At 43.0% G+C, this 106,118-nt stretch overlaps 2 protein-coding genes across 8 annotated transcripts; both read right to left on the bottom strand.

The window, feature by feature from the left end:
* Positions 1–1,161: 1,161 nt before the first annotated feature.
* On the bottom strand, positions 1,162–4,418 carry LOC149317947 (heat shock protein beta-7-like). The gene is made up of 3 exons (XM_089507530.1): positions 4,271–4,418; positions 1,532–1,686; positions 1,162–1,335 (listed from the first exon to the last, which is right to left on the bottom strand). Exons 1-3 carry the CDS (start codon positions 4,416–4,418, stop codon positions 1,162–1,164), a joined length of 477 nt encoding a protein of 158 aa, XP_089363656.1.
* A 5,564-nt stretch (positions 4,419–9,982) lies between these two features.
* FAM131A (family with sequence similarity 131 member A) lies at positions 9,983–91,719 on the bottom strand. 7 transcript variants are annotated; one of them, XM_089508714.1, is made up of 6 exons: positions 91,414–91,719; positions 63,337–63,476; positions 36,984–37,077; positions 34,045–34,227; positions 18,235–18,363; positions 9,983–14,485 (listed from the first exon to the last, which is right to left on the bottom strand). In XM_089508714.1, exons 1-6 carry the CDS (start codon positions 91,442–91,444, stop codon positions 13,944–13,946), a joined length of 1,119 nt encoding a protein of 372 aa, XP_089364840.1. In that variant the 5' UTR covers positions 91,445–91,719; the 3' UTR covers positions 9,983–13,943. The 7 variants fall into 7 exon arrangements, with proteins under 7 accessions (XP_089364840.1, XP_089364835.1, XP_089364839.1 ...); XM_089508709.1 differs by having other exon boundaries at positions 91,511–91,588; XM_089508713.1 differs by lacking the exon at positions 63,337–63,476 and adding an exon at positions 83,965–84,172 and having other exon boundaries at positions 91,511–91,556.
* Between the last annotated feature and the right edge of the window lie 14,399 nt (positions 91,720–106,118).

Below are 106,118 nucleotides of genomic sequence, written 5' to 3'. Positions count from 1 at the left end.
TACTTACTTAAGCTTCCTTAACGAAGAGAGAGAATTCAAAGACATAACTGTGTTAGTCTGGAATATCAGTCTGCAAAGGTATCTTGTCGCACCTTTGAGACTAATTGAAAGAAAGAAGCTGGAAGCATGAGCTTTTGCAGGCTTAATCTATTTCCTCAGATGCATGGCACTCACATGCAGTTGATGCCCAGTAAAGTAAGTTTGGGTGGGTGGGGGATCATGATTAAGTAGCAATCATGAATATTAAACAGTTATGGAGGAGTAAATTTGGGTAACTGTTTTGCATTTACAATTACTGCTTAGGATGTAGCCATACTGCAGAAGTAAAGCAGTTTGACACCACTTTAACAGCCAAGACACTAACCAACCTAATGCTAGGATTTGTAGTTTGATGAGGCACCAGCGTCTCTAACAGATCAGGCTGACAAACCAAACTACAAACCCCATGATTCGACAGGATGAAGCCATTATGGTTAAAGTGGTGTCAGACGTCTTTATTTCTACAGTGTGGACCCATTCTAAGCCATGACCATACCATGATCATAACATTGTTGCTATGATTGTAACCCCCCCTGTCCCCAACCTACTTCACTGGGCATCAGCTGCATGGGGAAAAGGTAGCTTATTCTGCTAGCAACTGGAGACTGAGAATGTGTGACTTGCCCAAAGTCAGGGTTTACGTGGAGTTTACATTACAAGACACCTGCTAAGGAGTGCTAGTGCACATTGCTAGAGCCGAATGTGCATAGAAGCATTCTTGCCAGTGGCCTGATAGGCATGTTTGCAATTTACTTAAGAGGGTTCTGGGGAAACCAGACTGGTGTTTGAGTGTTGGACTACAACTATGGAGATCAGGGTTTGATTTCCCACTCGGTCATGGAAACCCAGTGGATGACCTTGGGCAATTTATTATTATTATTATTATTATTATTATTATTATTATTAACCTTTATTCACATACTCTCAGCCCCCCAAAACCCTGGGATAGGTCTGCCTTAGGATTGCCATGTTGGAAATGACTCAAAGACATGCAACAACAACAGGAGGGTTCTATAGCACTTCTGCTACATAGCTAAGTACTGTATGCATAATGTTACACAACATAAACTGTGATATATACTTATGGCCGACTTTTTTTCTGGCTGTGACAAAGAGGGAATCTTAGAGCTTAACCTCTGTGCGATAGACTGGTGGGGGTGTCAACTGCTGCCGCTTGGCGGTGATGATCAATGTGCCAGAGTTATTCAGGGAGCAACTGATGGACAACGGATCCATGTCTGGCGGGAGCTGGCACTTGTGGGTAAAGGTGTTGGAAATGGTGCCATCTTCTGCTACCTGCAGGGGAAAGTGGACACTAAGGATGTAATTCTTCATTAATAGTCCCCTCAAGGGAAACAACCAGTATTTTCAGACATTTTCTTCCTACTGCAAGAAAGCCTTCAAAAACTACAATTTTTTTGTACCGCAACCTCAAATTCCTTTCCCCCTTGCCTCTGAATAATTTTATTCTGCTCCCTCACTCTGTTCTCACCTTCTCTGCCTGGATAACAATACAGTAATTGAAGGCGGTCACCACGATGTCTTGAGGCTCAAACTGGCTGACATCAGCCATGACCTGATATTTGTCCCCACTGGCAATGACGTTGCTGCTGCCCAGAGAAGAGGGATGTGGAGACGAGGGAGAGCCTGGAACGGGGGCAGCAAAAAGAGGGAAGGGATCAAGGTACAGCATGCAATAATTGCTTTTCAAAGTACAGGTTGTGTCTCCCTTGTCCGAACTGCTTGGGAGCAGAAGCGTTTTGGCTTTCAGAATTTTTCAGATATTTGCAAATATATAATGATATCTCTTGGAGATGGGACCCAAGTCTAAACATGAAATTAAATTATTTGTTGTGTACACCTTAGGCACATAGCCTGAAGATAATTTTATACACAATATTTTAAAATAATTTTGTGCATGAAACAAAGTTTGTGTACACTGAACTATGAGAAAGTAAACTCAGCCACCCATGTGGACAGTTTTGGACTTTGGAATACTGTATAAATTCATGTATAAAACTAGAAATTTAAGTCAAATAATTGGCCCCCAAAAACTGAGTCGACCTATCCATGGGCCAATGTAAGTGCTTTAACTCTTGTTTAAAAAGGAATCATTCCCTAGTGAAAAGTAAGAGTGTCCCAGAAGTTTGCCCCTCTACAATCTCACCCATCTAGCCTTTAGTGTGAGCACAACTTTGAAGCAGTACAGACCGGCACTTTGTGCCAGCCTCACTGCAGAGGAGGGCTGAAGAAGAAGGGCTGCATTCACACGCTCCAAGCCCTTCTTCCTCCGCCGGAGGTGCCATCTTGGTGTGTGCCCATTTACACAAAGCGTGCCTCAATGATGTCCCTCGTGCGCAGCGCCCAAACAGCATTGCGCACAAGGGACATCATATTGATGTGCCGCGGCAGTTATGGTACCCCTTCTACAGCACAAAAAGAACCCCCTTTTCAGGGCTTCCTTTGCTCAGTGCTCAGGCCACGGCATCTGGTTGCAGCGTCCTCCTTCCAGGGCAGAAAGGGATGGCGTCTCACCGCCCCTTCCTGCCAATCTGTAGAGCTCCTTTATATCATTTATTTCATTCCTCTAAGTTTTACCCTCAACTTATCCATGCATCATATCAAAATCCATAATTTTGGTTCCAAAAGATGCCTTTGACTTACACATGAGGTCAACTTATAGTCTAGTATATACAGTATTTGGGATTTTGGAATTTTGGCTAAGGGAGACTCAACCTGTAGTTACATTCATAGTTCCAAGTCTCAAAAGTTGCTCATTACCCAGTACAGTAGTTAGTTACCCAGTGGCAGGTAATGGCTTCCAGGTCAGTGGCATGTTGACTCTACGCTGGAATTTAGTCTGAAGTTTAAATTAGCTGCCCAAGGCATTGAATTTATTTTGAGAGTAAGGATCAGCAACTTAGTTCTTTTAAATTTCAGAATTAAACTTACAGTGGATTCATTTCTCTGCTAGTCTCCTTCAGGGGTGCTAGACAATGACTCCCATAATCCTCAGACTGAATCACCATGGGATGTGTTGGCTTGGGATGGTAAATCTCATAACTGGGTTTTAATCTTTCTGTTAAGAGTTTTTAAATTGTATTATGATGCTGTATGCTGTATGCCACCTTGGATCCCAAGCTGGGAGAAAGGTGGGGTGTAAATAAAATAAAATAAAATAAAATGTCCAACATCTCTGGGAAAGCTAAATACTATTGCTATGATGGTCTGCCTACCTATTAGAAGAGATAATGTATTTTCAATTTGCCCAAGGCTACAAAAAGAACATTTTAGGCTGGCCCCAATTTGTCGTTCTTTCCATAAGGCCAAAGTCTGTGTGAGAATGAGTGTGAGAGAAAGGGAGGGAGGTAGAATAGGGACAGAATTAATGCAAGAACTATCTGATTTATATATAAATAAATACCCTAAAGGCACCTGATCCCATCTGATCTTGGAAGGTTAGCTGGGTTAGTACTTGGATGCAAGACCACCTATGAATACCAGTTGCTATTGGCTATATTTCAGAGAAAGGAACTGGCAAAAACACATCTGAAAAGTCTTTGTCTAAGAAAAGCCTATGAAATTCCTGGGGTCACCATATGTCTGCAGGTAACCTGAAGGTATGTGCGCACAAAATGCAGCACAAGACCTCAAATTGTACCCCTCAAATTGCAATTTTAATCTATGGTTTTTATTTTTAATGCAGAACAATTCAGAAAGTTGTCTTTGATTCAGACCTTGCCAAATGTGACTTTGGCATCAAGGGCTCTGTTCTCCAGGGTTTCAGGAAGGATTCTTTCCTAGCCCTACTGAGAGAATTCCCATCCAAGGGCCAGCTAGGACAAACCCTGCTTATCAGATAAAATCAGGCAAGATTGGGTTGGTTCAGGATGGCATGGCAGCCAAGTTATGGGCCTCTTAAGCTTGACACAGCTTAGACCGCTGGTTCTCAACCTTAGGCTTTCCAATTTGTTTTTAACCTCACATCTCAGAAGCCTCAGCCAACAGGGCCAAGAATCAAGGATCCTGGGAGCTGTGGTTCAAAACATCTAGACAAGCAAAGTTCAAAAACTTCATTGTCACTTAGAAGAGTGTTTCCCAAATGTTGGTCCTCCAGATGTTCTGGATTTCAGCTCCCGGAGTTCCTGACTAAACAGCTGGTGGACCAAAGCTTGGGAACTACTGGTTTTGACCCTCAGCACACTATAATTGAGAAAAATGACTTGCTCACCTGAGTATCCGTAGGACTCCCGGGCTCTTCCAGTACTGAAGATCCCATGGGGTGGGTCAAGCAGGGGTTCAAAGCAGGGCTTGCCAGAGCTGTAAGTGCTAAAATGCTCTGAGCGAAAGGTAGAGGAGTTACTGATGGAAGATGCCATGGCCCTGGCAATGTTGGCAGCTGCTCTCTGTTGAGACTTGGGTATATGTCCAAGTGACTAAATGGAAGGACAGGGCAGTGAAGAAGGTGCAGAAGGGGGAGAGAAGAACCTTATCCTTGGCCAGGAAAGCTGAGATGTCCATAATTGGCTTAGTTGCTCTGCTCTCACTGTTGTTTCAGACCCTGGAATGTGAGATAAAGAGGCTGGGGACTCAACACCTAGAAGTGAGGGATGATAAGAAGGGAGGAGGGAACTTTTACTCATTGCATCCACCCTCCATTCTTCTCCTTAGTGACTAACTGGATTATTTTAGCCACAAAGCCACATCAAGCAATGGCTGAAAACAGAAGGGGCTGGTACCAGATGAATGCACAAGTGAAATAAACTACAATTTAGGGCTAATTATTTGAAGGTTGTTCAGAATTAATGTCATTTGATGCTTCTTTAATTGTCATGGTTCCATCCTATGGAATCCTGAGATTTGTAGTTTTACAAGGTCTCCAGACTCCTCTGCCAAAGAGTGCTGGTGCCTGACAAAACTACTAATCCCAGAATTCTCTAGGATGGAGCCATGGCAGTTAAAGTTGTGTCAAACTGCATTATTTCTACAGCGTAGATGCACCCTAGGTTACAAATCTGTAACTGCAGTACTGGAGACCAGCCCCAGTGTTTATAGTTCTGCAGTTCCTTCCCTGTCCAAGGCCACAGGTCACTAAGGTGCAGATGCACAATACTGAACCTGGGGTGGACTATCTGTACCCATTCCAGGACATTCCAATAAACCTGGTCTCAATCACTAGATTTGCTCCAAATATTTCAAGCATTTGGGCATCTTGGATACCATCTGTAAAGTTGGGACTGAAACCCAAAGTGCATTTATTACTCCATTGACAGAGTAACCACCAGCCTCCACCACTTCAAATACTTTGGAGCACTTCTAAGTATCTCTACCAAGTTGCAACTTTGTGGGCTCTAGATCAGAGAAATGTAACAATTCAGACAAGTGGTTCCTAGATTTTGGTCCTCCAGATGTTTTGGATTTCTCCCCAAATTCTCATTGGCCATGCTGGTTGGGAATTCTAGGAGTTGCAGTCCAAAACAATTGGAGGACTGAAGTTTGGGAACCACTGCTTCAAGCTACATAAATCTAGCATCACAGTCCTCAACTCTGTCTTCACACAAAGACACACACACAGAGGAAGAAAGGAAGAGGGGGGGAGATGCATGCCTCCATTTCTGTTCCATACTTCTTTAAAAGGAAAGCTCAGAAAGCATCAGGTAATAGACTGTGATGACCTTTAGTTTTGTCAGGAATGCTTTCCATTTGGAGCAGCAGAAGCTATTAAAAGTGAGAGAGGCTTCTGCCTCCTCTTCTCAGAGACCAGGACAATCCTGCATCTTTACAGCCGTACCAGCCACCAAGGAAAACTGACTCAGTTACATCGGTATGTTTCTTTAAAGCTGGAAGTTGCTCTGTGTTCTGGGAGATTTAAATATTAATATGTTAGGATTGTGGGAGATGTTAATATGAATGTATTAATATTAGTTGAAGATATCTGTTTGGCATGTTCAAAAACTCTATTCCACCAGGGTGACAGTTTTATTCCCTTTTCTGCTGTAGCATCCGATTGCAGTGGAGAAGGAAACTTTACAGGAGTTTTAAATGTATGTAGGCACACAAACACACACACAAAATCCAGGCCTCTGAATGTGCCTATGGAATTCCTCCGTGTGGGCAAGGAATGCAGTCGTCTCCATCCTCTTCACTGGAGAAGCCATATCCATGAGGACATCTCCTTGTAAGTTCTGAACTCCGCTGTAATTTAAAACTTTTCTTGATGTTAAGAAATGATTGATAGAAGAGTAGAATAGACCATCTTGGAGGGTGGTAGACTCCGCTTCTTTGGAGGTCTTTAAAGAGAGATCAGATGGCCATCTCTCAGATGTGCTTTAGTTGTATATTTCTGCATGGCAGAGGGTTGAACTAGATGGCCCTTGTAGACCCCTTTCAACTCTCTGATTCGGTTATTTATGCAAAAAGGAACAGTTATAAGAAAAATCCTAAACATCTGTAATTGTGTACTCGCTTTATTAGACCAACCAAAAAAGAGCACCAAAAGTGGCTGGTGTTCTAGTCACATGTAGGTTCCCTTGATCATGTGGTTACTTTTTTACCATTGCACAGTCGCCACATTCACTTCATTGCACATAATTACACAATCATTGCACATAATTACAGTAGAGATAGTTTGGTGTAGTGCTTTGAGTATTAGACTAGGACTCCGGGAGCCCATGGCTCAGCCAAGTAAACCCACATGGTGACTTGGGCAAGTCACACTCTTACAGCCTCAGAGGAAGACAAAGATAAACCAGCTGTGAACTAATCTTGCCAAGAAAGCTCCATGATAGGATAGCCTAGGGTCACCATACATCAGAAACAACTTGACTGCCTGGTTAGTACTTGTGAAACCACAAAGAAATAACAGGTTCTATAGGCTTTAGTTGTGGATTCTTGGGTGGTGTGTAACTCTAAGGCACTTGATTCACCAGCTCTGTGGAAACAGCAAGAGATTTGCAGATATGCAGTTGGCTGCATAGTATTGGTATTTAACAGAAGGACTGTGTAGTATAACTACCACTTAACTATATAAGTGTACATTTACACTATGCAAGCACAATGCAGGATCTTGGCTAACATGTGCAATTTTTGTGACCTCCATAAAAGTTTACCAGGAGTCACAGCCTGATGGGGAGATCCAGAGAGCTTGAATTGAACACTTGTGCTCATTTTAATGTGTCTATTTGGTTTTTGAAATTCTAATGTCATTGAAATCCACTGCAGTTGCATCACAACCACAACATTAAGCATGTGCACAAAGTTATCATCTTATCTACACTCCTGCCACTTTCTCTGTCTCTCTCTCTCTATGTCTCTCTCGGTCTCTCTCTTTGTGTCTTTCTGTCTCTGTCTCTCTTTCTCTCCCTCTCTCTCACACACACAGAGCATCCAAAAACAGATGAACTGTTAGAATCATTGAATCATAGAGTTGGGAGATACCCTAATCTAACCCCCTGAGCACCACTGACAAATGCCACCTAGCCTCTGTTTAAAAACCTCCAACGAAGGAGACTCCACCACCCTCCGAGGGAGCGTCCTCCACTGTTGAATAGCTGTTACCTACCATCAGGAAGTTCTTCCTAATGTTAAGGTGGAATCTCTTTTCCTTTTGTTTGAATGTATCTCAATGCACGTGTCTTCTTAATTTTTGTCATGGGTTATACAGTACTTGGTGCCTCTATGTTCCCTTGTGATACACAGTGTGATTCATAACTCTAGGGAGAGAAGCTGTGAACAGAACTTCCTGAGAAAGTTTAGGGGTCAGGATGATCATCCTGTCTGTGTTATTATGTCTGTGATGGCTCCTCAGATGAGCATGTCATCCCATGATACTGCTGGCCCCAAAAAAAGGACATACATAATGAACCATTGTACCAGAATTTAAACTTGCCTACCCACCTCTCTTATCTGGAATCCTTGCTCTTTCTTATTTGCCTATAAAGGCCTAAAGACCAGGTTACCTTCCGTTGCAGACTTGCTCAGTCCTTGAGTTCATTGTGAGATATCCTGTTGGTCATGCCATGTGCTTGAAATGTTCATTTGTCAGTCATTCAGCAATTCTTATTTTTAGATGCATGTTGAAAAACGGGCAATGTAGACATTTATCTAAATTTTTTTGTTAGTCCCAACTAGAATAGACCCAGTGAATCAGGAGGGTTTAGCTGTTCAACAATTGATTCAATGGCTCTACTCTAGCTGGAACTACTAATAGGGTTCAGACCAATTTCTGTATTGATTCTGTGTATTTTTTAAAAAAATCATTCTATGTTTTTTGAATATTGTGACCCACTTTGAAAAAGTTAGATGCAATCAGTTTATAAATATTCATAAATCGATAAGTAACCCTGTCTTTTTCAGAATGTACACTTTCTAGGTGACTCTTGTGACTCCAGCGAATCCTGACAGAAACTGGAAAAGGTATTTTTTGGAATACAACTCCCATTATCCCTCAGCTGACATGGCCAATGGCCATATTGGCTTGGGGATTCTAGAAGTTGTGGGCCAAAACAATAACTTTCCCAATACTCTGTTTCTGGAGGGTTATTAGGGCCCTTCAAATAGAAACTCAGTCATGGTGAAAAGTGCCTTGACCTGGTATGTTCTAGATTATGCAACAGTTTTTGTATTCTCAGTTGTGCTTCTTTGAATGACAGCTTGGTCCAATGGGTTCTAGGTTACTTAACAGTTGTTTCATCCACTGTGTTAAATATCCTTCCCTGAATGACAGCTTCATCTGATGTATACCAGATCACATAACAGTTGTGTTTCTTAGTTATGGTGCACATTCTTTCCTGACTGATAGCTTAACTTGATATGTTCTATGTCACCCAACTAGTTCTGATCAGACGACTAGTCTGGGGAAGAGGATTGTGAGGAAGCTCTCTATGTGAGTGGAACAAATACATTGATATCCTCTACAATAAAGACTGAGTTCTGGAATAGTTAGGTAGCCTCAAAACTAATGGCCTCATCCAATCCTCCTGATGTTACTGGACCCCTCAACAGCCCTAGCTGGCATAGCTAATGTAAAGTAATAGGCATACAATTCTTCACTAATTTCATTCTCAAAAGAAGCAAAATATAATTTTAGCAATTTTCTTTCTGCTTCAAGAAAATATTCTAGGACTGTTTGGAATTCAGTACTTATTCTGTATGAAATTCACACCAAGTATTTGGGGGAGGGGGGCAGCATTTTCTATGTAGAATTTTTTTTCTGTACAGAAAATGCTGTTTCATGTGCTGAAAATAATGTAGAGTGGACTCTCCATATTGGTAGGGATTTGGTTCTGTTCCCCCCCCCCCCCATGATAAAAAAAACATGGATAATCATACCTCATATTATTCAATGGTGGTGATGTGAACACACACACACTTTCTGTGTGCATGTTCACATCACCACCATTGTGGCAATCCACAGGTGATCAAATTCATGGATTGGAAGCGCACTAATAGGGAGAACCCATGTAGTGGGGGACTTATACTGTACACAATTTGCAAATTGGCCTTTAGTGCGTAAAAATATATTTGCCACACAGTAAATAATAGCGCAGGTCTATTTTCTGTACTAAAAAGAAATCTTATTTCTTATGCGGAACACTGCATAGTGAATGTGAATTTTTTTTGCAGAAAAAGTCCAGTAGTGCAAAGATTCTCATTATTATTATTAATAGTCCAGGATTCTCCTTATCAAGGTTTCCTGACACTCAACAAACACATTTTTTCAACCATTAAAGATTAATATTTTTGAATATTATTTCCATTCTTAGCAAGAAATACTGGAAACTGTGGTTCAGTAATATTTGGAGGAGTGTAAATTTACATCCCAGCTTAATCCAAGGAGAGGTGTTGTGGAGACCACTTGGGGGCAATGTGGGGAAAAGATACAATGGGAAAGAGCAAGGCCAGTTGAAGGAAAGACAGAAAAAAATGCAGCAAACCAGTCAGATAGAACCAGCCTTTTAATGAATTACAGATACAAACAGAACAAAACAGTCATTCGTACCAGCCAGGGGTGTACACCAGGAGTGTGACAGGGCAGAAATAGGAGCACACAAAAACAATATTGTGCATTTAGTCAGAAGGGGAGAAAAAGGGCTAGAGAGATGCATCAAAATGGGGGAGGAATGCATAGGCTTTGGGACACAGCTCTGCACAGGCGTTGAGAGGGATAAAGTGAAAAGGCAAGAACCGAGGGTTGCACAGGGAATAGTTAGGAGTGTTAGGAGGACGTGCACCCATTCCACAGAATGGACTGATGTTGCACAAAAGGTGGCAATTGACTGGGAACAAGGAGGGATTCATGGTAACTTCTCAAGATTCCTTGACTGGGACATCCTTGAATTAAACCTAGTTTTCATTTTTCCTACCTCCACCCTCCTTTCCTCCACCCTTTCTCTTTCAGTCTCATTGCAACAGCCCTCCCCTTGTACTCTCGCCTTTAAGTGACTGCCACAACCAACTTGAACTACATCTCCCAGATCTTTGGACTATGCCTCCCAAAATTAACCACTCATTGTGGTGAGAATCCTCTACGCTGGCTGAAAGATTCTGGGAGCTCTGGTCCACAAAAGAACTCACTGCAGCTGTGTCAAAATAGCTGCAAGAGACCACTAGGGTATCCAACATTTCTTCCTCCCTTTCCAGGCATGACCAATGGTTAGGAAAACTATACAACCTGTCCCAGTGAAACAAATGAGTGTCACAGGCCCTCCTGGAAGAATTAGCCTCTTTTCTTCATCAAACTCATAGTTCTTTCAACTCTCTCACCCCTCCCAGCTTCACTCTCTGAAATTTGACCTCAACATACTTCCCATAGGGCCATCAAATGGGGATGGAGGAACCTGTGTTTCTCCAGATGGCAGTGGCTGGGAGGGTCCCCTATCAGATTCAAACCTTTAGTTTCTACTCTAAATTGTAAAGCAGCTATTTAAGTTGTTGAACCTACTTAGGATACAGAGAAGTCCTTTAAAGTTCAAACTAAAAGCCAAAGCAGACTCACTGCCCTGTCAACCTGGAAGCCATTGGTCATGGCTGCCTCCAGATGCTGTTGGGCTCCTCCCTCCCCTCAATACAGAAGCTAGAAGACAAGATCTGGGACAGAAGAGAGCTCAGTGTCTAAGTGATGCTGGTCCATCCCTGACTACCAGCCCAGGCTGTCCACATGTTTCGAACAGCAACCACATCCTCCTCTCCCCATCATCCCCATTGTCACTCTTTGCGTCCATTATCATTTTGCAGCAATATTTCTTGGTAGTCACATTTTTAGAACAGACCAAGGGTGCCCGATGCAATCCTAGAGGGCAAAGTACCTTATAGTTGGCTAAAGAAGAGGGGACACTGGCATATTATAACACTTAAAATCCAGCTGCCTTGGATATACTTATATTAAGCCTCATATGAGCAGGATTTCTAGACCTCCCAGCATCTTGTTTCCAAATATTTGTCTCCAAACACCAGGCAGATTCTGGGAGGACTACAAGTGTGACAAAGAAGGAACTTGTTTTATGTCCCCAGCATATGCCATCTACAATGTATAATGTATCTGATTGTGGAGGCTCTATTCCCACTGAAGAAAAGAGAAGAAGGAGATGGGGTGCAGCTACAGGAAAGGTGCAAAATGAGGGATTTGCACCCACCCATAAAAATTCTGGCCTCCCCCCATTGGTAAATTGTTCCTTTAGTCCCACATTTCTAGCACTGAAGTAACTTAAACATTCAGTCGAGCATTTAAAAATACAATATTTCTGCATATAGACATCCAAAGAAAAAAGGGAAGGAAAATTTCCCAAGGGAATACAAACATAGCAAATAGAAGAGTTTGAGGTGTGAACGATTTTCAGTGTCTCACTCTCTGCAGTGCTAGAAATTTGGGGACAGAAGGAAAATTTAACTGGAAAGGTAGAATTCACAGGTATCATAAAGAAAGATTGATCAAGGTGGGGATTTAATTTGGTATATTTTTGCAGTTCAGGCTGATGCTGTAGGCACCAGATCAGGGCCAGTATCAGAAGCTGGGTATTTTATAAGAGGAATACAATTCCCAGTGTATGTGATGGATGGGAAGGGGGTCTATGCTTGCTAAACTTAAAGAAGTGTGTACCTAGATTTGTGTCTACATGTCCACTACATGTCCAGCATATATCTGGTTAAGTAGGCCTGTGGTAAGCCATACATGTGTGTGCATATGAAGAAATATTGTGCAGATGTGTGGTCTATGAAGGGATGCAAGCAGACAGGTCTGTGCACACATCCATCAGTTTGTCCCATTTTTGTCTGAGCAAATGTACACTGACTGAAAACTGATCTCTTTCCTATCCCCAGGGAACGTGGATATAGCAATGTGAGGAAGAGACTGGAGATCTTCATCAGAGACATTCTCCACATCCTTGTCAAACTACTGATCCTCAGGATCCTTTGCCACAGTGATTAAGCTTGCGGTCATCAATTCTCCAATACACCAGGTTATTCTGATCTTCCTAGATTTCCCATAGTGCCTATCCGTGTGTTAAGTTTCTTTCATGCTGCACACTTTGTAGCACTTGATATTACTTAAACTGCACAGCTGGATCATATAGAATCCTGGGATTTGTAGTTTGGGGACTCTGGAGCTCTCCAGCACAGAATTCTAAATACCTCACAAAACTACGGAATCCCAGAATTCCATAAGATGGAGCAAGGGGCATGTTCCCTCTGCTTTGCTTTTAAGTGTCCCCTTTGATATTGGAGCTGCTGAGGCTAAGAACTTTGAAAAGTTAACTCTTTTGGATAAAAACATCACCAACTTACCATACAAAAAAGTAACTTTCCCATGCTCAGGTCCTGTGCATTGGGGAGTAGCTAGGGCAAAGGGATGAGATGAGGATCACAGTATTGTCCACCCTGCTTGGTCAGGGTGGGCGAATGGAGAGGAAGGAAAGAACTGCCCCCCCTAGAAAAACCCATCCTCCATAAGAGGGGCAGCAACACCCCGTGAAGATGGCGACATGGAGACACATATACAAAAATATAGAAAAGATCTGGGGCAGGGTGTCTTCCAAAGGAGACAGCTGAGAAGAGTAGCACAGAACATATCACAGCACATCCATGCGCCTCCACTCCTTCCTTTCTCCTTTCATCCTATAGGTCCACAGTATAAAAATCAAGACAGTAAAAGCCAAGAGGTTGGTCCATTTGGGCCAGTGTTGATTTTTTTTTTTTTTTTTGTAAAAAAAGGCATAACAAATCAAGCATCCATTGCATTCCACATTCCAATTTCAGCCCTTCGCCTTGAGCTGTAGGAGTTTGAAGGGGAAAGGGAGATATCTGTATAATATATCTTGTTAAATTGTCTTAAGAATTGCAACAGTTTGGTTTTAAGAGCTTTAGCCATGCCACCTGGACAGCATCAAAGGGGTGCCTTTTCTCTCTGGTGCATTCAGACCGGGGCATGCTGCATGCTCCAAACCAGCCCGGACAGTGGCGCGTTTAGTTGGCGCTGCCCCTTTTCCCCATTATTTTGCTTGTTTGGCTTTTGTTTTGCTTTAAATTTCCCCTACCCCCAAGACATTCTCATGCAAAGAAAACAAAACAGGCCACAAGAGAAAGAGAGAACAAGAGAGAGAGAGAAATGCAGCAGGCAAGATCCACGAAGCCAAATGAGAGGCTCGTCAGGCTTTAAATGGCTGAATCAGATGGCACAGTGGAGGTGAGGAAGGCATGGGATGGGACTAAAGCAGGGGGATAGGGGTCCTGGATTTGAATCCATCCAACCCATCTTCCCCTGCTCAGACTTGGGTCATGCCACCTCCTCCAGGTGGGGAGGAACCATCCTGCTCAGAGAAGGGATGGGCCCTGGAGCAAAGTTGAGAATGGATGCCACGGCACGGGACAAGATGGCAGGTGAAGCATGCCACGGAGCAAGCAGGAATTCACTGCTCTCTGCTCTCTTCTTCCTCCTCCTCCTTCTCCCTTTGCTCTTCCTCTTCATTGTCATCAAGCGACACAACTCCGGAGGAGGCCACATCAGAGGCTTTCCTCCGGACCTGGCAGCTGTCCTCATGGACCTTGAAGTCCTTGCATGGGACTCCTTCCTCCTCTTCCTCTGTGGGTGAGAGGCAGGACTCGGTGAACGACATGGAGTATAGAGAGTCCTGGCACTCGAGCTGTGCTAGGCTCCGGAAGGCACATTCTCCGGTGGTCTGTGCAGCTGGCAACTTGGAGAGGAGTGCCTCCTCCCCACCAGACAGGGAGCCCAGCAATTTGGCAGCCAGTTCAGAAGGTGAGCTCAGCTCCTTGAGAAGAAGGCTGTCCTCCAGGCTGCAGAGGCTGGAGCACAAAGTCTCTGGGGAGATGGTGGTCTGAGACGAGTCACTCTCCGGGTCGCAGGAGGATTGCCGGGCATTCAGCTGGCACAAGCGGCTGTGCAGGAAGCCCTTCAGCAGGGTGCTGGGTGGGATCTGGGGCACAGCATCTGCAACACAGCAAAAATCAGATAGGAAGTTTAGCAACTCAACAGTCTAAGGGCATCAAAACAGCGACCAAGACAGGGAGCGCATTCCCACATTGGGCATAGGCAATAGGGTAGGACCAGAAACAGCAGTTTATTTTTAGTTTAAAGCTCTCTTACTGCCAGTACATAATACTCAAGAAAGGCATTTCAGTCTTTTAGAGTGGGGGAGATCCAGTGGCATCACTAGGGTTGGTGCTACCGGAATTGAGGTTTGCATCGATGTTTGTCTCTATGGCGATTAGGAGTAGAGAGATAACTTCCTCGGTTTTCTGTCTTAGTTATCACTCCATGCTCCTTTGGTCAGTGTGATTGCAAAGAGGTCTCTTCCTATCTTTTCCCCTTCTCTGCTAAAGGTTAAGAGGCCAGGTTTATAATTGTCTCTTGTTCTTCATCCTGTCCCGAGTCTGAGAAGACAAAACATGAGGCTCTGCCTCAAACATGCTTCCCCCCTCTTACTTTCACTCATGGGAGTCAGTTTTAGGGACTCTTGTATAGATTTTTCTACTGGTTTTTCTATTTTCCCTGGATAGTAGATGAATTGTTTGTAACAATAAAGTAAGCCTTGGTTTTTACCTTACCAGAATATCCTGTTTTTTTATTTGAAGCTCAGATATACCTTTGGACTGTGGCTTACACTGTTTTTAAAACTACCTGAACTTCATTTGTATGTGTGGCTTTCAGGATGTCCACTGCCAAAACTGTCATGGCCAAGCAATATAGCATAGCAGGGGTGGTTACAGTACATCTTTCCATGGTATACCCTCTAACATTTCACAGATATAAACTGAGACACACATGGCCAAGCAACATTAGAGTCTAGTCAAGATGGAAAAAGTTATTCATGAGGAAGAACAGATAAGCCAAAAGAGGCCACCGCCGCTGCAGTTTGCTTTGGCCTGAGCTGACTGGGAAGGACAAAATTCTGCCCTTTCCTGTTCTCTCCTCCATCTGAGTTAACTGAGTACAAATTACTTTTGTGCTAAGCAGAGTAAGTTGAAGAAGCTGCAGCAGTTTGCTTTTGCTTAAGCCTACTTAGAAGGACAAGAGTCTGTCTCCTCTCCACTTTATCCTTAGTTGATTTGAGAGCAAGCTACTTTTGAATTCAATTTGCAGCCACTGAAGTAAGGTGAAGACAAAGGAGGAAAGTGGGAAGAGGAGAGAGAAACTGGGATATATTTTTTGACAAAGCAGAAAAAGTGGGATGACAAAGGATCATTTGGAACTGTTGCTGCCACCAGCATCCCTGCAGCATTTTTCACACTTCAGATATGTCTGGTGCCAGTCTTTCCCCAGGGCAGTGACTATTTCAGCATAGTACACCTCCTCCTGACCCTGAAGGCACTTGGGTATGGCATGGCTGCCATCAAACATTCCATCTGGGATGGAGGGAAGCATCTCAGGTTGTCAGAATCTGGCATATTCTGTCATAAAATGGTTGTTGTTATTGTTGTAATATATAAGCATGTTTGACTGGATGTTATAGTGTTTTAGATAAGAAGGAGAATTATATGAATGTTTGAGTATATTAGGATATGATGGAAATGGTAGGAGGAATAGTGCTGGTGGAAATAATTGGTGATAGTTCAAAGTGCTGCTTGTTGCCTGGGGCAGAAATGTGCAGATGTGTGGAGAAGGATTTTTCTCAGAGTCTGCTGGTGGGAAACAAAAAGTAAAGTTGAAACCAGGACAGTATTAGGGGCTGGGTGAATGAGGCTAGTATGGAAGAGAGGGTTTTAATTAGTAAATGAATTCAGGTGAAGCTCATGAAGTTTTGGGCTGGGACATTCTTAACGTTACGCCAGTGTTGGTGGACGATGGCACTTCTGTCTGCAGATGTCTTCCTGCTAACACCTATGGTTTCTCTGGAATAAAGTTTTACTGTTTGCAATACAGAAGACTTGTTTACTGAACTCCTGGGAGAAAAGCTGTTCTTGACACAGGTGCTGTTATGAGGGGCAGTGAGTGGCCTGCATGGAGTACATGGAGTTCTCATCCACCGTGAATTTCAGCTAGGCACTTCAAAACCTGGCTACATCCATGTAAATTTGGAGCCTATGTTTAAATACAAAAAGCCTTTTGTTTTCTCTTGATTCAGAATAATATCTCTCTCTCCTCCCCCCTCTCTCTCCAGTTTGTTCTTCAAATTAGCAGGGCTTACGCTAATCCTTCTCAGTGGTGGGTGCGTGGCTTTCTGCCATGGCTACGGCCCCCTACCCTAGTGACGTACATCCCCCCCAAACCTGAGAGAAGGTAGTGTTCTTTCTATACATGCCACCACCTTTTTCTCTCTTCTTGCCCACGCAGTCTAATTATACAGAGGAGTAATTAGAACTTTCCTTAGATGCTGCACCGACAGATTACCGTTGACTTGCTTTGATATACAAAGTTAATTGTAATGGGTGGAGAGCTTTTGTTTGTGGAGAAAGACGTAGATTACACACTTTGCTGACACATGTGCACCAGCTGTCAGGCTTATTGTGGGCTGCATGAAGGCCAAGGGCAAGCCGTACTTTGTTGTGTGCCTTCAGGTTGTTTCCGACTTATGACGACTCCAAGGCAAACCTATCACGAGTTTTTCTTGCCAAGATTTGTTCAGAGGGGATTTGCATTTGCCTTCCTCTGAGGCAGAGAGAAAGTGGCTTGCTCAAGACCACCCAGTGGGTTTCCATGGTTGAGAAGGGATTTGAACCCAGGTCTCCAGAGTCGTAGTCCAATGCTCAAACCACTATGCCACACTGGCTCTCAAGAAGGAGAGAAAAGAGAGAGCACACCCTGTGAACCAGTAGCAAACTTTTGAAGGTGCAGAAGCCTCCATGGCACCCTTCTAACCAGTTTGGAAAAGGCAGATTAATCTGAATACACATGAAAAAGATCTAGCAGTCTTAGTAAACTATGTGCTAAATATGAGACAACAGTGTGATGCAGCAGCCAAAAAGCCAATGCAGTGGGCTGCATCAACAGGAGTAGTGTCCAGATCAAAAGAAGTAGTAGTACCCCCTAATCTACTTTGGTCACACCTCACCTGGAATACTGCGTCCAGTTCTGGGCACCACAGTTCAAGAAGGATATTGACAAGATGGAACACGTCCAGAGAAGATCACCAAGATGATCAAATTTCTTCACTTTTAGGACAAAGGGAAGTTGATGTTTGAAAATATGAATGTAGGAAAAAGTGAACTGGATAGGTTTTCCAATCCCTACTCCCGCAGGGGGGTAGCCAGAGTGGCATAAGGGTTTGAGTGCTGGACTAAGATCCTGGAGACCAGGGTTCAAATCCCTCTTCAGCCATGCAAAACTACTGGATGACCTTGGGCAAGTCATTCTCTCTCAGTTTCAAAGGAAGGCAAAGGCAAATCCCCTCTGAAGAAATCTTGCCAAGAGAACTTCATGATAGTTCATCATAGGGTTGCCATAAGAATGAAGTGACTTGAAGGCATACAACAACAAAAACAACTATGGTTTGAGTGTTGGACTCCAACTCTGGAGATCAGGGTTTGATTCCCTGCTCGAGCATAAAAACCTAGTGGGTGATCCTGGGCAAGTCACACTCTCTCAGCCTCAGAGGATGGCAAGGGCAAACCTCCTCTGAAGAAACTTGCCAAGAAATCCCTGAGATAGGTTCACCTTAGGGCCACCATACATAAAAAATGACTTGGAGGCACACAACAACGGAGGAGTGTATCAGAGATATGCTCTCTGCTCTCACTTACCGGCTGGTTGGGTTGTGTCTGAGGAAGTGGCAAAATCCTCATCGTAGGATTCGTCATTGGAGTCATCTCCATCCACCGAAGACCAAGCCCTCAGCTTGGCTTCAGCAATGGCAAATTGTTCTGCAACACCTAGGAAGGAGAGAAAGGTGTCAAGTAGAGGAAGAAAGATGGAGCCTATAGGGAACAAAGTATGAGTAACAAGACAGGGTGCTGAATAAGTGTCAGTGTCAGGGTTTCTGCTGCAGGCAGGAATTCAAGGCCATAGCAGTGCAGTGAGCAGTAAGAGAAGCTTCACCTGTTGAATTTCAGACTACCAAGAAACTGTCAAAAAGAATACAACGCATGGAGAAAATGCCCCATTACCAAAGTGACTATATCAGCGGAATAATAATAATAATAATAATAATAATAATAATAATAATAATAATCCTATGTTTTTCCTAAAATGGAGACTCAAGGTAGTCACAAATTAACATAATGGCAAACACTTTTATAGCTGAAACATACAAAAGGTCACCATTAAACTGGAATGTAACATTTTGTAATGTCAAACACACACTATTAAAAATGATAAGCAAGCAGTCAATTAAAAACAGCACCACATCCTAATCAAAGACCTTTCATTACCATTAAAAACAATTTAAAGTGTACAATTAAAGATAATTAAAAGTGTTTTCAAAGGTACAATTAAAAACAGTACAGCATCCTCGGTACTAAAAGCCTTTTCTTTAAAGGCACTGAGTTCTCAAAAGCATGCCAGGATTAATAAGTCTTTTTCTGCTGACAATACAACCGCAAGGAAGGGGCTGTTATAGCTTTCCTAGGAAGGGAATTACAGAAGCTAGGGGCAACCACAGAGAAGGCTGCAGTGTTCAACCTCTTTTCCTGATGCAGGTTTCTGCTTTAAAACTGACTCCTGGCAAGTAGGGCAAAACAGATTCTTGACCTAAGAGTAAAGTATTATCCAAAATCCACAAAATAGTAATACATTTATTGGGTCAACCAAAATGCACATTGTACATCTTACAAGCTTTCGAAGTTCTACTGGCTTCTTCATCAGGCAAAGTGTTTAAAATGATACAGGAGAAAGAACAAAACATTTGACAGTATTAGTCGTAGCCCGGCATTTAGTCAAAATGTTGTGTTTGACAAAAGAGAAGAGGCTTTAATAGTTGTGTGTGTGTGTGTGTGTGTGTGTGTGTGTGTGTGTGTGTCTATCAGGAGCTGTAGCATGAAGCTAGCATGGTGTAGTGGTTTCAATGTTGGACTAGAACTCCAGGAGACCATGGTTTGAATCCTTGCTTGGCCATGGAAATCCACTGAGTGAACTTGAGCAAGCCATTCTCTCAGCCCCTGAGAAAGGCAATGGCAAACATCCTCTAAATATAATTTGCCAAGAAAACTCCATGATCACCTTAGGATTGCCAGAAGTCAGACGTGACTTGAAGGCAGACAACAGAAAAGCACAACAGGCTACGCATTAACACAGTGGCAGTTGGTGACTTCCATGTCAGTGGAGAGTGGTGAGTCTGATCTAGGTTTTATTCTCAACTTTACAGGAGCTATGCAAGATGTGAACTCTGTTGTTGTTGTGTGCCTTCGAGTCATTTCTGACTTACAGCAACCCCAAGACAATGTTATAATGGGGTTTTCTTGGTAAGTTTCTTCAAAGGGGGTTTGCCTTTGCCATCCTTTGAGGCTGAGAGATTGTGACTTGCCCAAGGTCACCCAGTTGGTTTCCATGGCATAACCGGGATTTGAACCCTAGTCATCAGAGTCCTAGTCCAATGCTCAAACCACTACATCAAACTGGATTTATCTCCCCCCTCCCCCAATGTGTTCTGCACCTTGGACAGCTTGGCTAATGATTTAACTCTAGAGAGAATTCACCATCCCACCAACAAGCAAGCCACTGCTCCTCCTAACAAACACAGTTCAAGATTTACCGCTAGACAACTGGATGATCAAGGCAAAGGTATTCCAGAGGTGTCACACTGAGGATGGAGCAGGCTTGTTTTCTTCTGCTCCAGAGACTAGAACACAGAACAATGGATGCAAGCTACAGGAAAAGAGATTCCGCTTCAACATTAGGAGGAACTTCTTGACAGTAAAGAGCTGTTTGACTGTGGAACACACTCCCTCAGTGTGTGCAGGAGTCTGCTTCCTTGGAGGTCTTTAAACAGAGGCTGGACGGCCATCTGTCGGGGATGCCTTGATTGTGAATTCCTGCATGGCAGGGGATTGGACTTGATGGCCCTTGTGGTCTCTTCCAACTCTATAATTCTGATACTAGGATTCCCTTGGAGAGTGGTGGAGTCTCCTTCCTTAGAGGTCTTTAAACAGAGGCTGGATGGCCATTTGTCGGGGAGGCTTTGCTTCTGATTTCCTGCATGGCAGAGGGTTGGACTGGTCTGATGGCCTTTGTGGTCTCTTCCAACTGTATGATTCTGTGATTCCTAGCTGCGTGTTTTTCCACTATTCCTTAGCGCTCACAGAGAGAGATTAAACTTGCAAGTGGTAACCTTCCTCCAAAGACAAAGCCCCAGGGAATGCAAATGATTATACTAGTTAATTCACAGAGGCAGGTTGCTGATTCTCCCAGAGGAAACCCACTCCTGCACTCACCCATGCCATTGTTGAATTTCACACATTCATTCATCTTAAACATATGCAGATTTAAAACTGCCTCCAGCCCAATGCTATGCTGAGATGTGACAAAAAAGCCCAGTTGCCCTATATTCTACTGGCAGAATAAATTGTGCAAATTAGGACAATTAGCATGACACTACCAAATTGACATGCTTTTGTTGCAAACAAGGGATTTATTTAGGCCAGGGTCTCAGACTGAGAAAGCCTAAAGACCTTAAGGGCACCAGATCCCATCTGGTCTTGGAAGCTAAGCAGGGTCACCTCTGGTTAGTATTTGGATGGGAGACTGCCAAAGGATGCCAGGTGCTGCAGGCTCTATTTCAGAGGAAGGAACTGGCAAAACCACCTCTGAGGATTCCTTGCCTGAGAAAACCCATGGGATCGCCATAAGTCAACAGACAACTTGAAGGCACATGCACACACACTCTCAGCCTGCAATAAGAGCCTGAGATGGATAGGCTGAGCTATTGGCAAGAAACTCATTGACAGACAGAAAAAGACAAGTCTGAGAGAGGCATAACTGCAGAGGTGGAAAAACCTTACTTGTTGGATTACAACAGTCAGAATTCTCCAGTCATCGTGATCAGGGGCACAGCTCCTGGGGGATTCTGGGCATTGCATTCCAATAAAGGAACATTTTCAAGTTCAGCACATGTGTATAGCTAGCACATATCCAGCAGGCTTCTCACATCTCTAAGGGGAGTGACATCTGATATCAAGGAGGGCCTCTCCTCATTCCCTTCCACTCTGAAGTCCAATCTCAAAGAAACATAAGAACTGCATCAAACCTGAACATCATTCAACCCATTCTTCTTTTCCCCCAGCAAGCAGTACATGAAAGCAGTTTTGCTCTCAGTGTTAAAATCCTCAGCTTTTGGTCTCCAGAAAATGAAGTCTCTCCAGAAGATGTGTGGCAAGGTTCTCTCCCAAGAGATGGCCATCCAACTTCTTTAAACAGAACACCAAAAAAGGTGAGGCCCCCACCTTTCAAGGCCACCTCTTCCACTGCTGCCCTTACCATGAAGACGTTCTTCTTACCAGTGGTTCCCAAACTTTGGTCCTTCCCAAACTTTGGTTCTCCTTCAGCTCCCAGAATTACTGATTGTGGTCCAAGCTTGCTGGGGCTTCTGGGAGTTGAAGTCCTGAATGCCCAGAGGACAAAAGTTTGGCAACCATCAGTTTAGACAGAATACTTTTTCCTCTAATCTTAATATATTAGTTCGTGTCCTAGTCTCTAGCAGAAAACAAGCTTGCTCCAGCTTCTATATGGCATTCTTTCCTATATATAAAAAATGGCTATCATATCAGCTTTCAGTCATCCCTTCTCCAGGCTAAACATACTCGGCTCCTTAAACCGTTTCTTACAGAGCTTAGTTGTCAGACCTTCTACCATTTTGATCACCCTCCTTTGGACACATTTCAACTTGTCAATATTCTTCTTGAATTATTGTGCCCAAAAATGATCATAATATTCTAGATGAGGTCTGACCAAAGCTGAAGAGAGCGGCACTATTACCTCCCTCAGTCTGAACACTATACTCCTGCTGATGGATCACAAAGTTATAATGGCTTTTTTGAAATGTATAAATAAAGGACGGGTGACACCTGGCTTGACAGCAGTCCATGTAAAAAGGATTTAGTAGGCCACAAACTAAGCACAAGTCAATAGTGTGAAGCGACAGCAAATAAAGAAGTGATTAAAAGCTAGCATGGTGTGCTTTGAGCATTGAGCAATAACTCTGGAGACCAGGATTCAAATCCCGGCTCAGACATGTAAACCTACTGGGTGACCTCAGACAAGTGACATGCTCTCAGCCTCATAAGATGGCAATGGCAAACCCCTGTAAAGAAACCTGTCAAGAAAGCCCCATGGTAGGTTTTCCTTAAGGTAGTCATAAGTTGGAAACACTTTAAGGCACACAACAACAACAATCATTCAAGTGCAGGTGATCATAATTGGAGCCCTCATAGCTGTGCCACGGAGGAAAATCCCCAAAAGACAAAGTGCTGTGCTGAGACATATAATAGATCTAGTCTATCAAGAGCAGATCTTTTGTAAATCTAATAGGCCTTAATTGTCCATTCAGGATCAAGCCACCTGATAAAACTTTGCATGACAACAGGGGTGAATACGAAAAACCATATTGGAACAAATCAAAAGCTTCTGTGTTGTGGCCAACCATTTGCCATAGAAGGCCCACATGCTGGTATCTGACCATACAATACTGCTGTTTATCCCCATCAGCTACTGTGTGAATATCTAAGCTCAGATGGAAGATAGGCACAAATAATGCTGTTGGTTCACAAAATATTTGGTTATAAATGGTTCAGCAAGAGGTTGGGGATTCGATTCAGATGGCAAACCTGTTGCACAGTGAGTTTCACAACTGCTTTGCACAATTGTAGTGCAACAAAACTAAGCTAGACACCTCCCTTGTGCTGACTCTGAACATGCACAGCTGCTGGGCACAATGGGGCCTTACTGCAATGACATTATCATGGATACAGGCCACAAAATATTTTATCCTTGAGCTGGGTCTAAATACCTTCTGAACATATGCAGAGTGTCCTCTGCAACAAGAAGAAATGGTCTGGGGGACTGGGCTCTAGCAGTTTGCATTTCCCTTGGCATTGGCATACACCATTTGCAAGAGCCCAGAGCCTGTGATTGGACTGAGCTGTGTATTTGTTAATTTTACTTGTCAGCAAGAAGCCAAGCCTGTGGTTAAATGGGGGTGGCGTGTGGCTAATTTGGGGCTGCAGCTGGCTGTGTGCGTCACATCCTGGGAAGGGGGAAGTGGTCAGTCACTCCCAGCTTCAGGCTCCAGCCCTTGCAATTAGCCCAGAAGTGCTGAGAGACGGGTGGAACTCAGGCTGAATCACCACCAAAGAGTGGGCAGAGTGGCTGAGACTCAGGCAAACTGCAATGTGCCAACATCTATGAGGACAGGAGAGAAGGGCATGGACTGATTTAATGGGTGGTGGGGAGAGGGGCTTGAGTTTCCCCTTGAGTTGCCATTTATCCTGGAATACCTGGAAAATCCCAGGCTGAAGGGACTAAAAATTGTCCTGGATGGTTAGGCAGTTGAAGCACTAAATCCCAAATTTCTCCTTTGTCACTGTCTGATGTGTAGATTAAAATGTGGCAGTGGTGATGAAGTAGGAAGCCAAGGCAAGCAGACAGGCACTTGAAGGAGTCTCATCCTGACTTGCAAGCTCAGGTTGCTGCTGTACAGGGTTAGAAAGGCCACCTTATTCTTCCATTCCTCCCCCCTTCCCCTGATAGACCCAGAAGGTGGGAAAGGAAAAGAGGTAAGAAGAGATGGCCTTGTGTTGTGCGGTGATTGTGTCAGTGGCATGAGCTTAGGGCTTAGCAGCACACTGGGATACCACTTCCAAACAGAGAGTAATGGGAGTTTCTTTACTCTTTGGGGCTGCTTGGAAGTTTCCCTCTCTTCACACCAGCTGGGGGGGAAAGCAGAAAAAGAAAGCTCTTAGTTCGGTACTGGTACTGAGGCTGAAGCATAATGGTAGAAAAAGTACGACGATTAATGTGTTGAATTTGCATAATCCGAATGCAAATTAATAATATGCATAAATATAATAATTTGTACAATATGCAAATTAAATGCCTGGATATGAGGGACAGGAATATGGCAACGCTAGTTTCCCCAAGAGAAAGCTGAAGAAGCTGACCATCTCTTTCCAGAATGATCTGGCAGCATTGGACCACTAAGATTCCTATGTAGTTGACCTTCTTCTCGAATTACCAATCAGAAATGTACAAAACGACCAAGCACCAGGAAATATTGAGACAGCAATTGATGTTGAGCCCTACCAGGAATAACAAAGGATTCCTGCAATCTCTCTTGGGCACACTTGCTTGGGAGTAAGCTACTCTGGACACTTTTGTCCACATTGTGCTTGTAAGAGTCTTCCTACATAAGGATGTTTCAAAATGGTTATGGATGAGAAAAGTAATTTGCCCTCCCCCTGCCTGTCAGTGCTGAGCTCTGTGTGTTTTGTGTGCCTTCAAGTTGTTTCCATCTTATGGTGACTTAAGGCCTTGGGCAGGTCCCACATTCTCGGCCTCAGAGGATGGCAAAACCCATTTGATGAAACTTGCCAAGAAAACTATATGATAGGGTCACCATAAGTCAGAAATGACATGAAGGCACACAACAATAACAACAAGAGGAACCTATCATGGGTTTTCTTGGCAAGATTTGTTCAGAGGAGGTTTGTCATTGCCTTCACCTGAGGCTGAAAACATATGACTTGCCCAGTGGCTTTCATGACTGAGCAGGGAGTCGAACCCTGGTCTCCAGAGTCATAGTCCAACACTCAAGCCACTACACCACAACTGGCTCCCTCCACATGAAAAAAAAAAGGTCCCAGGGTCCCTGTTTGAGTGAGGAGGAGGAAGAGTGGTCTGCTACCTTTTACAGATACAGAGAAACGGGGATCTTGGTAGTCAGTAGTGACAGCTTACATCTCATTCAAGGATGAAATGTATGTTAATGAAGGACAGAGCAATGGCCATCATTGAAACTCTAGATCACTTTTAATTAGGAATGGGAATTATGTAGTCCCATACATGTAATTGAACTGCAACATCTCCACGCATTCCTCACTAGGTTTGCTACAGCTGCTGGAAGTTGCAGTCAAAACATGGCTATAGGGTTACTTGATTCTCACCTCTGACTGCCCTAAAGGTAGGCTAGTTTGGAGGGTGAGCGCTTGTTCTGGAGAATAATTATAGAGCTTGGAAAGATTGTTTTCAGTTCACAGAATCTCCAAGCCAGAATGGCCATAGTAAAAAAGTGAACTTTTCAAGGTATAGTATCTTTGACTATAGTACCATTTTGTTTCACTAGCCCTCTCCTTATAGCAGCCTCTTCAAAGCAGCATGCAGATCTGCACTGGCATTGCTTGTTATCTGCCACATGAAATGCCAACATGACCTGGGATAAAACTGAATATGACCTTGGCTCAACAATAGTCAGGAAAAATGCTACACTGGTGGAAATATGCCTGCAAGCTATTCTTTACCCATTGTCTTTTTTACTAAGATTTGCTAAACTGGGCTGGTCTTTGAAAATGCTCCATCTACACTTTAGCTGCCATTCTATTTCTTTTTCAGCAGCTGGGGGCCTTTCAGATGCCATTGGGCTGCAACTCCATCATCCTTCATCCTTGCTGTTTGGGGGGTGATGGGAGCTGCAGTCCTCCCACGTTTCCAGCATGTTCTCCACGTCTGATTCTGTATCATGGGTAGCTTTGCCAGGTTTTCCCAATGGCAAAAAGGGAGATTTGAAATGTATGGCCTTCAGGGTTGACAATCAGAAAACAGCTACTACAAGTGTGGGTTTTCACTACATACTAGATGAAATTATTAATTTCAGTTAATTTAACTGTGTACAATCAACATATTACAGGATGCACATATTTCTGTCTTTATGCTGGGCCCACATTCCAAAATACAGGATTATTTGGCATCTTGGTCCAATCTTTGTTAATGTTGTCGTGTACCTTCAAATCATTTCCAACTTATGGCAACCCTAAGGCAAACCTATCATGGGGTTTTCTTGGCAAGCTTTGTTCAGAGTAGGTTTGCCATTGCCTTCTCCTGAGGCTGAGAGCATGTGACTTGGTCCAGTGGGTTCCATGGCTTCGTGGGGAATTAAACCCTGGTCTCCAGAGGCGTAGTCCAACATTCAAACCACAATGCCACAAAACCTCTATCAAACAAACTTCTTTTTAAATAAAATACTTTTATGTCAGCCCAGCCTTCTTTACTTCCTTGTCCTCTGCATAGCTGGATTTGTTTTAGTTGCATTGTCATTGTCATGATGAAGGAGGGCTGGGGAAACACAGACTTTCAGTGCTAGAAGGACCATGGTATCCTTCTGGAACGCCTGAGAGAGTTAGGAATCGTTGGCTCTGCTCTGCAGTGGCTATGTTCCTACCTCTTGGGCAGATTCCAGATGGTGATACTGGGGGACAGCTGCTCCTCTATGATAGAGCTGACATCTGGCGTCCCTGAGGGCACCATTCTGTCCCCCATGCTGTTTAACATTTAGATGAAGCCACTGGGCGAGATCATCCGCAGACATGGGGTGGGGTGTTATCAGTACGCTGATGACACCCAAATCTATTTCTCTATGTCTCAGACTGTTCCAGTGACCAAGGAGGGCATCTCCCCCCTGAAGGACTGCCTGAAGTTGGTAATGGACTGGATGAGGGAAAATAGACTTAAGCTGAATCCAAATAAAACGGAGGTACACGTGATAGGTAACCCCAATCCAGGTATGGAGATAAGTTTGCCAGTTCTAGATGGGGTTACACTTTCCCTGAAAGACTGCGTCTGCAGCTTGGGGGTGCTCCTGGATTTGTCGCTTCAACTGTCTTCTCAGATTGATGCAACAGCCAGGAGTGCCTGTTATCAGCTTCGGCTGATATGCCAGTTGCGCCCCTACCTGGAGCAGCGAGACCTAGAAATGGTCGTACATGCTCTAGTTACCTCTCATCTTGATTTCTGCAATGTGCTCTACATGGGGCAACCTTTGTGCCACGTCCGGAAGCTCCAATTGATACAAAACATGGCAGCCAGACTGCTCGCCGGAAAATCCAAGTTCGACCATATTACACCTATTTTAAAATAATTACATTGGCTGCCTATTAGCTTCCAGACACAGTACAAGGTGTTGGTTATCACCTATAAAGCCCTACATGGCCTGGGTCCAGTCTACTTGAAGGAAGGCCTCCTCCCATACAATCCTTCCCATACACTCCGATCCTCCCGGAAAAACCTTTTACAATCTAGAAAGACCAGACTGGCGGTGACCTCCCGGAGGTCCTTTTCTGTCACCGCTCCAAAAATGTGGAATGACCTGCCGGAAGAGATTTGCCAATTATCCTCGCTTGAGGCTTTCAAAAAGGTGACAAAAAACTATCTCTTCCGGCAGGCCTTCCCCGATTGATAGTAACCAGAACCAACTGAATCCCCCTTTTATTGTTTTTCTTATGTGTGGTTTGTCTAGTAACTTTGTCATATTGTTATGTATTTTTAACAATGTTTTATTGTTTAATTTTATACTTGGGAGGGAGGGTTGGGCTGGGGTCTTGTGGGGCTTGTTGTTTTTATTGTTGTATATTTTATAAATTTTGCTGTTACCCACCTTGATCCTCAAAATGAAAGAGGCTTGATATAAATAAATATTTATTATTATAATAATAATAATTATTATTATTTATAGAATGCAGCCTGAGCTGAGAGAGAATGGGGTTCTGTCCTAGCCTTCAGCTGTGGTCTAGAAGGTTCAGAATGTTTGTGTTTACTTATGCAAGGCTTACCTGACTTAGTTGTTTCATTTCACCTGTGTAAATTGTTAGGGTTAAATAAAGGTTTGCTGAAACATATTGAACTGCTTTCGTTTTATGCAGTGTAGGACCCCATCCCTGTTCTTTCCATGTTATTTCTACCTCTGGTGTCAGATTTTCTGTTCAAGAAGTAACGCCTAGGAACACATCTACAGGATGAGTCTCCCTTAGCTGAAACACTTGGGACCAGAAATGTTTGGGATTTTAGATTTTTTCAGATTTTGGAATATTTGCATATACATCATGAGATATCTTGGAGATGCAATCCAGTCCTAAATATGAAATTCATTTATGTTTTGTATAGGCAGCATTGCATAATGGTTTGAGTATTAGACTATGATTCTGGAGAGCAGGGTTTGATTCCCCACTTGGCCATAAAACCCACTGGGGCAAGTCACACCCTCTCAGCTTCAGAAGGCAATGGCAAACCTACTCTGAATAAATCTTGCCGAAAAAACCCCATGATGGGTTTGCTTTAGGGTCACCATAAGTCAGAAATGACTTGAAGGTACACAACATACACCTTGTATACATAGAACAGAATTTTATTTACAATATTTTAAAATAAAGTTTGTGTCCACTGAGCCATCCAAAAGCAAAGGTGTCACAAGCTCTGCCATCCATGTGGACAATTTTGGATTTTGGAGTATTTCAGATTTCAAAATTCTGGATAAGGGAAACTCAACCTGTCCCTTGTTAACTGAAATATACCTGTATATAAAAAGGAAAGCTTTCCAACTCTCAGATAAGAGATATCCCTTAAAGTATGGAACACCTGTCAGCTTGATAAAGGACAAATTTTCCAGCACTCAAATAAGGGATATTCCATATGATGGACATTTCACTACTCTATTTGGGAGATGGGATGTAAAGTTCCCCCTAGGTGGAACTATGCCTTCCATCTCTTCTCTCACCTCCCTTAAGGACGCCTTCATCATCATGCATCTGTCTAAAGGGACATAGCCAGATGCTTCTCAGCTGCCCACCACAACTTAGCTCTCCACTGGTCACTACACAGTTGTGTTGGGTTAAGCAAGAGGCAGGTGGGTTTTAAGGGGGTGGTGGGATTGTTGTCTGAAGGAGGTAGTAACACCCCCCATACCCCCAGTATATGTGAGTAACAGGAGGTCAGGCACACCCTTCTGCAACCAATAGTGAATGGTCATCCTGGGTGGCGATTCAAGGGAGAGTGTTGGACTATGACTCTGGAGAGCGGAATTTGAATCCTGGCTTGGCCATGGAAACCCACTGGGTGACCTTGAGCAAGCCACACTGTCTCAGCTCCCTCTGAAGAAACTTACCCTGTGATAGATTTAGCTTGAGGAAGATGTCAGTTGTGAGACACCCATGCTATAGTCTCTCCCTGGCCTCATAATGCACTGGAGTTCAGTGGATGATACTGAGGTTCATTGACATGGACAATACAGACACTTTGGAAGGAAATGTAGGCAAATAAGAAGCAATGGTTTTGGAGGGACTTCCTAAAGGTGGAAGGTTGGAGATGGGGAAGAAAGCTGGTTTGCCTTAGGAAATTCCCAAGGGATGTTGCATGATCAGCCCTCTTCCCATGAGACCAGTTCTCTCAAAGGCAGAAGCCGATCTCAGTTGCTCTGGTAGCAGCCTCATCTGTCACTGTTTGTCTTGCTCCCAGCTCCCGTCTTTCTCTTGCCAGCTGTCAGGCAGTCAACAGCTCAGCCCTCAAGGCAGGCCTAGCTGTGCTTGGGTGACAATCATGCCCCATGACAGCCCTTTCTGTTCCTAAAAGCAGGAGGCTTGCTGGGTAGGAGGACAATCACTCCATAGTTTGAGAGCACACTCTACCCTGCTGGGGCCTTGCAAGCACAGAGGGACTCTCTGGTTCCCTCTCCTCCTGCCTCCAGTAGAGAAGGCAAAGGCGTGAGAAAGAAGTGAGATCACAATTCCCTCTCTCTGGCCCAGTTTCTCTGGCTCCCGGATGACTCAGCTGCTGGCCTTGCACTGCAGGCTGAGCTCCTCCATGGACAAGAGCCAGCCTCTCCTGCCCACCGGGGAGAAGGCAGGGCTGGGGTAAATAGATAGATGGTCTAGCCACTTGTTGAATGCCTGTGCCACTCCATCCTACAGGGCCTCATGGAATAAAGCAATATGCCCTAGCAGCACTGCCCATCTGTATTTATTTATTTATTTAGTATCCCGCCTTTCTCCCAAGTTGGAACCCAAGGCAGCTCACAACATACACACACACACATAATAAAAAAACACTTTATCTGCTAAGGCCTTTTCTAGCTGCCTCTCTCTCTAAGAAGTTTATCGCACAGGCCCTATAATGGGCCTGTTGCATTCTAAAACGGGTGCGCACAGGGGCACGCATGGAATGGGATGAGGCTAAGAACTGCATTTTACTGCACAAGGGAATGCCTCTGCTGGCGCCGGGCGTTCCAATCGCATCCTCCCTCTGTTCCAGAGGGTGCAATTTCTGAGAACTGTTCCTTCCCATTCTTAACCTTCTTCTAATTTCCTGGCTGCAGTCCCTCTTCCTATCAATGGAGTTTATCACACTGAGGAAATCCTGTGCAGAAACAGGGATTTAAATTTAAAAGAAAAAGTGCGTTGATTTTCACACAATGTCATTGTTAAAGTGGCGTTAAACTCGAACGGAAAGTAGACAGAAAATAGACAAAAGCCACTCCTTTTTACTTTTGGGAAATCCTGAAAGTAAAAAGGAGTAGTTTTTGTTTACTTTCCATTCAGGTTAACACCAGTTTAACAACGATGTGTGTGAAAATCAACCCACTTTTCTGGCTTTTTTATAGCTTTTAAATCCCATTTTTGCATGGAATTTCCCCAATGTGTGATAAACCCCAATGTTTGATCCCAGGTATGAGAATTCTTTTACTATTTCCACATTGTCTAGTTTGAATATGTGTAGGTTCTCCGTGGTCTTAATTTTTGTTTCCTTTATACTCAACAGTAAGTCTGGCTTTGCAAATCTAAGTCACAGGGTTTTCTTGGCAAGATTTGTTCAGAAAGGGTTTACCATTGCCTTCCTCTGAGGCTGAGAGTGTACAACTTGCCTAAGGTCACTCATTTGAGCACTCCATCACAGATGCACACTATGCTTCCATGTGATTTGCATGGACCAATTCCAGGTTTTTAGGGACATCTCCATGTAACCATGTTCCACTTATACGTTCCTCTCAGCTAAGTACAGCTAAGGAGATTATCAGATGGGGAAGGGACGTCCTTGCCCCATCCTTGTCCCATCCTTATAGTGCAATCATGAAAAGATTTTCATACGTCACGCTTATCCCATTAGTGTCCCATCATTAAACTGCAATTGACCATGATCACGATAAAGACTTTCACATGATGTTGCGCTTATCCTGTCATTGTCCCATCATTGAAATGGAATTGTCCTGTCCTTGTCCTTCATTTCATATTAATGGAACAATGCGTTAATGCAATTCCACTCCACAGGATCAGCGCAAATGTCTTTCGTGTGATCACTGTCACGGACAGGATAAGGATGGGATTCGATCCCATCCCCCATCTGATAATCTCCTATGAGTCCAGTCTCAATAACTCTACCCAATGATTAAAGATATTTAAAGGTAATTGGGCAAGCAATGTTTATAAAACACTGAGCCAAAACCCAGCAATATCAAATCAAGTGTGAAATGGCTGCCCATCTCTTCTTTACCCAGTGGCAGCTGGTGGCTTCCAGGGCAGGGTGGTGATGAATCTACCCAGGGTGACCAGATGGCATAACCACAAAGGAGGACAAGGCACCGCAAAATGTAGGCCTTTCCAGAAAAAGCAGGACATTACAAAATAAAAGCTAAAAATACTCATAAAACCATTCTTCTCATTCATGCTCAATGTGGATGACATTTTAGAATTCCTCCTGGGCAGAAGGCTGAAGTGCAGGGCATGTCGTGAAAAGGACGAATTCCCGGTCACCCTGCATCCACCCTGTTTTTTGCTGGAACTTTAAAGAAGCTATCCAAGTGTTAAATCCTAGCACTGATTTTGAACTATAAAATCCTATCTGACTCAGGTCCACGATATCTGAAGGATTATGTTCTCCCTTACAAACCTTCTGTCTGTTTCACCACCCTCACAGGCACATCTACTGGGAACATGGGAAAAGGTCTTCTTGTTGGCTGTCCTCAGGCTCTGGAACAACCTTTCCAGAGTATGTAGAGAGATTCTGTAGCACCTTTAAGACTAACTGAAATAAAGAGGTTGGCAGCATGAGCTTTTCTAGACTTCCTTCCAAATCCATCTGAGGAAGTAGACTCAAGTTTACAAAAGCTCTTGCTGCCAACTTCTTTCTTTCAGTTAGTCTCAGAGGTGCTACAAGATCTCTCTACATACTGATTTTCTACAGACTAACATGGCTACTGCTTTGGATTCTTTCCAGAGACTAGACTTTCACCCTCTCTACATACTTTCCATAAACAAGTGAAAACCTTTCTGTTTCAACAGGTCTTTGAGTTATTGTTGTGCTTTTTTTAATGGTTGTGTTTTTAACTGGTTTTAATTATTTTTATTGCTTTATCACTCTTTAACTTCTGTATAGTGGGCCCTTGATACCTGCTGGGTTCCAGGACCACCCCATGGATACCAAAATCTCTGGATGCTCAAGTCCCATTACCCTATATACAATGACATAGTAAAATGGTATCCCTTATATAAAATGGCAAAATCAAGGTTTGCTTTTTAGAATTAATATATGTTTTTTTTAATATTTTCAAGCCGTGAATGGTTGAATCCTCGGATAAAAAAAATCAGGGAATACAGAGGGCCAACTGAATTTTGTGAACATTTAACTATGTGGGGTTTTTTCTATTGTAAGCTACCTTGAGTCCCAAATTAGGGAAAAGGTGGAATATAAACCTCTGACACTGTTATGAGAAATGGAAGAAAAGGGTAACTGCAATATAAAATTACAAAATTACAATTGCAATAACAATTTCAGTTACAAAAGTGCCAAAAGCACCAGACTGCAGAGGTGAACAAAATGTGACAAGACTAATTCATGAACATGTTGCCTTCTATACATGTTATTCCCTTCTATAAATGTATGTTATTGAATACATCGTCCTCTGGGTCCACCCACCCTACCCTATAAATGGTTCTTAAAGATATTAATCAAACTGGAATCTCCAGGATGAAATGGATATTCTTTGGAAACTGGCCTGGGAAGTCAGAACTCTGGCCAAGCATCTAAGAAGCAGATGAAAGGAATGTCATTTGAAGGAGAAAAATTTGGGACCAATGGCTTAACCCTGCACCACCCACCACCTCCTCCACATATTCCTCCTGCATCCACGCACATCCCTCCCACATGTGGCAGCTAACATACGTCTGGGATCTTCAGCTGCATGGATCACATGTTGGGGAGAAGGAGATGGAAAGGGAAGGATCAAGCAGTTCTCCTTCACTCACTCATTCTCCCTTTCCCAGCTACACATTCTGCCTCCACTGTTTTGTAGTGGAGAATGAGATTCCTAGGGCCTGGTATATTGCTTGCAAAAATATAAGCAGGTAATATGTGCCTTTGATCTAAAGTGGAGGGCATGGTGTTTAGCTACAACTTCCAGGATTGCCCAGCCTACCCCCCCCCCTCCAAAAAGTGACTTTTCTGAACTTATGCACACATATGTGTTCCCTCACCTTTCCAGATTGAGTGGCACTTCATTTCTGGATTTGTACAAAATAAAAGCATCAGTCATGAGACAGCATGTTGTCCCCCCTGCCCACCACACCTGCTTTCCCCTCCCTGACAGGTCCCACCTGCAGCAAACCTGGCCTCTTGCTCTCCTTCACTGAGGTCCGAATAGGAGTTGAAAGTGCTCTCCAAGGCCATGGGGGAATCCATGGGCTTGCACCATCCTTTCCATTCAATAAGGTGGGCCACCCTTCCTTGGGCCATGGCCGTGGGCTTGGTCACATGGTCCTTCACCACCTGTGAAATACCTGCAAAGAGAGGGAATGGAGTTAACCAGGGAGGTGAATCAGGAAGCCCAAAAGAGCTGTTTGAGCCTTTGAAGACTCATTTTGCCAGATCACTGGGACAGGGGAGATCCAACCTCCCTCTCCAATTCTGGTATCAGTGTTTCCAAAGCCACCAATCTGAGCCTTAGAGGCCTCAATTTATCCATCATTAAACGGATAGGAGAAAAATCAATTCATTTGAGATATGCTGGAGAAGAGTGCTGAGGATACCATGGTCAGCCAAAAAGACAAACAAAAGGGTCCTAGAACAGATCAATCTCCCTGGAAGCCAAGATGGTAAAGTTGAGGTTGTCATACTTTGGTCACATCATGACAAAAACAATAATGCTAGGAAAGGTTAAAGGATATAGAAATAGAAAAAGACTGCATGCTAGATGAACAGACTCTATTAAAGAAGTCAGAGACATGAATTTATAGGACCTAAGCAAAGCAGCAGAAAATAGAGAGTCTTGGAGATGTCTCATCCCCAGAGTTGCCATGAGTCAGGATCAACCTGAAGGCAGTTAATATCAAACAACAAGTGGGAGGGAAAATTAAAAGATGGGCTCCTCCACTTGCAGTCTGAAACAGCACATTCCAGTCTGCTACTGTCCGACTCTGTTACTTCTTTCCACACCATGGGTACACCAAACCTCAGGTTTGCAAAATGATGTTTGGAGTTTCAATCACAATCCAGCTCATCCCTAATTTAAACCAATGCAAGTCATAAAAACCTGACTCTGAAGTGCATTTAGGAGTGTTCAGCTTTTGTACACACCTCTCTCCCACACACATCAGTGCTTGCCACTTGGGATGTCACAGCTTTGGTTCAAGTGACAGCTATCACGTAATGGGTGACAGACTAGCCACAGTTGGTGCTATCAATCCTCTGCCTTTCCTCTCGGTCGTTAAATAATTATGGGGGCCTACTAAGAAGGAACTGATAGGAACAGTTTCACACATTCAGGTTTTCAGGTTAGACCTGTAATGATTGCAAGTACTGCGTAACATGGTGAGAACTCATTCACTGACAAGCTGCAGTTAGTTGGTCCAGCAGAGCTGGCCCTGGATGTGCCCAAGAAATGGCAAGCTGTAGAAAGTGAGAAACCCTCACCAACATGTGCCATGGGTCCACATTCTGCACTAGATATTTTGGGTGCTTGTAGTGGGTAGGAAATTGCAGAGTTTCACATGTATAGCTGAATTAGATGTCAGAGCTACTTAAATGCACACCGCTGCCTCCACTATGTAGAAAACTGAAAGCAAATCAGTGGATGAGTGAAGAATCATAGAATCATAGAGTTGGAAGAGACCACAAGGGCCATCCAGTCCAACCCCCCTGCCATGCAGGAAATCTCAATCAAAGCATCCCCGACAGATGGCCATCCAGCCTCTCCTTAAAGACCTCCAAAGAAGGAGACTCCACCACACTCTGAGGGAGTGTGTTCCACTGTCGAACAGCCCTTACTGTCAGGAAGTTCCTCCTAATCTTGAGCTGGAATCTCTTTTCCTGTAGCTTGCATCCATTGTTCCGGGTCCTGTTCTCTCGAGCAGCAGAAAACAAGCTTGCTCCCTCCTGAATATGACATCCCTTCAAATATTTAAACAGGGCTATCATATCACCTCTTAATCTTCTTTTCTCCAGGCTAAACATCCCCAGCTCCCTAAGTCGTTCCTCATAGGACATGGTTTCCAGACCCTTCACCATTTTAGTTGCCCTCCTTTGGACACGCTCCAGTTTCTCAACATCTCTTCTGAAGTGTGGCGCCCAGATCTGGACACAAAATTCCAGGTGGGGCCTGACCAAAGCATAATATAGTGGGACTATTACTTCTCTTGATCTAGACACTATACTTTTATTGATGCAACCTAAAATTGCATTGGCCTTTTTAGCTGCCGCATCACACTGTTAACTCATGTTCAACTTGTGGTCTACTTGGACTCCCAGATCCCTTTCACATGTAGTTTCATTCAGCCAGGTGTCCCCCATCCTATATCTGTGCATTTCATTTTTCCGCCCTAAGTGCAGTACCTTACATTTCTCCGTGTTGAATTTCATTTTGCTAGCTTTGGCCCAGCTTTCTAGTCTATTCGGGGAATTTTGATCCTGTCCTCTGGAGTATTAGCTATTCCTCCTAATTTGGTGTCATCTGCAAATTTGATAAGTATGCCCCCAATTGTGTCATCCAAGTCATTGATAAAGATGTTGAATAACACTGGCCCCAGGACAGAGCCCTGTGGGACCCTGAATGAGAGATGTGCAAGCATCCACACAGCATGTTCAATAGGGACATACACCTGAGTGGGTCAGATAAATACATTTGCACATCTCTTGATTCATTCAGTCTGGCTCACTCCACAAAATTTCCCGGTCAACTGTATCTCTGAACTATTGTGTTGTTGTTACTGAGACCCTATCATAGGATCTTCTTGGCAATAACTGTTCAGAGGAGGTTTGCCATGGACTTCTTCTAAGGCTGAGAGATTGTGACTACTTGGCCAAGGTCAGCCAGTGGGTTTCATTGTCTGAGCAGAGATTCAAATCATGGTGTTTCAGAGTTCTAGTCAAACCATTACACCACACTAACTCTCTGAAATTGTCTCTTCTGTTAAAGAGATTCAAAATGGTTTCCACATTTCCTTTGCTAATTACTTTACTTAGGCTTTAATCACATTCTGGATTTTATTTTTCCCTAAAATGGTGACACCCGCATCAGACCATATTCCCCAGCTCTTACCATGCAGGGAGGACCGGGCGAGGGCTGCAATCTCCTGGATGGTGAGCGCTCGCCGGGACTTGGGTAGCATTTCGACAGTGTCTTCAACATTTACCTTCAAAAGAAAAGTCAAGCCAGAAGTTAACTCAAAGAAGGCTCAGACAGGTGACCTTACTCTGTTGTTTTGGATATGTTTAAACTACACACTGAGGCAGCATCTACAATGCAGAATTAAAGCCGTTTGACACCGCTTTAAAAGCATGGTTCGGAATTCTGGGATGTGCAGTTTTGTGAGATATTTAGCCTTCTCTGTCAGAGGGCTCTGGTGTCACAACAAACTATAGATCCCAGGATACCATAAGATGAAACCATGGCACTGAAAGCAGTATTGAACTGCATTAATTCTGCAATGTGGCAGCAGCCTGAAACATATAGTAGATTAATTCACATGGCAATTTAGACATTTCATTTTTAAAAAAAAAATCACCCCAAATTCTCCAGCATTTCTCTCTCTTTCTTTTCTCCACATTGACACCTGAAATGTATGGGAGATTTATTAATACAGTACCAGAGTTTGGAAAAGTCACTGTTTTTGGATTATAGTCAGTATGTGTGGTGTCTCTTCGTGTTACAGTTGCCAGGTGAAAAACAGGACAAGGCTGCTCTACCTTTAATAGATTTGCAGAGGAGGGAATTTTAGCAGGTGTTGCTAGCATGACAATTCCCTCTTCTACACAATCATTAACAGGACAGGAACCCTGTACTATGTTTTGCCTGGCAACCCTACTTTGTGTGTATCTACACATTGAAATGTACGGAAGAATAATCCATATGACAGCATGTCAGTGTGCAACAGAAATTTTGACAAAGGGACAGAAAGAAATAGCAGTATTTTTGCAGTGTTGCCTAGAGGGAAGTGGCATGTGATGTGGCGGAAAAAGTGGCAGGGTAGGACTTGGGAGATCCTGATTCAAGTCCCCAATTGAGCCACAAAATTCACTGGGTGACCTGGATCTGATCATTGTCTCTCAACCTGACTTGCCTCATAAGGTTGTTGCCGGGAGGATGAGATCCATATAGCCCATGCATTGAATCCATGAAGGAAAGACAGGATAGCAATGTAACTAATAAATACAAATAAATGAATGGCTCGGCAGCAGAATGAATATGAGAAACAAAGAAAAGGGATGAGTCGAAACTCAAGCCCATAAGCTATGTGACAGTTTGGGTGGGTGGATGCAGCATAGTCAATGGATAAGGAGCTCATTCAAGAAGAGGAGAGCCTGGGAATAAAAATGACAGAGTTTGCCTATCAGGGGCGGGGGGAAACAGTTCAGCTTTCTGGTTCATTTTTCTGTGCATTCAGTGGTTGTGAAAGGCACAGCAGCAATGCCTGGTGGGAAAGAGCTTGAGAAATTACTTTTTGGACTATGGCACCTTTTACACTACAGTTATAGGACTTTGATTCTCCATTTTAACTACCATGGGTACATCCTGTGAAATCCTGGGATATGCAGTTTGATGGAGTACTAGTACTGGCTATTGCTGTTAACTGCTGTCAAGCTGACTTCACCTCACGGTGACTGTATGAATGAAAGATCTCCAAGTTATTCTTTCCTCAACAGCCCTGCTCAAGTCTTGCAGAATCAGAGCTATGGCTTCCTTGATTGAGTCTATCCATCTGTAATGCAGTCGTCTTCTTTTCCTACTGCCTTCTACCTTGCCAAGCATTATTGTCTTTTTTAGGGATTTATGTCTCCTCATGATGTGGCCAAAGAATGACAGCCTCAGTTTAGTCATCTAGGGAGCCTTGGACTTTGATTTGCTATAGGACCCATTTACTTGTCTTTTTTGCAGTCTACATTATCTGCAGAACTCTTCTCCAGCACAACACCTCAAATGAGTTGATTTTCTTCCTATCAGCCATCTTCACTGTTCAGCTTTCACGACCATACATGGGAATGGGACATACGATGGTGTGGGCAATCCTAACTTTCTTATTCAATGATATATCTTTACAATGCCGGATCTTGTCTAGTTCATAGCTGCCCTTCCAAGTCCTAGTCTTCTTCTGATTTCTTCACTGCAATCTCCATTCTGATTAACAGCTGAGCCAAGGTATGGAAAAATCTTGAACTATTTCAGTGTCTTCATTGGCTACATCCACATTGCAGAAATAATCCAATCTGACACCATTTTAACTGCCATGGCTCTGCTCTGGTGCCAGAACAAACTACTGTTCCCAAAATTCCATAGCATTAAGCTATTGTTGTTAAAGGGGTTGTTCTCACTAGGTGAAACCCCGCGTTCTGAATCGAATCCAAGGAGTGGCGTTCCTATTAGGATCCGATTTAAACATAGAACAGTTCTAGAGCAACCCGCAATCGTCTCCACTACAAATCGAATTGTAGAGCGGAATAAAATTTTGATTCGAGTTTTCCTCATTTAACGCGTGTTAAAAAAACACTAGGGTCTGACCTACGTTTTTCCATTGATTCGATTTAGGAACCGGAGCATTTAAATAGGAACGATAGCCTTTGAAATTGCGTTAGATGAATGGGAGGAGCGGAGTGCGATGGGGCTGGCCTTGGGGGAGTTGCCCTTTCTGTCCCCATCCATCTGGCTGTCGCCATTTTTGCTTCCCTCACCCCTTTGTCCGCTGTGGTCTTTCAATAAGAGATAAGGATTATTTTTATTTTTTATTTTAATGGTTTACAGGCACTTAATCTCTTCAGCACTTTAAGCGCCTGAAGTCCCGGCTGCTCAAGCGCCTGCATCTGCCAAAGGACTACAAGGCTTCCCCCGGTGGATTGCAACCTCCCCTCTGTGTGGGGAGAGCCCATTTCTAACGGAGGAGAGGCAGGAAGGGAAGGCTCCTCTCAAAGAGGCATTCCCTGCCCGCTTGGGCTCTGATCTCGCCCAGGCAGGGAAGGGAAGGCTCCTTGCGAGGAGGCATCTGATCTCGCCCAGGCAGGGAAGGGAAGGCTCCTCGCGAGGAGGCATCTGATCTCACCCAGGCAGGGAAGGGAAGGCTCCTTGCGAGGAGGCATCTGATCTCGTCCAGGCGGGGAAGGGAAGGCTCCTCGCGAGGAGGCATCTGATCTCGCCCAGGCAAGGAAGGGCTCTGATCAATGGGGGGGGGGGGGGATAGAGCCTTTCTCCCTCCATTTCTCAAATGGAATCTGCCTTCTCCTCCAACCCTGGAAAGAGAATCTTTGGGAAGAGTGCTCCCTCCCTGCTTTTCCAGCAGCCTCCTTCATTGATCTCTGTGCTCTCTGAAGGGATTCTCCCTGGCTGTCTTGGGAGACATGAAGAGGGGATGCTGTCATAGAAAACCTATCCCATAGTTCCTCTGGAAAGAGCTTCGCTTTTTGCCAGAAGCCTCTCCCATTGATCTCTGTGCTCTCTGAAGGGATTCTCCCTGGCTGTCAATGAAATGGAAACGATGCCAAAAGATAAATCGCTTCCAAATATTCCGGATTAACGTTACGTCATTCTGACGTACTATTGATTGACAGCTCCAAATAAGGTATGGAGGAGAAGAATCGCTTTATTTAAACACCGATTTCATGCCAAGTAGGAACGCTTGCAGGTAAAAACTTTGATTTAAACAACCAGATGGGAACGATGAACAAAGCGATTCGGATAGCGGGATAAGAACAGTGTTATTTTGAATCGATTTTATTAAAAACGTTGTATTTTAAATCGTTTCAAATCTTAAGTGGGAACAACCCGAAAGTGGTGTCAAACTGGATTGTTTCCGCAGTGCAGATGCAGCCATTGTCTACTTGAAAGTTATATACCAATCCGTGGCCATGGTTTTTGTTTTCTTAATATGTAAACCTGCCTTTGCACTTTCTTCCTTTACTTTCTCAAGGAATTTTTCCAAGTCTTTGCTATTTTCTGCTAGTAGAATCATACAGTTGGAAGAACCCTCAAGGACCACCCAATCCAATCCCATTCTGCCATGCAGCAGGGATACACAATTAAGGACCCCTGACAGATGCCCACTCAGTCTCTGTTTAAAAACCTCCAAAAAATTTTAACCTAAATTTCTAGACTTATACATGAGTACATAAAGTATTTGAAATGGGCGTACAGAAGATTCCCTTTCCCCACCAACACAAATGATTTACAGAATGGACAAACAAATCAGTGAGTGCAAGAAGTTGCAAATGTAAATGCCTGAGAGAAGGTGCTCCAAAATCCAAATGACTGAGAGGTAATATATGGTAGGGAAAGTGCACACCCTTGAATTGTCCTGTTGGGACAGGGATAGGCCTGGTTAATCCTCTGCCATCCCACTTTATCAGATGCTTGTAAAATGTCCCAGTTTTTCTTGCCTCTTTCCCCCTTCCCCTGCACCTTACTTCAAATGCTGTAAAATTTAATTGTACCATTTTAAAGTACTTTTATCTTTTTGGCTGAATTTTATTCTTTTAATGAGTAATGTATTTCAGTCCTGTTTTAGTTTATTTCTATTTTAGTGTTCACTTTTATATGTTTTTAATTTTATTTTTTAAAACTGTAAGGCACTTTGTGTCCCAACATGGGGGGGGGGGGGGAAGCAAGAAATAAAATAATAAGAGTAAGTATCCAAGTGCAAAAGTAGTTTGCACTCAGTTAACTCAACAGGAGGGAGCAGAGAGGAGGGAGTCTTGGTGGGCTTGTTGTTGTTGTTTCCTTTTTTCAGGCTTTCCTAAACTCAGTACTGTACATAAATTCCTGCGCCACTTAAAATAGTACTTTTGTATGTTCTGGTTCATCAATAGATCTTTCAGAGAGGCCCTGTTCTCTGTCCTGCTCCCCTCACCAGTATATTTGATGGAAACATGGGAGAGGACCTTCTCTGTGGCTACTCCCAGGCTCTGGAACGCCTTTCTCAGAAAGACTAAGACTGGCACCTTTCCACAATTTTCCGCAAGCAGATAAAACCCTTTTTATTCTGGCAGGCCTTTGAGAATTGATTTGTCAGGGAAACAGGCCTTGTATAATATGCTGAACCTTTGTACATGTGGCTGTTTTCATTTGCTTTAACTGGTTTCAAATGTTATGATGGTTTAAATGTCTCGCTCTTGTCCTCTGTCTCGCTCTGTGTCTCAGAGGTATACAGCCTCCTCTGAATGTCTAGCTTCTATTTCAAAAACGGCCCTCTTGATGCCCTTATTCTCCAAGAGTTTGTGGATTCCTTTTTTAAAAAGCCAAAAAAACAAAAACAAATGCCATGTCAGCTGGTGAGCAACCCTACAACTTGTGGCGCAGCAGTGAGCTCTATAACTTAATTGTGCATTGTGGAATCCCTCACGAGAGCTCAAAGAGCTTACGCTTAAGAACCTGCGCTCTTTGTAAAAATTCCCCACAGATCTGTCGCGCCTTCTAAACACAATCCTCTTTTTCCTTCTCCAAGGGCTGCGGTGACATCACAAAGCCGTTGCCAGGGCCGGACTGGTCCGTGAAAGACGTGCCGTCTAGTTCCAGGCGCCCAAGATCAGGGGCCTGAGTGGGATGCTAATTCTAAAATCTGAATTGCACCAAGCTTCAGGCGTGAGGCTGAGTCTGCAGCAAAGGGCCTACTGCAATTTCTAGTCCCACTTATTCATTCTACTATCCTCATCTTAATTCTGGTACAGTACTGTATGTTGAGTTCAGTGTGCAAAAGTAGTTTGCAACTCAGCTGCGGGGAGAATAGAAAAGAGGGCAGAATCTTTCCCTTCCCATTAGGCTCAGGCAAAAACAAACTGCTGCAGTCTCTTCTACCTTTTGTGTTCTTCCTCCTTAATCAGTTTTTGCAATCTTGGCCATGCTTTGACACTGCTTGGCCACACAAGTTTGGTCTTCCTTGTGACATTTTGGAGGGTATGTTCTCAAAGTGGCGAATACCATGCAATGGTCTTTGCATACTTTGTAAACTAGACTTCTTGCAGGCAAGCATAAACAAACATGAAGATTTCTAACCCTGCAAATGAAGTTATCCTTCACTGTGTACAGTTATAACAGTTATATCCTATGTTATTTCCAAAGAAAACAAAACAATCGCAGGTAAATTGTTATTTGTAACTAGCTAATTAAAAAGCCTGCAATAGCACTCCAGCGCTTTTGATAGGTAGCGCCAGAAAATACGCACCGGAAAACCCTTTGAGGGTTACTTGCAAACAATGTTATTTGCAGAAATGTTGTTCCAAGTAAATCGCTATTTCCTAACACTGCAGTTACTTAAAAACAATAGTTTACATCTTCAAGAAGAACAACTATAGTGGACTCTTGGTACTTGCTGGGGTTTGGTTCCAGGTCTCTCAGTGGATACCAAAATCTGTGGATGCTCAAGTCCCATTATATATAATGACATAATAAAATGGCATCCTTTATTTTAAAAAAATGGCAAAACCAAAAGGTTTGCTTTTGGGAATTTATTTTTTGGGATAAATGCAGCTAACTCCACCTTTTATGACTTCACTTTCTGCCCAGCAGGCATATACTGTATATGCCATTATATATATGCAATATTTGGAGTGTTTTATACAAGCAGGGCCCACACACCTCCCAACATTTCACACATGAAAACCAGGACATGTGTGACCAAGCAACATTAGAGCATGCTCAATATAGCAAAAGTTAGGAATGAGGGAAGAACAAATAAGTTCAGAGAGGCTGCAGCAGTTTGCTTTTGCTTAAGCCTACTAGGAAGCACATGACTTCTCCGAATCTTTTCCTCTCCCTCTGCTCAGTTAACTGTGCAAACTATTCTTGCACTTTGAACTTTGTTTGCACCAATTCAGGTAACCTGAGAACAAGTGGGGGGGGGGGGAGTGGAAGGAGGAGAGATAAACTGGGACATTTCAAAAGCAGTCAAAATAGAAAGATGGTAGCAGACTAACCAGGACTGTCCCTGCCAATCTGGGCCAGCTGGACTGTATACGCATATGAGAAGGCAGTAGCTTCTGAAGAAGAATAGGTACACTTTCCCACAGTCAATGTCAAAAAAACCCTGAACCTCTATTATAGCTACTTTTGAGAAAAGGTAAAGAGTTACTTTTGCAGTTTTCTAACTATTGTTCTTGTGTGCCTTCAAGTCATTTCCAACTTATGGCAACCCTATCACAGGGTTTTCTTGGCAAGATTTGTTCGAAAGAGGTTTGCTATATTTGAGGCTGAGAGAATGGCTTTCAAGGCCGAGCTGGGTTTTGAACCCTGGTCTCCATAGTCATAGTCCAGCACTCAAACTAGTACACCATGCTAAGGATAACTAAATGCTTGGAAGGGCCTTGGAACTATAACTGTTACTGAATTGCTTTTTGAAGGTAACTTTTCGGCTTTACTAGCTGTTCCTGTCTATCAAGATGGGTTTAGTTATCTCCAGATTTTATCTGTTTATATGTAACTGCCTCATACTGAGTCAGGCCACAGGTCCTTTGGCCCAAAACCATCTATTCTCTTCTGACTGGATGTAGCTTTCTAAGAATTCAGAAAGAGATCTTTCCATACTGGTTACCTAAGATCATTTTAACTTGCCAGTACAGTATCACAGTACTATAACCCATCACTATCCTTATTTTAAAATCAAAGAATAAGTGGTCTTTATAGACAAACATAGAAGCAATAAGAAACTGCTGTAAGATAGTAGGCTCTTAGTATCCACTGGGGCTTGGTTCCAGGTCCCTTGTGGATACCAAATTCTGTGGATGCTCAAGTCCCATTATATATAATGGGGCAGTAAAATGGTGTCCCTTACACAAAATAGCAAAATCAAGGCTTGCTTTTTGGAATTCCTTTATTTTTGACTATTTTCAAGCTGTGAATAGTTGGATCTGTGGGTGCTGAATCTGTGGATATGGAGGCCTGGCTGTACATTGCTTTCCTTATCCAACATTTACTGGTTATTTATGTAGGAGAGAAATGTTGGGAATCACTTCAAAGTTTCCCTAAACACTTTGCAATGTGCATTGGGGTTCCATGGACCATAAATCAAATCCAGCTTTTGCTGGGATGGAGTCTGCTTGTCACCAGATTCTGGGCAGAATTGGAGGCAGAATTTCTGGATATGAAAAGGTGACTATACTTTATCCTGCCTATCCTGGACGTAGTGCCCTAACTAAGCCTCCCAGCAGGCAATCTAGCTAGCTATTCTTCATCTTCTTCATCTGGCATCTTGCAGGCATGCCTTATCACCCTACCTTAAAAAGAATGAATGATAAAACAGCAATATGGGAGTTAAAAGACCTATTTAGAACCCTTACTTAAAGCAGCTATCTCTATTCCCTTTCCAAGTTCTGCAACTCTGGCAGTGTCATAGGCAGCTACTGAATGAACCACCACGGCATCACCACCAGATGCCCTGACAACCATGGCTAAAAACCTGTTTAATTTTCCACTGTTTCCCCCTTGTTGTGTGTGTCTCTTCTTTTCATTCCCCCCTCCCTTTTCCTTCTCGGAAACCATGAACTGGCCTCTCTTGCACTCCTCTCTCCCAGGAGGGCTCATCCACATCAGCCAAGCTTTTCTCACAATTATCTGGATTTCAGAGTTGATGCAAGAGCTGGCAGACAGTTTATTGGAGAAGGAGGAGGAAACCCAAAACAATTGCTGGAGAAAAACAAAGGCAGCTTGGAAGTCACAGAACCGACTGGCTCCAACCCATTAAACTGTGCATGTTGTCAATCAATCCTTTCCTGCAGCACCCAAAAAAGATGAGATGTCTGTGCGCACGCACACATATGAAAGAAAGAGAGTGCACATATGTGAGATTTCTGAGATTTTGCACTTTGTTCTAGGCTGAATCTACACTGCAGAATTAATTCAATTTGACACCACTTGGTTCAATGCTGTAGAATTCTGGACTGTGTAGTTTTGTGAGATATTGAACCTTCTCTGCCAGAGAGCTCTGGTGCGACAACAAACTACGAATTCCAGGATTCCTTAGAATATAGCCATGACAGTTAAAGCAGTGTCAAACTGCATTAAATCTGCAATGTGGCAGCAGCCTGTATGTGCCCACACAGACAGGATTATTGGTGGTGTTGTCACTATTCTGTCCATATTCAGGAGGTAGTGTTGATGTTTATGTAGCCAAAGCAATACCATCCATGGAGCAAACCCAAGTATCTGCACACTTGGGAAAAACCATAAAGCTTTATTGAAATAACCTTTTTGGGGGGAGGGGGCTCAAGGAAGATATGGGGGTTTGAAGTTCCCAGAATTGTTAGGGGAAATGTTCAGCTCTCACGCTCCCCCTTTTATTACACACACATCTTTTTCTTTTTACATACGTATTTTATGTGCTTAAAGCAGCAGTGGGCAAAGCATAAACTGCAGCCACGTGTGGCCTCCTCAAGGCTGTTTTTGTGGCCTCGGTTTCAAAAGAAAGGGTTGGGGTTTTTTTGTTCCCAAATGTCATCTAGAGGACTTTGGGGAAAATTTTTGCCTCATTTTTAAATCAAAATCCTAAATGGCTTGGGCCCAGGATACCTGAAGGACCGCCTCTCCCCGTACATTCCGCCTCGCACCCTCAGAACATCTGGACAGCAACTACTTAGGGTTCCCGGGGCGAGATTATCCTCCACCTCTAGGAGGTCCTTTTCCATCGCCGCCCCGGCCCTTTGGAATACGCTGCCCATAGAGCTCCGCTCAGTTACCTCCCTGGCCCAATTCAAACGGGATTTGAAAACCTACCTGTTTCAAATAGCATTCCCCGATTAAGTCCCTATAGGCCCCCCCGCCGCACAGGCCGCACAGGCAATGGATTGGCTAACCCGGGGGCTTTTGCTTTTGTTTTTGTTTTTTGTTTTGTTTTGATTTTGTCTATTGTGTGATTTATGTAATTTTTGGTATGGTTTTAACTTGAATATTGTGTATTTTAACTGCTGTAAACCGCCCTGATCTTACGGAAGGGCGGTATACAAATAAAATGTTTATTATTTATTATTTAAAACTGGGGACCAGGGATCAAATCCTAGCCATCTAAACCCACTGGACAACCTCAGGCAAGTCACACACTCTCATCCTTAGAGGACGACAATGGTGAATCTCTTCTGAACAAAGCTTGCCAAGAAATTCCATAACAGGAATTTCTTAGGATCACCATATTTCAGAAATGACTTGAAGGCACACAACACACACACAATCTGTACTTTAATTGGGTTTTAATGCTGACATTTGTACAATGGACCCTTGGTATCTGCTGGAGTTTGGTTCTAGGATCCCCTGTGGTTACCAAAATCCATGGATCTCAAGTCCCATTAAATACATTGGAGAGTAATATAGCATCCCTTATACAACTGCATGTTTTTCATTGTTATCTTTTTAATATATAAATCATCTTGAATCTTAGTCTTGGGAAAAAGGCAGGATATAAATATACGAATGATCATGGTGGCAATGTAATCAATAAAACATTGTTTTTCTACACTTGTGACTATGTTTCATGTTGACAGACCCTCAAGTCTTAGTTGGTGTGGGAACCAAATGAGGCTCTATCCACACTGCAGAAATAATTCAGTCTGACACCACTTCAGCTACCATAACTCAATGCTATGGAATTCTGGAAATTGTAGTTTTGTGAGACGTTTAGCCTTCTCCATCAGAGAGCTCTGGTGCCACAACAAACTACCATCCCCAGAATTCCACAGCACTGAGCCATGGCAGTTATAGTGGTGTCAAACTGGAATATTTCTGCAGTGCAGATGCAACCTGAGTGGGTAAGAGTCCTGGAATGGTTATAAATGAGAAAACCCCCAAAAGAGACCAAAGAGGAGGACTGAATGTTCTCAGTAGCTCCATAATACAGACTGACATTTGGGAAGGGGCCAAAGAGGGGATGTCAGAAAATCAAGAAAGAAAGGGAATGGAAATTAATTTCTTTTAGGAAGGCACGGCTGGTGGATTAGCTGCCTGGCGCATGAAGCGCGAGAGAGCTCCAGCTTCAACGTTTTGTTCCAGGCACCGCTTGTATTTAATAATGTCAACAGCCGCGTCCGTTTACAGAGGTTTCATAAGCATAAAACGGCAGATCCCTGACCTCAAGGAGATTGCAATCTACATTTTGACAAGAAAGAAGGCAAGAGAGGGAGAGAGCGAGAAGGGAGGAAGAGACAAGGAAATGAAAGGATAAATTGTGACAAAATATTCATGGGCCAGTGTCCAGTTCTGAACAAGTGATGGATTCCTCTCTTGATAAAAAAAACAACAAAAAAAACACCACTCTGCCATTTCAAAATAGCATGTAGAAGAGGAGGATTCTTTGGCCTATACTGTTGATAGCGAGAAGGGGAAGAGACAGTGTTGCACCATCCAAACTATCAGTCCCTGGAATTTAGAGGCAGCTACTTGGATATAGGGCCTGAGACAACCTTATAAGTTAATCAGTGCCTGCAAAGGAACCACCTGAATTAGGAAAACATGGCAGAATGGCCACAAATGATTGGGGGGGGGGGGAGGGGAGAGAGAGAAGGAGCAGTAATGTAGGAAGGCAGCATTGTTTGAGCGTTGGACTACAACTTTGGAGACCAGGGTCCAACTCCCAGCTTGGCCAAGAAAGCCACTGGGTGACCTTGGGCAAGTCACACTCTCTCAGCTTCAGGGGAAGGCAGTGACAACCTTCCTCTGAGGCAATTCTAATCATGAGGTTTTCTTGGCAAGAAGTGTTCAAAGGAGCCAAAGGCTTTCGTGGCTGGCATCCATAGTTTTTTGTGGGTTTTTTCAGGCTATGTGGCCATGTTCTATAAGAGTTTATTCCCAACATTTCGCCAGCATCTAATGGCTGGCATCTTCAGAGAATGCATCTTCAGAAAATGCACCACAGATGCTGGTGAAACATCAGAAGCAAACTCTTCTAGAACATGGCCACATAGCCCGAAAAAACCACAAAAAACTATGTTCAGAGGAGGTTTGCCATTGCCTACCCCTGAGGCCGAGAGCATGTGACTTGCCTAAGGACACTCAAGGTATCCAGAGTCCAACACACTCAAACCACTATGCCAAACTGGCTTTTGTGGCAAAAATACCTCCCCCTCAAAAAAACCACAATACTTCCTGATTTTGAAAAATTGATATCCTTTCTGCAGGGGGACTCTGTGGTCTGTCCAAAAAGTGAAATCCTCTCATCTTTGGCCCCAAAAGGGTGATTCACAGAGTTAGGGATTGCAAAAACACAACTACCCCTACTGTATAACGGCCATGGATACCACACCTGGAGCTATTCGATGCATCTGGTGTTGTTGCTGTTGTGTGTCTTTGAGTTGCACCCAACGTAAGGGAACCCAAATATCACTTTTTTCTGGGCAAGATTTGTTCCAAGGGGGCTCACCATTGCCTTTCTCTAAGGCTGAGAGAGTGCGATTTGCTCAATGCCACCCATGGGTTTCCATGGCCAAGCAGGGATTTGAACCCTGGTTTCTTGGAGTCACAGTCCAACACTCAAACCACTACACTAGTGGTCTCTTGTACACCACACCGGCGCATTTAGCAAAGTGCAATTCATACATTCACTCTTTGCCGATATCACCCATCATTATGACACTCTTTATTTGGTTTTTTATTTTTTCCTCCTACATACTAATGATTTCCTTAGGCCTTTTCAACATAAAAAATACTTTATTATGGTTTTCCTCTCATTGATCTTCTTACAACAACACTGTTCTCTAAATATTTGAAGCTGGAAGCAAATTAGACATGACAACAGAGATAGGTGACTAGCTCTTTGGTTTCTTTAAACTTTTACAAACTACTGCCTTATGAGTTTAACCCTTTCACCATGCTAGATGTTTATGGCCTCCCTCCTACTGGGAAAACACATATCCACAAGGAAACATGCAGAAGGGCTGGGAATTTTTATAGGGGGGAAAAGGGAAAGGTGAAATGGTTAAAACCCACCTCCCCATACCACAGTTATGACCCTTTATAGAGATTTGAACCAACACCTTCTTTCTTCCATCCAACAAATCACACGTATGCTCAACATTTCTTCAAATTCTCCATAAAGGCTATGAGGGATGCATCTACACTGCAGAATTAATGCATGTCAACACCACTTTAAGTACAGTGGTGCCTCAGGTTACGAAATTAATTCGTTCCGCTGTCAATTTCGTAACCCGAAAGGCTTTCGCAAGCCGAATCCCCATAGGCGCTAATGGGGAAAAGCCGCGATTTGGTGTAAAATTGCGCCGAAAAGCACCAAAAGTTTTTTCGTAACCCGAAAAAACTTTCTTAACCCGAAACAATTTTTTTATATTAATTTTTTTCGTATCCTGAAAATTTCGTAACGTGGGTAATTCGTATCCCGAGGTACCACTGTATTGTAGCTCTATCCTATGAAAACCAGGGAGTTGTAGTTTTCTTTGCCAAAGAGCACTGGTGCCTCACAAAACTACAAACCCAACGTTCTGTAGGATGAAACTATGGCAGTTAAAATGGTGTCAAACTGCATTATTTTTACAGAATAGATGCACTGTAGAATGGAGGAAGGCTACCCCTGTTATTGGACAGAACAATGGAACCACCTCAGATGGAGGATTCTTAGGGGATGGCAATGGTAGCTCCCCATCACAGCCATTCCTCTCGATTGAAGGTTAGAAATGACTTTTTTGCACCCACTAAACTAGCCATTATCCGCACTGAAGTAAAATTCAACAACAAATGCGGCAGCTAACAAGACCAATGTGATTTTAGGCTGCATCAACAGAAGTACAGTATAGTGTCTAGATCAAGGGAAGTAATAGTGCCACTGTATTCTGCTCTGGTCAGGCCCCACCTGGAATATTGTGTCCAGTTCTGGGCACCACAATTCAAAAAGGATGTTGAGAAACTGGAGCGTGTCCAAAGGAGGGCAACTAAAATGGTGAAAGGTCTGGAAACCATATCCTATGAGGAACGACTTAGGGAACTGTGGATGTTTAGCCTGGAGAAGAGAAGGTTAAGAGGTGATATGATAGCCCTATTTAAATACTTGAAGGGGTGTCATATTGAGGAGGGAGCAAGCTTGTTTTCTGCTGCTCCAGAGACTAGGACCCAGAGCAATGGATGCAAGCTACAGGAAAAGAGATTCCAGCTCAACATTAGGACTAGGAGGAACTTCCTGACAGTAAGGGCTGTTCGACAGTGGAATGCACTCCCTCAGAAGGTGATAGAGTCTCCTTCCTTGGAGGTCTTTAAACAGAGGCTGGATGGCCATCTGTCAGGGATGCTTTGATTTGGATTTCCTGCATGGCAGAATGGGGTTGGACTGGATGGCCCTTGCTGTCTCTTCCAACTCTATGATTCTATGATATGGGAGAGGTGTCAGAAGTGAGCTGGGGGGGTGTGAGGAAAATTAGGGTGCTTCCCCCCCCCCCCCCGCCAAATAAAAATGAATGAAATTTTTCTTGTGTCCCCACATTTCTAGGATTGCAGTAACATAAAACTTCAGTGGAATATTTAAAGAAACAGTTTAAGCATCCAAAGAAAAGCAGGCAGTCAAAGTGACCAAGGAAATGCAAACACAGTGAATAGTAGAGTTGTAGTTACAGGTTGAGTTTCCCTAATCTGGAATTTCAAAATATTCCAAAAACAACATTTTTTTTTCCATGGGGAAGGCTGAGATAGTGACACCTTTGCTTTCTGGTGGTTCAAACTTTGTTTTAGGCACAAAATTATTTAAAATATTTGTATAAAATTATCTTCAGGCTCTGTATAGAAGGCGAATATGAAACATAAATAGATTATGTGTTTAGATTTGGGTCTCATCTCCATAATAAGCATATCTTATTATGAATATAATGAGGGGCTGGGTATAAATAAGAGAAGTATATTTCTTAATAAGAGAAATATTAAGAGAAGAATTAAAAACTAGACTATTGGGTAACGTATGCAGATCTTACAAAACTACATCAGGGGAAAAGGGAAATGAAAACACAAGAAGAACTTCAAAAAGAAGGGTTTACATGTAATTGGTTCACGTATGGACAGTTTAAAGAAAGGTTTTGTCTGGATCAGAGGTCTACTGGAATAGGTTTAGAAACGAGTATAGATAAAATTTTACAGGATGACAGAAAACAAATATCTAAATTTTATAAACTAATATGAGATTATGAACTGGTAGATGAAACAGTCAAAGAATTCGTGATAAAATGGACCAACGATATAAATCAACCTATACAATTGGAGCAATTGGAAAAAATTTGGAAGAGGGAAATTAAACAAACGTTAAATATAAATTTAAGAGAAATTGTTTATAAATCACAATACAGATGGTATTTGACCCTTTTTAAATTAGCCAAAATAAATAAAAGTAGTGGAAACAAATGTTGGAAATGCCAGAAAGATACTGGAACTTACATGCATTGCTGGTGGAAGTGTGGAAAAGTTACATCATACTGGAAAAACATACATTTAGAAATAAAAAAGATATTCAGTTTTAAAGAATGTATGGACCCTAAAATGTACCTCCTGAATATAAATGATACCACCAAACTAGATGAAGAAGAAGGTAAATTGTTATTTCATGTAATTGTAGCAGCGAGAACAGTCCTTGCAAAGTATTGGAAGAAAGAAGAAGTACCTACATTAGATGAATAGAGACTGAAGGTGATGGAGTTATACGAAATGGACAGATTAACTACATTGTTGAAGAAAAAATCTTTAAAAGCTTTCTGTAAGGAATGGGATTTGTGGGGAAAATATAGAAGAAAAAAAAGATAGTATACAGTTGGTCATTTTTGAAGTTTAAAAAATATTTATTTGCTGTTGTATAAAAAACTGGATTGTAAACAAGAAAGTTCAGACCAACAAGGTTAGAGTAGTAAGAAATTGATAGAAATAGTCACAAATATATAGGAAGGAGAAAAAATGAATAGAGATAAGTGTTAGTAAAAATAAGGTAAGTTTGACAGGAAAGGAAATAGCCTCAGGAAGCATAATAAGAATGTATGGTGTGTTAAGAAAGTTTATATTAATTACCAATCAATTTCAAGAGGTATGAAATCTTTTTATTGTTAATTTTTTTAATCAATAAAATATTTTAAAAATAAAATAAAATAAAAATAAATAAATACCTATTATTATTATTATTATTATTATTATTATTATTATTATCATATTTATTATATATTATGAAAGTGCAGGTATTCCAATTTTTTTTTAAATCCAAAATCTGAAACACCTCTGGTCCATTTCAGATAGGGAGACTCAACCTCTATAAACCTGGATTATATGCCACCTTTCTCTTTCTTCGACTCTGTAAATTAGAATATCCAGAGACCTTTCACATCTTCTGACTGGTCCTTTACTCAACATAAGAACCAGAGCCTGGACATTTTATTTTCTTGGACTACAATGCCCAGAATCATCCATCCAGATCACTTGGGGAAATTTGGGAGTTAAAGTCCAAAAAGGAGTGACTTCAAATACAGGGATGGGAGTCCAATGGTTCCCCAAATGTTGTTGAACTGCAGCTCCTAGTATTTTCCTAAAATCCAAACAAAACTGAAATCCGAAGCAACTCTGGTCCCAAGCATTTTGGATAAGGAAGACTCAGCCCATATAAACTATTTTCAATGCCTCGCTCTCTGCAGTTCTGGAAACTTGGGGACTGAAGGAAAATTTCCCTAGAGAGCAGAATTATGATTGAGGGGGGCTGAAGGCAAGTACGAAAGCCATCATGGCACAGTGGTTTGAGTGCTGGACAGGACTACAACTCTGGAAATCAGAGTTCAATTCCCAGCTCAGCCATGAAACCCATTGGGTGTCCTTGGGCAAGTCCCATGCTCTCAGCCTCAGGGGAAGGCAAGGGCAAACTTCCTCTGAACAAATCTTGCCAAGAAAACCCCATAACAGCTTCACCTTAGGGTTCACCAAAAGTCAGAAACAACTTGAAGGCATGCAACAACAAACAAAGGACTTAGGGGGAATCCATCTTAGGGGGAATCCATCTCATTCTTTGCCCAGCCAGCCACATTCTCACTCAATCTCTTCCCTGCAATAAAGTCGACAACACAACATACAAGTGATGAGTGGGAAATGCTCTCTAAAGTCTAGTCAATAGATTCTATAATGCGTGGAGAGAAAGCTGAATATCCATCTCCTCCACCCTACTCCTCCAACACACACATATACACAACAGATCCAGCAAAGGTGGTGATGGAAGATATACATCAGCTACATTTGAGGCCTGTTCTTGCTGCCGCATGTATTGCACATCAATTCAGATTGCATTTTCTCACCCTGTTCCTCAGCTGCAGGAAGGGATAGGCTCCAGAAAATGCTCAACACCTTAAATAAAATAAAATAAATCAAGGAGCTGCTCTCCAAGAGATTCTTCTTACCTGTCCCTTTTTGGTTCCCCTACTCTGCCCAGCACCAACTCCCAGCCTGGGATTTCTTTAGTTAGGAGGCAGTTCTGGTAGACTTGTGGCTTGCAACAAGGTGTATTTCCATGGAAACCAGTCACCATGGACTGATTTCTCCCAGGATACAGTCTTGGCTTTGTACTGACGTCAACGCAGCACAGGAGGTACAAGAACGGAGGGAGGCACGCAGGCCATGGCAGGAATGACAAGGCGAGGGGAAGCAAGGGGCCAAAGATTGGGGTCCAGCTTTCCATGAGCTAAGATGCCAGTCTGTCTTTGGAGATTTAGGTTGCATCCGTACTGCAGAAATAACAAAGTTTGACATGGCTTTAACCACCATGGCTCAATGCGATGAAAGCCTGGGATATGCAATTTGTTGTGGGTCCAGATTTCTCTGGAAGAGAAGGCTAAATGTCTCACAAAGCTACAAAATCCCAGAATTCCATTGCATTGAGCTGTAGTAGTTAAAGTAATGTGAAACTGGGTTATTTTTTGCAAGGGTGTGGATGCAGCCTTAGTCACTTGGGAGAAAATCCCACAGACCCCAACATGGGAACTGTTTCTCATCCCTTTTCAACATTTCACAGATGAAACCCAAAATGTGTGGGGAATAACTCGTGCCATCTGTCTGGTCAAGACGGCATGAGTTATTCCTGGGGATGAATGCTCAAGCTAGGAAAGGCTGCAGCAGTTTGCTTTTGCCTGAGACTACTGGAAAGGACAAACATCTGACCCCCTCTTTTCACCACCACCCCACCCCCCACCGGATTGTGTGTGTTGTGTGCCTTCAAGTCATTTCTGACTCATGCCACTCTAAAGCCATGTGATTTTCTTGGCAAGATGTGATCTGAGGAGGTTTGCCATTGCTTTCCCCTAAGGATGGGAGCATGTGACTTGCCCAAAGTCACCCAGTGGGTTTCATGGCCAAGCAAACAAATTTTTCAATCTGAATTCAGTTTTTGCAACAACTGAAGCTGAGAACAAAGGGAGAAAGGAAGAGGAAGGAGAGAAAACAGAATACCAGTATGTTAGAAAAAATGGGATGGCAATAGCTTAACTGGAACTGTCCATGCCAAATTGGGAACTTGGCGAGTATAAGCTTTCCATGAGGTGGGGTGACAACCTGTATTTGGAGGCCTGGTTACTTGGAAGAAAACCCTACTGGCCACACCATGGAAATCGGTTCTCATCCCTTCAACATTTCACAGATGAAAACAGGCTATGTGTGGACAAGCAACATTGTCAAGATGTCAAAAGTTATTTATGAGGAGCATACAAGCTGGTAAGGGATGATGGGATGTACAGTCCAACCAACTCTGAAGGACTCTACCTTACACATGTTCTATTCCTGAGATAGGAAGGTGAAGCCTGGGGGACTTGATTCTTTGTCTAATACTGTAGTAAGCTTATTTTAATTATATTATAAAGACAAAGCATAGTCTGGAGAAGTTACTTTGGGGACTACAATGCCCACAATCCCTCCTACTTGGCCTGGTAATTGGATAGTAAATTCTGGCACCTCCAATTTAAAAAAGTAATTTTCCAAGTTCAAGTAGCGCTTATTTATACCCTATGGCCTCTTTTACACTGCATAATTATAGCAGTTTGATACCACTTTAATTTCCATGGCTCCATCCCATGGCATTCTGGAATTTGTACTTTGGTGAGTCATTGCTGCTCCCTGGCAGAGAATACTAACTGAAAATTCCATGATTCTTCAGGATGGAGCCACGACAATTAAAGTGGTATAACTATGCAATGTAAAAGTAGCCTCGCTCTCTCAAGTCTATTTACTAGACAAGCAGACAGATAACCATGGCCTAAATCCAATTGCCAGTCTGGATTATAATAGATTTTTTGAATCAATGGAATTTAGGTATCTGTTTATTTCTTGAATTGACGTTGATCCAACAGGTTTACTCTAGATCAGATTAGCAATTTGATTGAGGCCTGTATCTCTGCATGTGTTTCTAGAGAGGTATAATTTATAAAACCATATTATGCTGCAGCTACTATCTGTCATGTTCACCCTTGTAGAATTTTATTGTTGTCTGCATTTTAGTTCTATTATTTTAGTATTACTAGAGACCTCTTCCACAAGTTCCAAGAAATCAAAGGAAAATTTCAACCAAGAGTAGGGATACTCTACAACCAGCAAGGGAACCCATTACATGATAAAGTAGAGATAAAAAGGTGATGGAAACATTACACTGAAAAACTATATAAAAGAGATGGAAGGATAATGGATTAACTCAAGTAGGAACTTGAAGATAAACTTTCAGTTTTAGAAAGTGAAGTGGAAGCTGCATTCAGAGCACTTGGGAAAAATAAATCACCAGGAACAGAGGGCATACCAATAGAGCTAGAGTTACAGAGAGAGAAAAATCTACTCTAGTACTAACTAACATCTGTCTACAAATATGGAACAAAAGAATGTTTCACAAACTGGAAACACTCAATACACATTCCAGTCCCCAAGAAAAGGGATGCTATGGATTGCAGTAACTGAGGAACCATTGCATTGATCTCTCATGCAAGCAAAATGGTGCTCAAAACTCTACCACAAACTTTTTTTTTATCATATACAGAGCAAGAAATACTAGATGCCCAACCTAGCTTCAGGAAAGGAAGAGGCAGAAGAGATCATATTGCAAACATAATACAGCATACCAAAGATTTCAGGGGGGGAAATCAGCCTGTGCTTTACAGATTATAACAAAGTCTTTCATTGTGTAGATTATGAAAATTAAAGAAATGAATGGGCCACAACATTTGACTGTCCTGATGCATGACCTGTATTCAGGACAAGCGGCTACCATCAGGACAGAACATGGAGAAACAGAATGGTTTTCAGTTGGCAAGGAGGTCAGGCAAGGGCAGCTATGAAGGAACTAAATATGATCTTGAAGTGTAAATACATAAAATTGAATACCAAAGTTAGGATTGTCCATGTCATCTTATTTCCAGTTTCTAGGTATGGTTGTGAAAGCTGGACAGTGAAGAGAGCTGACAGAGGAAAATGAACTCATTTGAAATGCGATGCTAGAAAAGAGTTCTACTGATACCACAGACTGCTAAAAAGAAAATAAATGGGTCCGGTCCTAGAGCAAATCAAACCTGAATGCTCCCTAGGAACCTGGATTACTAAAGTAAGACTGTCATACTTTGGTCATATCATGAGAAAATATGATTCACCAAAAAAGATAATAGTGCTTGTGGAAGGCAGTAGGAAAAGAGCAAAACTGTATTCCAAATAGGTGCATTCAAAGCCACAGCCCTGAGTCTGCAATACCTGTGCAGGGCTATAGATGACAGGGTGGCTTAGCAGTCTCTTCTTCATAGGGGCTCCATAAATTGAAGTCAACCTGATAGCAGTTTCTGAAGATATGCACAGCAGACAAATGTGCAAACCAACAAACAAATATTTCTAATGTGCCTTACAAAGCCCTAAGGGAACATGTGCAACAATTCACATTAATACAATGCATGTGTAAGACGCAATAAAACAATCCAGAAAATAATTAGAATAAAAGGATAAATGTAGCAGTAGAGAAAACACTAAAACAACAGAGAGCCAAGCTGCACACACCCATAATTCAAGTAACATTTCACAAATGCAAACCAGGACGTGGCCAAGCAATATCAGAGCATAGTCAAGATGGTAAAAATTACTAATGAAGAAGAACAGACAAGCTAGGAGAGGCTATAACAGTTTGCTTTTGCCTCAGCCTACTGAGAAAGACATGATTATGCCTCCTCTCTCCCCTGCTGAGTTCAGTGCAAACTACTTTGGCACTTTGAACTCAGTTTGCAGCAACTGAAGGAAGCTGAGGACAAAGGAGGAAAGCAGGAGGATGAAAGATGAACTACTAGGACATTATAAAACCAGCTTTAAAAGTAAGACAGCAGAAGATTAATTAGGACTGTTCTTGACACACTGCAGAATTAAAGCAATTTGGCACCTCTTTAACGGTTAGTGCTCCATCTTGTGGAATCCTGGGATTTGTAGTTTGGTGTGGTATTCAGCCTGGTCTGTCAGAGAGCCCTGGTGCCTACCAAACTACAAATCCCAGGCAATTAAAGTGGTATCAAACTGCTTTCATTCTGCAGTGTGTGGTTACAACATGGAACCATTGGAAGATATGCAATAGGTAAACCACCCAAAGTCATATGAATACAAGACAGTAAAACACTGGGATATATTGGTGTGGATTGTGGATTGGAAGGGGGGAACCTCCTGAGGCAGAGAGTTCCACTAATGCTTTTTTTACATTCCAGCAGTATTTTTAAAAAATAAAAAATAAAATAAATAAAGCTGGCATCCATACAGAACTTTGTAATCTATATAGCATTTTTTGACAAGTGGGCTTTGGAGGAGGGAGGCAGAAATGGAGTTGTTTACTTGTTTCCCTGGTGTGCTAGTAACTTTACAGAATAGGCTCGCAGGATTGCCAACTGCTCGAGACACCAACTGTTAAGAGAATGGAGGGCTATTTAATTCAGCATTGTACCACTTGCTTTAAGGCTGCTTCGTGGTTAGCCAAAGTGGAAATGCAGGCAAAGGGACTGCTTAAACACCCCTGGTATCAATGAGGTTCTTGCAGCCTAAGGGATCGAGCTGGTTACAGCTTTACTGCTGATTTTTTTTTGCTGCCTTTGATGGGAGGCATTCACAGTGCCAGTGCGTAGGACTGCAATGCTCATTTCTCCCCCTGGTTCGTTCTGGAAAGCCAACGGCCACCTGCACTCCAAGTGTGATTGCCAGGAAAACAAGAGCAATAAAGGGCTGGATACATCTGCTGTTTTGTGGCATGCAGCCTCTGTGTGGTTGTTTGTTTGTGTTGCCAATTGCCATAGCACCCAGAAGAGCCTATCTAGAACTCCCTAGCTTAAGGGCAGGGGGATCATATACAGGTAGGAAAGACACCTTGCTGCCAGGCAGGTGATTTCACCTTTCTAAAAAGTAGCAACCGGCTGGATCAGAGTGATAAAAGTATGAGAAACGACTGCCTCTGATTCTTCAGATGTGCAAACAAGCTGGGATGCGGTGGTGATGGTGAAGGAGGAGAGCTTGGTAGTATTTTTGGACTACATTTCCCAGTATCCCTAAACCAGCATGGCCACTATGGCAACTGCAAACTCTGGAGAAAAGCAAACCACCATTTCTGCACTAAAAGGCTCACAGCAACAGCTCAGCCAGTGTGTCAGATTAAACTCCCACTATGTGTCTCCAAGACTGCAAAAACTATTCTGGTTAGGGATGATGAGAATTGTTGTCCAGCACATCTGGAAGGCACAGGGTTGAGGAAAATCGGGTTGGGTGATTTCCGCTGCATGCAAGACTGATCGCTGAAAAGTGTTTGGGGGGCTTTTTTTGGGACTACAGTTCCCAGGACCCATAGCCAGCATGTCTATTAGGTAGTCCAAAATGGTACTGTCACAAGCATGGATTCAAGGGTGGTACCAGAGGAGCGTAGCCACCCAGCAGTCAGAAAAGCAAAGTGTTCCTTTGCAAAGGAAGTGTGGGAATCGTGCAGCTCTCAAGATGCTGTTGGACTATGAGTCACCAAAACTCTATCCAGCATAATTCATAGTGAGATTTTCTGGGAGCTGGAGTTCAGTGACATTGGGAGCATCACATGATTCCCCACACCTGTTATAAATGATAAGGCAAGCAGGAGGGAGACATTAAGAATCAAGACACAGCGGATAACAGCAGTTAATATGAAGAAATATTATCTCGATCGTTGGATGTGCTACTGAAGTGTATTTCTACAACAAGGGGTAACTTTTTTAAAACTTGTCTCTGGCAGTTAGAGTTGTCAGATCTCAGGGCCTGGGCCTGACTCTCCAATTCTCATGGATCACCTCCAGATGGGAGATGAGGGTGCAAATTCTCCAGCTTGGCTCCAAGCAAGAGGAAAGTCCAGCTTAGCTAATGGAGCAGCAGAAAATAATAAGATGCCTCTAGTTCATGAGCTGCTGAACTAAGGCCTTGGGTCTGATCCAGTAAATTTCTTCTTTTCTTATTATTCAAACAGAAGTGGGAATCATGCAGATGTTATTGTACTGCAATTTTCATTGCACCTTACCATAAGGTTAGACTGCTAGGAGCTGCAGTCCAACAATATCACCCCCTTTCCCTCCATCATTCCCTTCTCCTTTTGTTTCGTGTCTTTTAGATTGTAAGCCTGAGGGCAGGGAACTGTCTGATTAAAAATAATATTGTAAGCCACCCTGAGAGCCATTAGGGCTGAAGGGCAGGATATAAATACCTAAATAAATAAATAAATATCTAGAAAGCCACAGGATTTCCATCCCTGTGCTTGAAAACATCCCTTTTGGAACCATAACTCCCAGATTTCCCCAAGCCACCTGGCTGGAGGATTGTGGGCATTATAGTCCAAGAACGTAAAATGTCTCTGGTTCTTATGCTGGCAGTGTCAACTGAGAAAAGGACTAGTCACAGGATGAGAGAGGTCTAAAGTGATCCTAGATATGCCAGTTTGCTGAGTTGAAGAAAGAGGAAGGTTGGATATAATGGAAACTTATACAGGTTGAGTCTCCCTTACCCTTTGTACCTGAGGTTTTGGAATATTATTAGATTTTGGAAGGCCTGTGTTTTCATATATGTACATAATGAGATATCTTGGAGACAGGACCCAAGTCTGAACTCAAAATAAATTTATGTTTCATATACACCTTCTGCACATAGCCTGAAAGTAATTTTATGCAGTATTTTTACTACTACTACTACTACTACTAATAATAATAATAATAATAGGTTTTATTTATATACCGCCCAATCACTGGGAATCCGAGCGGTTTACAATAGAGGGGATAACAGACAGTTCCCTGCCCACAGGCTTACAATCTAAAAGACACGACACAAAAGGAGAAGGGAATGGTGAGGGAGGGAGGGGATCAGGTCCAGCACTCTTCTCTCCCTCTGAGGCCTGGACCAAGGCAGATGGACCGGAAGGAGGGCTCTTCTTCTTCAGGCTAGCCCCTGATGGAACTGGGCCAGCCTTCTCTCTCCCTCAGTATGTGCATGAAACAAAAGTTGTGTACACTGAACTATTAGAAAGCACAGGTGTGACTATCTCAATCACCCGTGTGGAAAATTTTGGATTTTGGAATATTTTTGATTTTGGAATTCTGGATAAGGGAGACTCAACCTGTAATATTTAGTAAATAAATCTTTCCTTAGTTCCTCCCAGTCCATGACAACACAGCCTATTCTGAAACAAAAAGAAATGCATTGAGAATCTCCCTCCATCGGCTCTGGATTTTTAAAGGTGCTATCCAAGGGGCTGAATTTCTTTGGGGGATACAGTTCAACACCTTGGATAGCTTCTCCTTTAATGCTAAACCAAAACCTGGAGCTGATTTATTGTCCCATTGCCAGTGGAGTCACCAGCCACCACTGGCATTGACTGCATGGATGGGCAGCCATAGGCCTGATCCCAGCTGAAAATGCTGTCAACCTGGGACCATTTGCATGCAGGGGACATGCTTTGCTATTGAGCTAGAACCCTTTCCTCTTACAAAATGAGTTCAAAATAGACTCTGTCTCTTTGTAAATCCTGCGTTCAAAATAAAAACCTATAGAGGAGGACTCACTGCCTTATTGCATCAAAGGGGAGCCTTTCTCCTACCCACCCTGAATCCAATAATGGCCAGATCCGAGCACAAACTTATACCCTCCACTTGTCCTGACTTGGCAGGGGCAATCCCAGTTAATCCTCTGCCTTCCCACTTTTCATCTGCTTTTAAAATGACCCAGTTTCTCTCTCTTCCTCTCCCTTTCTTCCTTTGCCTACTCCTGTTGCTGCAAACTGAACTGAAAATGCAAAAGTAATTTGTGCTCATTTAATTCAGCAAAAAGAAAAAAGATTGCGCTGATGGAGATGAAAATCCCCACAGATATATTGACATGGATCCTAGCTTGGTCAGGGAATCCACTGAGTGACCTTGGGTAAGTCACACACTTTCAGCCTCAGGGGATGGCAATGGTAAACCTCCTCTGAAGAAAATTGTCAAGATAACCCCATGATAGGTTTGCCTTAGGGTAGCCATAAGTCAGAAACAACTTGAAGGCACACAACAACAACAATAAATGAACACAACTGCCTGGATTTTGGGATACATCTTGTGTACCCTCCCACATTTCACAGATGAAAACCTGGGACATGTAGCAACATTAGAGTGTGGCCAAGATGGCAAAAGTTATTAGTAGGAAGAGGCTGCAGCCTCTCCCAAGAGAGAATGCAGCAGTTTGCTTTTGCCAGAGCCTATTGGGAAGGACAAGATTCCTCCTTCTTCTCTTCTTTCTTTCCTGCTGAGTTAATGGAGTACAAACTACTTTTGCAATTTGATCTCAGTTTGCAACAAATGAAGGAAGGTGAGCATAAGGGGAGAGAGTGGATGAGAGAAAGTGGGATTAATCGGGATTATCCCTACCAAACTGAGACAGTCAGAGGGTATATGGTCTTGAGTGGGTGGTTGTGAGGAATGTCATGACTGCCTATACTTCAACATTTGTTGTTACACCAACAGACAACAGTGGGCTAGATTGACCAAAGGTCTAACTCATTATAAAATAGCTTAATGTGTTTGTGTGACCCCTCTTTCCCCTACCCTTTGTGCTGCACAGGATCACATATACAGTCGGCCCTTGGTATCCACTGTGGTTTGTTTGCAGGACCCCCATGGATACCAAAATCTGTGGATGCTCAAGTCCCTTTAAATACACTGGCACAGTAAAACGGTATATACACATAGACACACATTCTCTCTCACTCTGTTTCTCTCTCACACACACACACATACACACATACACATATATATATATTTGTATATAATTTTGAATAAATATTTTCAAGTTGTGGATGCTTGAATCTGCGGTTAAAGAATCTGTGGATACAGAGGGCCAGCCGTACATCCAATCATGCACCAGCCTGCCCATAGCTATATGGGCACCAGACAGTAGCATCATCTAAGTAGCAACAGCAATGCTTTCTTTGCAAGGGCCTAAAAGCAGAGCGATTTAGAATGGGCACCTCAAGAGAGTCCTGGCTTTCCAGAGAGCTTTGGCGAACCAGCCGGCGCACCAGTGAGATCCGGGTGCGGCCAAGGGGCGAGAGGGCAGGAAGGGGCTTCGCCTCGTTCCAATCCACGTGCAAAGTAGTGTCCACAGCCACTGCAGGGAGAGCAGAGAGTGAGGTCAGCCTCTGGGGTCAACAAGAAGGAACGAGTAAAAAAAAGGCTGGCACCCTTTGGTCCTCCCTTGAGAAGTAAAGCAGGCTTCTAAAATGAACACCACCTTCATGCAGATCATAAGTCGTCAGTGGAACTCATTGCCACAAGAGGGTAGAAATGGTCATGAAGCTGGCTAGTAGTCATCAAGGCTCTACGCAATGCCCACATTCAAAAGCAGTTTGCCACAGAATAGCCAAAATAAGATCTTGCCTTCCATCCATGCCAAACTTGTGAGATTCCCAGAGTCATTTAGTGGCCTTCAGTTTAAACTACTGTGGGTCCTTGGGGTTTGGTTCCAGGACCCACCATGGATACCAAAATCTGTGGATGCTCACATCCTACACTATACAGTGGCGTAGTAAAAGGGTATCCCTCATAGAAAAAATGACAAAATCAACTCTTGCTTTTTGGAATATTAAAAAAAAAAAATTCAAGCTGTGGATGTTTGAATCTCTGCATAAGGAATCTGTGGATGCAGAGGGACAACTGTACCTGATTCATTTTTTATCCAGAGTTTGGCAAATATACTTTTGGAGGACTACAAGTCCTAGAAGCTTCCAGCCAGCATGACATCAGAGGGATTGTGAGAGCTGCAGGGAGAAATTCTGGGTGTTGTAGTACAAAAGTAACTTTTCCCAAGTTGTTTTTAAATCCCTACTACTTCCTCCAAGCAGCTTGAGACACCATGCCCAGCTGTCTTCCTTGCCCGAGTGACTGGCCAACTAAGGGACGCCATGGAGTTTATCAGACAAGGGAAATTGGAAGTATAATCCAATGGCAATCTGAACGCAATCATGGGGTTTAATGTTATTGCGTGATAACCCACTACATGCAAATTCAGGCAATGGGAAGTCAATCTGAACATAATCATATGGTTTCACGTTATTGTGGTGGTTATGCAGATTGGACTGCCACACGCAAATTCGGGCAATGGCATGCTATTTTCAGGCAATGGGAAGCCAGTTCGAACGCAATGCGCATTCATGTAACTGCACTAAACTAGCGACTTTAAGTGAATACGTTCTGGCCCCACTTTCTTTTCATTTGAATTTAAGAGAAATTCCTCCCGTTTGATAAACTCTCATGAACTTCACATCTGAAGAGAGAATCAGAAATCTCCAGATCCTCCTGATCTCAGTCCTACACTCTAACCACAATATTACACAGGTTAAAAAGCTGAGAATCAAGATGGAGAAACAGCGATATATTTTCTCCTCCCCTACTTCCCTTATGTGTCCATGCATGCATGCACAAACATACAAAGGTCATGCCTGTGAAAGACAAGCATGGTGATACACTTTATTTTCTCCCTCTTCCCTTGGGCATGAACATAGGTGCACAGAAAGCGACAGAGACACAGAGAAAAGGAGACGTTCAATTAATGGTAGAATTACATTGTTTTATCTTCTTCTCTCCCTCTTCACATACACACATATGGCCTTTCAAAGTCTGAAAATACAGTGGTGTATCCCCATCCATGAAAAAGGAGACATAAAAGACTGTAATAACTATAGGCCCATAGGCTTAATTTTCCAAGCAAGCAAAATTATGCTTAAAATTCTTCAGCATAGCTTCCACTCCTATATGAAGAAGGACATCCCAGAGGTGCAAGAGGGGTTCAGGAAATAAAGACGCATTAGGGACCACACTGCAAACATACATCTTTCTCAAGCTATCTGATGTGGTGGATATGCCAGGGGATCAGGACCACATTTGTGCCACAGTCAGTAGAAACACACACAGGCAAGTAACCAAGACATTTCCTTACTGAAAGTACTCGGTTAATTTATACCAATCTGGGAAGTGGGAATACAAGATTTTTGGGAAAGCTGGGCACTCTCAATAAATTTCTCAAAAGAGGAAAACATACGAATTTCCAAAATAAAATTGGTTTTGTACAGGAACGAAAATTGGGACTTCCAGATACTTTTTTTACCCATCTGGAAGTGACAATTATTATCATACTCACATAGATTTCAGTACTTTACTGCAGATGGCTCACAGACTTGCACTAATGTGCAGACCACCATTTTGAGTGGCACTGCCCTAGACAGATAATTGGTGGAGGAATGGATTGATAGATAGAAAGGTAGCTCTTAAAAATAGTTCGTCTTGCTCACCTTCTCCTGCATTATTAGCTTCCCTGAAAGCTGCCGCCTGGAACAGGAGACATTAGGTGACATCCTGTGTCATTTTACTACTATGTCTATTATGGCTCATTTTTCTCCTAAAGGAACCTAAAGTAAAGGAGCCCTACAGCAGTTGTTTGTGTGGGTGGCTCTTTGCCTAGGTTGCATTCAGACTTAAGGGGCTGTTAGAAGAACTTGTGGACGGATGGTTGCAGCTCACATGAAGGAGCAGAGAAAAAGGGTTTCTGCCAGCTCTCCTAGATGGCATCTACTCCACAGAATGAATGCAGTTTGACACCTCTTTAAATGCCGTGATTCAGTGCTATGGAATTCTGGAATTTGTAGTTTTGTGAGATATTTAGCCTTCTCACAAAAGCAGTATACAATTTATTATTATTATTATTATTATTATTATTATTATTCTCTGTTTGTATCCTCTGGTGCCACAACCAACTGCAAATCCCAAGATTCCACAGGATGTAGCCATGACAGTTAAAGTGGTGTCAAACTGTATTAGTTCTGCAGTGTGGCAGCAGTCTTAGGCAGACCGATAAAACAGAATACACACGCTTGCCCTCATTCCTGCAGTAACACAGGGGTTCCCACGGGCCTCACAATGCTGACAATAGTGGGTATAAACCTTCAGAAAAAGCCAGCATGGTGTAGTGGTTTGAGTGTTGGACTAGGACTCTGGAGACCAGGGTTCGAATCCCCACTCAGCCATGGAAACTGGTTGGATGACCTTGGGCAAGTTATGTTCTCTCAGCTTCAGAGAAAGGCAAAGGCAAACCACCTCTGGACAAAGAAACCCCTGTGATAGGCTCACCTTAGGTTGGAAACAACTTGAAGGCACACAACAGCAACAACAACAAAAACTATGGATGCCAGCCATGAAAGCCTTCGACAGCATAATTAAAATTATACCTCTAGGTTAAAATATCATACACACAGCCTAAATGTATTTACACGTACATAGTTTCATGTGATTAAAGTGAAGATTTGATAAGATGTAGTGTTTTTAAATAAAATTTTAAAAGAATAATTTTTTTAAAAAAACCCTCTCCTTTCTCTTCCCACTGAGCCTCACCCCACTCGCCCCATCTCTTCATCTTTTTCAAATGGCACAGGCAAATGCCACAGCCATTGCTGCCAAAAGAGGAGCAGCGGTGTCACCCTCCTTAGGGTGCCACCTGGTATGATCCGCACTCCCTGCACCACCCTAATGATGCCCTGATTTAAGACATTTCTATAGATGCTGTTCAGCAGGATTGCTATCTTGGATGCAGACTTTAAAAGCTCTAAATAAAAGATACAAAATAAATGCAAATGCTGCATAGAAATCCTCACTATAGGGAATTCACCCTTTTGTCCGTTCCTAAATACACAGTTGAAAATCCTACCACCTAATTCAAGATGAAAGGGAACTAATCCTTATCCCTGGCAACTGCCACTCCTCTCCTCTCCAGCTCTGCCTCCCTTTCTCATCTGAACTAGTCAGTACAGCACACACACCCCTTTTAGGTTTTCCCCATTCACTGGAACAATCCCACAATTCATAAGTGATACACTTGCAAGGTAGGATTCTGTCTACTCTCCCTCCTCACTTCTCTCATGGGAAGAAAGACATACAGGGCAGTGAATCCAGACTGTTCCCTCCACTTTCCATATTTGTTCAATAAGCTTCAGAGGGTTGCTGAAGATCTCCTGTTGCCTTATTTCTCCTTCTCTTGTATACTAGTGACCTTCTTGGTCTGCATCTGAGGAATATGTGGGCAGAAAGGCCTGGCTTTTGTCCACTTGCCCAGGCTGCATTTACACCTGAATTAATACAGTTTGACACCACTTGAACTGCCATGGTGCTATAGAAATCTGGGATTTGTAGTTTTGTGAGATGGTTTAGCCTTCTCTGTCAGAGAACTCCAGTGCTGCAACAAACTACAAATCTCAGGATTCCGGATTCCAGAGGATGGAGCCATGGAAGTTAAAGGAATGTCAAACTTCATTAATTATGCAGTGTGGCAGCAGCTGCAGACTCAAAGACATTACAATCCTGTGTTTAAAGAAATCCCCACTGGATTCAGAGGGATTTTCTTCTAGGATAACTGTGGGTTATCAATCCTTTTTTTTCTCTAGAATTTGGGGTCTCTCACAGAAGCAAAAAGAATAAATAGCAGAGCTAAGACAGATGTTTATCAAACAGGCTATAACTATTTTTGTCAGGCTTCTTTAGCTTGCTGCCTTCCAAAAAATTTGGACCACTACCCCTATCATCCTCACCTAGCAGGTTGGTTGGGGATGGTAGGAGTTGTAGTCCCAAACACCTTGAGGCTACTAGTCTGGGAAAGGCTAGTCTGTGGAATTTATAGCCGCAGAGCATTGAGACAGCCATTGCTATGCAGAATTTTTAACTAGGATTTATTAAATAGGTGGAGGATAAGTGGTGCTCATTGGATATATCATATGGTATATTCTTCCATTTTCATTAAATGTGGCATTGATGCCGAGAGTAATAAATGGGGGTGTTTCTGGCTATCATAACTTGCCTGGGAATGACTCCAAGACATCTTTCTCGGCCACCAACAAAAGTCAGAGTGATTGACTATTGATGAGATCCAACGTCATGATTCACACAGATGGGAACAGCAACAAAATGTTGTGACGCAGAGGATTGTTTTTCAAGATTCCAGTCACTCTTTACTTCTCTTCCCTCTTTAGCATAGTCAACACTTTATGATCACTGCGTGTGCGCAATTGCCTTTACATTGCCCCTTGCCCAATTCCGCAAGAGCTATTTTTAAAGAATTTTTCTTTCATTGTAATTTTGCAGATCTTTTCCAGATCCCTCCCCAAGTCTTGGCAAATACAGCAGTTGAGTGCAGAATTATAGGGCATTTAATATAGTAGTCTGAATGGTGAATTCTAGGTAATTCTTTCATTCGGAGAAAGGAGAACTGAAGAATAAGAATCAGTTGTTGTTGTTGTTGTTCTTATTGTATGTCTGCAAGTCATTCGCAACTTATGGCAAGCCTATGGTGAACCTTATTATGGGGTTTTCTTGGCAAGATTTGTTCAGTGGTTTGTCATTGCCTCCCCCTGAGGCTGAGAGCATGTGACTTGCTCAAGGTCATCCACTGGGTTTCATGGCCAAACTGGGAATAGAACCCTGGTCTCCAGAGTCATAGGCCATCACCTCAAACCACTACACCACACTTGCTCTCAATAAGGATAATTGAGGGTGCAAAGAAATAACACTACAGTACAGGGATGTCAGTTCCATCCATAAATAGCCATGAAACCCATGGGTACCTTGGGCCAGCCACATGTTCTCAGCCTAAGGGGAAGGCAATGGCAAATCTCCTCTGAACAAATCTTGCCAAGAAAACCCCATGATAAGTTCACCTGCAGGTTGTCATAAACCAGAAATGACTTGAAAACACACGATACACATGAACAATGCATGAAACTAGCATTTTAAGCAGGGAAACCTGGACATTGATGTACTAGGTTTTGGAAGGGCAAGACTCCACCTTCTCCCTCCTGTTCAAAGAACCGAGACCAAAGTAGTTCTGCACTTTGAACCCTGGTTGCAGCGACTGAAGTAAGCTGAGGATGATGGGAGAAAGTGGGAGGAAGAGAGAATCCAGGACATTTTTAAAGCAGTGGATAAAGCATGGTGTAGCAGTCTGAGTGTTGGCCTATGACTCTGGAGACCAGGGTTTGATTCCTAGCTCAGTCATGAAACTCACTGGGTGACCTTGGGCAAGTCACACACTCTCAGCCTCAGGGGACGGCAATGGCAAACCTCCTCTGAACAAAGATCGCCGAGAAAAACCCTTAACAGGTTTGTCTTAGGGTCACCATAAGTTGGAAAGAACTTGAAGGTGCACAACAACAACATGGGATAGCAGAAAACATATTGGAATTATCCTTGCCAAACTGGGACACTTAGAGGGTATAGTATGAGGAATCCTATTAAAAACACAGTGGGGGGAAATATGTACAGAGAAGACTTGTTTGAACATATGCAGGTTCCTCTTGTTTACCCATCAAGAGGCTTTTAGTGGATTTCATTCACTTTTCCTGCATTATATAGCATTCTGTAGCGGTCAGTCTCAATTTGCTTTTGTAAGAGAAATGCTTAGGTGGCTGAGAAGTTGTATCTCACTGCACTAATCATAATTGCCTCCCATGCTTTTCTCTCCGCTGGCCTGTTGGATCCACCTGTTATCGCACACCAGAGAGCAACACTTTGGCTGGTTTCAGCCACAGCTTGCCAGCTCTCCAGCAGATTTCACATACACGGCTAGGAGGTCAGGAGAAGGGCAGCTGCTTTGCCCGGATCGCATGCCTCTCCCTCAGCAACATTTATCCCTGCCAGTCTATTAGAAACATAGACTCCTCCACACCACTCTGTCCCTATTAGATCTGACTTGCAAATAACTCCATAAAACGAGTAATCAGCCATAAATACATTTCCTAGTATAGAGATTAACTATAAGTACTTTTTCCAGTTTGGAAGATGATGGCTGTTTGTGCTGTGAATACCCATATCCCCCTTGCCATTCTGAGCATGCAGAGCAACATTTGTGTTGCTTCAAACTGCCATAAAATATGCTTAGACAAAAGTGGAAGGAGGACAAAAGAAATGTGTGTTTCATATCCCCCAGCATTTTATAGATGAAAACAGGGACACGTATGGCAAAGCAACATTGGAGCGTGGTCAAGATGGCCAAAGTTATTAATAAAGAACAATACACACGCCTGGAGAGGCTGCAGCAGTTTGCTTTTGCCCAGGCCTACTGGGAAGGGCAAGATTCCTCCCTCTCCTGTCTGCCTGCTGAATTACATGGATGCAAATTACTTTTGCACTTTGAACTCAGTTTGCAGCAGTGAAGATAAGTGGAGAACAAAAGGGGAAAGTGGAAGGAGGATATAGAAACTGGGATATTTTAAAAGCAGCTGAAAAAGTGGCATGGCAGAGAACTAATGGGGTCTGTCCCTACAAAATCAGGACTGTCAGAAGTTATACAATATCAGATGGACCAGTGCTGTGGGTCAGTATAAAGTGTCTTCTTTTGTTCTTAATATATTAAGAACAATGTTTTAACAGACCTTTCTCCTCTAAGGACCTTATCACACATGGGAAATCCCGTTCAGAAATGGGATTTAAACTAGATCTAAATTTTAAAAACCCACAAATGCAGGAAGTTTATCACATGACATTGCTTCAAATGTGAGATAACACAAAAATAAACCAAAGGTAAAACGGAGAAAAATGGCAGCTTTTTACTTTTGGGAAGTTCTGAAAATAAAAAGCTGCCATTTTTCTTTGTTTTACCTTCAGTTTATTTTTGCATTCTTTCACTTTGGCAGTAATGTTGTGTGATAAACTTCCCGCATTGGCGGGTTTTTAAAATTTTAAATCTAGTTCAAACCCCATTGCTGAATGGGATTTCACTAGTGTGATAAGGTCCTATGTTGCTAATATTGAGAATACAGTGAGATGTGATGGGGAGGGGCTCTCCTCTGTGTCCCACGAATGAATTTAATAGTGCAAATATGAGAAAGTGCCTTCTCAGTTATGGCACCTCCATTCTGGACTGCCTTCCCCTTGGGTGCCCAACTGGCACCAACATTATCTTTATTTAGGTGCCAATACAAGACATGGCTCTTTAATAAAGACTTTTGGGTCCTAAGCCATTCACTCTAAAATGTTTGTGCCCCTGGTTTTAACTTTTTAAACTTGTTTTAACTAAACTTGTTTAATATGGTTTTTTAAAAAAGACTATCTAAACCATTTTTATTGTTGCACATTGTTTTTAATCTGTTTATGTTTTTGTTGCTGTGTGCCTTCAAATCATTTCTGACTTATGGCAACACTAAAGCAGACTTGTGGCCAGCTATCATTGGGTTTTCTTGGGAAGTTTCTTCAGAGGGGGCTTGCCATTGCTATCCTCTGAGGCTGAGAGAGTGGACTCACCCAAGGTCACCTAATGGGTTTACATGGCCAAGACAGGATTTGAACCCTGGTCTCCAGCATCACAGTCCTATGCTCAAACCACTACACCATATTGGCTCTCTTCATCTGTTTATACTGATCTTATTTGTATACTGTCCTGAGATATAGGATTGGATATAAATATTAAAATAAATAGATAAGCAAATAAAAACCAACACCAGACATGAGTGGTGGATATCCTTCCCTTCTCACACATCTCACACATCCCAGTGGCTGCTGCAACACTGCAGAATTAATACAGTTTGACACTGCTTTAACTGTCATGACTCCTCCATTCTATGGAATCGTGGGACTTGTAGTTTGTTGTGGCATCAGAGGCTCTGACAGAAGGAGAAATATCTGACAAAACTACAAATCCCAGGATGCCACAGCATTGAGCCATGGCAGTTATAGCGGAGTCAAACTGTATTAATTCTGCAGCATAGATGTAGCCTGGGCCTATCATACAGAGTGGCCCACTCCAGCCACCAAATGCATCCTACAAATTTCAAAACATAGATAGCTCAGCTCTTAGACCTTCTCTGGGTGGGAAAGAGAAGAAAACAGCTAATTTTAGCTGGTTAAAAATTATAGTATTATTTTTATTATTTATTATTCTTTATTTATATAGTGCTGTAGATTTGCACAGCGCTGTTGTTAAATTCCTCCTACCCACCTAGCTGCTATTTCACGCACACAAGCCACTAACTAAGCAGAGATGTCCCTTTGTGGTTTGGGTTGCTGGAAGCAACTGCACTGCTGGAATAATGTATGAATGAACAGAAGCCAAAAGAACCATCCTGCAACATGATAGGCAAACAATGAGGGGGGAAAACACAAAGCAGCCCTCTCCATGAGCATGATACAGAAACTAAACAATTCAATGTGGCAAAATTCATGCAGAAGACTCTATCTGCTGTCTACTGGCATTTGAAATTGACAAGACTCTGTTCCTAAGAGGGGAGGTTTGTTCCCTTCTGGCCCACAATTTCTATGAAAATCTAAACAGACTCCGTGCCAGTGCTGGGGCTGGAGGAAGGAAGGAAGGAAGGAGAGAGAGAGAGGAAGAAAGGATGAGTGAATCTAGCCAGGATTTCCTTCCAAGAAGAGGCTGTTTCTGGCATTATGAGATGAACCTCCCATCCATGCAGCGTTCCTAATGGGTGAGCCATTAATTTTCAAGAATGCTGCCCTGAAGATGGCAAGATCTTCCACAATAATAGCATGGATCTTCCCCTTTCCACTTGAAGTCATTTCGTTAAAAAAAAAGGGGGGGGGGAGGAGAAGAGATGTTAAAAAGAATAGCAGGAGTCCTAGCCTCAGTCCAAAAGATGGAGAAACAGTAATAATAATTGCCTTTCCAGAGCTAGTGCCCACAACATTGGCACAAGGACCAGGCTCATGCATTTCTGAATGGGTGGGCAGAGCGGAGGACAATCTGGGACAGGTGAGATCAGGTGGCCTACTGTTTTTAGAGTTTGGGAAAAGTTATTTTTGGATGACAGCTCCCAGAATCCCCCAATAAGGAGGTTATTTTGGATAATAAGTCCCAGTATCCCCTCGTCAAGACTTGCTGGGGATTCTGAGGATTATAATCCAAAATTTAAATATTTCTGAGGACTCTCTATCTCTTCCAGAATCCCCCGCCAGCATGGTCCCTGGATGGGAGAGTTTGAGAGTTGTAGTCCCCAAAGTAACTGAGCTTAAAGAAATAGGAACAGAAAGGTAAAAGACAGGACTGAAAATAAGAGTAGTGGAAAAAGAGAAAGTAAGGGAAACTTTGGGGAGAAAATGTAAACATGTAAGAATAAATGTATTGTTGACCTATTGCCATTCGTTGAAGGATGAAGAGGAAGACAAGAAATAAAGAAACAGAAGAAGAGCGGAAGAGAAGAATATTGGAAAATGGAAAACAAATTTAAAAACTGTTAATTTAAAGAAGATTAAAGGAAATGATAGGTTATATTGTAAGAAATGAAGAGAATTATGCTTTGTTAATTTTTTGGTTTTGAATAAAGATATTTTTTTTAAAAAAAAAAATTAAAAACTGAGCTTTGTTTTTATCTCCCCTTTTCCCTCAAATAGCTTGAGGTAGCATAAATAAGGAATCTATTTGTAAATCAAGGAGGAAGTTCTTCTTAAGCATATGTTATGCACAGGACAAAAGACAGAGGGGTGAGGAGCAATGTGTCACCAATTGCTTACATGACTCTTCTGCTTCCAAATAATGGGACCTGGTTTCAGGGCTCATGAGTCCAGTTTGAGAATAGAGAATTTTATTATTTTTAATAAATTTAATTGTTTTTATCACAGACGGATGGCACTGCTTTTGTTCAAAGGGATTCCCACTTCAATCCTATCCAGGAGGGGACTTTCCTAAAACAGGGTGAGCCCTCAGATGCTGTTGAACTGTAAATCCCAACAGCCCTAGCCATCATAGATGATGGTGAGGAATGCTTGGAGTTGAAGTTCAATGGCACTGGAAAGCTATGTGATTCCCACGCCTGTTCAGATGATGTGTGCCTCAACAACACCAACACACAAATCGTTTTTTGTAAGCATTAACAAAGTGCTCATATAGACTGACTGAAAAGTCCCAGATTCTGTTTCTGTTCTTTCCCAAGTTTATAATGTGCTAAAATAAACCAACCTGGGGACCTGGTATTTTAAAACAAAGTCTCTGATCATACCAGGAGCTGAGAGAAAATTTTCTGGGATAAACAGAATGTGTACAAATCTGCAAAATAAAATTGGAAGGAAGAGGACTACAATTTGGGACTTGCATTTTAAGCAGTCTGGATGCATCTAAGGAATGCTTTTTCTTTTTTTATTTCCCAACTAATTTCCCCCCCCCCCCCTTTTCTGCAAGTTTATTCAAATTCTATTGCCTGAGCGGCCCTTGAAGCCCCAGACAGTTAATCAACCAAGAAGACTGCGAACCGCAGGGAAAGTCTGAAAGCTCGACTGTTGAGGTCTTGTATTTCAGCCTCTAGGTACAGTCATCAGAACAGATGGCTCCATTAATGAAATCCTGAATGCTCTTCAAGTCCTGTTTTATCCTCTCTGAGACCCAAGTCATAAGTTAAAGGAGGTGGCGTGGGAGATATTTGGCTATGGCTGGAAGGTCTGGCAAGGACTCTCAGGTTGGGGGGGAAACCGAACGATGTGGCTCCTTCCCAGACTAGCATTGTTTGTTGTCATTGACAAAGAGGTGAACAACCCACGTCATTTGACTGCCCCAAGTTGTTCTTCTGTAGCAATAGCATCGGAGCTTCAGGGGATGAGCTGCAAGGAAGCGGCTGCTTCACCATTAGAGGAGTAATGCAGCAATCCAGTTTGAGAGAAGGCAGAGACAAAAGAGCATTAACATATTTCTTGCACAAAATGAAATGTTTCTGCTATAAACTGCTTATACTTGGTATGTGCAGGTATGCAAACCTTTCAACAGGACACATGTGGCCAAGAAAGATGAATGTGGTCAGGATGACCAAAGTTATTGATGAGGAAGAACACACAAGCTAGGTGAGGTCACAGCAGTTTGCATTTGCCTGAGGCTGCTGGCAAGGGAAATAATAATAATAATAATAATAATTATTATTATTATTATTATTATTATTATTTATATTCCAACTTTTCCCAAGGGAATCAAAGCAGATTACAGAAAGATTCTGCCCCCTCCTTGCCCGTCTTACATGTCAAGTTAACTGGGAGACGTAAAGTTCATCTACAATCAATGTTTTAGTTCTGCCTTTTTAAATTATTGTAATCTACCTTGAATCCCATTGTGGGAGAAAGGCAAGATACAAATCCTTGATATAAATAAATACAAATATATATATTGTAGGCTTGAGGTTACTGAGACTTGTAGTCCTAAAAGTAACTTTCCCAGGTTCTGGGGCTGCCTAACAGTGAGTTGGGAAGAAAAGAATATTGGAAACCTGTGTGTGTTTGAGTTTGATTTGATGATTGCCTGTATGCATCTTCTATATCACTGTGAGTTTAAAGTTGTTTTCCTGTTAGGCTGGCCTCAGTTTCTTGCAAGTGCCAGCCTTTGTTTACTAAGGCTGCATCTACACTGTACAAATTATGCACTTTGTCCTGCTGCTCCATCTTATGAAGTCCTGGGATTTGTAGTTTTATAGGGTTTTTAGCCTTCTCTGCCAAACAGTGCTGGTGCCTCACCAAACTTCATATTCCAGGATTCTGTAAGATGGAGCCATGGCAATTAAAAACTACATTATTTCTACAGTGTAGATGCTCCCGTGATCCAAAGAAAAAGAGTAAATTTTCCCAACCACTGACGGATGGCACAAGCCCAGCTGGCAGGAAAGAAAACTTAAGCTTCAGCCAAATAGTAGACAGGAGTAAAAGTCACGTCCTCCATGAGGCCAGGGGCAGCTAAATGGAACATCCTTACACAAACGCTCAGGCAGACTGGGAAAGTGACAGAGTGAGCAGAAAGCTTTGGCAAAAGGCAGAGGGAGTCAGCATAACTGGTTCCTCTGTTCCACAGGGGATGCTAAAAAGGGGAAGAAGTAATCAATGGAAGCAGGAATGTGTGTTTTTCTATACCCTCTGCGAGAAGGAAAGGTTACGCACGCAGGAAGAGCGAAGAAAAATATGCTTGCAGACTGAGAAAGGGAGACCAGAGATGATCTGAGTGCCTACCCTCCAACTGTCCCTATTTGGCAGGGACAGTCTTGATGACTACTTTTTCTCTCCTCTTCTCACTTCCTCCTTTTTCCTCAGCTTCATTTAATTGCTGCAAATTGAATTCAAAATGAAAAAGGAGTCTGCACTCAGTTAACTCAGCAGGGCAGAAGGGAAGAAGAGGCAGAGACAAAATCTTGCCCTTCCCTGTTGGCTCAGGCAAAAGCACATTGCTGCAGCCTCTCCTAGCTTGGGTGCTCTTCCTCAGTAATAGTTCTCCTATCCTGACCACAGTATGATGTTGCTTAGCCACATGCATCCTAGTTTTTTAGCCACTGCGGTGTAGTGGTTTGAATGTTGGACCACGACTCTGGAGACCAGGGTTCAATGCCCAGTTCAGCCATGAAACCCACTAGGTGAGCATGGGCAAGTCACATGCTCTCAGCCTCAGGGGAAGGCAAAAGCAAACCTCCAAACAAAACTTTACAAGAAAACCCCACAACAGGTTCACCTTAGGGTCACCATAAGTCAGAGATAACTTGAAGGCACACAACAGCAATGTCTCCATTTTCATCTGTGAAATGTTGAAGAGTGAGTGAGAGAGAGAGAGAGAGAGAGAGGGAGTGTGTCCACGGACAGTTATACAAGATTTCTTTTATGGGTTTAACTCGCCAGGTGCCATTGCATCAAGGCAATGTTAGGGAAGAGAAAAAGACAGAATGCAGAGATACACACAAAACACCACCACATCTTAAGCAAACCAGTCATTTTCAACACAATAGGCAATGAGTGATAAAGGACAGCAATGTGGCACACACACTATAGCCACACAAAAGGCCCCGTGTGAGTGATTGCTAAGGGAAACAGGATTCCTAACACTGGGGCAGGGAGGCAGTGTAGCGCCAAGTATAAAAAGCTAAAGAACTCCGGAGTGGAAGGAAAGGCAGTGTCAAATCCTCTATGATTAAGGGGTTGAGTGATGTGTGTGGGGAGATGATGGGGGAAGTTGCCAAGGGGGCCTTTGCAAAGAGGCTTTGGATAGGGCACTCACACACAAGAAGGAGGGTTTGTTTTGCTGGTCTTCAAAAGCAACAGGAGCCAAAGGCTGCACAAAGAGGAGAAAAGAAAGGCCCCTCACTGGGGAGAAAGGGAATGCTCAGCTGTGCAGAGCACAAGAGCATGACTCCTACCCTCCGCTGTACCGCCTCCCTCCCTCTCCTTTAATTCTCAAGCTCTTTCTACTCCACACAAGCTCTGATCACCTCTTTTGTCGTTCTCTGGCTCTCCTCCTTGTTCTCCCTGTCACAATGCTCCCTGCGCTGGTAATGTAAACATGTGCTTTGATGATGTAGAATTTCTTACTCTGTCTCTCACACAAGTGCTCGCACATACACACCTGCCTCCGGGTTTCATATTGCCTGACACTTTAATGGTAGATAATCTCACTCCAGATAACCTGAAAGCTCCGGATCTTGTCTGATCTTGGTGGTTAAACAGGGTCAGGCCTGGTGAGGACTTGGATGGGGGACCACCAAGGAAGACCAGGTGCTATAGATTATATTTCTGAGGATAACAGGGGCAAACCACCTGTGAGCATTCTTTGCTTAAGAAAACCCTGTGGAATTCATGGAGTTGCCATAAATTAACACATGAATTGAAAGTACATACACCATACTTTCCAGCTGCTTGAATTCTCTATCCTCCCACATTTTCAGTTGCTTTTTAAATGTCTCAGGCGCATTATAAACGGCCATTTAGTACGCGCTCCACGCGTACTAGGTTAGAAAGGAGCGTGCTAGGGTTAGGAAGGGTCTTACCTTCCTCACGGCCCCTGACCCTAGTACGCGCAGAGCGTGTACTAAATGGCGGCCCCCGTCCACATGGGGGCCACCGTTTTGACGTCTCGGATGCACAGTGTCTGGCCATGGCGCGGTGGAAGTGACGCTGCAAGTGCGTGCCTCGCGGCGCCACTTCTGAGGGCCAAAAAGGAGCGCCATTTCGGCGCTCCTTTTTAGCTGCGCCGGGAAGCCTCGTGGTCTGGCCTCTGGGGCTTCTCGGCGTAGCTAATGACGGTGGCGGCAGACCGCCCGCTTTAGGGCAGTCTGTAACATGCCACAGTTTCCCCCTTTGTCCTCAGCTTACTTCACTTGCTGTAAATTGAATTCAAAGTGCAAAAGTAGTTTGCACTCAGTTAATTCAGCAGATTGGAGGAGAGGAGAGGATGGCAGGGAATCTTTCCTTTCTCAGGTGGCACAAACAAAAACAAACTGCTGCAGTTTCTCCTAGCTTGTATGTTCTTCCTCATTAATAACTTTTGCAATCTTGACCATGCTCTGATGTTGCTTGACCACATGTGTCCTGAATTTCATTTGTGAAATATTGGCAGGTATGTGTACACACAAAGAATAAAGATATACAGTGTAGCACTAAGGTCAGAATCTGTTGGGATATAGCAACTTCGCATGCTGAGACCTTCTAGTAATGCATGCCTATGGTATTTTATTGCCCCCTACTCTTTGCCCCTCCTCATTTCCTGTTTACACATGAGGACACCTAACCTTTTGTCTCAAGAAGAAGAAGGCAAGGATGAGACGCCATTAGCACTACTTACCAACTAATCTGCTTGCCTGTGTCCGGAGGTGATGAAAGGATGCTGGGGTAGCACCTTTCTGAGATGACTGTTTTCTACCTCATTTTTCTTGCAACATGAAGCTAGACCTGTGTATCTCTTCATACACATGATTTTGTAAGTAAACTTATTTCTTTTTCACTTTTAACCAAGTGACTGTGTTTTTTATTGGGGACACGTGGCTGGGAGAGGAGTGAGCTAGTTGAGTTTTCCTGCCTGCCTCATATTCCGCTATGTAAACTCTGCTAGTAAGATTAAACAATCTTGCTTACTTTCCTGAGTTTCTAACCATCCTCAAGAAAGAACTACATTTCCCAACGGAATCTTCCAATCCATTGTATTTCCCATCCCCATGTGTGGATGTGAGAGCTGGACAGTGAAGAAAGCGGATAAGAAGAAAATAAATTCATTTGAGATGTGGGGCTGGAAAAGAGGGCTGAGGATACTATGGACAGCCAAGAAGACAAACAAATGGGTCCTAGAACTGAGCAAGCCCAAACTCTCCCTGGAAGCCAGGGATTATTAAATTGGGGCTGCCATACTTTGGCCACATTATGAGAAGACATGAATCATTGGAAAAGATAATGATGCTAGGAAAGGTAGAAGGCAGCAGATTACACACCAGATGGATAGAGTCAATCAGGGAGGTCAAGGGACTGAATTTGCAGAACCTGAGGAAAGCAATGGAGGGTAGTGGGGCTTGGAAATATCTCATCTACAGAGTCACCATGAGTCAAGATCTACTCGAGGGCACCTAACAACAACAACAATCCATACACACAACACAAGTCAAATTCAATCATTTGCAAAGACTATTCAAAGAATTTGCCCTACATTCTTCCTAGCTGGTGTGGAGGAGAAAGAAGCTGTTTGGTATTACCACCTCAACCCCCCCAACCCCTTTTAAAGAGGAGGGAGGGGAGGGGGAAAATCTGTTATTGTGATCCTGCATTGCAGTTGCATAATGTAAATCACTGTGTACAGAGATTTGCATTTATTGTGCTACATACATCTTGTGTTGAATGGTAACACTGGGCAACTGAACCAGTGGAATCCATTACAATCACTTTCTTTATATCCTATCTGTGGAAATCAAGGCAGTTTGTGGAATAAAAGAAATATATAAAAATCACATGTTGCTTTAAAAATTAGAAAAAGTTAAGATTAAATTATAGATAGATAGAAGGCAATAGAAAAAGAGGAAGATGGCATTCCAGATGCAGAGACTCAATCAAGGAAACGACAGCCCTAAGTCTGCAAGACCTGAGACGATCGGCTGAGAATAAGGTAATTTAAGGGTTTCTCAGTCATAGGATTGCCATAAATTGAAGTTGACTTGATGGCTGTTAACAACAAGTTCTCCATACTGTTGTTTCATTAAATACCAGTCAAAATCATCCAGGCCATAGTCTTTGCAGTTTCTATGTCCGGTTGTGAAAGCTAAACAGTGAAGAAAGCTGACAGGAAGAAAATCAACTCACTTGTAATGCAGTGCTGAAGGAGAATTCTGCTGATACCTTGGACAAAAAATGAGTTCTGGAGCAAATCAAGCCTGATCTCTCCCTAGAAGCCAAGATGACTTTCCTATCTTTTCCTATCATGACATATCTTGAGATGACACGGCTCACTAGAAAAGACAATAATTATCACAACTATTGTCGTTACATTCAGTGATATACAGAAATTATGATTTACGAGTAACATTTGTACAAAAAAACATTACTAAGGATTCTGTATGGTGTTGTATGGGAGGAGGTCAAAACAGGGGTGACACCATGAGTTACCGCACTAGGTGACATCAACCCTAGTGACACAACTGATGACTGTATGATTCTTCCGCATGACTATACTTCAGATCCTATTTCCCTTTTCTCCTCTCTTCTCCTAAACATACCCATCTCCTTCAACCATTCCACAGAGCACCTGCTTACCAGCCCCCTTACTATCTCAGCTGCTTGACTTTGAATGTACTCTTAATTTGTCAATGTCCTTCCTAAAATGATGCTCCCAAAACTGGGCACAGGACTCCAAATGTGGCGTGAGGCATCCAGAGGGGGTGAAATCCCAGCGCCTCATTTTTCTAGATAGGAGCAGATGGATTGTTTCATAATTTTGCCTGGAACTGACATCCAGATGACATCTCTGTACCTTGCTCAATCCACCTTTCTCCTCTTACTTGAAGACGGGAACAACACATGTCCTTTTCCAGTCTTTTAACACCTCACCTCTTTTCGAGGAATCCGCAATAACTACAGACTTTAACTCTGTAACAATATCTCTGAAATAATGTTCCTAATCTCCTCCACCAGACAGGGATGTCATTTATCATGCCCTTGAAACCGGAACTCATCTGATTCCTAACTTAGACAAAGATGTCTCTTTTGGGGGTTTGGCTTTAGCAACTCTCATAAGTTTCCACTTATTCTGAACCTCATGTTCTTAACACTATTCTTACATGTTTGGATTACTATAGTACACTGTTTCTCAGTATCTGGTCCTCCAGTTGCTTTGGCTCTTGACTCTTAGAATCTCTGACCTTTGGCTGGGGCTTCTGGGAGTTGCAAAGTACCAAAGTTTGAGAACTACTGCTGTAGTATATTCCTCATTGATTATTTATCCCTTCTTCCCTCTCCCTTACATGCCCCTCTCTAGAATCAGCCCTGAGCACCCATGAGGATGTTGTTGTGTGCCTATGTCATATCTGACTCATGGTAACCCTATCACAGGATTTTTCTTGGCTAGTTTCTTCAGAGTGGGTTTCCCATTGCCATCCCCCAAGGCTGAGAGAGTGTGACTTGCCCAAGGTCACCCAGTGGGGTTCCATGACCAAGCAGGGATCCGAATCCTGGTCTCCGCAGTCATAGTCCAACACTCAAACCACTACACCATGCATCTATACCATCTTATTGAAATCCATACTCTCTTTTACTTTGTCACAAGTATAGTCTGCAGCCGTGCCCTTCATTATTCCATTGACGGGATCTTTCATTGCTTTTTGAATACTCCCCCCCCCCCCCCCCAGGTTTCAGGACATTAACCATGATGTTCCATTCAGTGTTTTCTCTGAAGTTTTTTTAAATTGGCCTTCCAAAGTTTACTCCCAAGTAAGTTTCATCAGCAAATCTCCTTTCCAAATGTTAATTAGAATTTTCCTGTGGGCAAGTCCTGTCCCATTTTATTGCTTCCTTTGATCATGACTGGGCAATTAGATTAGTGATAAATAGCCTCTCCTGATAGCACCCATTCCTGGACCTGCAAAGAGGGAGGGAGGGAGGGAGGCTTCGTTTTAATGTTCATGCAAGGAAAACAGGCAATCTTCTCTCCCCTCCCTGCAACAGAAATGGGCTGCACATAACAGAGGCCATTCCATGGGTAAATAGGAGCCTGTCCTTTGCATCACTAACCTGCAATATTCAGGGAAGCGTTAACACTGGCAGGACCTGAGGAGTTGAAGCTTTTCATTAATGATACAGGAGACCAAACAGGCCACCGAAACCAACGTGTTCAGAGGAAGTTTGCCATTGCCATCCTCTGAGGCCCAGAGAGTGTTTTTGTGGCTGAACAGGGATTGGAACCCTAGTTTCCAGAGTCCTAGTCCAACACTCAAAGCACTACACCACCCAGACTGGGACTGGATTATATTTTGGCTGGCATGCTTTCCACCTATCCATCACCACAAGTCAGCTCTGGAGGAGAGACACTGGAGGACAAAAGAGGAAACATTTGATTCTATGATATGATCCCATTCATCAGGATAATCAGTACTAAGTAAAAGGGCATCTATACTATCAAAATGATACTGTCAATGCTCCATCCTACAGAATCCTGGGTTTTGTAATTTTATGAGGCACTAGCACTTTTGGGAAGAGAAGGCTAAAAACCTTGTAAAACTACAAAACCCAGGACTCCATAGAATGGAGCAGCAGGACAAAGTGCATAATTTGTACAGTGCAGATGCAGCCTTAGAAAACAAAGGCTGGCATTTTCAAGAAACAGAGGCCAGCCTAACAGGAAAACAACTTTAAACTCACAGTGATATAGAAGATTCTTACAGGCAATGAACAGATCAAACTCAAACACACATAGGTTTCATAGAATCATAGAATCATAGAATCGTAGAGTTGGAAGAGACCACTAGGGCCATCCAGTCCAACCCCATTCTGCCATGCAGGAAATCCAAATCAAAGCATCCCTGACAGATGGCCATCCAGCCTCTGTTTAAAGACCTCCAAGGAAGGAGACTCTATCACCTTCCGAGGAAGTGCATTCCACTGTCGAACAGCCCTTACTGTCAGGAAGTTCCTCCTAATGTTCAGGTGGAATCTCTTTTCCTGTAGCTTGCATCCATTGTTCCGGGTCCTGTTCTCTGGAGCAGCAGAAAACAAGCTTGCTCCCTCCTCAATATGACATCCTTTCAAATATTTAAACAGGGCTATCATATCACCTCTTAACCTTCTTTTCTCCAGGCTAAACATCCCCAGCTCCCTAAGTCGTTCCTCATAGGGCATGGTTTCCAGACCCTTCACCATTTTTGTCGCCCTCCTTTGGACACGCTCCAGTTTCTCAATGTCCTTTCTGAATTGTGGCGCCCAGATCTGGACACAAAATTCCAGGTGGGGCCTGACCAAAGCAGAATACAGTGGCACTATTACTTCTCTTGATCTAGACACTATACTTCTATTGATGCAGCCTAAAATAGCATTGGCCTTTTTAGCTGCCGCGTCACACTGTTCACTCATGTTCAACTTGTGGTCTACTTGGACTCCTAGATCCCTTTCACACGTAGTTTCCTTCAGCCAGGTGTCCCCCATCCTATATCTGTGCATTTTATTTTTCCGCCCTAAGTGCAATACCTTACATTTCTCTGTGTTGAATTTCATTTTGTTAGCTTTGGCCCAGCTTTCTAGTCTATTCAGGTCATTTTGAATCTTGATCCTGTCCTCTGGGGTATTAGCTATTCCCCCTAATTTGGTGTCATCTGCAAATTTGATATGATTCCAATATTTCTTTCTTCCCAACTCACTGTTAGGCAGCTCCAGAACCTGGGAAAGTTACTTTTAGGACTACAAGTCTCAGTAACGTCAAGCCAGCATGGTCATGGGATTCTGGGATTTGTTGTCCAAAATGATAATTTTTCTAAATTCTTGTATTATGATCAGATTGCCAGTGACCAAAAAGATGTTCACCATGAATTTCAGTGGCAGGTTGTCCTCTGGGACCAGGTGAGACTTCTAGAATCAGAAAAAGGGAGGGTTGGTTGAGGGCATGCTGCCTATGGCAACAAGATACGATATACTGGTATGGGGTTCGTCATAGCATTGTATATCCTAGATCCGGTCCCCAATATCTCCACCCAAAAAGGTAGCAAGTCCAAGAAGAGCATCTGCCCAAGAGTGTCAACAACTGCCACCATCCAGATCAGATCATTCTGGACTGGATATAGGAATGAATTTAGGATAAGCCATTGGTTTCATAAGCCACCAATCTCTATTCAAACAGCCCAAGCAGTTATCCTAAACTTCCCCCAATCTGAGCTTCTCTAGATTGTTGTACTACAAACCAGCACTTTGGGGATGGTGGGAGTGGTACTATAATATCATAAAATATCATGACCTCCAAAATTTCAGAGATAAAAACTGGGACACACGTGCCCATGAAACATGAGAGTGTGGTCAAGATGGCAGAAGTTATTAATGAGTTAGAAGAGACAAGTGAGGAAAGGCTGCAGCAGTTTGCTTTTGCCTGAACTTACTTGGAAGAACCTTTTCTCCTCTCCCTGTTACTGTAACAAACGAACTCAAGTTGCAGCAACTGGAAGTAAAATGACGATAAAGGAGGAAAGTAGGAGGAGACAGAAACTGGTACATTTTAAAAGCAACCCAAAAAGTGGGTTAATCAGGACTGTCCCTGCCAAATTGGGGCAGTTGGAGGGTATATCTGGAGAGCACCAGATTGGAGAAGGCTGAACTCTTGTACAAAGTGATATGGAATATTATGACAGGTTGAATGAAATTAGCTGGATTTTGCGCAAGGCTTTAAAACGGTAAGCAACATAAGAAAATTTACAGACACACACACACCTAGACACACACTATTTAAGAGAAATACAAACCCCGGCTCAAAGACCAACACACACATACACACAAACAATGCAAAGGAACTTCTTTCTTTCTCTCAGTTAGTCTCAAAGGTTCAACAGGATCCATCTGCATGCAGAGCATCAGTTAGTTTCAGGAACACTACCCAACAGGGAAGGAATAAAACTTCCTGGGCTTGATCACAGAGGGGAAGGGGGGATCGAATGAGTTTTGTTCCTTCTCTCTCAAATAAAACCCAAGCCAAAATATTAAAAAGAAACAAACAATTCCATTGGAAAATGTCAATAGCTGGTGGGTGTGAAATATGTGCAGCAGGTTCTTCCTCAACCCCACCCACCTTTCTAGTACACTTCCACATCTCAGCCATCTGCCTCATGACTCCTACAGTAAAAAGCTTTGAAAAATAACTTTTGGATTATAACTCCCAGAATCCCCCAGCCAGCAAGACTATATCATAGAATCGTAGAGTTGGAAGAGACCAGAAGGCCATCCAGTCCAACCCCCTGCCATGCCGGAATATACAATCCAATCACTCCCAACAGATGGCCATCCAGCCTCTGCTTAAAAACCTCCAGACTCCATGACACCTTGAGGCAACGTATTCTACTGTTAAACAGCTCTCAGCACCAGGGAGTTCTTCCTAATGTTTAGGTGCAATCTTTTCCTTCCTGTAGTTTGAATGTATTGCTCTGTGTCCCAGGCTGCATCTGCACTGCAAAGATAATCCAGTTTGACATCACTTGAGCTGCCATGGCTCAATGCTATGAAATTCTGGGAAATGTGAGCACCCAGCTGGATTTTAAAAAATGCCATGGTGGCAAGTGTATGTCCACTTAAAATGGGCTCGAGACTCAAGATAATATTGAACAGAACACATAGCGGAAGAACTCCAGACAAAAACATGGTGACACTCTGCCTCCATTAAGGACCTTGCCACTGACTCTTCCTGGCTGCCTACTTCAATGGTGGGTTTGAAGGGGTTAGTCTATGGAATGGGAAGGGTGTGTTAAGAGGGAAATGATTTGCAGGGGAGGTTTAAACCTCCCCTACCTACATTCAGTGAACGGGATCTGGATTGGTCCCATACATGCTTATCTATGGGAGAGCCAGTGTGGTGTAGTGGTTTGAGTGTTGGACTACGACTCTGGAGATCAGTGTTCAATTGCCTGCTTGAGCATAAAAACACACTGGGTGACCTTGGACAAGTCACACTCTCTCAGCTTCAGAGGATGACAATGGCATCCCCCCTCTGAAGAAACATGGCAAGAAAACCCTATGATAGATTTTCCTTATGGTCACCTTAAGTCAAAAATGACTTTGAGGCACACAACAACAACAACAGAAAGTAAGCTTCAGCTGCCTGGAACACATCTATTGTAACAAATAGTATTACCTGAAGATTGAAAGACCAGCTTTTATGGCAGTGGATGAGTGCATATTTAAAAAATGTGCTCCTTCACTGAAGGGACGACCACTGGCCATAGATCACTCCATGTTATTTCTGCCACTCTAGTATCTATTTTCTGTACATTAAAGAGTGAATATAAAGTTGGATTGATGCTGAAAATAATAATAATAATAATAATAATAATAATAATAATAATAATAATAGCTGCAGCCATGGAAGATCTACAAGAATTCATTCTAGACAATGAGAAACAAAACATTACTATATCTTGTTTCAAATATTGATCAAAATAGAGACTGCAGTCAAGAAATCAGAAGAATACTAGGAATTGGGAAGGGCAGCTACGAAAGAACTGAACAAGATCCTAAAGTGCAAAGATATAAAACTGAACCCTAAAGTGAGGATTGTCCAAGCTCCCCATCACAAGATATGGATGTGAGAGTTGGACAGTGGGGAGAAAAGTCAATAGGAAGAAAGTAAACTCATTTGAAATGTGGTGCCAGAGGAAAGTACTGGGAATACCATGGATGGCTAAGAAGACAAAGAAATTAGTCCTAGAACAGATCAATCCTGAACCCTCTCTGGAAGCAAAGCCAGCGCCTGGATTTCCACCAGAGGGAAGCCTCAGCCACCAAACAGCGAAGCTTCCCACCGGCGGAAAAAGAACCCACAAAAAGTGGGTTCTTTTTGCGTCGCGCTTGCAGCGCCCAAGTGCACAAATGGCATGCTCATGATGTCACAAGCACGACATGACATGCGGACACTATGCATCCATCATGTCGTAATAGCAGCACCCATGTAGACAGGGTGCCGCCATTTTGACACCGCCAGTACATATTAGGGTTAGGGAGAGTCTGCATGGTGCACGCTCCCTAACCCTAGTACCGCCGCTGTCTGTAACGGGCCAATGATGACTAAATTGAGGCTGTTGTACTTTGGCCCCATTGTGAGGAAAAATAAACCAATAGAAAAGGCAATGATGCTAAGAAAGGTGGAAAGCAGTAGAAAGCGAGGAAGAACACACAGCAGATGGTTAGACTCAGTTAGGGCATAGGCCTGAGCCTGTAGACCTTGAGCAGAGAGGCTGAGGAGCGAGGGGTCTAGGGGATCTCTCATTCACAGTGCCAAGTCCACTTGAGGGCAGCTAACAACAACAAAAAGGAGGAGACAGAAATACAGATGAAAAACATTAGGAATCTTTTCTCTTATGAGCATGGAAAGAGTCCTTTAGCCAGATCAAACTAAAGCCTCTTTAGCCCACAAGCTGGACATGAGGGCAACAGTCATGTTCACGCAGCAACTGTTAACCAGAGGTGCAGTGCCTACCTCTGATACTATTTGTTAACTGCCATTGAATCGACTTGAGTCATTTACATGCGGAACAGATCCTCTGATACTAGAGATGATGTATATTTCTCATGCTTAGTAGCCATTGGTAATCTTAGCCTCCATGGATTTATCTAATCCGCTATGAAAGCCATAAAAGAACATGGAGGGGGGCATCACTTCATTTTATAGAAGTGAATGCTACTGTTTAACTCTGTGCACTGTGAAGAAGGCCTTCTTTTTTGTCTGTCCTGGATCACCCACCACTTTGCTTTAACAAATGACCCCAGTGGGTTCTCTCATAATATGGGAGAAGCAAAATAAGCCAATGTGTTGGCGGAGAACATCCGGATCTAAGGAACTTGCTGTGATGTGTGGTATACTGAACAAACAACATGAAGGGGCTCAGTGGGAGAAAATACTATGGAGCAGGGAGCTTTCAAAGGGGGGGGGGCTTTTAGCTCAGAAATGCAAGGAGAATCTGCTGATAGGTGAACAGACAGAGATGTACTGCGGAGGGATGCAAGCCCCTGAGTAAAAGCAACAACAGCAGCACTGCATTAACTGGCACTGAGAGCCAGGCAGTACAAGCAAATGCTGCTTCCCAAGAACATGGGTCACAACAAATCAGTCTCTGCTCCCAGGTAGGGATCCAAACCATGCAGGCAACAAACCATCCTTTCCTCCCATGACCAGCATCCAATGCTTGTTATTCAGAAGGCAACATGCCTCTGGGTGCAGATCATATCTCTAGGTATATTGCAAAGGAATGGAGCTGTTGTCAATGACAAACATGTTATTAAAGGCAAATGGCGGGGTAATTGGGTAGAGAAAGAGGAAGGGAAGGAGGATCATTTCCTAAAGAAAGAGAAGTCTGATCCAAAGAGCTGATTTGACCACTTGTGATTCCAATCCACTCTGCTAATGAAAGTCCTTCATATACACATACAACCTGTTCCTGTATTAAGTTTTATCTCAGAAGCGCTTCTCCAGCTCTCTCCCAGCCAACTGTGAATATGTGTCTCAGCTTTGGGATTCTTTCTCCAGTCTGGCATTGATTGATATCAGTTTGATGCCAAATCAAGACCCCAGGCCCTGTTTGAAGCCTGACCTATGGTAGCCTTTTTCTCTGTTGCGTTGTTTAATTCTATCACAGTTGTCTGGAGAGTTTCATCAGTGTTTGCTCTTACGGATTTTGAATTCAATCTATCCGCTGCTCTGAGCATCCCAGGTGGATAAATAAGCAGGAGATAGAGCACTAAGATTCATACATGCGTCCGTATAAGGTCTTCCCAGCCTACCTAGGAAACTTTTTGTCAACCTCTCCTTGAAGTCAAGCACCCTAAAATGAACCATTTCTATTTGACCTGCATCCCAATGATTTCAGCAGAGGTTCATTCCAAATTTATGGCATTCCAGGCTCTCTGAGTTGAAATGACCAATGCTGGGCTCTCACAAACGGAGTGGAATCCAGAGAGAAAGTGCTGCCATGTAGATAGGAAGGCAGCAGAATCCTAGAGGTAACCCACAATAATAGAGCCAGGCTTTTTGCAGCAACTCAAAACACTAACAAGTGTGTTTGGAATCAGCTTTTGGAAACCACTATCCACACAGAAGCTTATGCCCAGTAAACGTAATAGTCTTTAAGGTTCCATGGGACTTTTTTACCCTTGCTTTGAGAGCAATAGACTAACATCCCTACCCCACCCAACACCCAGAAATCTGATATTATTACATAAGACTCATGTGTCATATGGGACCTGGATCATAGTCCTTTGTGTCACCTCCTTTGTGGGGGCTGGGAGTGGGAGTGGGGAACCCCTGACCAACAGATCCAGTCCTGGACTCCACAGTTCAAAAAGGATATTGACAAACTGCAGCATGTCCAGAGGAGGGTGACCAAAATGGTGGTCTGGAAACCATGCCTTTTCAGGAAAGATTAAGGGAGCTGGGGATGTTTAACCTAGAGAAGAAAAGGTTAAGAGAGGATATGATAGCCCTGTTTAAATATTTCAAGGGGTGTCATAATGAAGATGGAGTAGTTTGCTGCTGCTCCAGAACAAGGACATGGAGCAATGGGTTCAAGCTACAGGAAAAGAGATTCCAACTAAACATTAGGAAGAACTTCCTGATGGCAAGAGCTGTTTGAGAATGGAAAGTGCTGCTGCTTCAGGGAGCCTTCTTCTTTGGAGGTTTTTAAACAGAGGCTGGATGGCCATCTGTCGGGGGTGCTTTGTTTCTGTCTTTCTGCATGGCAGAATGGCGTTGGACTGGATGACCCTTGGGGTCTCTTCCAACTCTATTATTCTACCTCACAAAACTTGATCTGCCTCCCACCAAAAAGAGCCTCCCACCCTGGCTCTTGCTTCCCACTGTCCTCCCAACTGGGCAAGACTGGCCACCCCTTTAGGCAAGGAGGAACCCCAAAAGAGATTCCACCTCAACATTAGGAAGAACTGTTTGATAAGGTGCTCCCTCAGAGAAAGGTGGAGTCTCCTTCTTTGGAGGTCTTTAAATAGAAGCTCGATGACCATCTGTTGGGGGTGTTTTGATTGTTAGTTCCTGCATGGCAGAAGGGGGTTGGACTGGATGGCCCTTGGGCTCTCTTCCAACTCTATGATTCTATAATCCAGAAGCTTGATCTCCCTCCCACCAAAAAAAGAGCCATGCACCCTGGCTCTTGCTTCCCACTGCCAGCCCAGTTGGGCAGGAGTGGCCATCCCTTTGGGCAAGGAGGAGCCTTGTAGCCAAGCTTGCTTGCTCTTTGGGTGCAGGAGAAGGGATGCTGGAAGCTGGGCGTGGCGGACTTTCCTCCTCTTCCTTCCCTACTCCTGGGCTCCTGGAATAAGGCGGAGGGGGGCTCTTGGCGAGGAGGCTGAAGGTCTGCTAAGGAGAGCTGCGGTGCCTTGGCAACAAGAGGAAGGCTGCCCTCGCATGCTAATGGCGCGGGGCTCCGGCCGGGGATGGCGGCGCCGAGGGCAGGGGAAAGGAGACCCAGGCGGAGGAGGCGGTGGCAGAACCAAGCCAGGCAGCCAAGGGAGGCAGGGAAGAGGGAGGATGCGGCCAGGCTCCGGGGCTAGAAAAACAACCAGGCTCCGGCGGCGAGGAAGGCTGCAAGCCCTCCCAAGGGAAGCCCAGCCGAGCAAACAGCCTCGGCTGTGATTTCCACCCGCCCAGCAAAGAAGCACGCTGAGCTCCATCTCTGCACAAAGAGACACACACAGAGGCTTGCACGCCTCCCTGCCCTTCCTTCCTTCCTTCCCTTCCCTTCCTCCCTCCCTGTCTTACCCTTCCTTCCTTCCTTCCTTCCTTCCTTCCTTCCTTCCCTTCCTCCCTCCCTCCCTCCCTCCCTCATTCCTTCCTTGCTTCCCTCATTCCTTCCCCCATCCCCACAAACACCCTGGAAAGGAAAAGCAATGTGCCCCCCCCCGCGAGCAAGAATGCTCCCAAGCCCCTGCCTCTGCTCCGTGTTCTTGTCCGATTTCTCCAAGGAAAGACTCCCCCCCCCCCATGAGAGGCTCTCCAAATAAGTCAGAGATTGCTCCAAGGCAGGCAGCCCCTACCAGGACCTTTTTCTTCCCCCTCCGCCCCCTTTCTCCCCTCCCTCCCCCCGCTCCACCGCAAGGCAGGCAAATCTTACCGATGGTGGTTTTGGAGCCAATACAGCCCATAATCGACGGGGGCAATTTAAGATGGCAATAACCCTTTGCTCCAGACCGGACACATTGCCACAATACCTCATGGGTTGGGAGCTGGGCCAGTCGTGGGGCCAGAGGAGAGGCTTCTTCTTCCCGGCTCTGCACTGGAGACCTTCCGAGAGGCGGAGGGGAAGGGCTGGGGGATCCACAGACACACACTCCCACGGACACACACTCACGCCCAGCCTCTCTCCCGATCCTCTTCTTCTGCTCTGCCGCTGCTGCTGCTCTTCGCTCTCTGGCCCCTGGAGCAGCGCTGGCGTCTCAGGGACACTGGGGCTGGACCGCTCGCACGTTCCCTACGTCACGCCTGCTGGCAGAGCAGCCACAGAAGACAGACACAGAGACCCAGGCACAGGCAGAGCGCGCAGCCTTCAGCACCAGAGACAAGGCGCAGGCTGCAGCGCTCACGATTCAGCACCTTGGACAGCGCTCTGGCTCAAGCGCCAAAACGGGCTGGCTTCAGCACCATGGACAGCACTTGGGCTTCGGGGACATGGTGCTCTGGCTTCAGTGATATAGACAGAGCTCCGGCTTCAATTACATGGACAGGACTCTAGCTCCAGTGCTAGCTTCAACACCATAGATAGTGCTCTGGCTTCTGGCTTCAGCACCATAGTGTTCTAGCTCCATAGACAGTGCTCTGGCTTCTGGCTTCAGTACCATAGACAGTGCTCTGGCTTCAGCACTCTGGCTTCAGCATTATAGCGCACTAGCTCCATAGTAGACAGTGCTTTGGCTCCAGCGCTCTGGCTAGAGCGTCTTAGCACACTAGCTCCATAAACAGCACTCTGGTTTCAGCACTCTGGCTTCAGCGCTGGTTTCAGCATCATAGACAGTGTGCTGGTTCCACAGATAGTGTTTAACACTCTGGCTTCAGCACCAGTCCTCTGAATTCAGCATTCTGGCTTCAACATCATAGCTCACCAGCTCCATAGACAGTGCTCTGGCTTCAATGTTCTGGCTTCAGCAACATAGACAGCACTCTGATTTCAGCACTCTGGCTTCCGCAACTATAGCGCGCTAGCTCCATAGACAGTGCTCTGGCTTCAGCAACATAGCGCACTAGCTCCATAGACAGTGCTCTGGCTTCAATGCTCTGGCTTCAGCAACATAGACAAAAGGAGAAGAAAATGGCAGTTGGGAGGCCGGGGGGGGGGGGGGTTCAAGTCCAGCAGTTACTGCCAGTTCTCTTCCTCCAATGCCAGGATGATAGCAGATTAAGATGGAGAGAATGACTTGAATTAAGTCAGAAATGACTTGAAGGCACACAACACACACATACACACACATTGTTTCCTTTCACCTTATTTGTTCAACTTTTATGTAGAAAACATCATACAAAGAGCAGGTTTTGACACAGAAGAAGGGGGAGTGAAGATAGAAGAAAGACCTATCAACAATCTGATATGCATATGAGACCATACTACTAGCAGAAAGTATCACAGACTTGGAAAAACTACTACAGGAGATCAAAAAAGTAAGTGCAAAGACAGGCTTATGTAAAGATAACAAAAATAATGATCACAGAAGTTCTACACAAATTCAACCTAGACAATGAGGAAACTAAAATAGTAAAAGACCTTCTATACCTTGGATAAAACATTGATCAGAATGGTGACTGCAGCCAAGAACTAAGAAGACTAGGAATGGAAAGGGCAGATGTGAAAGAACTAGAAAGGTTATTGAAGAGTAAAGGTATACAATTGAGCATTAAATTTAAAATCATTCAAGTCGTCACCATGTATATATTTTAAAAGGGACTTTCAGGAGTAGCAATCCACCTTCTTTTTAGCTAGAAAAGGGGGAGTCTAAAGCCCACAATCCTTGTGTCAAAAGTTCCCCAAAACTAGCAAAGATCCTGCATTGGGACTATATAGAATGAATGGCTGCATGCAAAGTTACAGAGAATAACTGTGCTACGCAACTCTTGTGTTGAATGCCCACATACCAAATATATAACTGGATGCAAAACTGAATGTTTATTTGGATCCCAGTATAATGCACAGTGTGCGCTCATATACAACACACATCCATGTATAATATATGTATACACACCTCGATAAACAATGCACATGTGTCCACTATGGCCTGTGTGTGCAACTCCACTTCTGCAAACTTGAACTAAATGACAGCATTCTGTCTCAGACAGAATTGCCCAACTGCTCCTATGCAGAAATGCATACATATCTAATACACTCACAGGATTCTAGCCATAGTGTTTGATAACGCGTATCTTCCCAGGACCCCACTTTGCCCATCCTTGACCTACAGTATCATGCCAACTTCTACAAAATCACAGAGAGAAATGAGAGGAATGAGTGAGTGCCCAAGATGATCAACAGTCTGGAAATCCAACCTTATGAGAAACAACTGAGGTTGCTGGAGAAGAGAAGACTGAGAGGTGACATGATAGCTATCTTTAAATATATGAAGAGATGTCATGTAGAAGATGAAGCCAGCTTGTTTTATGCTGCTTCAGAAAATAGAACACAAACCAATGGATCCAAATTTCAAGACAAGAGATTCCACCTAAACATTAGGAAAACTTGACTCAAAAAGGTCTTCAAGAATGGAACAGACTGCCTCAGAGGGTGGTAGACTCTCCTTCTTTTTAAAACGGAGTTTTTAAAACGGAAATTGGATGGGCACCTTTCAGGAGTGCTTTATTCGTGTGTTCCTGCATGGCAAGGGGTTGGACTAGATCATTCTTTTGATCCCTTCCATTCAGAGTCTATGATGCTATCATTGCCATTTAAAAAAAAAGAAATTAATGGCAAGGAAATTAATTTTAAATAAAATTGACAAAAAGCAGAATTTTAGAATAAGTAGGAACCTTGGGTTTTAAATGAGGTTGTGCTATATAGTATTCTTTGACTAAATGGCATCTTTTGACAAGGTCATCATCCTGTACCAGGCGCAGTTACCTTTTCTGGACAATTTCCTTGCAATGCTATTTTGTGTCCCTTCTGTGTCTTGTAGGTCCTGCTTCCTGGCTGAATTCCAGGGTAGTCCAGGACTGTCTGACTGAATCCCATAAGCAAAATGACTTATTGCCACAGGGCTGCAGAAACTGCATTGTCTTTAGGGTTTTGTGGGTTTTTCAGGCTATGTGGCCAAGCAGAGCTTATTCCTGACGTTTCACCTGCATCTGTGGCTGGCATCCTCAGAGAATGAAGATGCCAGTCTCTGAAGATGCCAGCCACAGATGCAGGTGAAATGTCAGAAATAAACTCTTTTAGAACATGGCCACATAGCCCAAAAACCCCACAAAAAAACTAAGAATGCCAGCCATGAAAGCCTTCGACTTCACACTGCAGTGTGTGTGTGTGTGTGTGTGTGTGTGTGTTGTGTGCCTTCAAATCATTGCCAACTTATGGCCACCCTAAGGTGAACCCTAAGGTTTTCCTGGCAAGATTTGCTCAGAGGAGATTTGCCATTGCCTTCCCCGAAGGATGAGAGCATGTGACCTGCGCAGTGGGTTTCATGGCTGAGCTGGGAATCGAACCCTGGTCTCCAGAGTCATAGTCCAACATCGAAACCATGATGCCACACTGGCTCCTTTAGTGATGCTTAATTGCATTTTCTACCCCTTGCTCTTCTGCTCTCTCTTCAAGCTTTTAACAACAGGGCACAGAGTGGCATGCGGTAATTATGGCCTTAAACACCAATTAGCTCTGTATGGAATTATGGCCTTCCTGTTTATTTTCAGGGCAGTTTCATTTGCTCTTGCACTTAGTTGTGCTTAATAAATACATTTTATCAAGGTAATGCTGGTTTTGCCAGGAAATGCAATATGCTTTAGCATTTTTCTTCTAGTGCCTGTATTCCTCCTGGTTGTTAGAGAGCTAGAACAGAGAAAGAAGAAAAACAACTCTAAGATGTTTTCCTCATATATCTAGATAATTTCCCAAGTTACTATCAACCCAGGGGTTACTTAATCCAGTTGCAGCTTATGCTCAATTTCTTTCTTGCAACACTAACAATAACGACAACACCCAAATTCTTTGAAAACTATATTTGGGGAATAAATAAAAGTAAGCAAATTAACATACAGGCATGTTTTGCTGTTGTTATGTGCCTTCAAGTCAGGCCAGGCTTATGGTGGCCTTGTTATGGGTTTTCTTGGCAAGGTTGGTTCAGAAGAGGTTTGCCATTGCCTTCCTCTGAGGCTGAGAGTGTATGACTTGACCAAAGTCACCCAGTGAGCAGTGATTTGAACCCCTGTCTCCCAAAGTCCTAGTCCAAAACTCAAACCACTACACCACACTTGCTCTTCAGACACATATACCTTATTTTACTAACTGGTTGTGAGCAAAGCAAAAACAATGAAACAAACAACTGTGGAAAGAATCCAGATTTTTCTTCCAGTACAGGCTTTGACAGCTATAATGTATTTTATGCTTGGGAGTTGGCCCAATAAAGGTATCAGAACTTGTGAAAACTCCTTGGTCAGAGTACAGTTCTCAGAATTGCACCCATGGGATTCTAGGAGTTGTAGTCCAAAAACGTTTTCTTTCCTCCCAGAAAACTCTGACTATCATTGCTGGGAGTGTGGCTTAATGCCAGGCCTCTTGTGTACTAGTCAGGAAGATGTGAGCTATATCAGGGCAAGGCAAGGACTTGGAAAGCTCAGCACTTGTCCTCCCTGGATTTCTCTACTGAGCTGTGCATGCGTCCAAAAGCAAACCTTGTGAGGGTGGGGAGTCATTTTACCCAATTCTCAGAGTGACCGGTCTGGCCACCTCAGCCAGAACTGGTAAGGAAAAGCTCTCTCTCTCTCTCTCTCTCTCTCTCACACACACTCACACACACACACACAGCAGTCCTCACAAGGCATCAATTGTTAGGCTGTTCAATATCTCTTCCAGAGTACAGTGTCCCTGCTGTTCTTTGTGGGTCATAAATTCCCAATAGCTTAGCAGGTGATCAATAGGAGGTTATTGAGCCTTTTCATGCCTACGGCAGAGCCAGCCCTATGCATGTGGAAAGTACAAGTTTGCCAGCGAACCTAGCTTTAGGAAAGAATCTTTTAGCCTCAAACTTTGTGTGTGAACAGAAGGCCTCCTTCACTCCCTGTGTCACCCTCACACCCTGCTTTCCATGGATTCCTCTTCAGGACTGGTAAATATCACCCTCTCTACAACCCTAGGCCTCGACTATCCAGTTTTCATACCTCTATTTCAGTTAGCCTTGTCTTGGACTGAATTGTTACTGTGTGTTTGTGTGCTCCCTTGTCTATTTCTAAATAAACCTTTTTTTTAAATTTCAATAACTTGGAGTCTTCCCACAGTTAGAACTGCTATACACAGATGAAAACAACCCTCAAGGTTACCCAGCCTCTTGCAGGCCTTTTGCTGAGCTAATAAATTCCCCCAAATTTCACTGTTGATGGGGACCCCAGGTCCCCCACTTCTTTCAATAACAGTAGCCACATGTATTCACAGTAGAAGAATAAAAGGAGACTAAGAGGCTGAATAGACCGGCATTATACACCAGCCTCAGGGCAGAGTGACATCCGCATGATGCATGCCTCGATGCTGCCCTGATGCCACCGTCACGCCATGCATCCAACTGACTGGAGGGTGGCATCATGGCACTCCTTTGGTGCTACATCCAGATGATGCAGCACCAAAAGGGGCACCGGAAAGTGCTGCCAAAGTGGCAAGAATACCTTTTCCCCGGCACAAAAAGGAGCACCATTTGCCATGGCCCCAATCCGGCAAGAAAAGGGGCAGCATGGAGCCACCCTTTAGGGGTCATCTATTGAACCCCAAAGTCCCATGTGCCGTGTAATGGTCCCAAAAAATTCTTTAAAATCCCCATGAGTTTTGGCCTTGTCACCAATTGGCCTTCTTCAGGGGCTATTATAAAACAAATAAAAGTGTATTTATTAAAGTTGTGGTATCGGGACAAGACATAAATAATGTCTAAAAACATAATTTCTTAAAAATAAAACAACATCTATTATCCATATTATTGGATAGCTCCAGAAATGTCTGGTAATAGGTATGTATACAATAATATGGATAATAGATACTGTTTTATTTTTAAGAAATTAAGTTTTTAGAGGTGATTTATGTCTTGTCCCAATTTTGGACAGCTACACAGAAGCAACAGTAGCCACCAACTTGGAGATGGCTTTGGAAGAGGATTCTAGAAATGCACAGAGAGGATGCTATTTACAAACCTCATTCATTGGAAGTTTTTAAACAGAGTTTGGATAGCCATCTCTCAGAAGCATTTTAGTTGTGCATTCCTGCATGGCAGGGTTGAACTGGGTGGCTCTTGGAGTCCCTTGCAACTCTAGGATTCTCTTTCTTCATCTGTTTCATCCATGCAGTTAACTTTCTCTGGGGAGAGAAGGAGGGAGGGGAGGATGGAAAAAATAAACCTTAGCCATGAGTGCCAAGTTCAAATCCTCTCTTAGCCATTAGGGATTCCCATAATGTCATGGGCAAGTCCAGCACTGGCCTGTCTCATAAGGCTGTTGGAACAATGAGTCAGATGACGACTGTAAGGTAAACATCACATTGAACTGTCTTTCTAAATAAGAGCAAGGGTGCTTGACATAGGCATTGTTTTTATCTTGAGAGAAAGAAAGGGAACATGTTTCATAAGAAAATAATGTTCTCCAGCGATATGCGCCACTCATTTTTTAGCCTTTCTTATGCAATTGATGGAACACTGGACTTGGACTAAGAATAGCACAGGCCTTGAAGAAAATATTTTTGAACTACAGCTCCCAGAATGTCACAGTTAGCATGGCCATTGGCATTCTGGGAGCTGTAGTCCAAAACAAACTTTCTCAAACTCTAGCTAGCATCTTGTTAGGCAGTTTCAATGATGCAAGCTACACATATGACCTCATAATGGTTTTGCATTCACATTTATGATTGTAACACCATTGCTATGAGTACAAATGACCATAAAACCTTCCCTAGAAGCCAAACAGCTATACTAAACAAAGAGGTTTTTGAACGGGGCACTGAAAAATGGATTTTAGAGGGTCAGATTGAGAGATGGAAGGTAGTTACAACACTGTGGCCATGTATCCCATGCAGGATCTCATCCTCTGTGCTGTTCCTAGCCCAAGCCCAGGTCCTCTGTCTTTGTTCACCATAGTTAAAACTGGACTTGCCACTTCATTCCCATACACAAAGGATTTTGATTTTCAATTAACATTCTCACACGCTAATGGCATATATAGGTCTGTCCCTGGCTTTCCACTCCACCAAATGCATCTGAGGAAGTAGACTTTAGTCTATGAAAGCAAATGCTGCCAACTTCTGACCTTCATTTAGTTTCAAAGCTGCTACAAGATCTCTCTACATACTGATTCTACAGACTAACATGGCAATATCATTGAATTCTTCTACTATAATGGCAATAGTTTAACATAAACAACTAGCAAAATTAGAATTATACCTTTAAATTAAAATATCATATGAACAGCCAAAATGTGTTTACGCATACATAGTTTAATGTGGTTAAAGTGAAATGTTGGTAAGATGTGATGTTTTTAAAGAAATTTGTAAAAGAATCATCATTTTAATTTTTTTTTTTAAAAAAAAAATTAATTTTAGAAAGACGCGAAGGCCTCTCCTTTCTCCTCCCGCGGAGTCTCCTCCCATTCACACCATCTCTTCTGCTGAACTCCAGCATTTTAAAGGGATGCAGATAAACCCAACAGCACATTTCTTCCAAAGAGCAAATGTTTGGGGAGCAGTGGTGTCACCCCACTTAAGGTATCCCTGGTGTGGCCGGCACACCCACATCCCCCTAATGATGCCCCTGCCATGGAGTCTCTATGACATGGTTAATGTACCTTGGAAAAAAAATTAATCCACAGACATGACTGATCCTTTTTAAAGAGGTGGGAACAAAGCTCATAAGTTAATTATGCATTGTGTGAACTTTTGGTTTCTCTTCATAATGTGTTCCCACCACTGTTTCCCTGCCACCGAGTGCCGCCAGCTCCAGGCCTTGTCTGGGCACTTAGAACACAGGGTGATGCATCTATGACAAAATGTCACATGACAAAAGGCAATGACAAATGTGCCAAGTCAAAGAAAGGTCCAGGAGGGGATGCCAACCGACAGCAGTAATGAAGCCGCTGAAGGACAGAGCCAAGCAGGGCATGCTCCAGTCTCCCTCCCTCCCTCCTGTCTCCTTTCTCTCTCACACACACAGCAGGACAGTGTGACCTAGGAAAACTGGCTTTTTGATCAAATTAAGTATACTTATACAAAGCCAGCATGGCATAGTGGTTTGAATGTTGGACTATAACTCTGAGGTCCAGGGTTCGATTCCCAGCTCAGCCATAAAACCCACTGGGTGACCCTGGGCAAGCCACATGCTCTCAGCCTCAGAGGAAGGCAATGGCAAACCTCCTCTGAAGAAATCTTGCTGAGAAAATCCCATGATAGGTTTGCCTTAGGGTTTCCACAAGTCAGAAATGACTTGAAGGCACACGACAATAAATACCTCAGTTAATCAAGTCCATGTGTTCTTGGGCACTACTTCTTCAACAGAACATTTGGTAGGTAACATGGAAAGAATAGGGATAGGTAGTGTACAGCAACAGCAACAACTAAAGAGCTGCTGGTCATATTTCTGCAAACTTTGTATTCAAAACTAATAATATGCATATGAGAAAGGAGACAACCTGACTGAGTAAGCCTTGCATGTGTGTATGTATGTGTGCCTTCAAGTTGATTGTTGATTTATGGAAACTCCATACATTTCATAGGGTTTTCTTAGGCAAGGAATATTCAGAAGTGGTTTGCCAATTCCTACCTCTGAAATATAGCCTACAGCACCTCAGATTCATTGTGTGTCTCCCATCCAAGTACTAACCAGGTTTTATATTGCTTAGCTTCCAAGATGAGGGAGGATCCAGTCTCTTAAGGGTATTTAGACCTAAGTCTTGCATAGGTAAAGCCCGTGTGATTTAGCAGTTTGAGTCCTGGGCAAGGACACTGGAAGACCAGGGTTCGAATCTCAGCTTTGCAAGAAATCTGCAAGGGGGAAGTCACAAGGAATGAGTAGAGGTATTTCCATAACTGTTCCTAGCATCTGTTGTTTGATGTGGTTGTTTTACTCTGTTTAATAGAGGAGCTGGCCTTGGCTACAAAGAAAATGCTGCGACATGGAAGTACTGCTTTGGCTTTGCTGGATCAGAGAAGGGCCCATCCAGTCTGGCATTCAGCTTCTTGGGTGCTTCTGGAATCTCAGGCATCCCCTGTTTCCCACCTCAAGCATCTGGTATTCAGGGGTGGACTTTCCTCTGAACATGAAGACAAACCGGATATCTAAGGCAGGGCTATCATATTGGAAAAGAGGGAGAGCTGCTGCCATTCCCTGGCTGAAATCTTATTGGGACCATTTATTGGGACCACTTGTCTAACTATTTAGATGAAATTACTAACAAACCTGATCCTCTAGGGTGCTTATTGATGGGGGACTACAATGCTAGAATTGGCCCCTCAAATGACTATCTTTGTGATCAGTGTATGCTTGATGTAAATATGCCACCCTTTCCATTAAACCTCCCTCGAGCTAGTATGGATCCAGTTATAAACAAAAATGGGTTATTTTTGGCAAACTTTTGTATTACCCACAATTTACTTATACTAAATGGTTCGGATTATTTCCCAAACACCAACGGTTTCACTTTTATATCATCAGTAGGGAGAAGCTCTATCGACTATGTAATATCTAGTCCAGATTTGATGAACTTGGTTGCAGCTTTTGAGGTTTGCCATAGAGTAGAAAGTGACCATATGCCACTTTTTGTTTCTATGGTAATACCCAAATTAGCTATCGCACCCTCCATAAATTTTGAAACGATTGCTAGATATGAAAGATTAAAACGAATCCATTGGAACTTTCGAACAAAGGAGGCAATTAGGGAAATTTATAAGGATGACTGTGTCCTAATGGAAATAAATGATCTAGCAAATAGTATTACGATAGACGTGGCCTTGGTAAATTATAAGAATATAATATCTATTTCGAGTAATAAAACATCTACTTATATAAATCCACCTAGAGGGAAGAGCTCCTGGTTTGATAAGAATTGCCTTATACGGAAAAGGAATCTTAGGCCTGTTACAGACTGCCAAAATAAAGCTGCTTCGGGTCTCTTTGGAGTTATGCTATTTAAATGATGCATGGGTCCTAAGAGTCCAGAGGTCGCGCCAAAGCCACACTCCATTCCTGAGCACTGGAGTGCAGCTTTGGTGCAGCTTCCGGATTCTTAGGACCCATGCATCATTTAAACAGCATACCTCCAAAGAGACCCGAAGCAGCTTTATTTTGGCAGTCTGTAACAGGCCTGAGACAAGCATTCCAACTTGCTCTGGACAATCCGGAGGAAAATCTCAGATCCTATTCAAAGGCCCGGGTAGAATATTTTAAGTACATCGAAGTTAAAAAGAAAGTTTTTTACCAACAAAACTGGGCCGATCTAGATAGAGATCTGAAATCAAATGACATTAAAACATTCTGGTTAGCAGTAAGGAGGCATTTAAATAACAACATAAATTTATTTAGTCCCTGCATTCCGCCCCAAACTTGGGTAACATATTTTACAAATAAGATGCAAACCCAAATAACTGGTAACATTATTGTAATTACGAACCCCTCTACTATTTGGAGCCCTGTTTCGCCAGATGAAGTGTATCAATTAATTCTCAAACTAAAACCTGCTAAATCTCCGGTTGAAGTACTGAAACACTGTCCAGAAATATGGACCAAAGCTTTGGCCAATTTATTTACTCTGGTAAATAATACGGGCGAGATTCCAACAAGTTGGAAAGATTCAATTATAATCCCTATATTTAAAAAAGGTGATAAAAAAGATCCAGCTAACTATCGCCCGATAAGTCTGCTTTCTATTGTGGGTAAACTTTACGACAGTTATTTGGCAACGAAATTGCAAAGCTGGATGACCACTCAAGCCCTTCTTGGGCCTGAACAAGCGGGCTTTAGAGGCCATATGTCTACTACAGATCATATCACAGTCATTTCATTCCTTATCAACAAATATATTTCCCGACCTAAAGGGAAATTATATGCTGCTTTTATTGATTTAAAAGCGGCTTTTGATCTTATTCATCGACCTACACTTTGGAGCAAATTGGATAGGTTAAACATAGATTCAAGACTCTTGTTCTTGTTGAGCCAAATTCATACTAACAATTTCTGTAGAGTGAAATTTACTGAAAGAGGACATCTAACTGACCCAATCTATTCAGGAATATGTGTAAGACAAGGCTGTGTTCTAGCCCCACATTTATTTAATTTATTTGTGGCAGATCTTCCAACTTTCATGTCAACGGTCGACACCCATCCTCCTATGCTAGGAAATCGCCCACTTTCTGTGTTGCAATATGCCGATGACACTGTATTACTTTTGTTGACTCAAGTGGGCTTATCGAGAGCCCTGAATAGATTTAGTGAGCATTGTGTTGAGTTCCACCTACAGATAAATGTTACTAAATCAAAGGTTTTGGTATTTTCAAAAGGATTCACTCCAAAGAAATGGAAGGTGAATAATCAAAGTATAGAGCAGGTAAAAATGTATACATATTTGGGAGTTCTTTTCCATTATAATGGTCTTTGGGCAAAGCAGAGAGAAAGGGTTGTTCAATCTGGAAAAAGATCTCTGGCGACTTTACAATCCTTTTATTATAAGAAGGGAAATCAAGATTTCCTTGCAGCTATGAAAATTTATAAAACCAAAATAAGACCACAAATACTATATAGTATATCTGTTTGGGTAACAACTTTTAACAAGGAGGTTGAAAGTTTACAAACACAACTCTGCAGGAAATTGTTATCTATCCCACCATGTGTTCATCACCTAACATTATATGCTGAGCTTGGCCTGGATACACTCGAGACCACAGCTTGGTTGATGGCGTACAAATTTTGGCTTAAAATCCATTATAGACCAAATAGATCTAGTCTAATTTGGTTTCTTTTATCTGATAATTATTATACTAACTGGTCAAAAATCTATGAAGATAAATTAAAATTAAAAGGCCTAAGTCTGGACTCTCTACTCCTCCTAACTGAGGAGGAGTGTCTTAAGACAATTAAGGATTGTTTATTGAGTTGGGACTACAGGATGACTTATTCCATTCCTCCCAGAGTGTGCTCCCCTTCTGTATTTGGCATTCCCCCCCATTGTGGCGAGACGCCAAAGTACTTTCATTCATTGTCCCTTCAGGCTTCGAGGAAAGCTTTCCTCTTCGCAAGGCTGAATATTCACCCTTCCTGTGTCACCAGGGGTAGATATTTGAGGATCCCTTTTGCAAATCGAATATGTATATGTGAACTATATCCAGATACTCTCCAACATATTATATTTCTTTGCCCGCTGTATCAAAAACCGAGAGTGAAATTGTTAAAGAAACTATTGGAAATGAATTACTGCTTAACGGATATAACTCTAGTACATTTATTGGAGGATTGTAATGTACAGATTACACGATTGATGGCCAATTTTCTAATGGAGGCAACAAAAATCTGGCACAAATTAATTAATGGTTAGAGTTTAGTGTTAGATGATTTTAAGGACGATAAAATTTTTATAAATTTTTAAATTTTTAAAGTATTCATGTAAACTATTTTAGTTTAATTTGTATTGTATTGTTTGTTGTATATTGTCTATTGAGATGCCTAATAAAGGTTGATGGGATTTATTGGCGTCTTAAGCAAATGTAAATTTCCCAGCAGAAAGGTTTTCATGTTTTTTCTTGATACAGAATACTTGCATTCAGTCGAATGTTTCAGAAACAGACCTGTGCCTGTGACACATTTTCATGGAGGTGCATCATGCAGGTAGATGCATTTCCACATTGGAATGCACGCCCAGAGTGTTTCATATTTGTGAATTCGAAGGCTTTCGATGTGAAATATGAAATGTGTTTCATATTTGGTTGTGCAATGCTGAAATTCACTAACGGCACAAACTGTAACCCCAAAGGTTGTAGCCTGAAAAGTAAATTTCCCAAGCTCTAGGGTTGTTTTTAGCGTAGAAAGCACTCTTCTTACATTATCTCCATAATCCTTATAGCAACCCTAATTCTGAGAAAGAACCACATTATTGTTGCCATTTTGCAGATAGCAATAGCCTTTGAGACAGTTGCTGTGTGCCTTCAAGTCATTTCCAACTCACAGCGACCCTAAGGCAAATCTATCATGGGTTTTTCTTGGCAAGATTTCATAGAATCATAGAATCATAGAGTTGAAAGAGACCGCAAGGGCCATCCAGTCCAACCCCCTGCCATGCAGGAAATCCAGATCAAAGCATCCCCGACAGATGGCCATCCAGCCTCTTCTTAAAGACCTCCAAGGAAGGAGAATCCACTACACTCCGAGGAAGGAGTTTGTTCCACTGTCGAACAGCCCTTACTGTCAGGAAGTTCCTCCTAATCTTGAGCTGGAATCTCTTCTCCTGTAGCTTGCATCCATTGTTCCGGGTCCTGTTCTCTGGAGCAACAGAAAACAAGCTTGCTCCCTCCTCAATATGACATCCTTTCACATATTTAAACAGGGCTATCATATCACCTCTTAACCTTCTCTTCTCCAGACTAAACATCCCCAGCTCCCTGAGTCGTTCCTCATAGGGCAAGATTTCCAGACCCTTCACCATTTTTGTCGCCCTCCTTTGGACACGCTCCAGTTTCTCAATGTCTTTTCTGAATTGTGGCGCCCAGAACTGGACACAATATTCCAGGTGGGGCCTGACCAAAGCAGAATACAGTGGCACTATTACTTCCCTTGATCTAGACACTATACTTCTATTGATGCAGCCTAAAATAGCATTGGCCTTTTTAGCTGCCGCATCACACTGTTCACTCATGTTCAACTTGTGGTCTACTTGGACTCCTAGATCCCTTTCACACGTAGTTTCATTCAGCCAGGTGTCACCCATCCTATATCTGTGCATTTTATTTTTCCGCCCTAAGTGCAATACCTTACATTTCTCTGTGTTGAATTTCATTTTGTTAGCTTTGGCCCAGCTTTCTAGTCTATTCAGGTCATTTTGAATCTTGATCCTGTCCTCTGGAGTATTAGCTATTCCTCCTAATTTGGTGTCATCTGCAAATTTGATAAGTATGCTCCCAATTCTGTCATCCAGGTCATTGATAAAGATGTTGAATAGCACTGGGCCCAGGACAGAGCCCTGTGGGACCCCACTGGTCACTTCTCTCCAGGATGAAAAGGAGCCATTGTTGAGCACCCTTTGGGTTGGGCCGGTAAACCAATTACAGATCCATTTAACAGTTCCTTTGTCTAGCCCACATTTTACAAGCTTGTTTGCAAGAATGTCATGAGAAACCTTGTCAAAGGCCTTACTGAAATCAAGATATACTATTTCCACAGCATTCCCTTCATCTAACAAGCTGGTAATTTTATCAAAGAAAGAGATTAGATTTGTCTGGCATGACCTGTTTCTCTGAAACCCATGTTGACTTTTTGTGATTATGGCATTGCCTTCTAGATGTTCACAGACTCTCTGTTTAATGATCTGCTCTAGAATCTTTCCTGGAATTGATGTCAGACTAACTGGACAATAATTGTTGGGATCCTCTTTTTCCCCCTTTTTGAAGATGGGGACAACGTTTGCCCT

The sequence above is a fragment of the Sceloporus occidentalis genome, unplaced genomic scaffold (assembly GCF_023333645.1).
Source record: "Sceloporus occidentalis isolate IW3139 unplaced genomic scaffold, rSceOcc1.0.p SCAF_2, whole genome shotgun sequence".
Lineage (NCBI taxonomy): Eukaryota > Metazoa > Chordata > Lepidosauria > Squamata > Phrynosomatidae > Sceloporus > Sceloporus occidentalis.
The sequence above is the reverse complement of the archived record's forward strand: the minus strand, read 5'-3'. Positions and strand labels throughout refer to the sequence as shown.

Bases quoted from the DNA above. Each gene is read 5' to 3' on its own strand.
- FAM131A (XM_089508714.1), bottom strand. From the start codon at position 91,444: ATGGGCTGTATTGGCTCCAAAACCACCATCG. The intron at 37,078-63,336 runs GTGCCCATTCTA...TTTCTTTTGAAG, and splicing joins AAAGCCAGGACTCTCTTGAG to GTAAATGTTGAAGACACTGT. The intron at 18,364-34,044 runs GTGGGACCTGTC...TCTCCTTCCTAG, and splicing joins AGAGGCCAGGTTTGCTGCAG to GTGTTGCAGAACAATTTGCC.
- LOC149317947 (XM_089507530.1), bottom strand. From the start codon at position 4,418: ATGGCATCTTCCATCAGTAACTCCTCTACCTTTCGCTCAGAGCATTTT. The intron at 1,687-4,270 runs GTGAGCAAGTCA...CCCCCGTTCCAG, and splicing joins GGAGTCCTACGGATACTCAG to GCTCTCCCTCGTCTCCACAT. The intron at 1,336-1,531 runs GTGAGAACAGAG...TTTCCCCTGCAG, and splicing joins TTGTTATCCAGGCAGAGAAG to GTAGCAGAAGATGGCACCAT.